This window comes from Capricornis sumatraensis, chromosome 1, assembly GCF_032405125.1.
Source record: "Capricornis sumatraensis isolate serow.1 chromosome 1, serow.2, whole genome shotgun sequence".
Classification (NCBI taxonomy): Eukaryota; Metazoa; Chordata; class Mammalia; order Artiodactyla; family Bovidae; genus Capricornis; species Capricornis sumatraensis.
Window position 1 is genome coordinate 27709029 of NC_091069.1, and position 144179 is coordinate 27853207.

The window sequence follows — 144179 nt, forward strand, 5'->3', positions numbered from 1 at the left end:
CATTTATCCTTTTTATACCTCACTAACATTCTTCTGCAAAATAAGGGCTTGAACTACAAAGTCATTGAAGACTTTCAAAGTGATGGTAAACCCTCTAATTCATAGATGTCCTGCTAGGGAGTCTCCACTGTTCCTCGCTTCTGTTCTCACACATGCCTACACTACCTGACCTGAGTCTGTCTACACTTGAACCGTAATCGGCGTTGCCCAGACCAGTGTCCTGCGGAGGAGAGCAGGGAAGGTGAGCACCAACCCCTACTGAGTTGTAGAGCGATGACCCTAACAAGTTCTGCCCATGAAAAGCTTCATCTTTCCCTTCTGTTACCCAAGATGAGCTCAACCTTCTGAGAGCTGCCTCAAGTCCTGACCAACCTACAAAGTCACCTTTCTGTTGAGTTCTCTGAACAGTTCTCTGTGAATCACAGCACCATCTCAGCTGGGCCCGTTTTGCTCACTCAGCCCGAGGAAGAGGCCTTGCCTGCTGATCTGTGTGAGTTCTAAAGACTTTGGCCCAAACCACCTGGCCCTCACCCATCAAGCTTGTCTAGTGTCTGGCTATGCTAATTTTTAGGCATTTTATGAGACGTTTAACAAGTGTGGTTATCCTTCTTGAGGAAGGAAGCCCTGGAAGAAAGTCCACGTGAGCCAAGAAATCTTAGTCTTCCTGCCTCAGCGACTCCCCACCTCTACATGCACCTTGAACTTGGGCCAGGAAAGTCTACTTAACCATATGGCCTGAGTTCAGTGACGATGGGGCCTGTTAGCCAGAAAGTCAAGATCTGAGAGGGAACTTCAGAACACATTAGTCACCTGAGAGCCTTGCCCACCCTGAGACCCTGCCTTCTTCCTCCTCAGAGGACAGCACCTAAAGGTCCTGGCCACTGTCCTGACCCGCTTTCTGCTTCCTCGTCACAGTGGTGGCCACCGTGTTAGCTCTCTCCAGGACCACCTGTAGGGCATGCCATAAATATCAGCAGATTTCAAATTTCAAACCCCTTTAACCCCAGGACATGTCAGCCCTGCTGCCTTGTCAGTGGTGTTCCGATTCAGGGATTTTGACCCCCTTCATTAAACAGGGAGCATTCTCATGGTTCCACAGCACAGGCCCTCCAAGCCTGTCACCGTAGAGTTTATGACACGAGGCGAATGACCTCAGCTCTGTTGTCCAGTCTCCAGTCGGCAAAGAAGAAACGTTGGCGACAAGGACACTCGTCGCATCTGGAGTCCTTCCATGGGGGAAGACGCTGCTCAGGAACTAAGCTCTCCACAAGGGCTTCCAACAGCTCCAGTTGAACTCTCCCCACTTTCTCACATATCCTAACCTGTCAGGAAGAGTCATGGTCTCCATAGCAACATGTACGAAGCCCACTTCTCCAGCTGACAGTCTTTTCCAGTGATGACCAGGTAACCATCTTCACTCCCACAGGGATCAATATTAACTCCTCTATGGGAGCTGACAGAACGCAGTCTGGCTTTGGAGGCCATCTTGGCATGGCCCTTTCTTCCTCCACATGTGGTCTAATGGCCTCAGATGTAGGCCTACGGTTGTGAGGCCCTTCCTGGCCAGTCCTGCAGCAGTCTCTGAGGAAGGCAGTAAGAATGTTCCCCCCAGGCCCAATTATGGAGCTTGTCTCCTTTCCAGAACATGCTGTAATGGACTAAACCCTCCACTCGGCCCAGTCTTCCCTTCCTAGCCCATGTAACGGTCTCAGGGGGGCAATATATCTCACTATAAAAATGGGTGGTCCATCCTGTTAACCTAGCTGAACATCATGGTTTGGTTAGCTGTAAGGGCCAGGGTGGGCTGAGTGAGGTGTAGTTCTTGGCCTTGGTGATGAAGAGTTCTGGCCACAGAGTCCCTGTTGGGGCTGGACCCCTGTTGGGCCTCAGAGGCTGGTTCAAGATGCTGGCTTCTCCGCATTGAGGACCTCTAGCCCCTAATTCATGATCAGAATTTTAGAAACACCAAGAACATCAAAGAAAAGAAAACACAAAGTTTAAGCACAAGTATTGGCCCACATAGGAGATGCAATTTCGATCCCTGGGTCGGGAAGATCCCCTGGAGGAGCAAATGGCGACCAGCTCCACTAATCTTGCCTGGAAAATCCCATGGACAGAGAAGCCCGGCAGGCTACACTCCCTGGGGTCACAAAGAGTCGGACACAACTGAGCAACCGAGCACGCATAAATACACATGCATTGGCCCACGTAAAGGAGACCCTTAAAGGGCTCCTAAGCAGACAGGATTTGCTATAACCACTGATCAAATCGTGACTTATTTTGAAAAGCATAAGGCCCTATGTAGTGAGTATAAGCTGATGAGCACACACATTCAGAGAAGGGACAATAGCTCTGAGGAGAGTGAGAAAGACTTCAGGAGGGGTGTAGCAACTCAGAGCCTTCTTGAAAGGGGCAGGGGCTCTGAACGTAAACAGCAGAGGCTGTAACATGCTGGTAGGATGGATGGTGGCCTGAGTCAAGACAGTTGCAGCTAGACTATTGAGAGGAGAAGACTATGTCCCCCCGGTCCATCCATGCCTACTTCCATGTGGGTGGAGCTCTAATAGCAAAGACATCTCTCCACCCCTGTACCCATCCCTCCCCAACCTGGGTTAGAGGGACTCCCCTGATAAATGGAATGAAGAACTGAAACTGTGTAGCTGGACCACTTCCTCTCTTTCCCAGGCTTCAGAGTCTGTGCTCCTCTGGGTTCCTCCCGGGCAGCAGTGGCACCATGCCCCCAGCAGAGCAGCAGTGGGCAGACAAACTGTCCTTATTCTAAGTCACTCTCTGTAAGCTTCATCCTCCAAGAGATCCAGTGCTCCAGAAGAGGTCCGGCCTCCCCCTAAACATACCTGGCTGCACTACCAGTCAGTTCAAACCCCAGTGCTCTGTCCTGGGCTCCTCAGGACACCAGCGAGGTTGGGCTGGGGGCAGCTGGCAGGGAGCAATGGCTCTTCCCTCCCCACCACCACCACCCCACGCTCAGTCTTGGATCCCATGAAACTTGTATCCTTAAAATAAAGTCCATTTTGACTCGACTTGAATCTGAATAAGTTTTTGACCCTTGCACCTAAATTTGTCCCAAGAACAAATTTCCCTGCAGAATCGGCAGGGATTGGCTTCCCAGCGGCTGAGGCGCTTGTCTTTCTGTTTGTCATCCTCTCAATCTGGACTGAGGTAGGACCAGACTGCCAGGCTCCTCTGTCCTTGGAATTCTTCAGGCAAGAATACTGGGTAGGGATGCCCTCCTCCAGAGGATCTTCCCAACCCAGGATTGAACCCAGGTCTCCCGCAATGCAGATAGGTTTTTGGTTTTTTTTTTTTACTGTCTGAGCCACCAGGGAAGCCCCCATTAGGGTATCAGCTGCGTATCTGAGGCTGTTGATATTTCTCCCTACAATATTGACTCCAGCTTGTGATTCATCCAGCCTGGCATTTCCACATGATGTATTCTACATACAAGTTAAATAAGTAGAGTGACAATATACAGCCTTGATGTACTCCTTTCCCAATTTTGAACCAGTCCATTGTTCCATGTCCGGTTCTAACTATTGCTTCCTGTCCTGTATACAGGTTTCTCAGGAGGCAGGTAAGGTGGTCTGGTAGTCCCATCTCTATTTTCACTGCCCTAAAAATTCCTCTGTGCTCCCCTGCATGGCAGGTGGATTCTTTACCACCTGAGCCACCAGGGAAACCCATATGCTCTTTGTCTAAACTCATAGGATGTTCTACCAAGAATGAGCCCTAGGATCAACTATGGGCTTTGGCTGATTGAGATGCATCAATGTAGGTTTATCCTTGGTAAAAATGTACCATTCTAGTGAGTGTCAGTACTAGCTGGGGAGGCTATGCATGTGTGAGGGTAGAAGATATATAGGCAATCTCTGTTAATTTCTCTCTGTTTTGTTGTAAACCTAAAACTTCTCTTAAAAAAAAAATAACATCTTTTAGGGATCTCCCTGGTGATCCAGTGGTTAGGACTCGGACTTTCACTGCCATGGGCCCAGGTTCCATCCCTGGTTAGGGAACTAAGATCCCGAAAGCCGAATGGCATGGCCAAAAAAAAAAAAAACTTTTAAATAAATAATAAACAAAGGAGATGATTTTTTCCAGCTAAAGTGTCATATGACTCCAATGAAAATTATATGCCCATTAAGCAATTCAAAAGGAATTATGTCTAGAAATCTGAAAGCTAGCAGCCGGGCTGAGGAGGAAGAGCACTTGAGGCCACGTTCTGGAACATTCTCCTCCCAACAGGACTGCTGGCTGTGGGGGTGATTGGTGGTGACAGGAGACAACGGTGTCTGAAAATCCTTCTCACTGACACCACGCGCCAGAAGAGCTAGCCACTTCCACTTGCCCAGATGAGGGGCTTATTGATCCAGGGAAAAGCACGCTCAGCCAGCATTGTTTTCCTTGCTCAACGGCAGTGACTTTTTCCAGGGCGGAAAACCTACATAAAACTGTTGGAAACAGAATTTTGAATCAAATCAGGCCCTGATGAGCTATTGAGTCATTATGCCAAATTCCATGACACCCACTTGATCTTCAATTTGAGAGGAGAAGCATAAAGCCTCCCCAACCCCAACTCAAGTCCTCAGGAAACTCAGGAGAACAATGAGAAATCTCCCTGCAGAGTCCAAAAGACTGTTCTATACATCTGTGTCTCTTTTGCTGTCTCGCATATAGGGTTATCATTACCATCTTTCTAAATTCCATATATATGTTTTAGTATACTGTATTGGTTTTTTTCTTTCTGGCCTACCTCACTCTGTATAATAGGCTCCAGTTTCATCTACCTCATTAGAACTGATTCAAATGTATTTTTTTTAATGGTGAGAGGGTGAGGGTAGGATGATTTGGGAGAATGGCATTGAAACATGTATATTATCACATGTGAAACAAATCGCTAGTCCAGGTTCAATGCAAGAGACGGGGTGCTCGGGGCTGGTGCACTGGGATGACCCACAGGGATGGGATGGGGAGGGAGGTGGCAGCGGGGTTCAGGATAGGGTACACATGTACACCCATGGCGGATTCATGTCAATGTTTGGCAAAACCACTAAAATATTGTAAAGTAATTAGCCTCCAATTAAAATAAATAAATTTATATTCAAAAAAAAAGAAATCTCCCTACATCTTCCCTTCATCCTCTCCTCTTCTCTTCAGCCGCCACGTGCTTGAATAGAGGCACTGTTACTCTGGACACCAGATATCCCATGCCTAGACCTGGCCTTAGAGCCAGAGAGATGTACACAAACTCTAATCCTGTTCTCAGGGTCCCCAGGTTGAAAGGGAAGGACAAACACACAGGAGATGAGATAGCATCCTTAGATGCTGGACTGAATGATACAGACAAGTGGTTTGCAAATGTGAGTGTGCATAGAGTACCCTGGAGAAGGGTAAGCCCCACCCCGACTCCACTCCCAGGGAGTCAGATTCAGAGGGTCTAGGGTGGGTCCAAATGTTACCTTCTGACAAGTTCCTAGGTGATTCTGGTACTGCAGGTCTAGAAACCACACTCTGAGAACCAGTGATACGGGTCAGTGCTTCCCACACCTTGGTGTGCAGATGAAGCATCTCAAGAACTCATGAAGATACAAATTCTGGGTCAGTAAGTCTAGCTTAGGGCCTGGAGTCTGCACTTCTAACAACCTCCCAGGTGATGCCCACCCTGCTGGCCTGCGGACTACAGCCGATGGTGAAGGTACTCTTTCAAGGCCATGATGGAAACGTGGAGAATAATGAGATGAGTTTGGGCTGATTTGGCAGGGGAGAGCTTGACAGTAGTTGTTGGGACTGGAAGAATAAACAGGATTTAAATGAATGCGGGAAAGAGGGCTTTCCAGGAGAGAACACCGGAGCAGAGGCAGGGAGGTGGGGTAGAGATGCGGCCCCTGGCCATTGCCACGTGCAGGCATCATTGACAGATGGCGGCTTGCAGCTCCAAGCGCAGACGCCTTGCTCCATTCACCCAGCCCACCCTCCGCATCCAAGAGGCTGTGGCTGTTCCAATAAGTCTCCCGGCAGCTGGTCTTCATAATGGAAAGGATTATTGTTCTGTGGGCCCCACAGACGGCTCCCAATCCTGCCGGCTCCGCCAACTTGGATGGCGTCTCACCTGGCTTGTTGTAATGGCTTGTTGTTTGGCAGCCTGAAGGAACTCCCACTTTTCTTTTCCATTCTCCAGCCAGTGGAGCCTCTGTTCTCCAAGAGCTGAGTGTCTCTAAGGCACATGGGTGGTTGTGAACTTCTCTCCAGGCAGCCAGGGCAAACCAGCCTGTTTTGTAGGGAGCTTAGTCCTGGGCCCTTTAGAGTCATGACCATACAGGAGAACAAGAGCCCTCTCTTCCCTCCCCTCCCCTGTTCTAATGAAATGCTCACCCCCTCTTCCCACAGAGCTAGGTTTTGCGGGTGCAAGAACACAAAGGCATAAGTGTCAATGGTTTATAAATGGAACTGGATATATACCGTGTGCTCTTCTAGTTTCCCAGGGCTGCCAAGCATAACAAAGTGCCACAAACTGGGTGGCTTATAAGAAACCTTTTACAGTTCTGGACACTACAAATCTGAAATCTAGATGTCAGTGGGGCTTCACTCCCTCCAGAGCCTCCTGGGGAAGTCCTTCATTGACTCTTTCAGTTCTAGTGGTCCCAGACAACCCTTGGCCTGTGGCAGCATCACTCCAGTCTCTGCCTTGTCTTCACGTGGCTTTCTCCTCCATGTCTGTCTGATCTCCTTCTTATAAGGACACCAAACATACTGGATCTTAAAGGAAATCAACCCAGAATATTTATTGGAAGGACTGATGCTGAATCTCCAATACTTTGGCCACCTGATGCAAAGAGCTGATTCATTGGAAAAGACCCCGATGCTGGGAAAGATTGAGGGCAGAAAAAGAAGGGGGTGACAGAGGATGAGATGGTTGCATGGCATTACCAACTCAATGGACATGAGTCTGAGCAAATGCCGAGAAACAGTGAAGGACAAGAAGTCTGGTGTGCCCCAGTCCATGGGGTCGCAAAGAGTTGGATAAGACTTAGCGATTGAACAACATACTGGATTCAGGGCCTGCCCCTCTCCAATATGACCTCATATTATTAACTAATTACATCACAACAACTCCAAATAGGGTCATATTCTCAAGTGCCATGGGTAAGACTTCAGCATGTCTTCTGGGGAGACACCAGTAGGCCCGTAACAGGTCCCTGTTATAAAGCCCTATTAAAACAGAAAGTCCTTGCAGAATTTAACCTTGTCTTTTAGAGATTGTTCTTTCTCTAAATTAAACTAGAACCATGAGCTGTTTCAAATAAAACGAAAATAGCTATAAATTAGGCCCTTTCTCTAGATTAGTGTTGAAATGAGACGTCAAACACTTGCTCACTCCACACCTAACAACCAGGAATGAACCTGCAAGATCTAAACAGCAAGTCAATTGACAGTTTATGATCACTAATTCACTTATCCGTTCAACATTTTTGAGGTCCTTCTGTGTGCCGGCACTGTTTAGTGCTGATGATACAGCAGTAAACCAAACAGATGAAAATCTCCACCCTGATACAGCTTACCTTCCCGCGGGGGGAGAACACAGGGAAACTAAAAAAAAAAAGCGATGGGGTAGAAAGAGAAAAATAAAGTGAGGTGAGAATCGGGATTTGCCTTTTCTTCAAGATTTTTTTTCTTTTTTGATGTGGACCATTTTTAAAGTCTTTATTGAATTCGTTACAATATTGTTTCCGTTTTATGATTTGGCTTTTTAGCCCCAGTGCATGTGGAATCTTTGCTCCCTGACTGGGGGTGGGACCTGCATAACTACTGGACCGCCAGGGAAGTCCTGGGGTTTGCATTTTAAATGCGGCGGTCAGAGGAGGTGCTAAGGAAGCAAAGATCTGAAGGTCATGAGGGCCTGGCCTTGGGGTGACGGTGCAGAAGAAACAGCAAGTACAAGGTTCCTCAAAGGAACTTTTGTGAGAACTCCGCTTCTTCTGTGAGTGATGTGCCAGTGCGTGCTTTCAAATCCTCACAGGACAAGTGTTTATTTAATTCAATAACCAGAGAACCACCAGGATGAAAGCCTTCCATGAGGAAGGTCCCACCTTTACTTGGGAATAAAGTTACTGGGTTAAAATCAAACCTAGGTAATGTCCTCTAGGTCAGAAAACCATAACTTTGAGGGTTATCATGTCCACCAGACTGAAATCATTTACATCTTCCCTGGGGGAAAAAAAAAAATCTTCAAGTTACGTGTAACCTGACAGGGTCTGGGTCCTAATCAAGAGTAAACAGGAGGACTTCCCTGGTGGTTCAGTGGCTGAGAATCTGTCTGCCAATGCAGGGGACATGGATTCAATCCCTAGTCCAGGAAGAATCCACATGCCATGGAGCAAGTAAGCCCGCGTGCTGCAACTCCTGAGCCTGTGTACACTAGGGACCGAGCTCTATAACAAGGAGACACGCTGCAATGAGAAGCCCACTCATGGCAACAAAGAGTAGCCCCCACTAGAGAAAGCTTGTGCACAGCAACGAAGACCCAGTGCAGCCAAAAGTAAAAGTAAATAAACGCAAATTTTTTAAAAAAGAGTAAATAGGAAATAAAAGACAGACGCAACCCTGGAGAATTTAGATACTCTGTGGGTGGGTTTGTTAGACCGTACTCAGTATGATATTGAAAAGCTATGCAATCCTTCGTTTGCTTTCTTTACAAATGTTGGATACTTTTTCTTAACATAAGATACAAATTTACATATTGGCAGCTATAGCTTTCAATTTTCCAAATGGAGTTTGCTTTTAATATTAATCTACTTTTCACCATCTTGTGTGTCTGTTTTCAATCAGGCAGGAAAATTACCAACAAGCAATTCTAGAATCATAGTAATGCTATATAAAACCTAAGTATATTTTAATACTGTCTTGATACCTACCTTGATGGATACTAAAACATTTTATGAGTAATTTCAATTTTGTATCGGGACCAAAAGAAAAAAGACCAAATCCACATATCTGTTTCGTGTTGAAACCAGCAACAAAAAACTAATTAACAGCAGTTTTGAATTTCCTATGTGTTTGGGACATAACTTTGGGCAAGTTACTGGATTTCTTAGCCTCAATTTCCTCCTGCGAAAAATGAGACGTTCGTCACTTCACCAATGTGTGTGTGTTTGTGCTGACAGACACAAAGCTGGCATTATACTCCAGTGCTCTTTTCACCCTGTTAAATGCATATTCACAGGTCATAATTTCTGCTTTTGCGGCTTCCTTGTAGGCTTCTTCTTTTTCATCATGTCTTTTGCAACATGGATATGTCCTTTCATCTTCTTGTTACTTTAATAACAATTAGGTATTTTTTTTCATCCTACCAATTGCTTTGTTTTTCAAAAAGAAGGTTGTATTTCTTTCTTTTCATAAAGGATGAAATGATGTAGTGGTTTTTTGCTTTTTTTAAAGTCCCCTTAACATTAAATGTGAAATTCAACAAGTCTCAATCTATCTAGGTCTCCTCTGTCTCTCCTCAAATGCCATTTTAAACTGGAATCCCGTTCCCATAATTTAATGTCATATTTTGAGAAATATAGAAAACACAACAATGTGCATTTATCTGGAAGCTTTTAAAATTACACACTTAGCTCACGTGCCAACTGTTTCATTACCTCTTCACTTGGCTCTTGGAAAGTTACACCATATGTTTGTCAGTAATTTGTTTTTTAAAATAACAACTTGTTCACCAAAACACATTAAATAAATATGCCATACGAAGTGAAAGTTCGACATCACAGCTTCAGGCAGAGACATACCTCCTGGTTACTCCACACAAGTTTCTAGTCGGAGGACATCACATGAGCCAAATTGGAATCATGCTACTTATTTGGATGGAATCAGAAGAGACAGCAGTTTTTAAGACTCTTCCATCTGTTTTCTGCGTGTCCTGTTAGGTGTTTTGAAACACTCTCAATGCTTCGCCTTTAATTTGGCCAGAAGTGTTTTTCTGTGTTACAACTTCATGAAATGCAGTTTGCCTGCCAAAATACCATAGGAACCAAAAAGCTTGAAAAATGTAAGAACAATGCAGAAACTCCAAATATATTTAAAAACCACTGAAGTGTACACTTTGTATCTCAATAAAGTGATTTTTTTTTAAATGGGGGGGGATGAGTAAAGGAAACATAGTTTATGTAACTGTTGTAAATGTAATTATGTAATTCTGATGCTGGGAGGGATTAGGGGCAGGAGGAGAAGGGGAAGACTGAGGATGAGATGGCTGGATGGCATCACTGACTCGATGGACATGAGTCTGAGTGAACTCCGGGAGATGGTGATGGACAGGCAGGCCTGGCGTGCTGCGATTCATGGGGTTGCAAAGAGTCGGACACGACTGAAAGACTGAACTGAACTGAATTTCAAATTAAAACTTATATAAACTTGTCTTTACCACTCAATAGATATATTTTTCTATCTGCGAAAAGCATTTAGGTATCTGGGCTAAAATGTAATTCATAATTTTTCCACCTAAAATTAACATAAAATTTTTTTTCATTTCATGGCTTTTCATTTAAAAGAAGTATTTTTAAGGACAAATTAAAGTTGTTAAACAAGATGTGGGTTTAATTACTTGACACATAGAGTTAAATGTTTAAGATGGATTAGATTTGGCAGAGCTGGAAATAAGGAGTGTCAGTGTAAATGTTGGATTGATTTTCACTGCATGACAAGATTGAAATACAGTATGTCCACTGAAACAGGCTAATGTCTGCAAAATGGCAGGAGGCTAAGACTATGTATAGTGTGGTGGGTGGGGCAGGGAGAGGCCAGTGAAAGGAAAAAACAGGAAAAATCTGGAAATGGGCAAACAGAAAATGACTAAAAGCTGACTTGGAAATTTTGTTTGCTCATCCAGCAGGTAGGCTATGGTTTGCTATCATAAAGGAAATTCACATGCTTCATTCGGTTCCAGATTTCAGGAAAGAAACAAATAGCTCCATGTTATTTTTTTTAATATTTATCTATTTAATTGGGTCTTAGTTGCGACATGTAGGACCTTCTTAGTTGCAGCATATGGGGTCTAGGTCCCTGACCAGGGATCAGACCTGGGGCCCCTGCATTGGGAGAACAGAGACTAAAGCTTTGGACCACCAGAGAAGTCCCACAGCTCCATGCTTTGAAGTTAAAAATAATTTTCTAAGCTCAAGAGCAATATATATCCACTTATTCTCTCTTACCTTACTTTGTAAAGAAAAAACTATAACAATCTACAATTTTCTGCCTTGTTTTCAAAGAGAAAAACTGGAAAACAGCATAGTTTGGGTACTTTTCTGGTTAAAAGAAAAAAAAAGAGCTCAACAGATATTGAAATGTGGGAAATATAAATAATAGCAAACATAAAACAGAATCTTTTTTAAAAGGCACATAACAAAGGTATTATTCACTCAATCAGAAATTTAGAATCTGAATGTGTGAAGTCTAAAGTTTTAAAGAAAATAAACAAGGAAATAAATAAATGAGGAAAATTTAAAGAAAATAACTGGAAATCAGTTATTTCCAGTAACCTGAGGAAAATAAGTGCTTGGGTTCCAAATAAGCAAGTGCTGATTCTGAACTTCAGTGACTCTTTTCCTGATAAATGATGAAGAAATGTCAAATAATAAAACCCTACAAACCAAATCAAATTTTTAACAAGTTTTTTTTTCTTCTTCATATTATATTTAATCCCAGTCAAGAGAAAAGAAAAGAGAATATAAGCCAAGAGAAAATAAAGTTACTGAAGCATTTTTCTAGTATTTGATTTTCTGGGTAGACTGGCTTTAAACTTTCCCAAGGTCTATAGTGAAAGAAAGTGAAGTCACCCAGTCGTGTCCGACTCTTTGCGACGCCATGGACTAGTAGCCTACCAGGCTCCTCCCTCCATGGGATTCTCCAGGCAAGAGTACTGGAATGGGTTGCCATTTCCTTCTCCAGGGGATCTTCCCAACCCAGGGATCGAACCCGGGTCTCCCGCATTCCAGGCAGACGCTTTAACCTCTGAGCCACCAACTTTGCTTTTTCAAAAATAAGTTTTAAAATACGTTTATAAAACAAGTTTTCTTAAGAGGAATTTTTCTATATTTTAATGCAATTTTATAAATTCTTTAAAAGACATTTCCAACAAATAGAAAGATAAGTCATATTGGAAAATGTGAATCATCCCAGAAAGGGACTTTTTGTTTCCATTCTAATTTCATTTCCATTTAATAGTCATTCACCTGCAGCCCAGATTCTTTATATATTTGGCCAGATAGTATTTATGAACTACAAATGAGGCAATTACGTCCTCTGCTTTATGAGATCACTTAAACTAAAAAAAAAAAACACACACACAAAAAATAAAACCCTTTGAAGGCTGATGATGGTGATGGCATCTGAGAAAGTCACAGTAGTTATGACTTAGTAGTTCTAACCCTCCTCTGGGGACACTGGGCAAACTTACTCTTTTCTCTTAATTAGGGCCATTTCCACCCCAGAACCATTTTTCCATAGCAATAATACACTAGTTTGGGAGATCCCCAGATGCAGGATCTGAATTTTTGAAAGCCAAAATTCAACAATAAGACACACACACACACACACACACACACAAATGTAGGTGAGACATGGCTGACTCTGCCTTGTTTTCCCTTCCAATTCTTCCCAGGTCAGGAAAACTTCATCACAGCCTAATCGTTCCCTGGCAGCACCCAAATAGAACGGATTTTTAAAAAGCCCTCTATTTACTAAGTGCTTTTCGTCAGTTTTTCACCTCTCTAACCACCCCCATTCCACTCAGAACTTATTATTCAGAGTTGGAACAGTGCTTGGCTTATATTGAGTATTCAGTAAATGTTGATGATGGTGAACATTACTGTCATTATCCAGAGACAGAAAACTATGCTTGATATTTAAACCTTAACTACCTTATCGATGATTACTAGAGGAAAAAAAAAGTCTAGTTGAATTCTTTCAAATGGCTCTCATGAAAGATGTTTATTGTTAAGCCCAAATATTATGTCTCGCTAGCCTAGCTTTATAAAATAAAAGAGCTTTACTCTCAAAGTAAATTTCATGGGGAGAAAATGAGGAGGCAACTATTGCAGATTAAAAAACACAGAGACTTAACAACAGAACGCAGTGTTAACTTGACTGACTCCAGATCCCAGAAACAAAAGTCTACACAAGACATTTTGGAAACAATTGGGGAGTTCAAATATGGGCTGGCCATGGGTGGTATTATAGAATTATTAGTTTTATTAGATATTATAATGGTGTTGTGGCTATAAAGAAGGCTGTCTCTATTCTTAGACAATGCACGCTGAAATATTTAAGGGTAAAGTATGGTGATATCTGCAACTTATTTTCAAACAGTTCAGCACAAAAGTTATATATTTAAATACAGAGAATAAGCAAATGTGACACAATGCTAACAACAAAAAGTGTTTATTGTACCATACTTTCAATTTTCTGTGGAGGTAAAAATTTTTAAATAAAAAGTTGGGAATAAAAAACAGCAAAACAGTTTTCCTGAAGAAAATACCACACATTTCTTTAGATATTGTATTGTAATAAGATACAATTATACATTCTTATTAATTATTTACACTTTATAAAAGCATACCTAGTCAACATAGTTACTCAACCCAAAATCAATTACCTCAAGTACGGCATTTAACTTTCAGTGCTGATGCAGGAATCTCTTTATCTTAAATATAAATCAAAACATTTTAACACCAGCTTTCAATTAGAGACAAGGAGATGCCAGCCATTAGGATCATGAGTTAAAATGTTCAATAATTTCTCCTTTGCTTTTCTTCTTTGTCTAGAATAGTCTGTTTTAAGCTCAAAACAGCATCTTGAAATCCAGGATTTAAGTCTAATACTTTCTTGAAATCTTCCAAAGCATCATCAAAGTATCCTGTACAAGAACCCACGGAGGGGGGTGGGGGGGGATGAAAAAGAGAAAAAAAAGCTGAGTATTTCTATATATTATTCATAGTAAAGTTTGGATACACATACTCCTGCTTTTATATTTACAAGCTTTCAACCACTCCTACTAAAGGAATTTTTTCCTCTTGATAATGATATACGGATGTGTGTACCACGGTAACTTTGCACACCCTTATAGAACAATATACTTAAAATTAGTTATGGGCTACCTGCGGGGATTTAACAGGTAAATACCTTAAATCGACACAAACCTTCAATAAAATATTCCCTATTCAATGTAATTACAGTAAAATTAAGAAACAGGAAATGAATATTCTTTTTAACCCTTTAAATGAGAAACAGTCCTCACATTCCCCATAGTCCCAAAATCTAAAATCCCTTTACTATACATTGTCTCAAGTGGGGCTCCCTGGTAGCTCAGCTGGTAAAGAATCCACCTGCAATGCAGGAGACCCCGGTTCGATTCCTGGGTTGGGAAGATCCCCTGGAGATGGAATAGGCTACCCACTCCAGTATTCTTGGGCTTCCCTGGTGGCTCAGCTGGTAAAGAATCTGCCTGCAATGACGGAGACCTGGGTTTGATCCCTGGGTTGGGAAGATGCCCTGGAGGAGGGCATGGCAACCCATTCCGGTATTCTTGCCTGGAGAATCCCATGGACAGAGGAGCCTGGCAGGCTGCAGTCCATGGGGTCCCAAAGAGTCAGGACACGACTGAGCAACTAAGCACAAGCACAGCACGAGTGCCTTCAAAGGCTGTAACTCAGAAAAGCTGCACAGTGGATCAGGAGCATTACCCTCATTTCACAGCTGGGGACGCACAGGCACTAAGTAATGGGATGGCTCTCACTCCGGAGCCCGGATGCAATTCCCACCCCAGTGCCCCGCTGCGGTCTCTAATACCCATCGAAAGCCTAAAATAAATTCAGGTACACTTCCTTTGTTCCTGGCTCTAAAACTAAATTTCACCTAAGTTTCACCCTGGATGATTACTATATCCGTTTTACAACATTGAGAGATCTGAATTCACAAAATACTGTCAAGGACAAAAGGGGGAAGAAAGAAATTCTTACCCAGCCTATACAATATCAAGCCTCTGTTGTAATATGGAACTTCAAAACTGGGTTGGACTTCTATAGCAGATGTGTAGTCGTCCATGGCTTCGTAAAAATCAACCCTGAAGTATTTGATTTGCCCCCTGTTGTTAAATGCGGTAGCCAAATCCTCAGGGCTGCATTTGCTTTAAACAAAAAGTTCACATTAAAAACAGTGTTACCCCTCATTTCCACTTTCACTCTCTTTCGGGTATCGTCAAACTTCACAGCCTATAACATGCAGCGACGACATTGCAAAACCAAGCGGAAGAAACAGAGTGCAAGGAAATAAAGCCATGGCCTCGGTTTCTGTTTAATCCTGCTGTCTACTTTTGCAGGGTTGTTTAGCACTACAATGTCAGTCTAAAAAGCGCGTTCATTTTACTGTGTGGTCAAAGCTCCTGTTCATTGTCAACTTGTTTTGCTGAATGTAATATTAAAATGATTGTTTAAAGCACATGCCAGTGGGGCAAAGAAGACAACTCAGAATTGAAACGAGCAAGGGGAGAAAGCCAGCCCAAAGTCCAAGTTCGCTATGGACATGTCATAAAATGAATCAATCATGTTTTATCCTCAATTTTTTAATGATCTTCAAACAGTGAGATCTGAAATTATTTTCCACCAGTAATGAAAGTCAGCCCTGAGTGAAAATCCAGGATACTGATCCCCAGGTGTGCTGTCTGAGGATGACCTGCCCTCCCTCCAGCCTCAGCAAACATCCTCCAGAGGCCAGACCAGCTTCCTGCTAGAAAGACATCACCACTCAGGTCCACACTGGGACTCCTGTGCGCAGAACTGGCTCTGCATCTGAGGGTTCCAGAGGCTGCCCAAGGAGCTGTGGGCAAGCAGCCTTTCCTGTGAGGGGTTAGACATCCAGGCAGCTCTGACCAACCACCAGCTCAACAGGACACACCCCCACACAGCCCCACACACTACTTGTAGAAGGGCAAACCCATTTGCACAGAGAACTTCAATGGGCTCTGCAGAAAGATTCTGTTTTCTTTTCTTTTTTGCAAAGGGGACTCTCAAGTCTGAACCAAACAGGGAAGATGCAGGCTAAACTCATGTCAGTCTTCATTAAGTTCCACCGCGCAAAATCTAGTTCTCAGAAAATATTTGTGACTGCAGTTAGTGTTACAAAAAGTTACTTCTCTAAACATCTTAATCCTTGAGATCTCAGGCACTGTAACTACTGCTACCAGGAGGGGTACTCAAAGCCTAGGAGGTCTCCTTCAAGTTGAAGTTTCCTACCAGTGGAGAGGAACCACTGCAATTTAAAAATGCCTGTTTCTGTGAACTAGGACTGAGAGACTGTGTACACAGACACTTCAGGATGCCACAAGCACCACCGTGAAATCCTAGAGAACAAGGGGGACACTCCAGTCACCGATCTCTGTGATGGCACTAGCTGAACTGCTGCCCAGTAAAGAGTTTTGAGTAAAATGCAGCCTCGGGACTCAGTAAGGTTTTAGTCATTAAATTTCTAAGCTTCAAAACTTTGTTATAGATGTCTTATTATCAGAGGATCATCAGGTATTTGATTTAGAATAAGACCTCATTATAACAAATTCTAAAACCCTATTCTCCATATGGAAACTGTTTCATATTTGAAAGACATGGGCTAACAGTTAAAGCCAAACTTTTTAACATTGAGATTTTCGTAATGATAGTGTTTATTTTAATGGAATATAACCAAGTTACCTAATCCAAACGTAGATATTTTTTTTGTACTTGTTAACTTTAGCAAAGAAAAAATATTTGGAAATAAAGTTGATGGCTAAGGTTGCACTTTTGGATATTAAAAGAAAATGTTATAAACCATTCAGAGCGGCAGGCATGCAAAGATTGCGAATACTGTTTCAAAATGATTCAGTGACTCGTTATTTAAAAATAAACAAACTCTAAAAGATATATTTAAAGAAGAAAGTTGAAAATGATAGAATTCTGTTTAACCAGGAGCTCCTAGAAGAATTTCAAAACTATAAGAAAACTTGAAGGTTCATGCAGGCATGCTGAGCAGTCTTCTACTAAACCATTGCAGATTTTCTTTCTTATGCTGGTAAGGGGCATAAATTACATTTGCCACACAACAAATCTGTGCTCTCAGGCTGAGATGCACCAGGGAGAAGCTGTAACAATACTAGACGGCATCAGTATGCTTATTGCTGATAAATCGTTTTTGAAACTTACTAGATAAATTTTAAAAATATAGTAAATATAACAAAAAAGAAGCAGACTCATAGAGAACAAACTAGTGGTTACCAGTGGACAGACAGAAGGGGGAAGGGCAAAACAAGGAGAGGGGACTAAGAGGTACAAAACATTGGGTATAAAATATGCTACAAATGTATACTGTATGACACAGGCATATAGACCATATTTTATAATAGCTATAAATGAAGTATAACCTTTAAAAATTGTAAATCGCTATACTGTACACCTGTAACATATCATACTGGAGAAGTAACTGGCAACCCACTCCAGTATTCTTGCCTGGAGAATCCAACGGACAGAGGACCTGGAGGCCTATGGTCCACGGAGTTGCAAAGAGTCAGACGAGACTAAAGCAACTTAGCACAGTCCAGCTAACATATTGTATAGCAGCAACTACAATGAAAATTTAAAAATAAAAAAATGTTTTTAACCTACTAGATAAGTCTATTCTTCCAGCTTGAAACAACAGAAAACTACATTTTCTGTTTACTAATTTTGGGGGGAAGGTGTGGTATCATCTTACTGCTTGTTCCAAACTATTAACTATTATTCTGGTGTATTATTGAAATGAGAAAGCCACCTAATTTTTCTGATTTAATTCCATGTGAGTTTAACAAACAAGAGAAGAATCTTGAGCCTCATACACAAAAGACAAGCTGGCATCCGGTCAAAAAATATCAAATCCCTGAAAGGAGGAGGGTGACAGGGCAGACAACTCAAACTATCAAGAAAAACACTACTCATTATCCCCTTTCTGTTCAGTTGCACTCATCTCACATGCTAGTAAAGTAATGCTCAAAATTCTCCAAGCCAGGCTTCAGCAATACGTGAACCGTGAACTCCCTGATGTTCAAGCTTTTCGAAAAGGCAGAGGAACCAGAGATCAAATTGCCAACATCTGCTGGATCATGGAAAAAGCAAGAGAGTTCCAGAAAAACATCTATTTCTGCTTTATTGACTATGCCAAAGCCTTTGACTGTGTGGATCACAATAAACTGTGGAAAATTCTGAAAGAGATGGGAATACCAGACCACCTGACCTGCCTCTTGAGAAATCTGTATGCAGGTCAGGAAGCAGCAGTTAGAACTGGACATGGAACAACAGACTGGTTCCCAATAGGAAAAGGAGTACGTCAAGGCTGTATATTGTCACCCTGCTTATTTAACTTCTATGCAGAGTACATCATGAGAAACGCTGGACTGGAAGAAACACAAGCTGGAATCATGATTGCTGGGAGAAATATCAATAACCTCAGATATGCAGATGACACCACTCTTATGGCAGAAAGTGAAGAGGAACTAAAAAGCCTCTTGATGAAAGTGAAAGAGGAGAGTGAAAAAGTTGGCCTAAAGCTCAACATTCAGAAAATGAAGATCATGGCATCCGGTCCCATCACTTCATGGGAAATAGATGGAGAAACAGTGGAAACAGTGTCAGACTTTATTTTTTTGGGCTCCAAAATCACTGCAGATGGTGACTGCAGCCATGAAATTAAAAGACGCTTACTCCTTGGAAGGAAAGTTATGACCAACTAGATAGTATATTCAAAAGCAGAGACATTACTTTGTCGACTAAGGTCCGTCTAGTCAAGGCTATGGTTTTTCCTGTGCTCATGTATGGATGTGAGAGTTGGACTGTGAAGAAGGCTGAGCGCTGAAGAATTGATGCTTGTGAACTGTGGTGTTGGAGAAGACTCTTGAGAGTCCCTTGGACTGCAAGGAGATCCAACCAGTCCATTCTGAAGGAGATCAGCCCTGGGATTTCTTTGGAAGGAATGATGCTAAAGCTGAAACTCCAGTACTTTGGCCACCTCATGTGAAGGGTTGACTCACTGGAAAAGACTCTGATGCATGGAGGGACTGGGGGCAGGAGGAGAAGGGGACGACAGAGGATGAGATGGCTGGATGGCATCACTGACTCGGTGGATGTAAGTCTGAGTCAACTCTGGGTGTTGGTGATGGACAGGGAGGCCTGGCGTGCTGCGATTCATGGGGTTGCAAAGAGTCAGACACGACTGAGTGACTGAACTGAACTGAACTGTTCTTTCTTTTCTCATCCTGGACCACTAACAAGAACTGTTAACAAGAACAACAAAGGCAAATCTTAGAGTACAACAAATGCTTCACATTCAGGCGTAAATACAAGATGCTTTGGGAGAGCAGGTGAGGTTGAGAAAGGCTGAGAGCTGGGACCTAGGACCATTTGCTGCAGTGTTTGCACCTAAACAAATGTCTTCTCCAGCAACAAAATACAAAAACTATAAGGAACCAAAAATAATTGAGTGCATCTGCAGTTGGAGCCAGTTATGGATAAGAAGATACAAACCAAATAAAATCCCAACTGCCACTTCTGAAGTGCTGGAAGCAAAAACAGAGTGCCAGGAGCACAAACGGGGTACTTCACATGTCCCCTACATTCAAAACCTTGGTCCAAAGAGGTGGGCAAACCACCTAAGCCACCCCACCAGCCTTCGAGACCCCTGGACACAACCCCAACTTCACCCCTTGCTCCAAGCAAGCAAGGGAAACTTACTTGTTTTTGCTCTGCCCTGCTGCAGCAGAGACCTCAGTAAAGCTTGCCTGAATTCCTTGCCTGGCCTTCTCATCAATTTCTCTTGTTTAGGGAAGGCCAGGAACCCTGGTCCATATCAAGGTTGCTAATATCACAAAAAGACAGACACTACATGCTCTCTGACAGAAGTACACAACACCTATAACAATATTCTTACCATAATTTTGGATCTGAATTCGATCAAACCTCAAGATTTAACTACCAACTCACAAGCGATGCATAAGACAGAGGACTACATGGGGTGGGGGTGGGGTAAATCCAGAAGATCCAAAATATGGGAAAGTCTCAGGACAGAGGACTGGATATCCTTTGCTGAGGCTATCCTATCTGCAAGGGGAGAAAATGAAGGGGAGCCTTAAAGGCTGAGAGACTTGATGTGCAGCCTGACTTGAACCAACCGCGAAAACACCAACCAGCCAAACAAAACAACTTTTATTGATCAAACAGGAAAATTCCAAATAATGACACTGGAATAATGACGTTAGGAATAATGATACTGTGGTTACGTCTTTTTAAATCCTTTAACGCCTAGAAATGTATTCTGAGACATCCCTGGGCGAATAACCTGATCCCCTGGGTGAAGTGACAATGCTTAAGCCCAAGGATGGTCACCTGCAGGTTCATTATACTATTTCCACATATTTAAATTTCTTTTCACACGTGAAAATCCAGAGCATCTGCTGTGATGTTGCGCGGTTTGAGTCGCGACGCTGTGCGCTCACGTGGCACCCGCGCGGCACCTCGCCCTCACCAGGTCTTGTTAAAGTGACAGGTGGGAAAGCCCTATCCGCTCTAAGACTCCGGTCAGTTAACATGGAGTCGGGACACCGTTCTCGGAGTCCCGGAGCAACGTGCGGATGCCTGCGCTCCAAGCACGCTCCCTCACCGCCTTTCTGTGAAGAACAAACGTTCGGCCGCTGGGCGGCTGAGCGCCAGAGGCCGAGTAGAGCAGGGCCCTTGCCGCCCACCTTCCGGAGGCCCCGCTTTCCCCACTTCTCGCGATAGTTACCTCAGGTGTGCTGCTCCCTCCGAGGCCGCACAGGCGCACTGGCGAATGTAAGCGGAGTACAGCGCCTCGGCCTCCGCGTATTCACCTTTTTTGAAATGAGCCTGGGCTAGTGCTAGGACTGCGGGACTTTCCTGCTCTTGCTGCCCGTCCATGGTGGTCGGGGGCCTAGCTTTCCGTGTGGAACTGGGGTTGATTTCTGAGCGATTAGAGGCGACAACCCACAGCCACTTCCGCACCTTGGAATTTAACTCGGCAAAAACCCTTGGCCCTAGCAGCCGGGGAATTTTGTGTCCTCCGAGGACCCGTCGTCTCGCGAGATCGGTGACGTCCCTGGCGGAAGGCTCAGGTGCTTCACGAAAGGTTGAGCAGACGGAGCCTTGGCCAGTGTAATTCTGCTGTACCTGTTGGCCCCACTTGCCTGATCTCCAAAAAAGCAGTAGCTCGGTAACCCCAAACTGGTTTCTAAGGACGTGGTCAGATGATGCAAGGAGCTTGCCCTTCGTTACAGCGAATTGGGGGGGTGAGGGGCAGGGGGCGGGTACATACACACACACTGCACATGTATATTTCCAGAATATACAGGGAATTTCTAAACTTCAATTTTTCCAGACTGGGTGTACTACTTTGCATTTCCACCAGCAATGCATTGGCCTTTCAGTTACTCCGTATCTTCGCCAACATTTGTCAGTTTCGATCCTAGCTATTATAGTGGGTGTGTAGATACCTCCGTTTTCCTCTAAATTTTACTGACCAAAATTGTGAGTGGAATAACCAAATAAATGAGTAGTAACTAAGTGTTTTAATGTCTTTTTAATTTTAGAAAAAAATCTTAAAAACGAGATTATGAAGAAAATTTACAGAACAGTTTCACCCCCGTTTTTTCTTCTTCTAAATTCAATTAAAATATAAACTAATGCCTTTAAAAAAATTTATAAAGACTATTTTTACTTTCTCATCTATACTCTTTATGTACTTTTCAAGTTTTCTACCATGAACATGTTAGTTTTATATTCAAAAACTATTACTTTTTTTTTTTTAAATGAACTGAGAAAATGGTAAGAATAAACAGTAGGGGGCAACATAATATTGCTATTTTCCTTTTAGAAGCACAGTAGTAATACTTTGGAGCTATAACATCAAATTAGGAACTCTTGATTTTGCATTAAAAGTCTGGTAACAATTTTTCCCCCATTTCTAAATGTGGACTCTAGATGAACTCTTAAGGAGTCATTTGCTGCAACCTCCAGTCATCAGACATTTGCCTAAGTTGTTTTCCTGTTGGTTCAGTTCAGTTCAGTCGCTCAGTCGTGTCCGACAATTTGCAACCTCATGAATCGCAGCACGCCAGGCCTCCCTGTCCATCACCAACTCCCAGAGTTCACTCAGACTTACATCCATCGAGTCAGTAATGCCATCCAGCCATCTCATCCTCGGTCGTCCCCCTCTCCTCCTGCCCCTAATCCCTCCCAGCATCAGAGTCTTTTCCAATGAGTCAACTCTTCACATGAGGTGGCCAAAGTACTGGAGTTTCAGCTTTAGCATCATTCCTTCCAAAGAAATCCCAGGGCTGATCTCCTTCAGAATGGACTGGTTGGATCTCCTTGCAGTCCAAGGGACTCTCAAGAGTCTTCTCCAACACCACAGTTCAAAAGCATCAATTCTTCAGCGCTCAGCCTTCTTCACAGTCCAACTCTCACATCCATACATGACCACTGGAAAAACCATAGCCTTGACTAGACGGACCTTAGTTGGCAAAGTAATGTCTCTGCTCTTCAATATGCTATCTAGGTTGGTTAGTCATAACTTTTCTTCCAAGGAGTAAGCGTCTTTTAATTTCATGGCTGCAGTCACCATCTGCAGTGATTTTGGAGCCCCCCAAAATAAAGTCTGACACTGTTTCCACTGTTTCCCCATCTATTTCCCATGAAGTGATGGGACCGGATGCCATGATCTTCGTTTTCTGAATGTTGAGCTTTAAGCCAACTTTTTCACTCTCCTCTTTCACTTTCATCAAGAGGCTTTTTAGTTCCTCTTCACTTTCTGCCATAAGAGTGGTGTCATCTGCATATCTGAGGTTATTGATATTTTTCCCAGCAATCATGATTCCAGCTTGTGTTTCTTCCAGTCCAGCGTTTCTCATGATGTACTCTGCATAGAAGTTAAATAAGCAGGGTGACAATATACAGCCTTGACGTACTCCTTTTCCTATTGGGAACCAGTCTGTTGTTCCATGTCCAGTTCTAACTGCTGCTTCCTGACCTGCATACAGATTTCTCAAGAGGCAGGTCAGGTGGTCTGGTATTCCCATCTCTTTCAGAATTTTCCACAGTTTATTGTGATCCACACAGTCAAAGGCTTTGGCATAGTCAATAAAGCAGAAATAGATGTTTTTCTGGAACTCTCTTGCTTTTTCCATGATCCAGCAGATGTTGGCAATTTGATCTCCGGTTCCTCTGCCTTTTCTAAAACCAGCTTGAACATCAGGAAGTTCATGGTTCACGTATTGCTGAAGCCTGGCTTGGAGAATTTTGAGCATTACTTTACTATGAGATATGTGCAATTGTGCGGTAGTTTGAGCATTTTTTGGCATTGCCTTTCTTTGGGATTGGAATGAAAACTGACCTTTTCCAGTCCTGTGGCCACTGCTGAGTTTTCCAAATTTGCTGGCATACTGAGTGCAGCACTTTCACAGCATCATCTTTCAGGATTTGAAATAGCTCTACCGGAATTCCATCACCTCCACTAGCTTTGTTCATAGTGATGCTTTCTAAGGCCCACTTGACTTCACATTGCAGGATGTCTGGCTCTAGGTGAGTGATCACACCATCATGATTATCTGGGTCGTGAAGATCCTTTTTGTACAGTTCTTCTGTGTATTCTTGCCAACTCTTCTTAATATCTTCTGCTTCTGTTAGGTCCATACCATTTCTGTCCTTTATTGAGCCCCCATCTTTGCATGAAATGTTCCCTTTGTATCTCTAATTTTCTTGAAGAGATCTCTAGTCTTTCCCATTCTGTTGTTTCCTCTATTTCTTTGCATTGATCGCTGAGGAAGGCTCTCATCTCTCTTTGCTATTCTTTGGAACTCTGCATTCAGATGCCTGTATCTTTCCTTTTCTCCTTTGCTTTTCACTCCTTTTCACAGCTATTTGTAAGGCCTCCTCAGACAGCCATTTTGCTTTTTTGCCTTTCTTTTCCATGGGGATGGTCTTGATCCCTGTCTCCTCTACAATGTCACAAACCTCCATCCATAGTTCATCAGGCACTCTATCTATCAGATCTAGTCCCTTAAATCTATTTCTGACTTCCACTGTATAATCATAAGGGATTTGATTTAGGTCATACCTGAATGGTCTAGTGGTTTTCCCTACTTTCTTCAACTTAAGTCTGAATTTGGCAATAAGGAGTTCATGATCTGAGCCACAGTCAGCTCCCGGTCTTATTTCTGCTGACTGTATAGAGCTTTTCCATCTTTGGCTGCAAAGAATACAATCAATCATTTCAGTGTTGACCATCTGGTGATGTCCATGTGTTGTTGGAAGAGGGTGTTTGCTATGACCAGTGCATTTTCTTGGCAAAACTCTATTAGTCTTTGAAAGGTAATATTGTATACCTTTCATTGTACCTCCTGTCTCTTTCTCCCTTTACCCACTCTGGAGCCCAAGGCCCATCATCCCAACCCCCACCAAAATACTTAAATCAAAGAAGACAAATTATCATCTTATCATAAATTACAGATAAAACAGGATAAATACAATTTTACCTCAGCATTTATATTTTTCACGCCACATAAAATCTAAGATCTCGGCTCTTAGAATACAAAAAGATAATTGCAAATTGTATGTTAGCAGAAACATGTGTGTGTATATACATATATAATTAGCATTTGGGCATGATAGCAGGACAATAATGCTATGTTACTTATTTCTATAGCTTTGTCAGGTCCATTATCTCAATACTTTGGCCTACCTTGTTACTTTGAAACTTACTGTAATGTTCAGGCCAAATTTTGTGATAAGAAGAATTACTTAAAGGGAGTCAGTTCGTGTTTATTACTAAAAGAGAATATTCATTATAATGCCTCATTCTGTCTATACAAATTCCCTCCACATATTTGTTATATATGACAATTTTGCTTCTTTTTACCCCTTTCATCAGAGGAGAGTTATCTGGAAATTTCCTTCATGTTAAATATTTAAAACCAATTGAGTCAATTCATACTGGGAGTCTTTTTCTAGCACCATTTTCAAGCAGGACAAAGATCTATCTGTCCCCAAGACATTATGGCAGATCACTAAAACATTCACAGATATAAATCCCAAACAGTCATAAGCTCTTAAAACAGGTATGTCTGTCAGTATATATATGAATATGAAGCATGTGGGTGTATGTATGTGCATGAAGTGAAGTGAAGTCGCTCAGTCGTATCCGACTCTTTGCGACCCCGTGGACTGTAGCCTACCAGGCTCCTCCGTCCATGGAATTCTCCAGGCAAGAATACTGGAGCGGGTTGCCACTTCCTTCTCCAAAGGATCTTCATATGTGTATAAGTATATATAAACACATACACACATATACATACGTGATAATTATGTGTACAAGGTAGGAGAGGTTGTTTTTAACCGTTTTGGTTTCTGTGTTAAAGAGACCAAGAAGTAGTGACAATAACTCAGAATCTGTCTGAAATAACTAGTTGGAAGGAAAATTTTAGGGCTCAGGTAGCAAGGAATTAGTGGTAAATGAGAAGGTTCCAAAAGAAACTTTCCAAAAGAAATGTTAGGAAAAGTCTGAGGAATCAACAGCTGATTTGGAATTGAAGCAAATGGGAATGTAATCAACAAGTCACAGGAAGGACTGGAGAGCAACAATCTAACTTAAGAGTTCTCAGCAGATTTGAGATGAGAAAGGGAAAAAAGAGATATTCAGGCATTAGGGCCAAGGACCAAAAATCACAACTCTGAACATGCAGTCCTGAAGGAATCCTTAAACCTACATCTCTGAAAATTTCTCTCTCATTGATGAAGTATAGTTTCATTCCTGAAAATAGAAAATCTTGTGGGAAGATGTAGTTACCTTCGATGGGAGATATATCCTCTAGGGCCGATGTCTTTATTAGGATGCTGTTTTCTTTTTTTTTAACCCAGGGAAGATTTGCTTTTTTAAAAAAATTTTATTCTATATTATAGTTGATCAACAATGTTTGTTAGTTTCAGGTGTAAAGCAAAGTGATCCGGTTATACATATTACATTTATTCTTTTTTTTCATTCTTTTCTCCATTTAGGGCTTCCCTTGTGGCTCAGCTGGTAAAGAATCCGCCTGCAATGCAGGAGACCTGGGTTTGATCCCTGGGTTGGGAAGATCCCCTGGAGAAGGGAAAGGCTACCCACTCCAGTATTCTGGCCTAGAGAATTCCATGGACTGTATAGACCATGGGGTCACAAAGAGTTGGACCCAACTGAGTGACTTTCACTTTCACTTTTCCCCATTTAGATATTACAGAATATTAAGCAGAGTTTCCTGTGCTATACATAGGTCCTTGTTGGTTATCTGTTCTAAATATAGCAGTGTGTAGGTATCAATCTCAAACTTCCAATCTATCTCTCACCTCCCCCACCCTTGCCCTGGATAACCGTAAGTTTGTTCTCTAAGTCTGTGAGTCTGTTTTATAAGTAAGTTCATTTGTATCATTTTTCTAGATTCTACATATAAGCAATATCATATGATATTTGTCTTTCTAGGATGTTATTTTCTGATTTGGGGGAATACTGTATTCTGTCATAGAAGAAAATAAATGAGATTGATGAAACACAGTATGTTAAAATTAGATAAGTTAGAAACTTATGAGACATGTTATACAAAGTAAATACAGCATATTTGTGTGACTATACCTAATACTGGGCTTCCCAGGTGGCTCAGATGACAAAGAATCTGCCTGCAATGTGGGAGACATGGGTTCGATCCCTGGATCAGGAAGATCCCCTGGAGGAGGACATGGCAACCCACTCCAGTATTCTTGCCTGGAGAATCCCCATGGACAGAAGAGCTTGGCGGGTTACAGTCCATGGGGTTTCAAAGAGTCGGACATGACTGAGTGACTAGGCACAGCACAGCATACCTACTATTGATGAGGTGCTAAAGATACAAAAGGTAACCAAGGCACTAAGTATTCATGGCTCACTGGATATGCATGAGGCTTAGAACATGCTCAATATGTGTGAGGTCTTGATTCAGTTACCCACTGATGACACTTGTCCTCTACCCAGGAAATACAACTGAATCCATGACTGCTCAGCAGTCCCAGTGGCACCTACAGCTGGGACCAGGGAAACCTGCCTCCTCCTTAGAGCAAGTATGCCTCACTGGCCTCAGACACATTCTACTTGATAGAGTCCCCCAATCTCAACTGTGGTCCTCTTCCTGGCCACACCATTAGGGGGAAGCTGGTGAGAAAGAGATAGAGTGAGGACATAGAACAGTACATAACTCAAGAATCGGGAACTGGAATCTGTGTACCCGACTGGCATCCTTCACTAACAGTGTTCATCTCTCCCATCACTTTCTCCTTGTTCCTCACTGTGTACGTTAGGTTGATTCAGTAAAGCATGTGACTTAAGCATCATTTTTTGGTGTGTAATCCTTTGTGTTCCATGACCTCCAGAATGGCTTGCCTGCTAGTGTATTTGGAGGCTACCATTATATCTAGGTAACTTCCCACAAGGCACATGAACACAGAGACTTAGAAGACTTCTGGTCTTCTCGTTTTAACTAGGCAGAGCAACCCACTATCTACATGAACTCATTTAAGCTCCAAACCTCTTCTCATAGCTCACTATTCTCTATCTGCTACAGGCCTAACTTGTCTCTAAAGGACCAAAAACATAACATATTTGGATTAACTAAGTACTGAAGCTGCAATAACAATGTTGTATATTTCTCTTTATTGCCTCTACTAAATGTCAGTGAAACTTCAGCAAATAATCTTGATGAAACAGTGCTAAAGTCTGGTTTGCAGCCACAGAATAAAAAGATGTAAGTTCATGGGAAATAGAGAACATTTTTAGCTATCTTTAACAGGTAAGAAATTACACATGACTGATTACAGTTTTTCTTTTTAAAATTAGTGACAGTAAATGAAAACAGGTTCTTATTGAGAATCACTTCCCAAACCCAAGACTTGTTTAGATAAAAGGTCCAGCTTGGTGATAATGTTTCAGCTAAAACTATAAGTACAAACTGGATGTCTTCTATAAATTTACATCATTATAAATAGAGACAAGTGTTCTGTACAATATTATGAAGAGTACATGCCAATTGCCATCTCTTAGATGAAACTAAGAAAGTGGGTAAAAAGGAAAAGATATCAAAAATAAGCTATTAGGGTTTCCCTGATGGTCCAGTGGTTAAGACTCTGTCCTACAATGCAGGGGACACCAGTTCGATCCCTGGTCCAGGAAGATCCCACATGCTGCGGAGCAACTAAGCCTGTGTACTGAGCCTGCATTCTGGAGGCCATGAGCCACAGCTACCGAGCCCACATGAAGCAACTACTGAAGCCTGCAAGCCCTAGTGCCTGCGCTCTGCAACCAAAGAAGCTGCAGCAATGAGAAGCCTGCATACCACAGCTAGAGAGCGGCCCCCACTTTCCGCAACTAGAGAAAGCTCGGATGCAGCAACGATGACCCAGTGCAGCTATGAAAATAAAAAATAAATTTTTAAAAGCTATTAAAAACAATTCAAATTGTTAAAAAAAAAAAGTCTTTAAATGCCTCTTTAGTGATCACTTCTGAAAGTAAAACAGAGAACACTTTCAATGCTTATTTAATTAAACACAACTAGAAATAGAGCTCATTTCAGAATTACAATTGTTTAATCTCCTTCTGGGCTTGCCAGGTGGTGCTGGTGATAAGGAGTCCGCCTGCCAGTGCAGGAGACATGGGTTCGATCCCTGAGTCGGGAAGATCCCTTGGAAAAGGGCATGGCAACCCAGAGGAACCTGGCAGGCTACAGTCCATGGGGTCACAAAGAGTCAGGCACAGCTGAGTGAATGAGCACACACTCACACCACCTCCTGATACAGGTTATGTCCATTCCCTAAATTCAGCTCTGCTCCATTCTCACACCTCCCCATCCCTCTCCATCAAAAATGTTTAATGAATTAGTAACCTCGACACTGTGAGAAAATTTTTTTCTTATTTGGAATATTTCCATAGTGTAATAACCAGCCACAAAAATAGAGATAGAAAGATAGGCAGATAATATAGTCAATTTCTATATATTTTATATGAAAATCAGCATCATTATTTCATAGTTGTATTTTTACACAAAATTATATATATACATAACATGTCTATGTATATATACTATTGGGTTTTGTTTTTTTTCTTCCCTTCCTGATCTCTGTCTTGTACCGAGGTCAACTTCAGTCCTTCCCACTTCCAGAGCATAGCCTTATAAGACTACTGCTCTTCCAGACCCATGTCTCACTGTGTCTATACTATTAGTGATACTAGAGTGGACATCTGTGGCGCACCCTGGCCCTCCTCTTGGACCCTGGGACTGTTCTAGGGATGGGCACTGATCCCAGCCTGGCCATTTAGCAATTTTTTCCCGTTTCATTTCAGACTTGAATTAAGAGTGGTAGTCTCTTCCTAATGGTGGAGATAGTAAGATGCTGTATTTCCTGATACATGAAGAAAGCCAGTCTGGTTTTTTCACATCTCACAGCTTAATATTTATTTTACCGTTTATGAAAATCCAAAAGAACGGCCTAACAGAGCTGTCCACCACACGCAGATGACCTTCTCTTTACTCATTCTGTCTCAATCGTGGATTTCTCAACAGCTGACCCAAAGTTCAGAAGACAGTGAGGCGTAACCAGTTTCTGTCATATATATATATAATACATATGTGTATAAAAATACAACTCTGAAATGATGCTGCTTTTTACATAAAATGTATGGAATCAACCTTATTATATAAACTCTCCCGGTATATGCAGTTTGTCAGTTCTTCATCCCACTGCACTATGGCATAAGGGACAGAAGTTGTAGTTGTTTATTTCCTGAGCCAGGACACAATGCTTACACACACTGCACATCCAGAACTGATACTCAGCAATTGGGCTTCCTGTGGCGACACACGTCGGCAGTTTCCCTTCACCTCTGTAAAAACAAGAGGAGAAAGAATTACACTTTAAAATATCTCATCACTTAAAACCTTATTTATTGCACTAAAAAAACCCTGAAGAATGTAAAACATTTCAAGATAAATTTCAAATAAAAACTTTTCTTGCAATGAGAAAATAAATCATTAATATACTAGTAGGACTAAAGAAAACAGACATTGAGTACAATGTTAAGGTGGCTTGTTACTTAGTCGCCCAGTGGTGTCAGAATCTTTGTGACCCCATGATCTGTAGTCCACCCGGTTCCTCTGTTCGTGGGATTTCCCAAGCAAGAATACTGGAACGGGTTGCCATTTCTTTTCTCCAGGGCATCTTCCCAACCCAGGAACTGAACCCCCATTTCCTGCACTGCAGGTGGAGTCTTTACTGCTGAGCCACCAGGAGTTAAGGTATGAGACTTTAAAATTTAGTGATTTCATCATTATACTACACTATTTAGATATAAAAATCTATATAAAAATGACATCTACTAACTACAATTGGCCCTACCCTTCAAGAAGGCCGTCCAATTCGGATTTTCTGTTATCTTTCGGAGTATGTTTGGTGAAGATTTCTAGAGCAAGATCTTCATATTGCTGCTTCTGTTCCGAACTGAGGGTCTCTAAAGATTCGAGTTTAATAAAAGCTTTTGAACAAGTACCAAAAGCTCTACTGGCACACGCACAGAGTGCTAACAGAGAGTAGATCTCAACTGCAGGGATGATGTCTTCATAGTCTCTCAGGTGAAGAGCTAGGAAAGAGAAGGCAATCTGGATTGTGTAAAGCAATCACGCCATCATGAACATGCATGGAGAAGCATGTTAGGCTGGCTCAGTTTAACCTACATGAATGTTAGCAAAGTTAATGGAAACAATGGTAGGTGATCAGAGGACTAGTAGGGGAAGTAGATTACATGACCACCACATTCTGTAACACCAGCCAACAGCTCAGGGCCTATAAAACTTACCACCACCAAATGATGCACATGGCTGCACCACTTAGAAATACACCAAAAATTATCGGTGTTAAAATACACTGCAGGTATAAATATATAAATATAATTATAATTGTATAATTTTTATATGTTTTATATTTATAAAATATATAAAACATTTATATGTTCTATATAAATATGTTAGAAATTTCTGTGGATTCTCAAAACAATATCATGTTTCTTTTTGTTTTAAAAAAAATGTGTAGCATGAAATCATATGTTTTCTCTCTGTGTTTCTTTGAACAGATTATTGCTTTTCAGTCTGTCTTATTGAAAAAATACAACTTTGAGAAAAAAGGAAGTGAAACTGAGTCTCTAAGTTATCAGCTCAGATGATTTATTTTGATTACCATATCTTATCTTCACAGGCTGCAGGGCATGGCCAAAATAGAAAAAAAAGTGTTACTGAAGTTAATATAAGAGTAACTTGAAGGAGTTTGCCCTTTGTATTCAATTTATGACTTTTTAGACATGTTGCCTATATGAGTTAACACACCCACCTGTCTTCAGTGCAGTGTCAACATAGCCCTCGTAGAGCTGTCTTTGTGCCAGTATGAAGAAGTGGTAAGCCTCAGCCCCTCTCCAAGCATTATCAGTGAAACGACTGCTTGTGGACAGACCTTCTTCTTCCAGCAAACCAGCCAAAGCAGAAGTGGCCTACAAATAAAGCAGACCCACATCTGCTGTCAGCACAAATCTAACAACAGGCCTGCCAACAGAGATGATTTCTGAAACTTATACATTAAAATATCTAGGGAAAGGGACTTCCCTGGTGGTCCAGGGGAAAAGAGTCCGTGCTCCCAATACAGGGGGCCCAGGTTTGATCCCTGGTAGAGGAACTAAGACCTCGCATACCACAACTAAGTCCACGAATCCTAACTGCTAAGCCTGTGCAGTGCACCACAATGAAGACCCAGCACAGCCAAAATAAATAATAATAAATAAATAAACTAGCATATTTCATCATTACAGAACTGTCACCACAGACTTTTCTATTATAATTCATACTTTGTTAAACTGACACGATCAAATTTTTTCTTTAGTTTTACTGAGGTATAATCAACAAATCAAATTTTAAGATATTTGCAGTGTAGATTGTGGTGATTTTATATACGGATATATTGTGAAAGGATTCTCTTCCCCAAGGAATGATCAAATTTTTAAACAGAATCGATTAAACTTTATGTTAATACAATGCTCATTTACAATTTAAAAAATACACATATTTCTAGGGAAGCTTTTAAAACTCACTGATTAGAAAGGATTTACCAAGAAAGGAATTAAGCAAAGATTACAGATTAGTAAAAATAATCATTTTCAATATTTCCAAGTTGAGATGTCTAAATGTGAGCACTAATTCCATATCATTTATTCTTTTTCCTCATATCATTTAAGAAAATAAATGCAAACAAACAACTACATTAAATGGTCTATCCATAAAGAGAAGTTTGATCATTTGGGTTTTTTTTCCCTTAAATGCTTCACATGACTTAACATTACTTAATGCTCCACCTTACCTCTGAGCTCTTTCCTTTAACTTTGCCTCGTTGGGCATTTTTCATTTGTTCGTGGTACTGCTCTATAAGTAAAGCTGCCAGTACATAGAGCTTCTTCACACGTAAAGGTTTAGTTCTTTTCTTTGCCTCTTCATCTGCAATCTTTAAATATTTAAAGAGTTGGGGGAAGATATTTCTTAATCTATGTTTGTACAAATGTTCTCATTTCTGAAATATGATTCTCTAAAAAGAGGAGTCAGTAGGGTGGAATATAAGTACCATCCGTTTATGACAAATATTTTTAAACACATTTTCTTTTCCTTAGTACTGATAAGTAATTAGTTATTTCCTTAGTATTTAGCCATTGGAATTAGAATGCAAAACAATTTTAGAAAATAACAGATGCTGATAAATAATTAAGTCAGAGTGAAGAAAGCTTTCATTGAAAGGGTAGTATTTTATATAACAGATTTTTAAAATAATTTTCAAGTACCTAGAGATAAGATGGCTTTACCATGGTACATCTCCAGAAATTTAAATCTGTTTAAATGATTCAGAAGGAAATTTTTCCTTTGTCATTAAATCAAATGGTAAAAGAATAGAACAGAATGTAAAATTTGCTTACGTTAATTCCATGCTAGTCATGTTCCCTCCAAATGCCTACTATGAAAAGTGTAACATCTTTAAAACTTGCACATTTAAAAGGACTTGAAAATTTATTATCAACAGGATTTAATTTCCAGTTATGGAAACTTGTACTTTATAGTAGCTGAAAATTCTCTAATTGTTAACTTCAATATTAAGTAAATATACAGTTGTTTAGGAATCAGTAAGGTGCTAAAATTAATAAACAGCCTTTTTAGTAAAAGGTAATACTACTAAGATAACACATAGTTATACTATGATAGTAACAAAATGAGAGGGATTGTGCTGTAACAATATTTGTTTCGAAAAAATGGAAAATGTATTCTTTAGTATATAAGAAAACATTGGTAACTAAAACAAATCAAATACTCAGCAAGATTGTTACATTACCTTAAACATCAGCTTGGCAGCATCGTAAAAGTAACTGGCTTTCCGATAGAGTTCTATGGCATCAAGAGTTTTATTCTTTTCCAATAAATGAGATGCATACCTTGCTAACAGGGAACCAATTTCTTTCATATTATGACTTTTAGCCAATTCAACAGCTTTGTTCCACTTGGGGAAAATATATACAACATACAATTACCCAAGCATTTACAGTCAGATACGTCTAAAAATACATAGAATAAAGCTTTAAGTTTATAATAATAAATAACACTATATCAAAATTTAAAACTGGGAAACATATTTTTTTTAATCAGAGGAATTATAAATTTTAGAAGTCAAATGTGTCAAAATAATCAAATGATCTTAAGATTGATGTGCTTAAGGAGCACATCTGAAAAAGAAAGCATCAAAGTTTACAGTCATATTAATCTTATAATTCTAATTTTACATGAACTATGAGCAAGAAAAAGATACATTTGTTTATAGTAAAAAAAATATGGAATTTCAGTTAAGAAAATATCCTATCAGATATAACATTTAAGTTATTTTTATAAAACAAATGGAGCTTTATAAAATACTTTAAGAAAATGTTTAAAAGAATACATTGATAGTGAACAATTTCAACAATTCTGCATTTTCATTTTAGTTAAATTCCAGCTCTTAAAAATATCAAATATATGTTTTCTATAAGGAAAAGAAAATAGATTTGCCAAAATAAATATTGATAAAGTAACTCAATTCCTTCCTCTTGCAATGACCATTAATTGGTCCTTCTTTGGAAACAAAACACAACCCTAATAAAATGCAGAAAATCATGAAATGACTTCCAGACAAAAACTTGCCAGACTAAAAGCACAGGGTTTTTTTAGGTTCCCATATTGAGTTAGTTATGAGGGGGTCACCCTTAATGGTAGCACTTCAAGAGGTAAGTGCAAATTCTGACATTTTCTCAGTCCTCAACCAAGTAAACAAATATCTGGCTCCTTTCACAAAATCTGTCTCAAGCTTTCCAACCCTTGTCCTGAAAACAGTCTTTACAGCATCACTCTGGTGACTTTCAGCTCCTTACTTGGTTGAGATGTACACAGGTATCCACTGCTGCCTTCGGCTGATTACATTTCAAAAAGGCAGTCACTGCTTGTTCACACATTCCAACTCTCACAAACATCTGTGCTATTTCCTGCGGACAAAACATTACCATCAGATTTCACAGAACAAGGAAAAGGCATCTGCTCAGAAAGATCCCCTGCAGAAGGAAATGACAACCCACTCCAATATTCTTGCCTGGGAAATCCCATGGACAGAGGAGCCTGGAGGGCTACAGTCCATGGGGTCGCAAAGAGTACAACACAACTTAGTGACTGTACAGCAAACAGCATACTAATATTTCTTTTAACCGGACATAGAGGCAGAGGCTACTAACTAGAAAGGATGCTAAGGCATCACCTTTTATAAAATCTGTGCTTCACTGCACACAGCACAGATCTGATTTTCAACCAGGTTCTGAAGATACTGAACTCTTGTCTTCTTTCACTTCAGTAGCTACTTTACAGAAATGCCAAGCCCCAAAACAAACCCCAAGCTAGTGGGTAAAAAATACCTTTAAAGGATTGATGTGATACTCAGTGTTAATCATTAATTAGAGGCTTAAGGGAAATCTCACACTTACAGGGCTCTCAAATACCTCTGTTAAGCAATGTCCCAGACAAGTTGGCTATTCATTAGTTCAGGAAACTAGGCCAAAAATGGAAGAGGGGAACCACAACAAAAAACGATTATGCCCATTGGGCTATACTTGCCAATTTTCAGACTATCTGGATTTTTTTTTTCTTTCTTAATATCTAAATGGTCAAAGTTTTTCTCTCCCCATTAATTATCCTGGAGAAGGCAATGGCAACCTACTCCAGTACTCTTGCCTGGAAAATCCCATGGACGGAGGAGCCTGGTGGGCTGCAGTCCATGGGGTCGCTAAGAGTCGGACACGACTGAGCGATTTCACTTTCACTTTCCACTTTCATGCACTGGAGAAGGAAACAGCAACCCACTCCAGTGTTCTTGCCTAGAGAATCCCAGGGACGGCAGAGCCTGGTAGGCTGCAGTCTATGGGGTTGCACAGAGTCCGACATGACCAACGTGACTTAGCAGCAGCAGCAGCAGCAGCATTAATTATGCAACAATTAATTTAAAGAGCCCAAAGAAGAAAATTTAGAACAAAGTTACAGAGAATTCTACCTTTAGGTTCATTCTTTTTTTAAAACGTTAAATTCTTTCTTGTTAATATAACCTACTAAAGTCTAGCTATCTTTTAAAACTTTTCTTATAGTAAATTTCAAACATATATAGACACGTACTACTCCCCACACCCACCTCAAATCACTCTGAAGAGAATCTCTAACAACATATTATTTCATCTGTAAATATTTCATGTGTTCAGCTAATTTTTAAAGCAATGTTATGAAACTGACAAGCCCCACACAAGCCTGTAATCATGTTAAAATAGTAGGAATATGACTGATTTTTTCTTCTCCATTTTGAAGCATTCCGTAATACTGAAAATTGTTTTAATAACTAAAGCATCATTTCACGTCTTAGCAACTGTGAAGTTATAATTTTTAATTCTCCATATTACAAAGTACATTTCCTCACTATAACAGAAAAGCTTATAAAGTAACCTAACAACTCCCAAAACTGAAATGCATAATATCCTACTGGAAGCAACTTGTGGTTTTCTGGAAGTGAATTGGCAAGATTCTCCAATCCCACATAATCTTCTAACATATAATAACATTCAGCTAAGCGTTCCTGGTTCCGGCCTTGTACATAATATTGTATAGCATTCAACCTACAGAAAGAAAAGAAAAACTTTTAAATGAATGTGAATCTCCTGATAAATAAGCACTTTCACCAAAAAAGTTGTTTCACTAGAATGGCAGCACTAGTATAGTATTACTCTAATCATCATCTTTAGTTATAAAATATCTTTGAAGCACATAAATTGAAAAACCAAAAAAAGACTGCATAACCTATTTTAGGTACAATATTCTTTGAATATTCTTAAGAAATACTGCTTTACTCTGACACACAGTTGTATTTTCAAACACTGACATAAATAAGGAAGCATACTGATCAAAATGATAGCTTCAGAATAAAAGCCAATGATTTCTGAAAATAAGCTACTATAATAAAACAAGCAAACAAACAGTAGAAAGCTACCTGGTGCTAAAGCATACGTCTTCTGGGTTTTGAAACTCCAAAGTCTTACCATGCTCACCTGACAACTGGAAGGATCCCTTGCTCCTCCATGGTAACTAGGGCTATGTGAACTCTGGGACCTGGAAGGATGGTCCTCATTTCCCTGACATTATTTCATAGGGAAGTACTCTACACAGGCAGCTACAATTTCAAGTGCAGAATGAATGGATGGGGAGGTCCAGATAGATGACCTACCTCTTTTGTCGATCAGCAAAGTAGTCTCCGATGGCATTGTGGGCTTGCTCAAGGAGACTGTCATCCGCATCACCTGATCCAGTCTTCAGGAGCTGGAGTACTCTAAACCAATCTCCCAACTTCAGCCGGAGGCCAATAGCCAGATCTCTACAAAAAAAAAAAAGATATTCATTCAACAAGCATTTAGCAAGTGCCTGCTATGTGCTAGGTTCAATTCTCCAATACTGAGAATACACAGCAATGAAAAGACAGATAAGTTAACTCTCTAAACATTTTAGAAATTTAGCCTGACCAGGGAAGAGGCAATGGGGAGAACCTGCAACAGGAAAAAAGAAACACTTTTCTGCCTCTTATTATCCTAGGCTTTCAATTTACTTGGCAAAATAATCCCTTCAATAATAATCACTTCTTTTCATCAGTTTCTTAGACATGATCAAGCTTATTTCATGTTTACATGTTTGGTTTAATATTTCTTTTCAAAGCTTAAGTTGTATTATTATCAATCTCCTGAAAGCACAAATAATAAAAACTAGATATAATGTTCACAGCTGAAATGAAGTTCATATAGTAGTTTATATAAAGAAAAATGAAATATAAAGAATAAAACTCAATCCCTAAATACCTTGGAATTTCATTTCATGCTCCTTGACAACAGAAATTTAAATAATGACCTAAACCAAAACAGAGAACCTAAATAATGAGTGGTACAATAAATGATAAAGCCCCTAGTCTCTGTAGTTACATGGGTTTTTCCCCTACCAAATGAAAAAATCTCCCATGGCTAGTCATTAACATCACGTAAAGACAGAGAAGAAAGCTGCCCCTGAATTACAAAGCATAAATTAAGGTCATGTTGAATGTCTGACTTGGAATCCAAGCTGAAGTCATTTTTTTTAAAGAAATGGTGTGATATATTTAGTCTATTTTACAATCCTCATTTGTTTAAAAAAAATGCGGATTCTGGGAGCAGTCCAGATGCCTGCACCTTCAGCACTTACCTTCTGTCCATATCCAGATACATCCTTTCCGCCTCCTCAAACCGACCGAAGTAGGCAGCCACCTCTGCCTGCTTCATGGGCTCGCTCTGCAGGTTGCCCAGGCGCTTCACAAACTTAATGCCCTGGTAATCTTTGCAACGCACAAACGCTTGCTCTGCAGTGTGCAAATCCAGTTTCTGAAGAGCTGCTTCAGCTAGCAGGCGCCTATATTAAAAAGAGAAACAGTAAAAGCCTGTGGTGAACTATAGATAAACCAGTCTTGAATCAGAATTCAATTACTACACCTACTGCTTCTAGTGAAACACAGTGGGAAGTGATTATTTTAACAAATTTATAAACTTTTTTTTTTTTTTTTTTTGCTGCACTGGGTTGCACGCAGAACTTCCCTGACCAAGAATCAAACCCATGGCCCTTGCAGTGGGAGTGCGGAGTCTTGGCCACTGGACCACCAGGGAAGTCCTAATATTATGCTTATGTTGAATATTTCCACCTCTAAATTTCTGTATTTTAAAAAGAAGATCAAGAATGAAAGTTATTCCCACCAGGAATCTAACATCAGAGTAGTGGACAACGGCTAAGATTTTACACTTGATATTTTATGAGGTTTCATTTATTTATTTTTAAATACCAAAGTCGGGGGTGTGGATTATCCTCGATGAACTGAGATGCATCCTCTATTCCAACCTTCTCGATCAGTGCTCGACTGTCTCGAAGGGACCTGATCTCAAAGTTAATGATATAATCCTTGTTTGGATATTCTGGATTCTAAAAGTAAAGATGAAAAGAGAGAAATCCAAATAGTTGCCTTTAGAGTATGTATTTCTTTCTTACAGTCTAAAAAAAAAAAAAAAGGCAAACGAACAACTGCATCATATTATGAGCAAAACTGGGTAGAAAAGAAATTCCCATGTGTGGGTCTTTTGAATTTTCTGGAAAATACCCATAATCCAGCACTACAGTTACACACACCAATCTGAAACTAGAGAGCCTGGAGTCAAATCATGCTTGTGCCTGCTGCCAACTGGGTATCACTGGCAAGCCAGCTGGTTTCTCCAGGCCTCAAATTCTTCATCTAAAAAAATGGGATGGTAATCAAATTTACCTTCTAGCATTGTGAGGATTAAATGACATAATACCATATCGAACACTGAGCACAATGCCCAGCTGTGTTATTCACCTTATTCAGTCTCAGAACCAACCTGACACACACTTGTTTCAGACCTCTGAAGAAATACACCTACTGACTGAACCACAGCACCCTTAATCCTCTTCTGCTGCTGCTGCTGCTGCTGCTAAGTCGCTTCAGTCGTGTCCAACTCTGTGCAACCCCACAGACGGCAGCCCACCAGGCTCCGCCGTCCCTGGGATTCTCCAGGCAAGAACACTGGAGTGGATTGCCGTTTCCTTCTCCAATGCGTGAGAGTGAAAAGTGAAAGCAAAGTCACTCAGTCGTGTCAGACTCTTCGCAACCCCATGGACCACAGCCTACCAGGCTCCTCCATCCATGGGATTTTCCAGGCAAGAGTACTGGAGTGGGGTGCCATTGCCTTCTCCCTAATCCTCTTCTATTTGCTGAATTTCTTGGCCATCTCCCCAAATTCTCTACTGGAGGCCAGGAACTGTCTTTACTTGTTTCCAAACAATATTTGCTGAATCCATGAACAGATGAATTTTAGGTAAATAATTTTATCTAGCAAGAACTTTCCTGATCTAAATATCTATCAGGTACAGTTGTAACAACAAATAAACACCTCACAAAAAGGTGTTAATTCCCTTCCTTTTTCTTCTGCACTCCTTCCTCCAAGAAATTTCTCATGTTATTTCTTTTTCCTATCTTATTGACATATAACTGGCAAATAACATTCTATTATTTTTAGGTGTACCACACTCATATTATTTCTTAAAACTGTATGCTTGAAGGAATCCACAGTTCAGATAAATATTTCCTGGGTCAACAAGGCCTCAGAGGGAACTATGATATGACAATATTCTTTTCTTTATGGCTTTGCATGTGGTAAGTCAGGCAGAGAACCAAATTGTCACAGAGAACCTGGTTTCCCTCAGTTTAACAACCCCTAACAGTAAACCAGGCAATAGTACTGCAGAGATTATTTAGCCTAGTACAAGATACACACAAACCGTGCCCGTGAATCAAGAGTTTTAAAGTACATAAACTGAACTGAACTGGACCAGTTTAAATATGTGTTTTAAAAATTCTTCACAAGTGTCAATATACTCATTTTTAAGCACTCCAGAATTCAAGGCAATCAGCAACTATGAGCCTTTCTTGAAAAAAGCTATAATGATGAAATCCAGCCAAATAAAAGATTAATCAAAATTTTTAAGAACTCATGCACAGAGAAAATATAGAAAAAGGCACTGATTAGTAGCTTTCATTTAAATAAATGTAAGACTAAACAACTGGAAAAATAGGGTTAGAAAACAAAATGTAAACATTCTAAATCTTGACAAAGTAAAAATCACAATAGAACTAATGAAGAAAGGAGAGAAAGAGGGAGAAAATGTAAGAACATCATCTTTTAGAGTGCATAATCAATAATATCAAACATTAAGACGTTGTTTAAAAGCAGTAGTTTTTTTAATTTCACTAGTTTCTTTAGTTTTTCATAGTTTTCTTTCTTAACCCAGAAAAATGGCATTTGTGGTGGAAAAAAAAAATTATCTGAAGTTCTACAATTTCTTCAGATTCACTGTCACATTGTTAAAATTAAACTGAACACTAAAAAAGGAGATTGTACAATGATGCCACTTTTATAAAATTATTCCTGTTTATCTAATCTATCATATCAAATCTATCTTTCCACACATTGGTTACAGTTTGCCAGTGCAGGAGACCTAAGAGACACAGGTTCAATCCCTGAATCAGGAAGATCCCCCGGAGGAGGGCATGGCAACCCACTCCAGTATTCTTGCCTGGAGAAGCCCATGAACAGAGAGCCTGGTAGGTTACAGTCCAAAGGGTCACAAAGAGGCGGACACAACTGAAGCAATTTAACATGCCATCATTAAAATATCTAGATTGCAAAAGAATTTCAGACCTTCCTTTTTGATGTTTGATTGCTGAGAGCTCTTAAGCCTCATCCTGACTCCTTCCCTGTCTGCCTCACATCTGGATAAGGTGATAAGAAAGCATTAAGTGTTCCATCCTTTGATGCCACAGGAGTTCCAAACCACACATATCTCTACCTACTTATGGGAACCCTCACTCTAGCCCCACCTTCTAGTTACCCAAAAAACCCTAGCCTATCTCCTTTCCTTGCTTGCAAATCAATTTTGAACCAGCTTAGGAAAGCTGTCCTTTCTCCCCGAAAAACCTCACTATGTAGGTAGGATCTTTTTACACCCTTTTGGTATGTCTGCGGTGTTAATACTCTTGACATGCAAACAAAATTTGGGGTGGGGGCCTTTCCTGCTGCTTTTGTGTGGTCATCATATACAGAAAAGACTGGATCACAATAAAAGGTGCAATTTACATTATCAAACTAAAATATGAAAACATGTTATAAAATGGAACATTTCTGGAAATTTAAAATCTACTATCCCAATTCCAAAAAACATACATAGTACATAGGAAAATAAACACTTTGGATAAAATGAAAGTAAACTTGCAATATATTCTCAGAGTAAAAAATTCTCAAAGATGGTGATCACACCTTTGACCTCAATGAAGGTCAAAGTAGAAGTTCAAAAACCATCTGGAATTTAGAAAGATTACTTTATAAAACCTGAAAATAAAAACGGAAGGAAGGTGGACCTCCAAACAAGAAGTTACTCAAATATTCTAGAACAAGAATAAGACTAAAGAAAATTATTAAATACTTCTTCAGCCTTCTCTGTTATTAACATAAAATAATGACAACTAACTACCCTTTCTGAGCTCTTGGTCCTAGCACTCCACTAACTGCTTTCTACTCATTATCTTACAAAATAACAATCCTATAAGAAAGGTACTATTACTACTCATATTTTATAGAGATAAAAACAGGCTCACAAGCAGGAAAGGAAAATGAAACTTTAAAAGATGAAGGAAGCTGTCTAAAGGTTGTGTGAGTGACAGAGCAGGGCTGGAATTCTGCAACCCACACTCCTAACCATACCCCATACTGCCCAGGACAAAAACGAATTCCAGTCAAGCCAACAACAGAAATGTAACTGTTTTTTTAATAAGAATTACCTTTAATATCTCATCCAAAAGAACAGATTTAATTTCTAAATCCTCAAAGTTACAGATATATCCAGAAGTCTGAATGGGTTCCTTTAAAGACAAAAACAAATGTTATGTTTAAAAGTACAAAATTTCCCTTCTTTGACTTATCATGATTTTAAATTTTATTATCAAAATTCTCAAAACAAAAAAGTAGAGAGAATGTCATTAACACCCACATACCTACCATCTAAATATTAACAGTTTGGAGATATACTTCAGTCAATTTTTTGGCTAAAGTATTTTAAAGTAAAGTAAATCTAGAGACATCATGACTTTCACTCCTATTTCAGTATGTATCTCTAAAACATAAGGATGTTCTCTTACATAGCCATATGAAGATGATCACACCTCACATAAGCAGTATTAATTCACTAATGGGATCCAGCATCAGCTTCTGAATTAATCCAAAGATGGTTTATACGGTTTGATAATTCTCATTCATTCCATGTAACATTAAATTTAGTTCTTAATGAAATTTGTATCTAAGTATATATATATATATATATATATGTGTGTGTGTGTGTGTGTGTATATTTATATATATATATATATCAAAGAAGTCTCATACCATGAAAAGTATGTCCTCTGTAACATTAGCCAGAGAGTATTGTTGATAGATTCATTTCCTATATGAGATTTAATTTGCCAACATGGAAATACATGAACGTGCTATATGTCTCTTTCTTGCCCTAGTGTTATACAGGCTTGTAGAAATAAAGACGAGCAAATGCATATTATAATGTAAAGAAGCTGTCCTAAACCCCTAGTGGAAAAAATAGGTTAAAATATTATATAAAAAAGAAATAAACTCCCAATATACTTAATACCTCCAAGAACACTGCAAAAAGAATAGGATAATGTCTGATAATGAAAATAACTCAAGAATGCAATTTTTTTAAAATATATGTGTAAAGTCATAAAGAAATAGAAAGTAACCTAAAATCCAAATGCAATAATGTATCAGATTTATAACTCTGAAAGTTAGTGCTTCATATATAATAGAAACTTAAAAATTATAATAATAGGAAGACACTAAAAAGATGAAAATAAGTAAATACTGAATCATATTTAGTTTGCGCTTAATATGTTTAAGTTTAATACTGAGGCTCTTGCAGGCATATTATACATGTTCATTAGGTTTTAAAATATATATTTCTTTAAAAAGTAGAAATTGATTAAAATTATATGAGAAAACTTTATAAAATCCCTACACTTCCTCAAAAAATCATATTACATAAAGGAAAATAGTATGCTTTTATGAACAGAAAGAATCAGAACAAAATTTAACTCACAAACAAGTACACGTGATGAAATATTTCTTATAAACTGTAGGAACCTTTTAGAGGCTTTCTTTTGGTACTACATGTAAACCAAGTGTACCTGTATAAGAAGGTTCATCACTAGAAAATTTTTTATTTCTAGCTAGATAATTCAACAAAGCAAGACAGACAAAAGCTAAAGTCATAAAAGATGATCTGTGGATAAAAAATAACACCAAAAACAAAGAGGAAAGGAGAATCAGAAAGGTAAGCAGAGTGATCAGCCAGGATCAAGATGGCACGGGAAGACCCTTTGTCGCTTTAGGACAGAAGACGATGTCCTAAAGGAGCTCTAGTAAGTCCAGTTTTGAAGAGTATGTCCTCACGTGCTAGAGGCACAGCAAGAAGGGTAACTGACCAAACAGGGACCACAGCCAGCCAGTGTTCTCGTGAATGAAAACAGCAGCTTAGCATGGTTTATAAAGAAATTCAGTCAGTGGTTAAGTCGTTAAGAAATTCACCTACCTCTGAATCTAACAGAAAAGTGAAATACTTGCCAAGCCAGACAACAAACTCCAAAAATAAACAAATAAAAGGTTGTTCTTTCGAAACTACTTAAGAAACACTTTCCACTAAGCAAAGATTTGCCCTGGTCCTGGACTCACCATGTGTGCTGCACACACACTATAAACAGCCAGGCATAATCCTCTCACTTCTCCAGGCACATGATTTCAAAATCAGTCTAAATAGGGCCAGCAATGGATAAAGGATCCTCACATTCAAAAAGTATTTCACTTCCATCCTCCAGTTTATCCCATGGTTACCTGCCAAATTTCCACACTTGTTTCTTTGGAAAGGTCAAGCTTTCTTTAAACCTTTGAAAGACAGTGGTGCTTATACAGGTTAAAGGCAACACCCTGAATGCCCTTCCTTTGAGCCACTGGTGGTAGTAGCCGCTCAGTCGTGTCCGACTCTTTGTAAGCCTGCCTGGCTCCTCTGTCCTTGGAATTCTCCAGGCAAGATTACTGGAGTGGGTTGCCATTTCTTTCTCCAGGGGATCTTCTGCACCTAGGGACTGAACCTGGGTCTCCTGCACTGCAGGCTATTCTTTACCATCTGAGCCACCAGGGAAGCCCTTTGAGCCATTACTCAGGGTCTAAAATTACAAAGATCCATAAGACACCTGGCTTCCCTGGTGGCTCAGATGGTAAAGCGTCTGCCTGCAATGCAGGAGACTCAGGTTCGATCCCTGGGTCATGAAGATCCCCTGGAGAAGGAAATGGCACCCCACTCCAGTCCTCTTGCCTGGAAAATCCCATGGATGGAGGAGGCTGGTAGGCTACAGTCCATGGGGCCGCAAAAAGTCAGTCATGACTGAGTGACTTCATAAGACACCTAAGAGCTTTAACTAAGCCTTTGAGAGCAATTTACATCAGGTCATTGGCCAACCCAAAGATCCTGAAGGGAAGGGAAAGTCGCTCAGCCATGCCCCAAAGATCCTGAATAGGGCTCAAATAAGTATATAATTTAGGATATTAAAACTGAAAATAATTTAAGATATTAAAAGGGCAAACAGTTTACCACTAAATAAGTTATTACAGAAAATCTTCAGTAGCTCAGAGGCCCCAGCATGTAATTTTTTCCCAAGAGGGAAACTACAGGTCCAAACAAACATCAGTTACTGCCATAAAGCACGTATCAAGTCATCTCTTATTATTTCCACTGCTGCTGCTACTGCTAAATCACTTCAGTGGTGGCCGACTCTGTGTGACCCCAGAGACGGCAGCCCACCAGGTTCCCCAGTCCCTGGGATTCTCCAGGCAAGAACACTGGAGTGGGTTGCCATTGCCTTCTCCAATGCAGGAAAGTGAAAAGTGAAAGCGAAGTCGCTCAGTCGTGTCTGACTCCTAGCAATCCCACGGACTGCAGCCCACCAGGCTCCTCCGTCCAAGGGATTTGCCAGGCAAGAGTACTGAAGTGGGTTGCCATTGCCTTCTTCAACTAGCGGAGTACAATAAGAGCACTGAAAATTTCAAATAGAAAATCCACAGATAATTCAAAAATTGTTTAAAAGATTTATCTTCTTAATTGTGTTCTGGTTAGGCTACCACTCAAATTCTGAATTCCCAAACACAATAGCTAAGAATTACAGAGCAGACTGACAGGAAAGTTCAGTGCCTAAAAATCAGTTGATGTGAGTCACAAGTAGAAAATAAAAAATATAACTTTAAAAATCAGTGAGAAAGGAGCATTCTGACACACCAGAGAGAGTAGATTATTAGTCATCGTCCACAAGATTATCAGGATGAGAAAGAACATGGATTACCGGCTGATAAAGTTCATGTAAATATAAATGAGACAAAGGTAAGCACAGAATAGGCAAAACAGAATGAAAGGACAAGGGAACTTCAAAACCACTTTTTGGTTAGGTTGCCTTAAGCAACTTTGGTAAATAAGACTACAGATTCTCTTTTTTAAAAAAACTTTGACAAGGGAAGAAATAAAGACTATACAGTTAGTGACCAAGGTTCCATCTTTTAAATAGAACAGATAATGCTTAGAAAGTACCTTTCAGTGAAAGTAGAGAATATTTAAAAGATAAATGTTAATCCCACTTAAGACCAAATATTTTTGAGTTCCACAGAAATGTTCCTATTTATTTTCAGAATTCATGCAGCCAACACTAACAAATTTCTTGAAGAAACAAAGGAGAAATGTTCAGGTTTTGGTTTTTGGCTCATTATTTATGCACCATTAATGCTCATTTCTTGGTTTTACCTCAGGATCCAAGTTTCTGAAAACATACATTCTTGTTTTCTCCATCACTGCAAACAAATCAGGATTATCTTTGGCCCACTTCATGTCCCAGACATCTTTTCGCTCCAGTTTTAACAACTCGCCAATGACTTGCTGTCCTGTGCTGTCTGTCACTCGAGCATCCAAGTCAAAGAAGGTTAAAACTCCTAAGATGTCGATGATAGCAAGGCGGCTAAAAGCAATGAAATTGGAGGAGGGGAAGAAACAGTAATCTCACATTCATGAGTATAATTACCTATCACCATTCTTCAAAATAACTTCATCAGAACCCAGGAAGAAGATAGAAATGGCTTTAACTAATTAACTTTAAACAAACATTTATAAATTTGATAGAAGACATGGGGTACTTTCCATTTTGCTTCCTTGAGAGAAAAAAGTATCCAAGGGACTAAAGTAACTGGTATGCAAATAACCTAAAATATTACAGTAGAATTTCTATATTTTGCCCAATTAGACAAAAACATCTTTGCCCAATTTGAGAAAAACATATATATATATAGATATAGATATGTGTGTGTGTGTATATATATATATATATATATATTCCTAATAAATATAATATTTAAATACAAATATAGTATAGTAAAACCACACTGGACTATACAAGTTGAAAACAAACACACGTCTTTGCATTTGTTACATAAATAAAACAATCCCAGTGGATGACAGTCTACCTATGGAAAGTTTTCAGACTTACCTAGAGTTGCAATTCAAGGATAATTGGTAGGCTTGACAATCAAGGAAATATTTTTGAATCAAACCAACGTTAGGAAGACTGTATCTCTGAAAGGTGCCAGATTCACGACTCTACAGAAAATATTTTTGATTATTAAAGCCTATTTACCATAATAACATTAAATTACAACTACAGGTCTCTCTATATGTTCATACATTTGCTTCACATCCAAAGTGGTAGTGTCACAGTGAATTCTCAGTTCTGATACTCATCATGTTCTGAGTACATATTTACCTCCTAATTTAATTAAAACCTTTTTAAAGTGGCTGAAGATGATCTAATATTTTTCATGTAATATCCAAGAAAAAAAGTCAGAAACCTAGTTCTTTTTAATACACAAAGTCTTATATCAGATGGAAGACATATCTAGGGTTATTTACAATTGTCTAGGTTAATATTCAGGGTACACTGAAAGCTAACATATACAGCACCTACTGAACTAAATTTCATATACATGAAAAATAAATATAAGACTACCATATGAATACAGTTGTCACTGACAGTCTGTGTTGTCATCCTTTAGCCATCTATATGATACCAGTTCATGGCAAAAGGTGATGATCAGAAAGCAGTGATATAGCGAGTACTATTTCAATGTGTTTAAACATAGAACAGAAGGTAAGTTTCCATGCAACTCTGTGCAAGCTTAAGGCTGACAAATCAACAGAGCAACAGACAGCGAAACCCTACTGTGCTTGGGGCCATGGCAATGGGAAAAAACAGGAGGCTACCCTCAGCCCACTATTCCCTCTCCCTTTCTACCAGGAGCAGTTCTCTCCTCTGTGCATGCTTCTGCAGAGGGCCTGTCAGGAAGACTGGAGAGGGCAAGGGACTGGTAACAAGGGCAGATATTTTTTTAATCTACAAAAGACAGGTACAGGCTTTAAAAGATTTCATATATTGAAGTACGCAATCAGATTTTGTTTTTTAAAAAGTAGGTCCTATAACTTTGAGTTTGAAAACGTCATGGTTTTAAAAGCTTTTTATATTTCAACAGTGGAAAGTTTTCAATGCAGAAGGTATCTTCACCACTAAAATTTTTGCTAGTATTAAAACTGTCTGAGTGTTTCCTATAGGGAGACTCTCTCATTTAGGAATTAAGTCCATTTTTATGGTTGATCTGACTTGCATTTTCTTTTTATTTTTTCCTGCAAATGTCAGAAACACAACTAACACAACCAAAAAACGTGCTGTGTAACAAAGAATATAAAAAGAAAAGACTCTCTACAGAGCTGACTGTAAGACAAACTGCTTAAAACATACACCAAATTCATTTGGTGAGAAAATGAATACTATGTTCTTAAGATTTTCCCCCCATAAACTTAGCTAATGTCTAAAGAATGTAACTAGAACTGGAAATACACTCAAGGATCTATTTACATAATTCAAACTTAATGACTCTACCAGCTTTACTATATTCAGCATTTATTTCTAAAATCACTATTTTCAAATTTCAGAGCTCAAGAAGAGACACTATAACATTGATACACTGATTTTATTTGAAAAATTCAGCAAAAATTTGCCACAGACTTCTTTATTTTATTGGCTAGCAAACACACTACCTCTTCATTCTAAGTCTTACGAAAACAGCTGAGCCAAAGCACTTTTTCTCCAGTACAAAACAAAGCAGGCTACATAGAGAGAAAACTTTCCAAGACCTACTGCCACCGTCCAATCTACTCCACGTTGGCCAATCTTTACAGGGCTCATTCAACCCAGTGACAGACTCTCCCCAGCTGGCCACCAGTCTACTACCTTCACAGTTATTTTTTGCAAATGATTAACAATTTGTGAGGCAATCTTTGAAACTTTATTTCTTTTGTTGGACCTAGTAAAACTTGAGGTGCCCACAAGATGAGGTTCAAATCCAAAACATATTGCTTTGCCCTGTTTTCACCACTTAAAAGATTACTGTTCATAGAATAAGGTTTTTTTAACCACTTACCACAATCAGTGTCTTATCAGATGCAGTTATGGCACAAATCGGATCCCTTGTGCCCTAAAATAAATCAGTGTTACTCTTTATCAAACATTAATTGAATGACTGATCTGGTATAAGGTGGTATGCAATTCACCAAGAATACTTCAGCTATATATTTATTAACCACTATTTACTTACTGAGCACCTACTATGTGACAGACACTGAAGCGCTGGAGATATTCGGATGTAATCTTTGCCCTCAGGGATTACTCAGAATTCTAGTGGGGAAAGTGGACCCAGCGCCTAACGACAGTACAGTGTGATCAGAGCGGAGGTAAACACAGGAGTTTCGAGAACACAGACGGAGGAGCCTAAACTTCACCAAAATGGGAGGAGAGGCAAACACTTGAGCTTAGTCATAAAAGATGAACATTCAGCATGCCAAAATAAAAAAGGGGTAAATGGAATGGCACTGTTACAACCTGGATGGATCTTTATAAAAATAGCCATTCTCAAAAGGTGACACACTATATGATTCTCTTCACAGGACATTCTCAGAGTGACAAAACTATAGAGATGGAAACAGGTTAGTGACTGCCAGGGGACAAGGATGGAGGTGGAGAGTGAGTACAAAAATGAAGACGTAGCATGAGGCAAGTTCCTTTACGGTGATAAAGTTACATAAAACTACACGTGGAAACTAGTGAGAACCGAATAAGGAATTGAGTTGTAGTCTAGTTCACAGCATCATTACCAATGTCAGTTTCCTGATTTTGATATTATACTACCATTACATAAGTGGGAAGCTGGGTAAAGCGGTTTTATGTGCTATTTTTGCAACTTCCTATGAGCCTAAGATTGTGTCAAAATAAAAAATTTTTTTAAATCAAAAGAAGAAAACATAGCAGATCTAGAACAAGTTGAATCAGAACAGAAATTTTTAAAAGAATTACTAGAGTAATATGCTATTCACCGGAAACAAATTTTTTCATGTCTCAAAATAAAATTACAGTATCTCCAAATCTATGGACATTAACATTTGCTGGCACTAATAAAATCACCTACTTGAATGGCTTTACTATAATCAAGCACCCCATCCACTGATCCAGACGGAGTATCATCAACATGATAAATTCTGGAAAAAAAAATTCAAATTTCAATGACAGTATAAGTAAGGTTTATACTACTTCATGATCTCTAGAACAATTAAAGGATTGGATGACACCAATGAATACTGTTATTTAATATTAATGTCCTGATTATTTTAAAGAGTTCTTGACACAGCTCAACCTTATAAAGGCAGAAACTACTGATCACGTGTTTACTAGTTATGCAAGTGCCATGTTCCTGGAAGCTGGGACAAAACTATAACTAGACATTGAATCACAGATTTCCAATGAATTTCAATAAGCTGCAAAAGATATTTCCCTTACTCTCCCAAGGAACATCGGTCAGGAACAACTTCTAAAGCACCAAGTGTCTCTGTTGTTTCTCCGTAACAGAAAAGGAATTTCTGTTTTTCCATATGCTTTTTCCTTTTTATCGATATGCTTAATAAAAGTAAAACTTAAGTGTATTTGGGAAGCTCTAGTTAATGGGATTTTCGTTCTGAAGAAAAGAACCTCCCCCTAAGCTTCCTGCGTTATGAAAAGGCACCACCTCAGGTGTACCACCTCTAGGATATCTTGACTGTAGCACTTGCTCACACCGCAGTATCACTGCTAGTTTACTTGCTTTTCCCACTAGGCGGTGATTTTCCTAGAGGCAAAGACTGCATCTCTAGTGCCTGCCACACACTGTCAGGCGCTCTATCATGTCTGCTGAAAAAACAGTAAAACAAATGGAGGAAGAGAGTAGCCCTGGGGCCCTGTGCAAGTTATTTAACTTCTCTGAGCCTCAATTTCTTTGTCTGTAAAAGAAGGCTAACAATTTGCCCTTTGCAGGATTTTTGAGAGGCATAAATTAAATGATGTTTGTAAAGCACACATGTACAGAGCCTGATCCATAAAAAGGAGTTTGAGACCTTGTAGCTGCAATATAATCATGGGAAATTAAGCCATTTTCTACTTTTAAAATATCACTAAATCTTATCATTGTTAAATTGAAGTCACATTTGTATTTTCATCAATATAATAAGGAGATCAAATGTTAAAGAAATACAGGTGACAGAACTGTATGAAACACAGGAAGGTATACCAATTTAGAGATAACCATATTTCTACTTTTTAATACATTTCCATTAAGTACATACAGTTAATAACTCTACTTAGCTGTCACAAAGTAAAAGTCAAAGATTAGAATAGGAGGTCTCTCAAGAGATCACCTGACCCAAATCCCTTTATTAAAACAAGTAGGGTGCTACAAGAAACGCCAGTCTAGAGTCAAGGGGCTCAGAGCCAGATAAACCTGACAGTATGTCCCATCTCTGCTTATCAGAGGATTGGATAAGCAGAGATGGGACCTCTGTGTCTCAGTTTCCTGAGAAACAAGAATAATATGAGTACTGACAAGAAGCACCAGTATCTGGCACGCAAGAAGTAACAAGAAGTACTCAATCAATGCTGGCTCGTATCACCATCGCCAGCTGTATTTTACAGATGACGAAACCAAAGTTCAGAGACAACTGGCCCAAAGTCATTAAAACTAGCAATTATATTCCAGACAGAAATATAAGGAAATGATGCCCTCATTATTTAAACAAAAGCCGGATCACTTTAGCTCACTCATGGGGGACATTCACTCCGGGGAGAGGCTAGACTTTCCTTCCCCAGCCTTGTCCTAAGGTCCACCTTCCCCACAGACTGCAGGTCTCCTGTTATCACTGCCACGTCTGCCACGTGCTCTCCCCAAAGAGGCCAGAAGCGATCTGCATTGAGTCTCTCAGGACTACCGAGAAGTCACCAAGGACTCTCTTTCAACTGTTGGGTTTTTTTTTTCCTGCTTCCACATGAATTCACATATCCAAAATACTTTTACTGGGGTTATATCGCCTACCTTAGCACACAAGTGAGTCATAAAAGGAAGGGAAGACTGCATTAAGATCTCAAATAGTTTGAAGGAAAATGATTTGAAAAAAGCAACCTGAGATTTCTGAAAAGTCTGCTCGCTGCCCACCACCACCAACACAGGCCTGCGCCTTCATTAAGAATCATCAGGTTAAAATTACTCAACCAAATGCTTTGCTTAAAGGCTCAGAATAACAACAAAAGAGCAACAAACATGGAATGTCACTAACAGAGACAACATAACTTACAAAACACAGTAAATGCACTGCAATACTTACTACAAAGAATCCCTCCATCAGGGCTCCTAATTTCTCCATGTGGTAGAGTCGTCTTTACCCCCACTTCTAAGAAACAGTTCCAACCCCCAGGCCCCTGGAATCCAGGGCAAGAGAAAGAAGGTGAGGCACCAGTTCTGCCCACCTACAGACTTTCTCAATATCTGTGTCTAAGGACCTGCCTCTCCTGTGATGATTATGACAATAGAATCATCCCACTTTCCTGGAAAAACCTCTACCACTAACCCATAGGAATGAAGTTTTGGTTAGACATTTAGATTTCAATTGAATAATCACGTTTCAGTGTACCATTACAACTGTAATATGACGAAAGCAGATGAGTGAGAATGTCCTTCCTTATAAAAACACAGGCTTCCGGTCTTTAAAGGCTTTTTTTATTACACCACATGCTACTTCTCTTTAAACACATAGGGCTTCCCTGGTGGTCCAGTGGTTAAGAATCTACCTGCCAATGCAGGGGACACCGGTTTGATCTCTGTTGCAGCAAGATCCCACACACCACGGGGCAACTAAGCCCATGAGCCACAACTACTGGGTCTACACATCCGAGAGCCTGTGCTCCACAACAAAAGAAGCCACTGCAATGAGAAACCCATGCCCTGCCATTAGAGAGCAGCCCGTTTGCTGCAAATAGAGAAAGCCTGAGTATAGCAACAAAGACCCAGTACAGCCAAAAGTAAAACTAATTTAAAAAATTTAAACACACAAATCTGAAAGATATTCAAATTAATGGAAAAATATTATTTCTAGTAATCAAAACAATTTACGGTTCTCAAGCATGACAATTTATAAATAGCTGTGTCCGATTCAAATGTGATATGGTTGAGCCACTAAAAAATCTGCATTAAAAGATATACCTTTCTCTCCCTTCTTTCCGAGAACGGGTGATCTGATTAATTTCCAACGCTGTAAGCTTCTTTGCCACACGATATTGCCAGATATAAAATGCTTCTTTCGAAGCTGCTATCACATGGGTTTTGGTCATTGTAACAAATAACGGCACTATTAAAAAGAACAGAAAGACAATTTGGTTACAATTAGAATCACAAAAAGTTTGTGCCGTGAATGACTTCAGCGATCATGAGTCCAACCCCTTATTTTACAGATGGCATATTCCAAACACAGTCTGAGAAATCAGAAGAGTCAAAAGCCTACAGGACCATACAAAAATATCAACTCAAAAGGGATCAAAGACCTAAATACAGAACTCTTAGAAGAAAACTTATGTGTAAATCTTTGTGACATTGGGTTAGGCAATGATTTCTTAAATATGACACCAAAAATGCAAGCAATAAAAGAAAAAAAAGGAGATAAACTGGACTTCATCAAAATTAAAATATTTGTGCTCCATAGGACACCATCTAAAAAGTGCAAGACAATCCACAAAAGGAAGAAAATATTTGAAAATCAAATATATGATAGGGAATTAGATCTAGAATGTCCAAATAACACTTATAACAATAATATATCACAATAAATTAGATTATTTATTTATTATTATCCAATTAAAAATTGAGCAAAGCATCTGAATAGACATTTCTCCAGTGAAGATATACAAATGGCCACTAAGCAAATGAAAAGAGGCTCAACATCATTAGGCATGAGGCAAATGCAAATCAAAACCACAATAATACTTCACATCTACTAGCATGGGTAGAATCAAGATGTCAGACAATAATGAGTATTTGCAAAAATGTGGAGAAACGGTAGGAATGTAAAACGGTGCATCCACTTTGAGAAACTGCTTGGTAGTTCTTCAGAATGGTAAATACAGAATTACCATATGCCCCAGCAATTCCACTCCTAGGTATACACCCATCATTAATTTAGAAAAAGATATTCTTCAAAGTTCCTTCTCACTAAGAATATATTCTCTTAAACATCTTTTCATCTGTTCCATTTCCTAGTGAATATTTAATTAAATTTCCACTGTGTACCCTTTGATGAAATAGAAAATCAATCATAAACAGATAAAGAAACAGAGAATTAAAGATATAAAATAACTTGCCCCAGGTTAGTCAGGCAAAAATAAACAAAATAAATGATATAAAACGAAATACACACATTCACACAAAACACAGAAAAACAAAAAACTCATTAAAAGATCATTTTAGTACCTAATTTCTAAATTCACAGTTAAAATGGCACAAAACATATTTTTCAATTCACAAACACTGTACAAAGTAATCACTAATAAAGTCAGGATAATGGGAAAGTGTTAATAACAGGCACCATTTATGGAGTTCTTATGCTGTGTACTATGTTTGGTCGCTCAGCTGTGTCCAACTCTTTGTGACCCCATGGACTGCAGCCCGCCAGGCTCCTCTGTACATCAGGGATTCTCCAGGCAAGAATACTGGAGTGGGTTGCCATGCCCTTCTCCAAGGGATCAAACCCATGTCTCCCGCGTTGCGGGCAGATTCTTTACTGTCTGAGCCACCAGGGAGTTCTTGCCACAGTACAAATAAAGGACATTTAAGGCAGTAAGAGACATAGGAACTGAACAAAAAATTAGAAACTAGACTGATGGTATGGTGTTAATTGAATAAACAAGTTGAGATTCAAATACAAAAATGTTTATATGCTAAGTACCTCAGTAAGTTGAATTATGTTTTAAAAAATTTTTTGCATTACAATTGTCACGATTTCTCTATTCAAAATGTGTACCAACTGCTACCAAGCTCTAGAGGGAGCAAGAAGCCTTCCTTTAAAGAACAGCTGGTTGAAAGGCAGTCCTGAGAACGGTGGCAGGGCCCCAATTCAGGCGGAGCCCTGAGTGAGACGAAGGAGCAGGCTATGTCCAGGTTTTGCTCAACTTTCGCTGATCCCATCTGCACTAAATCATAAGATATCTGCTAAATATTCAGCAAATTCTACCATGGATACTCTGACACAAATAACTATTATGCCTTTAGTGTGATATGAAGTAAGTTCACAAACCTTAACTGCTTTCTAATAAAATATAGTGTTTCCTAAGCATATAAAAGCATTTTTAACCAGTGCTTAGCTACAATTAAAAATTATAGTCATGTTTCCACTGACGTATATCGTCACCCTGCTTATTTAACTTCTATGCAGAGTACATCATGAGAAACACTGGGCTGGAAGAAGCACAAGCTGGAATCAAGATTGCTGGGAGAAGTATCAATAACCTCAGATATGCAGATGACACCACCCTTATGACAGAAAGTGAAGAGGAACTAAAAAGCCTCTTGATGAAAGTGAAAGTAGAGAGCGAAAAAGTTGGCTTAAAGCTCAACATTCAGAAAATGAAGATCATGGCATCTGGTCCCATCACTTCATGGGAAATAGATGGGGAAACAGTGGAAACAGTGTCAGACTTTATTTTGGGGCCCCAAAATCTCTGCAGATGGTGACTGCAGCCATGAAATAAAAAGACACTTACTTCTTGGAAGAAAAGTTATGACCAACCTAGATAGCATATTGAAAAGCAGAGACATTACTTTGCCAACAAAGGTCCGTCTACTCAAGGCTATGGTTTTTCCAGTAGTCATGTATGGATGTGAGAGTTGGACTGTGAAGAAAGCTGAGCGCCGAAGAATTGATGCTTTTGAACTGTGATGTTGGAGAAGACTCTTGAGAGTCCCTTGGACTGCAAGGAGATCCAACCAGTCCATTCTAAAGATCAGCCCTGGGTATTCTTTGGAAGGAATGATGCTAAGGCTGAAACTCCAGTACTTTGGCCACCTCATGCAAAGAGTTGACTCATTGGAAAAGACTATGATGCTGGGAGGGATTGGGGGCAGGAGGAGAAGGGCACGACAGAGGATAAGATGGCTAGATGGTATCACCAACTCGATGGATGTGAGTCTGAGTGAACTCCGGGAGTTGGTGATGGACAGGGAGGCCTGGCGTGCTACGATTCATGGGGTTGCAAAGAGTCGGACATGACTGAGCGACTGAACTGAACTGAACTGAAATAATCACAAGTTTATTATTAGCTGAATTTAAAAGTTAGTGGTTCACAGCAAGTCAAACTTGGGATTCAAATCACAGGCACTTGCTTTAAGTTTGTGTACATGGTCCGTAGCTCAGTTATGTCTGACCCCATGGAGGCCTTAGATAAATTACTTATTCCAGCTGAACCTTGGTCTGCTTACTGTAAATTGAAGATAATAATATTACCAACCTTAGAGAGCTACTTGAAGGATTAAGAAAGAAATAAATATAAGCATAGTATAGCATCTGGCACAGAATACATAATTAATAATAGTAATTTTAAATGCCAGTATTTACTGAATTTCTAAAAATTATGCCAGGTATGTTATGTAATTATATTAGTATATAATTAATGTATCACATATATAATTCATACCTACCCTGTCAGGTGGGCACTATTATTATCCCCACTTAGCAGATGAAGAAACTGAAGGATGGAATGGTTAAATAACTCACTGAAGTCACACGACTAGAAAAACAATAGAAGCTGGGACACAAACACAGCCAATCTGGTTCCAGAGTCTGTGTTCTGACCACTATGGCAGACTGCTTCTCCTTAAGGGTTAATAACTGTTAGACGTGGTTGCTATTACTTTTGCTTTTTATAATAAAACTATATAAACTCACTAGTCAATACAACAAAAAACAAAAATATATATGAAATGTGTTCTTTTGAATCATTATGGCAGTAATTTTGGCAAATTCATATGCATAGATAATGCTATCTACATAAATTATGCTAGATCTTTATTTATTATCTATCCCATCCAGGTGGTTTAGTTCTTAAGTTTCCTGGAACTAAGCCTCTAGGAAAAAGTTAGAAGACCATATATTGTAATAGATACAATATTTTAGGAAAAGAAACAAAGCCAGGATAAAAGCAGTCCATGTCCTTCTCAACTACTCAATATCTGGAAAGAAAAAATTTGAAATCTCTATAAAGATTACTTTCTCTATAAAGAAAGTAATTATGCTTCCATTAATTGAACCTTGTAACACTAATAGGTAGTAGTTACTAGCCAAGCAATGATGCAAAATAATTTAAAACAATCTAGGAATTCACATGTAAGTAAAACTTGCTTGTAACAGTATATTTTAATGCCGAGACCTGAAATAAATGTCTGCATCGTAATGTTCCGCCACTTTCCTACCTATTCATTTCTCAGCCTTTTAAAGAGCTGGTAAAGTGAAACTGCACTTTCATCGTTACCTCTCGCTGAAGAGGTATACAGGAGATTTAGTGCATGAGCTACAGGCCAAGATTAGAAAGCCCTTATGTGCTCTCCCCACCATGTCTGCGGCACAGGCACCTGGTACTTTTCAGGCACTTTTCATGCCTTCATTCCTCTGCAAATGCTATTTCCTCTTCTTTAAATATCACTCAAAGAAATACCCATCCTTCAGAACTCAGCTCAAATGAAAGCTTCTATAAGTAGAGGACGTGTCCCTAATATCCACTCAGCCAGCACCTTGCACAATACCAAGCACACAGCAGGGGAGAAAGAGTCACTGTTCAATAGATGAACTATATTTTTAATTCTCTGTTTACACATCCCACAGGAAATGTGAGAATTAACTTCTTATCACTCCTCGTACCCATTACAGTACCTGAGACAGTATATGTTTATTGGTGGTTTGCTAAATAAATAGATTCTCTTTTAAATATTTTTATACATTCAATAAACATTTGTTACTGGGCAAGCACAGTGGTAGGCAGTGGGGATACAGAAATGAAACAATGTAGACAGATCTTTAAGAAGCTCAAAATCTTGTAGGGAAAATAGACAAGAAAATCAACAATCACAGTGCAGAGGAAGTACTTTGGACAGAAGCACACAGAAGGAATTGAGGGCTTAAAATAAGAGGTCCCCCAAATGGTATCTGGCTCTTATATGTTCAGTACAACAGAACCCTACAAACTAAACTTTATATAATATATAATAATATACAACGTTCTTTTTCAAAGTTTCTACAGAGGCTTTCAGAAAGAGTAGATGACAAAAATTATACTTCCTAGGACAATATCAGTTAAATACTTTTTTTCGCTTCAGCCTCCAGTCCTCATGAAAATTTGGCATAAAAACTTTAAAAAGGAATTTTACAGGATATGTATGAAACAAAAATGTTGAGTCTTTGGCTGGGTTTACTGCAGACCAGTGAAAGAACTGCTTGTTAAAATTTCAGCCAGCAAGACCACAAAATAAAAAAGTTTCAAGACTCAAAAATACAAATAATCATGCCCTCAAGCATTTGCCATTTTTTGAAGGTAGAGGATTTACATCTGGCTTTATTAAAACACAGACTGCCTGTGATTAAAATTACTTTGAGGCTAACCCTATCATCCTTATGATTCTATATTAAAACTTTTGATATTAAAAAGAAAAAACATAATCTGAAGATTGACATAATTTATCCTTTATATTTAAGACTCATATTTTTAATAAATAGAAGATATTCATGTGGTAAGAGTCTGCAACAATTTTAAGCTAAAGAATACTAACATTCACAAAGAATACTACCATTAACGTACATATATAAATATAGAGAAACATATAAACAAACCTAACAGTGAACATAAGACAAGAAGTTGAAGTTTCAGTGCTTAAAAATGAGCTACCGAGACCCTCAACATAGAGTATAAAATCTCTGAGACCAGCTAAGTATTTTTCACTGGTGGCTCAGTAAGTAAAGAATCCCCTTGCAATGCAGGAGTCCCCAGTTCAATCCCTGGATCAGAAAGATCTTCTGGAGAAGAAAATGACAACCCACTCCAGTATGCCTGGAAAATTCCATGGACAGAGAAGCCGGTGGGCTACAGTCCATAGGGTCACAAGAGTCAGACACGACTTAACAACAAAACCACCAAGTATGTTTTACATTTGCTTGTATCAAAGTCCTCAGCAAAATACTTAGAAGGCAGAGTTTAATATTTGATTGTTAAGGCTCAATGTATAATCTAAAAAAAAAAAAAAAGACTAATTCTCAGATTGAGAAAATAATTCAATAATTCAATGGGTTTTCAATTTTTGAAACCTACTATTTTTTTCTAACACCATATCCAATAAACTAGTATACTCTTAAAAAACATTATTTTGGAAGTTATAGTGAAATGGCAACGAAATATTTGGTAACAACTTTTGACAAAATACTAAGAATAAGATTTGTAAACTTTTATGGTTACTTGCAGAGCTATTAGAGGGAATGATAGATCTAAAGCAACAAATGTCTTCTGAAAACAAAACGGCAGGAATATTTTTTATGTTGTTCCTATTAATAGACTGATTTCATCAGAAAAATCTGGACAGGGAAAACTCTCTTCCACAAGCAGCTAAAGTGTTCTTTATGGAAGAGAGGTATTTACAAGCAGTTTATTAGTAATAAGAGTGGTTTCATGGCAAAATTCTTTCTATAATCCTCAGTTTATTACATACTCATCATCACATTGGATACCAATCCTCATACAATTATATTTCCCATTAAAAGCAAATAATGGCAGTATAGCAGTCATGAAATTATTGTGAATTCTGGAGTAAACATAATTATTGTACTAATCAGGATCCTTCTGAGAGTGAAATGGGACGTTACTAATGATTTTACGATGACAACAGGCATAGGCTGGTACCGAACCTGAACCAAGCACACTAGGAAGTATGCTCATCCTTGTTTTAGAGAATAACACCCTAGTTAATATACCACTGTTACATTTTAAAATTAGTTTACAAATAAGACTTGAATAAAGATGGAGTAAACATTAACATTTCCTTACCAAGATCAATGTATTTGGGATCCAGAGGTGTGCCAATAGAATTACACAGAACTAGAACAAACTGTGAACAAATAAAACAGAAAGTATCAAAACCCCTGCTTATGCACAATGAAAGAAGTAACGCTTAACAAACCACGCCTATCTCTTTTTCAAGTATCACTAACATAGAAAGAATTGATAAAAATTAAATACAAAGAACAGCAAAGATAATCTACAGCACAAAAGTAAAGAAATATAAACTAAAATTAAACTAAGGCTGATTTCTACATATAGTGGAACACTAGTTTTTAAGAGACCATTTAAGAAACACAAGTACACTGACTACATTTCATTATTTATATTTCTAAAATTGCTGATCAGCTATAACTTCAAAACTCATTTTTATCCTATAACCAGCTAATATAAAGGCTAACTTAATTTGTTACCATTGCACCAAATGTTTCCATCTCGTTCTCCTCCTTTGAAGCAATATATAAATGACATGAGAAATTCAGAAAAATTCAGTTAATTCAGGAAAAAAAAAAACATTATCCAACCCACCGAAAATAACTTAAAATGCTAATGATTAACATATACACAAATAATTATCAATGATTCCTATTAGGAAAAATAATCAAGCATCATGTATACTTTACATAAGGTAATTCTAATGATAATTTCATTTTCTGCTGTTAGTCATCTTCTCCATATCTAGTACTAAGAATACTATTTTACACAGATGTTTTTCTGATTAGAATAATATTTTCAAACAAGCCCATTCTCAATGTTCTATTTATGCACTGATGTTTTCTTTTCTCAGTGTCTCAAAACTTGTTTAATTTCACAAACATAAACTAAATGGTAAAATACCATGATTTACTCTTCCACTGCTTACTTACTGCCACAAGATACAAGTGCTTTACATGCTTATCATTCACATGCTCAGCTCATAGTTTAAAGAACCGAATGAGACTTCTTACAAAATCCCCCCAACTTCCCATTTCTTGCTGCCAAGAGTAATTACTTTCAGCTCCTGTAATTCACTCTTTCGATATTTACCTCCACAAGTGTAAGTGACCTGTTTACAGTGCTGCTTCTTGCTTCATTTTGTTTCAGCTTGCGACATCATGCACCACCACCCGCCGGGAAAACTAAGCATGCGACCCTCTTTCACCCTTCCTGCCCAGCCTCCCACCTCACATTCTCACCCCTCCATCTTTCCACTATAACTTTGTTATATCAGAACTTAGGGCTTACACTGGTATTACAGTTCAATTTCTAAACAACTTTAATTTTTTTTTAAATTCAGTGACTACACTATTTTGACTCCATAAATGCTATTCACAGCTGAGTCAGGTACATGATATATTTTCCTCTCGAGCAAATTTTGCTTTCCCTGTTGTGGATAATTGCCTTTATTTTTTTCTCTTTGCTTAGTTTTCTCTGTATTTAACACTAACTCAAGTCCCCCATTATCTCCCAGCTACGTATGTCTCCCCTCAGGAGCTCAACCACATTAAAGATTGTATTAATTTCATCTTGAATTTCTTCTGGAGCCGCGTGGCCTGCTCTCCTTTGGTGATCCACTCTCTCAGCACGTGCAAAACTGTCAGCTGGTACCACTCCTCACCACGGTCGTCAGGTGACCTTGTTTCTTCCTCTTTCCTGGTTTTTCATTTTGGTGAACCATATCCTGAAGTCCCTTCTGAAGTTAAGGAAGCTCAGAAGGTAAATTTTTGGTGATCTCGTGCATCTAAAAACGTCTTTATTCCACCCTTATATTTAACGAATTGTTTACCTAAGGTATGGAATTCAAGGTGGGAAAACATTTTCCTTCAGAATTTTGAAAGCAATTCTCCAAAGTATTTTAAGTTGACAAGTCAAATGCTAGTATGATTCCTGATCCCATAAAATCTGTTCTGGAACCAAGTGGGAACAGAAGATTGGGGCAGGATTCATTTAACTGCCTTGTTTTCAGCAAGAGTCCCTCTACGCTTCCCTATGCTTAGTGCCTTTCAGTGCAGAGACTTTTTGTATCCTCTCTGGAGAGCAAACCAGTCTCCCTGGGAGTGAAAAGGGCAGCTGTTCAGAGGCTCAGAGAGGGAGGGAATCTAGAAATCTGCTTCTTTATACACCCTTTTTATTTTCCCCCAAAGTACTCTCCTGCATACTCTCTTTCTCCTACCAGGTACCACCATCAAGTCCCATGTTTCTGGGATTCTGTGACACAAACTGGTTGCTTTTTTCCTTTCTCCACTGATGGAGAGAGGATTCCACTTTCCTGGGTCTGCTAAGGTAATTACCACTAATCCCCCTACTCTCTAAACTCCAAAATTATATTGCTGTTTCCTCACCCTTTCTGGTCCCTGAAGGCTTGTGGCTTTTTAAAAAATACCTTTCCCTTTGTTTCAGTGAGTTTCAGGAGAGAACAGAGCCAAGTGTGACTGTTCAAATGGCTGCTTTCAACTAAAAATTCTATGCTTTTTAGTGGGATAAATAATTTATCAAAGACACTGGTAGTCCTTTTTTGAAAGATGTGCATACTTCTGTAAATATTTAAATGGCTAGCAGGCTTTTCTAAAGGGCATTATTTATATTATATGTTATGAGACATTGACTTTTAAAGCAATATAACTCCACATAAAAGTACATTTCTGAATGTCAAAACTACTCAAATTGTTATAAATGGCCATTGTTACATAATTTCTTGAGCCTTTGTACTAGACATCTGGTTTTTCATTTTTACTTATGGAATTTTAAATTGGAAAAGGACTGTGGTATTTTAAGTATATTTCATAGACAAAAAGCTTCAGTACCAGTCAGTATAAACTGCCAATGGATTAACTGATCAGAGAAAAAAATCAGGGGACAGAGAACCAATGGAGCCACAGAACTTTCCAAACAGAGGTCTAGACAGACCTGGCCAATAGACCCAACACTTTCTGTACCTGCCAGCAGAAAGGCTATGCTTGAGAAGATAGATAACTAGAGCCCAATTCAGCCAAGTAGATAAACCCATCTAAGTTTTAAGATATCAAGGAACACCTACCTGAGGGTGATTTTCATCAGCTTTTGTTGCCAAAATGCAGAAGTCTCCACAGGTAGTAATAGAAATAAGACTCTTCACATACTTAACATATTTGTCATTGTTTTTTGTATCCCAAAAGGTAACACAGTACTCTGGACGATCACGTCTGGTATAAGCATAAACTACGGTGTTTGAGCAATAACCCCACTAGGAAGAAGGAGGGAACAGAATGAGGGAAGTGGGAGGGAAAAGGAAGGATGAGAGAAATAGCAATTAAAGTTGGGAAAGCCACATTATTATATTTTCTTCCTCTAGAAATATTGCAGGTATGTGTTTTATCAGTGCTGACAAAAGTAATCCTTTAGAAATAGAGAAGACAGGGACTGAATATTCAGCTTCATATCTCTTCTCCCTAAAATAACAAATCTAAAAAGTAATAAACACAGTTTAAAAAAAAAAAAAAAAAGCACTGCAAAAATAAATTGGGCTTAACTTTCCTCATTTTAATTTGTAAGATTTAAGCTTCATTAGTGAAAGTTTCAGATTTTTCAATAGTCAATAATAGCCGTGTGGGGGACAACAGCAAGACTGATCCCTTCTGAAGTTCAATTCCAAGTCCTGAAGCCAAAATTCAAAGACAGTTGCTTTGCCGTTTTTCTCTCATCCACATTTTTTATATTTGTTTTTTATCAGAGTAGCATATGCACACAGTTTATAGTCAAATAACTCTGCATGGTTTATTTAACACAAAACAAAATGCAGGACCCCCTCTGCCTAATTTCCTCCTTGGGGTAGTCAGTTACAACTCTTTTAGCTGAAAATTGTTTGGGTTTTGATTTCCATATCATATGTGTATTGATTACAGAAATTAGAGCTTTCCCTCTCCCGACAAATTTATACATAAGTTTGGATAAATTGATGTTCAGTGTCAACATTATTAACATTGTCTTTACTGCTGTTTCGGGGGGCACACTGACACTCTTGGTACTCTTTATATACAGTATTCCAGAAAAGCTTACTAGTTTACTAATTCTATGCTATTCACACTGAAAAGCCTCTTTTCAGCTGCTTTCTAAAACAAAGTGGCTATGAATATATACAAAATATAGAGACTATACTTTCAACCGTAATAAAATTATATAATAAAAAACATCTTTTTTTTTTTTTACAACTGCTCTTAATACTCACCTTATAATCAGGTCGAATATTTGCAAAATATATGAAAGAATCAACAGTCAGTGCAATTTTCAGTCCACCTCCTTCCCAAGATAATGCAGACATATGCTTTCCAGGAACCTTCAAAGTACCCAGATGCTGAAAAAAAAATTATATTTAACTAAAGTATCACAATTAAATAAAATACCACCTATCACTTCACAAAGATCAAAAGCAGTACAAAAATTATTTTATGAAAGGTTGTTACATACTTCAAATCATTTTCCATTTTTATAATGAAAAACAAATGTATGATAGGAGAAATTAACAAACTATAGCCAAAGAATTCAGTATCAAATTTCATCAAATCTAAGATGCCAGAGATTTAAATATGTATCTTTATTTTTATGTCCAACTTAGGAAAAAAAAACACAGTGCTGCAAGTTAAAATAGGACAACATTGATTTTAAGATGCATCCCAATTTAGGGTTGGAAAGAATTGTGCTTCTTAGATGCAAATTGGAGTAGTAAACTCAGTCCTTAAGTCCTGCCTCTTATTCAGCCTCCACCCACCCTCAACAGCCAACCAGATGCCCAGCCTTTTGCTTTCACTCCTTTCCTTCATCACAACTGCCTTCTTTCTTGACTGAACTATCTAGTAGCTTCCTAACTACAATTTACCTTTTGTCTCTTCTTTCATTCCCACCCTTCCAATTCAATCCCTGCTACCATGACTATCATTCTGGAACACCAATACAATCATATCCTAGTCTGCTTTTAAAAATGTTTAATACTTATTCAAAATCAGTAGCTACACCCATCACACTCTCTGGAATAGTATACAATGCCTTTCCCCCATCTGCCCAAAACTCTGTGGCTCAATACCCTACGAGTTAACCATAGTTACCATGTTCTCCTCATGAGGGAACTACTCTGTCTCCATTCCCTTGGCCCATATAATCTCTCTTCTGCTGAAATCCTTTCCCCCAAGACTTCCCCATCCAACTATTCCTTGTCCTCCTGGAGTGCTCCTATTCACCCTTTAAGATACATCTTAAATATTACTTCCTGCCTTCTTGCCTCCCTCTGTGGTTCCAGAGAATTTAGACAGTGAGCTACTTGGCAGCACTAACTTGCTCATATTCACTTTTATTTCCCTATCCCTTAATAGATTCTTTGGTAAACAAGTGCAAAAAAATAGAAAAATCTATCAAGCAAATAAATGCATAATGTAATCAAATGAATTTCTTTGTATATTGACAGTATATTTAAAGGTTAAATTAGCAAATGAATACAAAGATCTTTTTAATGTAGCCATAGAAAGAAAACATTTTTAATCTATGTGTATTTCACAAAACAGTATACTCCCCAGAATTTTCATAAATTATACTGGTATCCCTCGTTCTTCAGCAGATATGCTCTAAAATCAAATTTAATATATTAAACTCCATTTCGCCATGGCATCCAATGGGTGGGGTGGGGGTGGGGGTTTAGTTTTAACCTAGGAGGGTGCACTCTGTCTGTCCTGCTGCCTGTATGAAGCCGGAGGAAACAAACAGGCTCTCACAACAGGACTCTCGGTACTGACACCCACACTGTGAGAAGGAGACTGCCATCTCATTCTGCCAACATGGCAGGGGATAGCAGCAGCAAGGACGAACAGCTGACTTTTAGGAGCACTCACAGAGCACTGCGGTAGGCATTTTCCCACTGCTACCTCCTTTAATGTTTACAGTAGAGTCTTGAAGAAATAAGTTAGCTGAGTCTTAGAGGTTAAGTAACTTCTCTGAGTGTAACAGCACCATAGAAACAGAGTTCAAAGCCAAAGCCAGGCCAGACGACAAACCCCACGCTCTGTCATCCCCTCCCATAGCTAAGACCACACTGAAAAGACCAAAAGATCCTAGCCCTCAGAATCAAAAGTGAACTCTTCCCTGAGGTTTTCCTTAAGTTGACATCTCTAGCTAAGTTCCTTCCAAGTTCTTCCCAATAACACAGATCCAAAAATAAATACCTCATATATTCACTTATTCAAAAAATATTAAGTGACCAAATACCCCGAGGACTAGGCTAGATATTTTTAATTACAACTATACCAAAAGCAACTTACAGTTTTCAATTTAACACATAACACGGTGATTTGCAAGATAAAGCATATGGGCCTTTGAATGCATGTTACCTAGAGAAGACTGAACTAACAACAAGCTGATTAATACAGTGATAAATAAGCCAATGGCAACAGATGGAAATAACCAACAAAGAATGTGAATTTAAAAGAAGGCTATAAATAATGAGATTTTTAATTATTTAGGAACCTTGAGAATTGCGCTTTTGTTTTTCCTTAGCTTTTAGCATCTACCAGAAATATTATTAGCTGATAATGAACAGAGACCACCTACACTCTAGAGAACTTTCTACTAGGTAACTTTCAGCATCATCTGACACCACTGTTTACTCTGACGGAAATTATTAAAATACAGAAAAAAAAAAATACTAACATAGTAAAAACAACTGGTACAGACTTTGGTATAGCCAAAAATAGAAATTATTGAAGTTTGCGGTGAATTTATAAAAACCAACAGGATATCCAAAAGAAACTGAATACAGTTTATGGTTAGAAAATAAAATAGTTAAAAACTTACTAGTTACTAAGTTCTCACTTTCTAAATAATTTAAAATGTATAACATATTAATTCTACTATTTGATATTTATTACTGCTTTAAGAAAATTCTCTTTGAAAATTAAATTTATTAATAGTAACATTGAGAAGTATAGTATTTTTTTAATGTATTTATTTTTAATGTAATAATACCTAAGATTCATTCTTAAGATAGATTTTCTTAAAATAAGCAATTATTTCACAACAAATTGAAATAGAAGTTCGGGAGGACAGACTGCTATGTATATTTAGTACCTATCCACATTTAATATATCATGTTAAAACCCCCTAAAATTAATCTGAAACATCTAAATTACACTAAAAACAACTCAAAAACCACCTGTGAAAAAGATGCATATGCGTATTACAGAGAAAATATTCTCAATAACTATTCCCCAGTGATTTCTTACATGAAACATCTGGTTTTCTAAATGTGAAGATTATAACATAAATTCCATGATAAAATGAAGGCTTATGAGGATATTAATCAAAGAAATACACCTGGTAGTTGATCATTTTTATTTAAAATATCCCTTTCAAAAAAAATTGACCCATGTATACCCCTTCCTCCACTCTTTCTTCCCCTACCTTATTCACTGGGTATTTAAACGGAAAGAAAGAAAGAGAAAATCTTTAATGAGACATTTACCTCACCAAATGGAGTATAAAACTGCACAGTGTTTACATCTTTATCCTGAGTGACGGCCTTCTGGGAGCCTGCCACTGCTAAGACGCTGCCAGCATGGTTCCACTGGATACTTACTACATACATGCCAGTATCAATTAAAACAGGATCTAGTCCAAAACAAAAGGAATCATGGTAAAATATTTAGCCAAGAGAACTTTTTATAATCTTAAGAACAACTTTTTTTTAATATTTTTTTAATTCTCCACATTTAAAAAAAAGAACAATTACATACTTTGGTCATTCTCATGTCTCATTATTTGGCATCTCCCATTGTCAAAACAGATGGCGAGACAGGGGCAATCTGGCTCCACGTAACCCTCTGTGCCATGGTACCAGTGAATTCCAGCAATGCTGACTGCTCCAGTGACATTCACTAAACAATTCAGCTTCATTTTCACCTAAATAAAATCAGTGAGCTAGTATTTTATATTTGAAAACAGTAGTATGATTAGTGTGAATAGAGTATTATTATAGAAGGCATACTGAAATGTGAAAATCTGGTTTTGAATGCAAGCTCCTTACTGATTCACCAACCATGGGCAAATCACTTCACCTGAGTTTCAGTTTTCCCAATTTGTAAAATGAGGATTAAAAAAAAAAGTAAAAAAAAGTTCATAGAGTTTTGTGAGACTCAAAGGTATACAAAAGTGCTTTGAAAATAGCAAAGTGTCAAACAGCAAATAGAAATATGTAGATATTGGTTATTATCACTTCCACTGAGTGGATTCATGTGATGTCTTGACCCTGACTAAAAACAAATCACCCCATAAGTAAGGTCAGAGATCTGCCATAGCTAGATCTCACAAAGCCTGAGCTTTCCTTGAGATTCTATCCTAGCCTATTCTATTTTGCTTTCTTTCCAGGACCTGATTTTTGTCCCTTACTGTATAAGCCTGCCATCCTTTCGACAAGCTTTAATACCTTGCTACAAAAAATATCTTTGGTATCTCATGTAAACTTCAGCTTTGGATACCAGAAGACACAAAGGTTAACTTCACATCATCCTACCCATCATTCCTCAGTTTCAACACACTGCCGTTTTGTCCTTTCCGGCTGCCAGAAAATCAGAACTAAAAGCACTAATTTACCTTGAAGCAACACAGAATGTTTTCTTAATAAAACAAATTCAGGAAAAAAAAACCTGAATTAAAGACTATCTTGATTACACAAATTATCATAATAAATAAATGTGTGTATACATATTAAAATGATATACAAAATAAGCATATAAAGTTGTAAAAATAAAAGTATATATACGTGTACCATAAAATTCCCTTGATTATCATAAATGTGTATCTCTCCATTGGCCATTCCAAAAAGTAAGGCTTTACTATCTGCAGACCATGCTACATGGGATAACTGCACACCCTTCAGGTCTTTTCCCCAAATGCGATTCCCTAAAGCAAACATAAAACATAATTATTTCATTAAAATTTCAAGGTCACGATTCTCTAACAACTACTCTAGAAATCTTTGTTTCCCTAAAAGGCTCTCACATTCTTCACAGCATTTATTCAGTCATTAGATCCTTACTGAGCACCTACTATGTGCCAAACACCCTACTAAGCATTTGAAATAGCAGCTGTTTCCAACTCTCTCCCTTCTCTTCTAAATTCTGACTCAGGACCTTACTCCCAATTAGCAGAAGAATTCACCTTTTACTTTGGAAAGAAAATAAAAGCTTTCAAAAAAAAAAAACCCATTCCTACTTTCAAACATTCAGAACGCAAGTGTATCCACACTTACCTTTCTGCTTTGCCTCCTAATACAAAGGCAGAGGTACGTCCCCAACAAGACACCAATCTAAAGTGAATCCCTCTACCTTTCTCTGATCTAGTCCCTCTGACTGCCAATGCAGGAGACACAGGTTCAGTCCCTGAGTCAGGAAGATCCCCTGGAGAAGGAAATGGCAACCTACTCCAGTATTCTTGCCTGGGAAATCCCATGGACAGAGGAGCCTGGTGAGCTACAGTCCATGGGGTCGCAAAAGAGTCAGACACGACTTACTGACTAAACAGTAAGACTTAAAATAAGTGATTCTTAAATGTCATCAAATTGTACAGCAACTATTTTCTCTTTTCATATTTACTTTTCTGTAAGAATGCTAACATATGATAACATTTAAACCTCTAAATATCAAAACTTCAGCTAAATCTTGACCTTATCTCTGGGTGCAAAATGCATTACCATCCACTGAACCAACTATCACAGCCCCATCCTCGTATACGATGCAGATCTTCTGTCCATCAGCGTTCCAGCTCATGCTTCGAACCACTGACTTATTTCTGTTGTTGATCATCTCCTCATACCAAGAGCCTGTATTCACAAAGGAAAACAAACGGCAAGTCAAAACTTTCACATCTGATAAACGGTACTTCAGAGTTGGAAACCTTCCATAAAATAGACGATGGGACAAATAACTGCAAAGTTTTCCACAACCCAAGACATTAAACTACAAAATCTTCAAATCCAACAGAACGAGATGAAAAAAATAACTCATGCCTTTACTAATAATTGCTTCAAAGATTATCAAAGAAAACATAGTAAGTGCCTATCCTTTTTCTCTTTTTTCTATCAGTTAAAAAATAAAACTTCAAAAATAAATAAATAAAACTTCATTTGCTTACAAGGGGCCAAAATGAGTGATTTTTCTCAAAGACTGGTTTTTCCCACTTGAGTGCACCTCAGATAATAAGCAAGGAAAAAACAGAATAACCACAATTACTGCATAAGTATACCCAAACTCTCCAATGATTAATTGTAGGCATGTTAAATGTAAGCATATTATGTAAAAACTAGAAGACTGAAAAAAATTTTAAGTTCACATCACATCAGTGATATCACATCACTTAACCTGCGTGACAAAAACGTTCTTGTATTTATTTACATGGGGTTGAAGTGAGATGTGACTTGTCTCAAGGTATAATCAAATGGGAGGCACATCATAAGGCTATTTTGTTTTCTTTTTTTTCTTTAAAAGGCTTTATTACATTCCCATACATACAATTCTGGCCTAAAGCCAAGCAAGTAATTAAGTAACATGGAAAAACTAGTCAGAACAGGGTATTACCCATCAAGACTGAGGCTCAGAGAGGACCCACTCTAATCTCGTGTACTTTCACATTCTACTCCCCACACATACATACACAGACATAAACTTCAAAATACTATCATGTAAGAAACGAATCTCCAGTCTATGTCCGACGCAGGATACAGCATGCTTGGGGCTGGTGCACGGGGATGACCCAGAAAGATGTTATGGAGAGGGAGGTGGGAGGGGGGTTCATGTTTGGGAACGCATGTACACCCGTGGTGGAGTCATGTCAATGTATGGCAAAACCAATACAGTATTGTAAAGTAAAATAAAGTAAAAATAAATTTTTTTAATTAAAAAAAATAATAAAAAAATAAAAAAATAGATGTTTGTGTACCACCGCATATTTTAATTAAGAATTTTTTAAAGGTATATACCCTAAGCATTTTTAAAACCACACACATGAGCTAAGGTACCCTTTTCATTCAAAGATGATGCCTACAGGCCTCAAGAGAACATGTATTATGAGTTATTTTTCTGGTAACACTGATACACCTAAATTAATCTTTCTCTGACTCTTTCAACTCTGGGCAAAAGGCACCAATGTGGAGCCAGCAGTCAGCTGAAATAAAAATCTATATCCATGAAGGAAAAGGAAGCTAACTGACTCATTAAAAGAAATGCATTATTGCTTTTGACTTCTTCATAAATGTGTTTTTATCTACTAAACTAACTCCAGTCACTGACCACAGAGAAATGAATTCTTATTGGAAACTTGAAAAAAAGAGCTATCTCAAGCAGAAACTATTCTGCCAAGAATCTAAGCTCAGTTTGAAGATAACCAACAGTCACATAATTCACTTTCTTAATGCACGGTCACAGTTCAAAAGAAATAAGGTTAAAGGGAAAAGTAGGAATCCATAAATTTGGAAATATCACCCCCGTGAACTCCTACTGCTGGTTAAAAAGGGTCTATTTCAAAGATGTTATTTCTCCGTTCAGCTACTGTGATCCAAACTCCAATCTGTGGAAGATTAAATAAGGTGTCTTAATATACCTTTATATAACATCCAAACAATGATAAGCCCATTTTGGTCACTGGTAGTCAACTTCTGATATTGTTCATTCCATGTTACAATTTGAACAGAACCTAAAAATTTATAAAAACAGTTTAGAAACTAAAAAAAACAAAAAGAAGCTACGATTAATTTCAAATTTATATTTTTATAATAAATGCCGAGAGCATGTTAAAATCAGTACCATTTCTGGGCAATTAACCGGTCTAAAATTACTCAAAAATGTTCATAGAACACAGTTACTATTATCACTTGTTTCTACAACAATGCCTAATACTAATTTTCATGTTTATTCCTATTTTATGCCAGCTAAGGGACCGATTAGGATCAGCTATAAGAGCTGCCATAGATCTGATGACAGATACAAATGTAAGATTTACCCAATTTGCCTGACTCCCAAGGACTATGATGCCCAAAGGACATCATGCTAAGTACTTCTTTTTTTCTTTTGAGGGGGAGGTATTTGTCAAAACAATGTCTCTGAATCTCTCCCCCTGCACCACACCTTGTTTTCTATTCTATTAGTAACACACTCTTGAGCATATCTTAAACCTCTGGGTTATGTGAACAAATGTGTTTTTTCAGTTTTTCAATCCCTGAATACTTTATTGTATATTTCCTAAGAACAAGGGCATTCTCTTTCAAAACCGTTTTACACATTAGAAATTTTAACACATACACTATTATCTCCAACCCACGGTCCACATTTAAGTTTTATCAAATGTCCAAATAATGTCCATGGTAGATAGCCATTTTTCTCATTTCAAGATCCAGTCTAGCATCATCCAGTACATTCAGGTGTCATGTCTCTTCAGTCTACATTAATCTGGGACCATAAAACAGACTCTTAAAAAGGAGGGCATCCTATCCATAGACAGATAGTATTTTTAATATATAAAATAATAGCTACTTTTTTCATACCTATTGAAGATGCTATTTAATCATGTGAAAGTTGTTAAATGACTCTAGGCCATGGCTAAACAGAAGTGATTACTTTAAATAAGACCATCATTTAAACAATGACATTTCTGCATTAAGGAAGTAATTTCTTGGAGAAGGGCATGGCAACCCACTACAGTACTCTTGCTTGGAGAATCCCATAGACAGAGGAGCCTGGTGGGCTACAGTCCTGGGGTTGCAAAGAGTCACACACAACTGAAGCAACTTAGCACACACACACAAGTCATTTCCAAGGCTTCCCCGATGGCTCAGCGGGTAAAGAAACAACCTGCAATGTGGACTGGATCCCTTGGCTCCAGGAGACTCTGGTTGGATCCCGAGGTCGGGAAGATTCCCCGGTGAAGAAAATGGCACCATTCTAGTATTCCTGCCTAAAAAATTGCATGGACAGAGGAACCTGACAGGCTCCAATCCATGGGGCCACAAAGAGTCAGACATGGCTGAGTGACTAAGCATACACACACAAGTGGTTCTAAATACCTAAAAATACTATTCAAATATGATTTAAAATTTTACATGACTCACCACTATGACCTTCGAGAGCCTGATTCATAGAAAGGTTACTAGGGGCTGCAAGACCCCTCAATTTGGTATCATCTGAAAAAACAAAAACAAAACATACTATGGCAAATATATAAAAGTGACAGATTATAAGATTTTTATATTTCTTGCTTTTTTTCCTATTCCTAAATAATATTAGAATAATTTTTTAAAGAATGCCTTATTCTGACCTATTTTTCCCATGGTAGAAATATGGATAAACATGTACCCCCTTGCAAGATATTATTCTGGTGAAATAAAGCAAAATGTATAAAAGAAAACTTTATTTAGCATATTAAATATAATTAGTAATTATTATTGCTACTTATTCCTTCCCAAAAACAACAAAAAAGAAGTATTTATGATTTTAGATTGAAAACTCTAAAGCAAAAGTGAGATCAAAAAGCAAAGATTTGGGAAACTAATTTTTATTAGATTTTGCAGAATCTTATATTCATTCATTCATTCAACAAACATTTATTGAATGTCTACACTCTGCTACGCACTGAGGAAGGTTCTGAATACAAAATGATGAAAAAAGGTCTTTCCCCCTAGAAAGCTTATAGTCTACTGAGGGGAACAGATATTAAATAGACACTCACACACCCACATAAATATATATGCATATAAAATTGGGCTTCCTTTGTAGCTCAGTTGGTGAAGAATCTACCTACAATGCAGGAGACTGGGGTTCGATTCCTGGGTCAGGAAGATTCTCTGGAGAAGGAAATGGCAACCCACTTCTGTATTCTAGCCATGGACACAGGAGCTGGCAAGCTACAGTCCATGGGTTTGCAAGAATCAGACACAACTTAGCAACTAAACCACTACCATATATAAAATTATAAAGTGGGAAAAGTAAAAGCATAATAAGAGACAGGAAACAGACGGGGAGTTCATTTAGATTGAAGGGAGGGAGAACCAGGAAAGGAGCTCTGATGAAATGGTGTCTAAGCTGAGACCAAGAGAAACTGGAAAAAGCCAAGCCAGTTACGGAAAGGGGGAAAGTATTTCAGGCTAGGATGTAGCAAATGCAATAACCCCTGGGTAGAATTTTAGAGCCTTTAGCAAACTGAAAGAAGGCCTATATGGTTAATAAGTGGAGAATGGCATAAGATGAGGCAGAAGTGATAGGCATAGGAAAAAATTTGTAGTCTTTGCAAGAAGCAATGAAAAGTTTTTATGTTATCCAAAGTGCAATGTAAGCCTTTAAAGGCTGTTTATTATTTGAAGTGACTTTTTCTGTTGGATTACTAATCATACTACAGAGAAGAATATAGTAATATAAAATGTCTTCTCAGTAAATGAATCTTCACTTAGAAAATCTGACACATACGCGCGCGCGCACACGCGTGTGTGTGTGTTAGTTGCTTAGCCATGTCCGACTCTTTGCAACCGCATAGACTGTAGCCCATCAGGCCCTTCCATCTATAGGATTCTCCAGGCAAGAACACTGGAGTGAGTTGCCATTTCCTCCTCCAAAAGGAACTATACAAAGAAAGAAAGTGAAGTCGCTCAGTCGTGTCTGACTCTTGGCAACCCCATGGACTGCAGTCAACCAGGCTCCTCCATCCATGGAATCTTCCAGGCAAGAATACTGCAGTGGGTTGCCATTTCCTTCTCCCAGAAAATCTGACAGTCACATGTAAAATACACCATTTGAAACATTCATTTAAAAATACTAATTTTTGAAAATCTTAACAATTTGTGAGAGTGGGAATTTTTATAAGTTGATGCTGAAGAAAATTCTCCTTTCAGATAACATGTATCTTAAAATTACTATGAAATATATTCTTTATTCTGAAAACAATCTCAGAGGAAAAAAATATCTGAGTTCCTCTAAAACCATTGGTTCTAACTATCCAGTTACTGTCTTGGTAGCATGAACAAGAATACACATATATAACATCACAATCATTTCTCAAACAATTAGAATAGAATAAATGTTGTTGACATACACATTAGATTGAACCTTGTTTTTTTAACAGTGAGTTCTCTTACTCATTGAATCGCTTTAAAAATGTACCTACACACTTAAGCCTTATTCCAGTTAAAAAACATTTCATAAAAACATATTTCTTAACTTATAGCACTGAAAATCCATTCTAATGCCTATAGTCATGGTCACTATAATCAAGTAAAATTAGTGATACGTGATTCTAAGTGTTTGCAGGACCCAGCACATTTGAAAGTTTGAAGAAGCAGTTCCATCCTTCCATTGGCTTCCATGGTCTGAATTCAAAATTCTGCATCACACACATGTTTTCTATTTGTTAAACCATGAAGTGTAGCCTCTTCACAAAACATATTTTGACACACATGAGAATATGTTTTTTAAATTCTCCTTTACACGGTAAACAAATAGCTTCCACATCTGAATATTGTCTTTTGCTAGCAGTAACTCCAGAACTTTATTATGCAGAAAATATCTGCAAAATCTATCTGAAAGCTCAGATATCCAAAAGAAAAAAACTCAGAAGTTTTCAGTGAGGTCAAGTAAAGCCACCAAGATTTCAAGACTTCACTAAGTTACATTACTAAACTCCCCACAGCCAATAAGCAAAGCAAACTGGCATGGGAACAAGCATCTGTTAATACTGACAGAATTCTTCTCAAAGCATCAATAACCCTTGGATTTGAAAGGCATGATGAAAGGAAGCACCAATAAAAGAAGGCATTTGAAACCCATGAAGGGAAATTTCGGAATGAAATCAGCAATTCCAACCATTCAAAGTATCTCCCACAAGCTCAAAAGATCCAAAGGATTTACAAAGGTTAACAGTAATAAAGTCACTGAGAATGAGAGATAACAGAGGAAACAGGAGACCCTGCTCAGAACATGAGGAACCAAGCACACTGAGTCTCTGAGCACTTTCATCTTGGGAAACCTGGCTGACGTTCATAAACATCAGTTTTCACATTTTGCATTCATAAAAAGTGGTCAGCAGCCCAAATGCAACAGAAATTCGCATTATGTGTTGCATGGTGAGTTTGACAAGCAGGATCGAAATGCGAAGAAGACATTTTTGCAACACTTGAAGAGATGGGATTCCGAGAAGGAGCTGCTATTGGCTCTACAGACTCCCGGGCAGGATCACTCAGCTGCCTGGCTTCTCTGCACGACTGGCTACAAGTGACTATGCACACATCCATGGGTACAGCTATGGGCCCCTGACCTGCTGTTTCTGGAGCCTGGGTTCGTAGCATATTCTTTAAGTATGGAGTTGGTCTGGATTATGAACATCCCTAGAACAAAAGCAGGAGGCTTCGAGTGTCAATCTCACTGCATGGGCACATCAGAAAGCTGATACTCCCACTGCCTGCAGTTCCTGGAGGGCTGTGCAGATGGCTACACAGGTGGGTTGGATGGTCTTGGAACACTTCTTCTCTGACTCAAATGCCTGTTTTCCGGCAATATTTCCTCTCATGAAGATGAGCAGACTGCGCTGTCTGCAGCAGTGGCAAGAAAAGCAAGAGATGCCATCTCCAGTCAGGGCCCTTCTCCTCAAATTCCACCACAAGCAGCTCTGGCCCCGGTTGGCGTCCCGTTAAAGATTGTTAAAAAGGAAATGACATGACCTGGTTCTTTTTGTTTTTGTTTTTGTTTTAAGATCACACAAGAAAGAGGCAAGAAACCATGAAGCTGATTCTCACCCAGTTGAGGTGAGAGACGATAGTGGATGGGACTAGAGAGGCGGAAGGGGACAAAAGGAAAGGATGGATTCGATAATCTGGAGACAGAAGCATAGGGCTGTTGATGAAGGTGATGTTAAGAGGGGAAGAAGTGGGCTTCTAGCTTGAGCAAATGGGTGAAATTTAACATATTTACTGAAATGGAGACAAGTGAGAAAAGATATACGGGAGAAGGTTAAGAGTTCAGTGTGAGATGCCTGTGAAAGATTCTTGAGATGTCCAAGTCTGATAAATCAGGACTGGGCTGGAGAGATATATTTAGGAATCGTCATTCCACAGAGGGCATTTAAAGCCATGGGAATGAAAGGATAAGTCTAAAGAGAATGTGAAATGAAAAGAGCCCAGAAGCAAGTTCTCAGGAATCCCAAGTTAGAGGAGAATCTGGTAAAACAGACTGAGAACTTATAAGCAAATAAAGGAGGGGATAGCAATATGTATAAATATAACAATAATTTAAAACGTTGCAATTCTCTCTTTGTCTTGAAAAAATAACAGTTCAAGAACCAGTCAAATGTGCATAAGGACCAAAAAACAAAAAGCCGCCCATTAGATTTGTAACATGAAAGTGGCTGGCAAGGGAGAGAAAAGAGGGAGAAAGCAGACTGATACTCAAAGGAGAGAGAGAGAGACTAAAAAAGGAATAAAGGCCCTGAGAGGGTGAGAGGAGGTGGGCTCCAGCAAAACCTGTGCAAGGTGGCCTGTGAGAGAAACTACCCACCTCCCCATCTTAACCTGAGGTAAAAAGCTGGGGACAAACACTGGCTCTATCGGTTCTAACAGTTCCTTTCCTTCTAAAGCAAGAGAATGAAAACTGGGAACACCACTACAGGGAATGCAAAGCAATGCAAGCCTTCTAGAAGGTAAACTAGCTAAACATATGAAGGACCTTTATAAATCTACATGACCTTTGATCCAGTAAATTCCACTTCTAGAACTGTATACTAGAAAGTAATTAAAGGTTCATGTAAAGAAACATCTTTAGCAAATATATTTAGATACGAAGATATTGTTGGAAACAAGTCATGTGGATACATCTAAATATCCAACACTAGAACTGGATATATATAAATCATTATACCAACAAAATGGAATACTAAACAGCCATTAAAATAACGCTAGAGTAGGTATTTTACTGATGTAGAGGACTGTTATACTATATGGAAGAATGATAATTATTTAGCTATTCTGTAGCCAACCACCAAAATGGCACTTACAAAGCCACATCTTTAGCATATCACAGTGCTTCAAATGTACTCAGCAATCAATATCTGGTGATGATTACTGGAGTAATATTAACTTTATTACTATCATATTTAATAAAAATAGTTGTGCTAACAATAGACTGACATTTTAAGACTATCCAGCCATATTTCTCATCTTTCTCTCTTTCAACATGATTTACACTCATTATTAAATTTTAAAACAAATAATTAACTCCATATTCCAAGCCATTCAAGAATCTATTTTTCATCTTGCTCACAAATTTCAAAGAATATTCTAACCACATTTCATCAGAAGTGTATAAAAGGAAAAGAAGTAATTTTTTCTTGACAAGCCTTCAATATTAAGCATAATAAATCCATTTATTAATGTGACTAAAACTTCCTACATATTTTAGGCAAAATAAAAATATGTATATGTACATGCACATATGTGCATATACTTATAAGTATTTGAGAAATGTACCAGAGACAAAAGTTATTTTCCTTTAAGACAGTTAAGAAAGCTAAAGCATTGAGAGATTACATTACTAAGCAACAGAAGACAAACTCAAATTGGTACATAAGTCTCTACCTTCCAAATCTGCTTTTTATTTCATATAATTAATCTAGCACATCAAAACAACTATTCTCTCTTTGCTTAGGCCATCCATGAGCCTCCATGTAGTGGTTAAAAATGAGGCTTGAAATTGAGACAAACTAAGTTTTGACGGAAGAAATTTTCACATATTGCAGTATGGGAAAGTAAAAATGGTTTATATATCAACTTAAACTTCATGCTAACGAGAACAGTCTGTTTCTTAGGCTATCAAACATATCTTGTATATCTGCTTTAACCATCAAAGAAAAGTGTGCACTGTCCAGAAGTAAAGAATGTCCATTCTAAAGACAGAGATCCACGTTGCCCTTCCTGGGACATCAGTGCTAGTACTCCTTCAGTGATGAGGCTCCCTCCCCAGAAGCCAAAGCCACACTGACTCACTGCGTAGGAAGCAAATAAATTCCTCAAAAGAATGCACCCTCCCTGGTATGTTTGATATTCTTTGTTTGGACAGGAGATAAAACCATGCTAAAAACCATCTTCTTTGGAATAGTTTCTCAGAATCATCTGAGAGGCTGCCTCCCTGGCTACAGTTCTCCATTTGGATGAAGCAAAATTCTTTTATATTCCTTTTATTAAAATCTCAGCTGTGTCGCCTATTTCCCATGTGACCTTGGGCAGGTTGTTCATTGATCAGCACCTCAGTTACCTCATCTGAAATACCTACCTCTCAAGATTACTGTGAGGTCAAATTAGACGGTGAAGGTTAAACACCCCAGACATAGACAGTGCTCAATAATATTTACAACTATCACTTCAAAGCTGTAAAACAGTGTTACTCAAAGTGTGGTCTGAAAACCAGCAACACCAGTATCACTACAAATGCAAATTCTCAGACCCCATTCCAGTTCTACTCTGGGGCTAAGTCCAGAAATCCATTTTAACAACCTCTGCAGATGATTCCTATACCTGATAAAGCTTGAGAAGCAATGCTGGTAAGAAATCCAAAATGTAACTTAGTTCAAACCCTCATTTTACAAAAGACTGGACTAAAATCAAAGATATTCAGAAACTTGCTGAAATATATTCAGAAGTCTTACGGCAGAGCCGAGGTTCCAATTCAATCTCCTTATCCAGATCTCCTATATAGATCAGGGATTGTTTAGCTCTCCAACCTAGAGCAACACTAGATAATAAAGAAATGTGAAACTGTGTGCTATGATTCCACAGAACTAGAAAAAGAGAAATCAAGCTGTAAAACACAAGAGACTTCTTAATTAAACAATTTTTTTAATCCCATGTTCTGTTTTTGAGAACTAAGTGCATAATTATTAACATATCTGAAAAGCAGAAAGAACAACACAGGCCTGTAAATAAGCTGCCAAAATGTGAGATTTTTGTGACCTTACTGAAAAGGTGATTCACGTCATTTTTATTAGACTCCTAATAATACAGCACAATCAACAACATAGCACAAGACAATATAATGGATTATTCTTCATTCATTTTCATTTGCCAGCTATAATTTCAGCAAAAGCTACCTGAGGTTTACATTCGATATTTTCTGAACTTCCTTACAAAAATATTCTAGAACACTCCAAAATGTTGGGTTTTTTTTTCCTTTTGGAAGAATCAGAATTGCATACTGACAAATACTATAATCAAATCTCTCTGAACAAATGATTTTCCCTTATGCTCAAACATCTGGGCTTGCATTCATTTACCTGTCTGTGTCTCCAATTTCAAAACTTTCAGTAATCCATCATCACCACCACATGCTATGAATCCTTGGTCCTTGTTCCAAGATACACATTTCAGCTTCACGTTGTTGGGCATGGCAACCTGAAAAGCAACCACAGCCACTCGCAACTTTTCACGAAGGGGTTGGTAGTGAGTCTACGGGAGATAAAGGCTGCAGAAGAAACGGTCTTGCAGAAATGTGAACCGTTATGAAAATAAGCATAATCCCTTTAACTGCCCGGGGCCCATTTGGGAAAAAGACAAAGAACTGCCCACAGAAGAACAGCAGTGATTTAAAAAAAAAAAAAAAAAAAAAAACCAATGAGGGTGACCTGATGAATTTTTAAAAGGCAGGGGAGGTAAAGGAGGTATAAATGTCTACCTCCAATCCTTATTCCCTTTCCACACACACTTTGCTACCTTTTTATTACTTTTCTCCTGCCCAGCGGCCCGTGATGATCCAACGAGTTTAAGTCAGATTCTGATGAGCAACAGGTGAAGTAGAGAAAGATAGCGACGCACACAGTGATCTGCCCTGCGGGGCCCCCCAAAAGGACCTAACCATGGGCAGTAATAGGAAAGATCTTGCGAGAGAGCGGCTGGCTCCGCCAAGGACTGTGTGGGCTCAGGAACCGGCAAAGGGAAGTCCGAGGCTGGACCGCGCAGGAAGGTGAAAGAAGGGATGGCGAAGCCTGGATCACTACGCATAGCCTCTCGGGCAGAATGCCGGAATCGCCAACAGGCTGAGAAACCGGAGGAGGAGCGAGGGCGAACCCTGGGAAACTCACTTTCTTGCTCAAGTAAAAGAACATCCTGGAAACCCCGAGAGGACGACCCCAGCAGCCAAAGCCCGCCACGGGAAACCTTCTAAGCTGCGAATCGCGAGTACCAGCGGCTCTGGGAAGCTCTCGTCGCCCTGGCAACCGCCGCCTCCCGGTCGCATCCGGGGCGCCGAAAGGACACTTCCGGCGCCGCCCGCGCATCGCCGGGCGTAGAACGCCTGCGCGGACGTCGGGGTTGCTAGTAGAGCTGTTGTCACGGGCCCAATGCGGGATTAAAGCTGGTGGATTAGCTTCTGGGCTTTCCTGCCCAGGGACCCGGCTGGCGCCGCGACTGTTGGTTCCCTGTCTCGTAGCCTCAGGTGTCCTTGATCCGTACGGGCTCCGAGGACCGGCCTCAACCTCGGACGGTCGCGGTGGAACTCGACTGAGGTTTCAGTACCAGCTCAGTAAGGGCGCCCATTCAAATGAGGTCGTAAGGACGGGGTGTTGTGTAAGCCCCAAAGTCCCAACGCTGTGAAAAGGAAAGGTACTTTACAGAATTTGGTAGGCTGGCGCCCATTGGTCAAACGAAGGTGAATCAGTTCACTTGAGTCCCTCAGTCGTGTCCGACTCTTTGTGACCCCATAAATTGCAGCATGCCAGGCCTCCCTGTCCATCACCAACTCCTGGAGTTCACTCAGCTCACATCCATCAAGTCGGTGATGCCATGCAGCCATCTCATCCTCTGTCGTCCCCTTCTCCTGCCCCCAATCGCTCCCAGCATCAGGGTTTTTCCAGTGAGTCAGCTCTTCGCATCAGGTGGCCAAAGTACTGGAATTTCAGCTTTAGTATCATTCCTTCCAAAGAACACCCAGGGCTGATCTCCTCCATAATGGAATGGTTGGATCTCCTTGCAGTCCAAGGGACTCTCAACAGTCTTCTCCAACACCACAGTTCAAAAGCATCAATTCTTCAGCGCTCAGCTTTCTTCACAGTCCAACTCTCACATCCATATATGACCACTGGAAAAACCAAAGCCTTGACTAGACGGACCTTTGTTGGCAAAGTAATGTCTCTGCTTTTGAATATGCTATCTAGGTTGGGCATAACTTTCCTTCCAAGGAGTAAGTGTCTTTTAATTTCATGGCTGCAATCACCATCTGCTGTGATTTTGGAGCCCAAAAAAATAAAGTCTGACACTGTTTCCACTGTTTCCCCATCTATTTCCCATGAAGTGATGGGACCAGATGCCATGATCTTCGTCTTCTGAATGTTGAGCTTTAAGCCAACATTTTCACTCTCCTCTTTCACTTTCATCAAGAGGCTTTTTAGTTCCTCTTCACTTTCTGCCATAAGGGTGGTGTCATCTGCATATCTGAGGTACTTGATATTTCTCCCGGCAATCTTGATTCCAGCTTGTGCTTTTCCCACCCGTGTTTCTCATGATGTACTCTGCATATAGGGTGACAATATACAGCCTTGACGTCCTCTTTTTCCTATTTGGAACCAGTCTGTTGTTCCATGTCCGGTTCTAACTGTTGCTTCCTGACCTGCATATAGGTCTCTCAAAAGGCAGGTCAGGTACAGACACATTTTTCAGACCTTGCAAGCCTTCCTTTGTGCCTTTGGGGTTTGGAGACCCCCTGGAGCAATTTCAGAGTAGGAGAGATTTTGTTAATTCTGTTTGTTTTAGAACTTGTAAACAACTTATTTAAGCGGTTTGCGACCCATGGACAGTAGCCTCCCAGGCTCCTCTGTCCATGGAATTCTCCAGGTAAGAATACTGGAGTGGGTAATTTTTCCCTTCTCCAGGGGATCTTCCCAACCCAGGGATCAAACCCAGGTCTCCCGCGTTGCAGTGAATTCTTTACCATCTGAGCCACCAGGGAAGCCCATTTAAGCTGTTATTGCAACCTAAAGGTACTTATAAAAATAATATGTGTACACTTGAAACTAACACAACACTGTGAATTGCTATACTTCAATGAAAAGAAAAGAAAAAGAATTCGTGTGAGCTTTGGCTATTACAGCATATAATAGCCATTGACTCATAGCCTCCCATTTTTAAGTAACTGAAGTGTTGGTATTTTCTTGCTAAGGGTCAACTGTTCTGTATTCTTTTTCAACCCTATTTCTTTCTTCATTTCTTGTCCTTTCTGAACATTTGAAGAGTTACAGAACCACCACAATTTTAGACATAGGGCAGAAAACTGCCATGGAATTATTTAGTCTCATCTATTTTTTATCTCTGGCTTTACCTTTTACCATATATGCGGAAACCACTGTTGATTTGTATAATCTAGTGTGTACTTTATACTTTGGGGCTTCCATGTAGCCCAGTGCTAAAGAATTTACCAGCCAGTGAAGGAGACGCAAGAGACTAGGTTCAATCCCTCCATTGGGGAGATACCCTGGAGTAGCAAATGGCAAACCTGCTCCAGTATTCTTGCCTGGAACAAAACTCAATGGACAGAGGAACCTGGTGGGCTACAGTCCATGGGGTTGCAAACAGTGGGACACAACTGAGCACACAGACACTGTGCGTACCTTCAGTTCAGTTCAGTCACTCAGTCATGTCCGAGTCTCTGCAACCCCATGGACTGCAGCACGCCAGGCTTCCCTTTTCATCACCAACTCCTGGAGCTTACTCAAACTCATGTCCATCAAGTCAAGATGCCATCCAACCATCTCATCCTCTGTCATCCCCTTCTCCCACGTCCAAACTTTCCCAGCATCAGGGTCTTTTCCAGTGAGTCAGTTATTCACATCAGGTGGTCAAAATATTGGAGCCTCAGCTTCAGCATCAGCTCAGTTCAGTCCAGTCTCTCAGTTCTGTCTGACTCTTTCAGACCCCATGAATTGCAGCATGCCAGGCCTCCCTGTCCTTCACCAACTCCTGGAGTTCACTCAAACTCACGTCCATCGAGTCAGTGATGCCATCCAGCCATCTCATCCTCTGTTGTCCCCTTCTCCTCCTGCCCCCAGTCCCTCCCAGCATCAGAGTCTTTTCCAATGAGTCAACTCTTTGCATCAGGTGGCCAAAGTATTGGAGTTTCAGCTTTAGCATCATTCCTTCCAAAGAACACCCAGAACTGATCTCGTTTAGAATGGACTGGTTGGATCTCCTTGCAGTCCAAGGGACTCTCAAGAGTCTTCTCCAACACCACAGTTCACAAGCATCAATTCTTCAGTGCTCAGCTTTCTTCACAGTCGAATTCTCACATCCATACATGAGCACAGGAAAAACCATAGCCTTGACTAGACAGACCTTTCTTGATAAAGTAATGTCTCTGCTTTTCAATATGCTATCTAGGTTGGTCATAACTTTCCTTCCAAGGAGTAAGCATCTTTTAATTTCATGGCTGCAGTCACCATCTGCAGTGATTTTGGAGCCCAAAAAAATAAAGTCTGACACTGTTTCCACTGTTTCCCCATCTGTTTCCCATGAAGTGATGGGACCGGGTGCCATGATCTTCGTCTTCTGAATGTTGAGCTTTAAGCCAACTTTTTCATTCTTTCACTTTCATCAAGAGGCTTTTTAGTTCCACTTCTCTTTCTGCCATAAGGGTGGTGTCATCTGCATATCTGAGGTACTTGATATTTCTCCCGGCAATCTTGATTCCAGCTTCTACTTCTTCCAGCCCAGCAATTCTCATGATGTACTCTGCATATAAGTTAAATAAACAGGGTGATAATATACAGCCTTGGTGTACACCTTTTCCTATTTGGAACCAGTCTGTTTTTCCATATCCAGTTCTAACTGTTGCTTCCTGACCTGCATATAGGTTTCCAAGAGGCAGGTTAGGTGGTCTGGTATTCCCATCTCTTTCAGAATTTTCCACAGTTTATTGTCATCCACACAGTCAAAGGCTTTGGCATAGCAATAAAACAGAAATAGATGTTTTGCTGGAACTCTCTTGCTTTTTCCATGATCCAGCGGATGTTGGGAATTTGATCTCTGGTTCCTCTGCCTTTTCTAAAGCCAGCTTGAACATCTGGAAGTTCATGGCCCACGTACTGCTGAAGCCTGGCTTGGAGAATTTTGCGCATTACTTTACTATGAGATATGTGCAATTGTGCAGTAGTTTGAGCATTCTTTGGCATTGCCTTTCTTTGGGATTGGAATGAAAACTGACCTTTTCCAGTCCTGTGGCCACTGCTGAGTTTTCCAAATTTGCTGGCATATTGAGTGCAGCACTTGCACAGCATCATCTTTCAGGATTTTAAACAGCTCCACTGGAATTCCATCACCTCCACTAGCTTTGTTCATAGTGATCCTTTCTAAGGCCCATTTGACTTCACATTCCAGGATGTCTGGCTCTAGATGAGTGATCATACCATCGTGATTATCTTGGTCGTGAAGATCTTTTTTGTACAGTTCTTCCGTGTATTCTTGCCACCTCTTCTTAATATCTTCTGCTTCTGTTAGATCCAGACCATTTCTGTCCTTTATTGAGCCCATCTTTGCATGAAATATTCCCTTGGTATCTCTAATTTTCTTGAAGAGATCTCTAGTCTTTCCCATTCTGTTGTTTTCCTCTATTTCTTTGCATTGATCGCTGAGGAAGGCTTTCTTATCGCTCTTTGCTATTCTTTGGAACTCTGCATTCAGATGCCTATATCTTTCCTTTTCTCCTTTGCTTTTCACTCCTCTTCTTTTCACAGCTATTTGTAAGGCCTCCTCAGACAGCCATTTTGCTTTTTTGCATTTCTTTTCCATGGAGATGGTCTTGATCCCTGTCTCTTGTACAATGTCACAAACCTCCATCCATAGTTCATCAGGCACTCTATCTATCAGATCTAGTCCCTTAAATCTATTTCTGACTTCCACTGTATAATCATAAGGGATTTGATTTAGGTCATACCTGAATGGTCTAGTGGTTTTCCCTACTTTCTTCAATTTAAGTCTGAATTTGGCAATAAGGAGTTCATGATCTGAGCCACAGTCAGCTCCTGGTCTTATTTCTGCTGACTGTATAGAGCTTCTCCATCTTTGGCTGCAAAGAATATAATCAGTCATTTCAGTGTTGACCATCTGGTGATGTCCATGTGTAGAGTCTTCTCTTGTGTTGATGGAAGAGGGTGTTTGCTATGACCAGTGCATTTTCTTGGCAAAACTCTATTAGCCTTTGCCCTGCTTCATTCCGTATTCCAAGGCCAAATTTGCCAGATGTTTCTTGACTTCCTACTTTTGCATTCCAGTCCCCTATAATGAAAAGGACATTAGTCCTTCCAATTTATCTAATTTCCCCCACCTGAATTATTTCCCCATTCCCAGCAAATAATATTCAAATCCTTTGACCTGAGTCTGTTGTCTCACTCAGCATACTGGGAAATTGACAATAAATCCTAGTGCCTTTCCTGTCAGATCTAAACGGGAGCTAAAATCAAATCTTCCTTCAGTCTTAAATTGTTTTACTTTGGTGCCCACACTTTAAACGAGCCAATATACTTTTTTCATCCCAACATTCCTGTCTGCTTCCAAGGCCATTTTTATATATCCTATGATGTTCCTTTTGGCCCATTGTGCCTAGCCAAATGCACAAAACAGGTCTCCCTGAGAAATCCTTACTAAACTTAATATATCGGGTAATACATATTTGTTTTCAAATGTATGTGTATCTTTTCAGCACCAGATTACATCCCTATGTTTTCTGGCACCTGATCACAGGCTTCCTATACTGGACTCAGGAAACAAAAATCAGTTTTCTAAGCCAGGGGGATTCTAATCAACTGGTTAAGTTTAAGGCATGTTTAGTTGAAGCTACGGATGGTCACATCCTTAAAAATTTGTCTCTAAATACCTTTCCATAGTTCTTGTACATGAGCTCTCATTTATTCCCCCGTAATACCATTTCTTTGTGATATATTAATATAACTGATTGTTTGCTCAAATAAGTTTGGAAGATAGCACTTGCTCTATGTCAGATCCTTTCAAAAATGTTGACAAATAACATTATATGTTTCATATAATGTTTATTGCCTTTGATGTGTTCATTTTTTATTTCTTCCTTTGACAGTTTAGCTTTTTGTTTTTTTGTTTCTGGATTTCTTTTCAGGTCTTTATTTTAATGTACCCTCATCATTATTTAATATGAATTTATGTAATTCTGTTTTATTCCCTCTCCCACAATATTCTTGATCAAAACCTTTCTATTTAAACTGAACTTAAAATTTTAACTTTGAGAGCATGAGATTAAATTATAGGATGAGTCATGACATTGTTTCAGTGACAAGAAAATGTTTCATTTTCAAAATAATTGTAATTCAGCTTAATCTAAGAAAATACACGAGCAAAGTTGATATGTCAAAAAAATCATGACAATAGTATATAGATATTGATGTTTTTATTACAGTAAAGACAACATAAACCAAAAAAGAATGAATCATCTGTAATTTAAAGAACTACTTTCTTCTAAAAGTTATAAGCTTTAAAGCTGAAAAAAAAATTTATCAAATATGTAAGTGAAAAAACCAGGCTTATGATTAACATTTAAAAAACATTAGATTATTTTGTTATAGCAATATTTATAAATATATAATTTTATTGATTGGATTCTAAAGTAAAACAAGTAAATTTAGAATTTTTTGTTCTTGGTAAATAGTTTAACACTTAACTCACAGCTAAGTCTGTAGCTGTGTGTGTCTCTTTCTAACATCAGAATGAATTAAAAACGGCATGTAACAGCTCACTTAATCTGTGTTAACTATATTTAGATATATGTATTACAATCCCCTGATCACAGCTTCAACAATACCCTGGCAAAAATGAGAAAAAACAAAAAAGTGTTAGCGAGATAGTTCTAAATTATATTCATCTCAGTTTAATTATATGAACTTTTATGTGTAAATACCCTCTACAAGTTACACTCTAAAGTAACAAGACTAGTTTATACTATATCAAGAAAAAAAATAGATCAAAAGTTTGCATTTTAAGTATGGTTATCTGACTAATACAAACATTTTAAAATTAAATGGCTCAATTAGTAAAGAAGTAAAAAAATTATGAAAACTTTTCTTCTGTTTTCTACCAACTATTTCACAGTCATAGCTTAGAGACACTAAAATTTGCACTTAATTAGGGACATTTATTTCCTTAGAAAAATGATACTGGTTCCCAGAAGATGAGTAGCATTCAAGCATTTGTAATGGCAGATTAGTAGCAGGAACATTGGAGTATGCCGAAGTATTTACTACACCAAATGCTCATTATTTTCAGGTAAAACATTTGAGTAGTTTAACGATGTACTTGTCCATATTCATTTGCTTGCAGCTTCTCCAAAATGTCATCAAGTGACTAGTTGTTAAGGCCAAAACCACATATTTTTAGACATTAGAAAATGTAAACACACTTTCAGACACTTCAATACAAGGTAAAAGAAAAATGTAAGTTCTCATTGGAACAAAAAGAGTGAAATTTTCTCACCAAAAATCTAATATGTCTAAAACTCAGATATTCTGTTCTTTAGAGAGCAGGATATAAAGTGGTGGTCTTCAAGCATTTTTGTTCATATGCCCCCTAAAATAATTTTGACAAGTAATACCTTGTGCATATTTAAATTATATGAAAATTTTCATAACCTTTATATAACAAAGTATGCAACTTTGCTGTATTATAAATATTGATGCTTTAAAATAAAATTTAAGCCAATCTTTTAAATGTATCCTTTGTAATATTAATAACATACTGAATTATTACTACTATTGTTCTTCTAAAATAAAATATCTCCTTAAATTTGTATTTCCTTTCTGCTGCTTCCACAGAATTTTATTCCACTTGAATCTTGAAAATCTGTTCTTGAGCACTCTATTACACTTTCTGACATAAACTTTATACAGACAACAAGCACATACATGTTTAAGTCTAGATTACCTTTAAATTAATTTTCTTTGACCAAAGGCTCTAATTTTTTTTAATCGCCTTGGTTGAGTTATCATTACAACTATGATGGGCACACAGTTGATCCAAACAAGTAAATTACAAATTTTGAGATAAAATCGTTAAAAAATAAAAGGTAAATTTTAATTAGAAAAGTATCTCTTAATGGACTGAATTGGGAGAGATGTGTTTATGAAACCTTAATTTAAAAAACTGTTGAGGGATTTCCCTGCTGGTACAGTGGTTGAGAATCCACCCCCAATGCTGGGGACATGGGTTTTGATCCCCAGTCTGGGATTTTGCACATGCTGCAGAGCGACTAAGCCTGCCCACCACAACTATTGAGCCCACACTCTAGACCCTCCCAGCCACAACTGCTGAAGCCTGTGCGCCCTAAAGCCCAGGCTCCCCGACAAGAGATGACACCACAGTGAGATGCCCATGCACCACAAAGAAGAACAGCCCCCTCTCAATGCAACTAGAGACAGCCTGTGTGCAGCAACAAAGACCCAGGATGGCCAAAAATAAATAACTTAGAAAAAAAAAATTGAATTGTCCTTTTATTTGGCTCTCTGGAGATTTTACCTTTCCAAGAAATTCACCTTATTAAAATTCAGGGTAAGCAAGAGATATCCCTTTCTTGTGTAAAGTTAGGAGATTGGTGGCACTGAAGTGAGAGATGGGAAAAGAAACTGCCAACTGACCCCAAGTTGCATTGTAAGCAGATCAGTTTACGGAAGTGAAGTATTTGGAAACAGATTCCTCTAAAATGCTCTGTGTCCCCTCACATCCCTTGAATGTCTCTGCAAGCTCCGAGGTAGCTCTGCTGAAACAGCGCTGAACCCTATGGCCCTTGCCCCCTTACCATGTCCTCTGCCTGCCTTTTGTCTGTGGAAAACTTCAGTCCAAGAATAAGCTTAATCAGAGAAGTGAGAAATTTGGAAACGAAAACAAAGACTAAATAATATGGTCATTAAGCACAGTCAGGGACCTTCAGTTCTTTCTCAAGGGTTATAATATTCTGAGCCATATCCTGTGAACTGTCTCATCGATACTAAAACACTAGGTGGAAGAAGTTAACTACCTGATAACGAGACTGTAGGCAAGACAGAAGGTGCCACAATTCAGAGAACTGGCCGCAAAGAAAAGAGAACAAATGGACCTCAGAAGAGAAGGTTAAGTGTACCTAAAACAACCAAGATGATGCTGGTCAAACCACTGAGGACCAATCTGAAGATGACTGTTAGAGATTACTGTTCTGTTTCTGCATGTAGCCCTCCACGCCCTGTCTATAAAAACTCTCACCCCCTGACCTCTCCCAGTTGCTGGCATCTGAAATAAAGCAAACTTTCCTTTCCACAAACCTGGCTTGTTTACTGACTTTTGAGCAGCAAGCACATACTCTTTCGGTAACTATCACAGTTTGAATACTCCTCGAAGATCCCTGGAAACAGCGTTGTTAACTTCAGCTGGACTAAGAAAAAGTACTCTTCCTGAATTACTCCTTTGGCTAAAGAACTGCTTTTGAAAGTTTCTGAGGTGGTACCATGTTACATTTTGAAACCTGCTCTTTGACAACCTGGCTAAACAAAGTGTACAACTGTGTATCATTTGAGTTATCACACTCCATTCATCAGCTGACTTGTCTTGTACATGTACAGATTCTGAGTAAGAAAGTCCTATTAATGAATCAGGATGATAGCCCTGGTTAACTAGAGCTCAATTAGGAGCTTATACTGCTGTAGAAAAGCACTAGAAAAATAATTACACTGCTTTCACATGCAAATAAAAATGGATGTAACAGTCTCCTAAAATATTTAAAAAGAACCCTTAAAAAAATCAAGGCTACGTATTACTACTGTTCATCTTAAAACTTAATGAATAAGGTCCTTATCCTGTGACATGTCCTCAAATGTCCATTGTAGGACCTAGGTTGGCTTCAAGCAGAAGCAGAAATCCTTCCAAAAAGGATATGTTTCGAGTTCAGTCTCTGCAGATATGAGTTGACCTTATCCTGGAATGCCAGTGTGGCTTCACAGGCACAAGCATCTTCTGTGGAGATGAGTCTTCGTGCTTCTTCAATGGCTGGAGGCAGTGACAGTACACAGAACATTACAGCTAATCAGAAATCATAGGAAATCAGGAAACTGACAATTCAATACTTTTAAGACTTAAGCTACATGCATTTTCTAGGAGATAAAAGGATGTAAGAGCACACAGAAAGAGGAGGAAAGACTGTGGGATATGTCAAAAAAGAAACAGAGATGTTGAGGAAAAGTTTATAATTGTCAAAGCTAGGTGATGGTTATATGAGAGTCCTACTGTTCTCAATGCTTTTGTGATGATCAGAAATTCTCCATGATACAAAGTTAAACTGTTTTAACACAATGTAGGGAGAAGCCAAGAATGCAGAGACAAAAAGACCATCTCCTTGTGATACTGTGTCTTCATTAAGAAATGAAAATGTTCACTACGGAGAACAGGGTGGAGGTTCCTTTAAAAACCAATGGTGGGAAGGACGCCTGGTGGAAAAGTAGAAACTTTCCATCCTGAAGACAGACCAAGAGGCAAGACTCCAAACTGTACTTCAGACTTGGAGACAGGAAAGCTCACTCCTGTCCCAGTGCATGGATGAGGCTTAAAGGGACCATCTTTACCTGAACATGTCTTCTTGTCTTCATTCAAAGTGTAGCCAGTGTCACAGTCGCAGTGATAAGAGGCACTGCCATCATACACACAGATGTGTTGGCAATCATGAGAGCCCAGGGCACACTGGTTAAGAACTGGCCGGGATTGGGGCAGGAGAGAGAATATTCACAAATTACAATCGGACACGACACAGACTTCTGGGAGAAAGAAGCTTTGGTTTGGTCCCAACATGGGCTCATATGAATCCTTCAGTCATCAGAGTCTCCCATGTTTCAGAAGGAGGGAGCCTCTTCCTTATCCCTCCCCCACAGCCCTTTCCTTGCTATTTCTTGCAAATATTTTGGGTTCTGCCTCTTTTTTTTCGCTGTCCACAGTCCTGGAGGGCTGCACTGCATCTTAATTCTATCCCAGAACTTACCTCTGGCCTTTCCATAACACCTCCAAGCTCTCCAGATATATATGGATCATCTTCACCATTACCAAAAATAAATTATTAGAGACCTACTCACACACGGAGTTAAATTCGATGCTGCACAAAAAAGACTGTATTGACCGAGGGCCTATCTTTGATGCTTAAAGTGGTACAGAAAACAATGGCCTGCAAGCTCATGCACACACAGAGAGAGAAAAATAATGATGATGATGGTGGTGCTGAGGATGTGTATGGTTGGATAAGAATGTATTTTTTATCTGTCACAAATACATCACAAGGAGCAAAGGTTTCCTGGGGAACATAGGTCCTTCTCGGCCATTACAGGAGTCAAACTATTTGTTCCCCTCTAAATCTCCTCTTAAGTGTCATTCCATGCTTCCAAACTTTCCATGGCTCACTATTGTTGTTCAGTCACTCAGCTGTGTCTGACTCTTTGCAACCCCATGGACTGCAGTATGCCAGGCTTTCCTGTTCTTCACCATCTCCCAAAGCTTGCTCAAACTCATGTCCATTGAATCAGTGATGCCATCCAACCATCTCATCCTCTGTCGTCCCCTTTTCCTCCAGCCTTGAGTCTTTCCCAGCATCAGGGTCTTTTCCAATGAGTCAGTTCTTTGCATCAGGTAGCCAAAGTACTAGAGCTTCAGCCTCGGCATCAATCCTTCCAATGTATATTCGGGGTTGATTTTCTTAAAGTCTGCTTATTTTATCACTGTTTCCATTGTTTCCCCATCTCTTTGAAATGAAGTGATGGGTCCAGATGCCATGAACTAAGTTTTTTTGAATGTCGAGTTTTAAGCCAGCTTTTTTACTCTCCTCTTTCACCTTCATCTATAGCTCACTACTGCCTATAAAAGAGCTTTTCATGGCACAGAAGGCCCTAGATAATCTAATCACAATGTCTTTCCAACTTTCACACTGATATTCCCTTCACTACTACAATTCAGATGTTTCCAGCAAAATGCCTACTAGCAGAGCATTTTTTTTTCCCCCTCAGCCCAGCTTAGCAGCAACTCCAGAGATAACAGGGGGACATGCCTCCAGCCCCCAGCCCCTGATCTGGGGCCCCACAGTTAATTTACGAGCTTTCCCACTGCCCAGCGAGGGGAAGGCAGGCCAGTAGAGGGGCTCTGCCCCATGTTGTGCACCCCAGTTTTAGCATGGCATCCATTATTGCTGTAAAATATATAAATACTGACTTCCTACCACTGCATCTTTCTTTTTCTATCTCCTTTTGCTGTCATGTGCTTTGCACCATGAGAGAGTGTAGCTCAGTGTTTGAGAACTACGAACCACCAGATCAAGTGCCTGGGTTCAAATCCTGGCTCTGCTACTTACTAGCCAAGTGACCACCAGCAAGTTACTCAGTTGAGCAGTAAATGTGTGACTGTTGCTAAAATGCCTGGAACAGCGGCATGGCACCCAGCAGACACTGAAGAATGTGGATGAACCGTTACCTGGAACTGCTGCCTTAACTGAAGTCTGTCTTAACAGAAAATCTCCTTTGATTTCTTCTTTTTAATAAAGTGGTTCATTTTATTCCATAATATCTGTTAGTTTACTTGTAAATGTACTTTGTTTCCTTTTGCAGGTCTTCAGAGAAGAGCAGCCTTGAATCCTCTCCACCCAGGGGACTTAGTCCCACCCTTGTGACTTAGTCCCACCCTTGTGACTTAGTCCCACCCTTGTGACTTAGTCCCACCCACCTCAACAAATTGACACAAGCCCCTCCCCTTGCCCATGCCCCCTCCACTCCTCCAGTCCCAGTCCTTCAGCCAACCCCCAGCCTCTTCTTAGTATGGACTCTCGCTACCAGTCGCTGCTTTCTTAAGGTACTGATTCGGGAGTAATCAAAATAGTGGCATTGGCATATATACACCACCATAGGTAAAACAGATAGCTAGTGGGGAGCTGCTATATAACACAGGGAGCCCAGATCAGTGCTTTGTGATGACTTAAAGGGGTGGGATGGAGGTGAGTGGGAGGGAGGCTCAAGAGGGAGGTGATACATGTATCCTTATGGCCGATTCACGTTGTTGTACAGCAGAAACTAACACAACATTGTAAAGCAATTATCCTCCAATGTTTAAAAAAAAAAAAAATGACGCTTTTTTGGTTTTGCACCCAACCTGTTGTAACTCAGAGGCAGAAGCTGATGCTTCCTTACATGCCCACACGGCTCAGCACAGTCCTGGGAACAAAATAGGGGTCCAGTACTGTTTTATTGATCTCATTCTTTTTTAAAGGGCGGATTGGTGATGTGCCACTTCCTTTAATCTCTCTTGAAAAGGTCACATATTACACCTCCTCACGGAAGAGGAGAGTATACATAAAATCTAAAAAAAAAAAAAAAATACTGACTATGCCCAAATTAAACACCACCTTGAGAGCTAGGAATTTCTCAGAGGACTGCTTTTACATTATAAATGCCACTCTGTTCTCCCAGTGAGTTTAAATCAAATTAATGAGGATTAGCAGTTCTGGCACGGGCTCCCTTACCAAGTCATAAGCCTCAGATTCACCCAAGATTGATCATCTAGAAACTGTCAGGGAAGGACTTGCTTCAAACTTACTGGAAGATCTGTGTGGGTCTAATTCAGTCATTTACAAAGCCTCCTTCACTAAAAACGATCCAGCTTTAAGTCGAACACTACAGAAAAGTTCCAGGCCTAGTTTTAATTGGAAAAAGATCAGTTCAGCCTATCACACCAAATAGTTACTGTCCCACTGACTTCCTCCAAAGTTTCCTATTTGCTTTTCAGAGATATAAAATTTTCCTGGACCGTACATCCAATTAGCTTTTCTTATATCCCCTACTCCCTGCCCATTATCCAGTAATTTTCTGAAGTGAGCTATGTTTGCAAAAGCTAGTGAGCTCATTGCCCCCCTAGCCGTGTGTGCCTTGGTCTGTAAGCACAGTAGAATGTCTGAAGTCCAATTGCTTACCTTACCTTTAAGAATCTCTCTCATGGTGAATTGAAAGTTAGTTTCACTGCAGTAGAAAAGGTCCCGTATGAAAGAATTCACTGAGTGGACCTTACCTGAACACGTCTTCTTATCTTCATTCAGAGTATAGCCCTCGTAGCACTCACAGTGGTGGGACCCGGCTCTGTCATTCACACAAATGTGCTGGCAGCCATGTGTGCCCAAAGCACACTGATCTTGAGCTGCCAAGTGGAAGTCCAGAAGAAAAGAAATTAAATGTGGAGAGATCTTTTCTTACCCATATGTAGAAATCTTATTTGCAGCCAGCAATGCCAAAAAGGAGAACTTACTAGAAACCACTCAAAGCCATCAAAGAGTAATATTTGCCCTTACTAGAAATTATTTGAGTAAAACTAACTCCTACATACACAATACTTAGTCTTCTATTTTCCCCTACTCCTTTTCATTATCTATGCTGAGTTTATATTGTTGGTTGTTTTTTTTTTTTTTGGTTTGTTTGTTTGTCTGGCCTCACCATGTGGCATATGGGATCTTAGTTTCCTGACCAGGGATTGAACCCACAGCCACTGCATTGGAAGCATGGGGTCTTCACCACTGGACTGCCAGGGAAGCCCCCTATACTGAGCTTTTATAATCTAAGTATCTCATAAGTACTTTCTAAAGCGTTCCTTTTAGATTTGCTGTATTTATGCTGAATCAGAGGGGTTCTAACAGTTGTGGAACTAATTATACTAGATTCAGAAAGACACAGAATCCACGTTTGAGGACTGTAGCTCAGTCCTCTCCTGTAATAAATGAGGAAATTAAGTCTAAAGGAGATCAACTGACTCAGAACAGCATCAGAACTCAAGACCCAAACTGCACATCTGTGCACTTCTCTCTCTACTGACATGATATTTTTAAACTACTGTTTATCTTTGTGAACTTTTTGTTTTGAGAAGTCCTACACTTCATCCCATTTCCCCAAATGTAAACATCCTATATAAGTACATCATTATATAATTAATGACCAAAACCAGGAAACTAATCATTGATACAATGCCCTTAACTAACCAAAGACCTTATTCAAAGTCTGCCAGTGTTTCTACCACAAATGCCCTTTTTGTGGCCCAGGATCCAATCCAGGCTCACATATTGCTTTAAGCGGTCACATCTCCTTAGTTTCCTCCAATCTGGGACATTTCCTCAGTCTTTCTTTGCCTTTCATGACTGTGACACTTTTGAAAATTACTGAAAAATTAGTTCATGGAATGTCTCTCAATTTGGGTTTGTCTGAGGTTTCCTCATGATCCTAAATTTTTAGCAAGAAAACCACAGAAATGCTGTTGTGCCCTGAGAACATGATGAGAAGAAGCATGACATCACTGTGTGTCCTGTGACGATGGGAGAAGCATGACGTCACTGTGTCACTGCTGGTGACATCAACTCTGATGACTTAGTGGAAGTGGTGTCTGCCAAGTCTCTCCGCTGCAGAGTTACTGCTTTTCTTTTTTTAAGTAACAAGTATCTGGTGGGCTGTTATTTGATTTTAACTAAATTGTCTTCAGCATCTGGAGAGGACAATTAGGGCTGGGGACAGAGAAGGAAATGAACAACACACTCACACAGGTAGGTCACGAGACAACATACTGCCATTTTTAACTTATCTCATAAGAAATGGGAAAAGCCCAAGATGGCAACAGACAAGAAGATGTCAAGTTCCCCGTTGAGATGACCCCCTCAGCACTGGCTTAGGAAGGTAGGTGGACAGAGGGGCAACAGGAAAGCCCCTGCCCCCACTTACCTGAACACGTCTTCTTATCTTCATTCAGAGTATAGCCCTCGTAGCACTCACAGTGATAAGAGCCAGTTCTGTCGTTCACACAGATGTGTTCACAGCCATGAGTGTTACGAGCACACTTGTCAATAGCTATCAAAAGACAACCAGGACAAATGCCAGCACATGGAAAACATGGTAAGCAAATAACTATGGGCCATACCACACACATCCATGCACACATACACACATATACATACACACACACACAATGCTAATGAAATGGGTCAGTCTGACATAAGAGGATGCCTACTGGATGGGAGGGTTGGAACTCGCTTCCTGATCTTGGTTCTTTCACTAAGAGACCCCATGACATGGGTAAGTCCTCTCCATTCCTGGGGCAGTGGGGACAGATCTCGATTTCATTTTCTATAAAATGATCAGGTTGAGTTAAATGATCTCTTCAGTTTTCTTCCTCTCAACTATTTTCTAGGATCTAACAAAATGGACCTAATTTGTACTCTTCATTGATAGTGTGTGAGTATTCCATACAGCAGACGAGTGAGAACCTCCCTAAGTTTTCTTCCACTTCTAGATTCCATGAGCACCTAGGGTTACAGAGAGATAAAAGTAGCTTGTATTTAATTAAATAAAATCCAGGAAAAATTCCAAAACCTCAAAAGGCTAAGAGTTTTGTCCTTTTTCCCTACTAACCCTTCTCTCTAAAACAAGCCATAACTACTGTAATAGATTGTTTTAGGTATTATCTCACTTTCCTCCTCATGTACTTTTCAATGAAAGTTGTTGATCACAGTAAATCTGCCACAAGGCAGTTAGGAGAAAAGCATAAGGCCAGTCCAAAGTCTTGGGGAGTGAGTCCCCAAACGTGTGCCTGTCAGCCACTGTCCCTTAAGCAGGCCCCACCTGAACACGTCTTCTTATCAGCATTCAAGGAGTATCCTTGGCTGCATTCGCAGTGGTGCCTGCCTTCCCCGTCACTGATACACACGTGCTGGCACTGATGTGTGCCCAGCGCACACGGGTCCAGAGCTGTGCAAAGGAAATTTACAACAGTCAGTGTCAACACATAAGAAGCATTTCAGATACTTCCTCTCTTGTCAAAAAAAAAAAAAAATCACTCTGCACATTCCTCTCCAATTCCATCTTCAGTTCACTCTAAAAATTGCCTATTTGTTTTCTGCCCTCGGCTTATTTCTGCCCCACTCTTAGTAACATTTAAATTAGTAACTAGCAGTGTTACTAATTTAAAATCATAGATCGTGTGGTTGAGTTTCTCAAAGGAGAAAGGGATTTTTGAATTTGGAGCTGAAACCAAACAGTTACATGAACCAGGCAGTTCAGTGTTTTATCCAATGTATCCACCTGGACAGAGAAAAAGACTTTTGCTCTCCAACAGCAAAAAGAGAACAATACTGTACTTCCTGCAGTTCTACAAGCTAGTTGCCCCACTGCAACCAGAAGCCAGTTTCCAGGGTTTTATAGTGTGAGTCTAAACAGAATTCATCCCCATCCCCTAGTGGGTTCACTAGGCCTGGAACCCACTCACTCTTTGGGCAGCAATACATGTTTGAACGTGCAAATGGTGGAAAGCAATGCAGGTAACTGCCTTTTAAATATATGGTACGAGTTCCTGAGCCCAAATGTATCTGCACGTGACTCTCATATCTGCAAAGAGTCTAAACTCATATGTTGTATGAAAAGTGAAAAAGAAAGTGACAGTGTAGTCACTCAGTCATGTCTGACTCTTTGCAACCCCATGGACTATAGCCCACCAGGCTCCTCTGTCCATGGGATTCTCCAGGCAAGAACACTGGAGTGGGTGGCCATTCTCTTCTCCAGGGTATCTTCCCAACCCAAGGATCAAACCCAGGTTTCCTGCATTGCAGGCAGATTCTTTACCATCTGTGCCACCAGGGAAGCCCCAACTGCTATATACGAGTCGGTAAAAGAAAAAGAAGAACACAACACATTAGCTAAATGGCATCCTCATCTTTTGCTCCTGGAGCCATTTTTATGTCAAATTTTTCCAAAGTGACATGTTTTGACAAAAGAATCATGAATTTGGTCATTTCTGAGAAACCAAGGAAGCCTGTTGGAGGAGGCTGACACCCCTGTGGTAGTTCACCCAGCCCCCACAGTTCTGGCAACAGGACAAGGCTAATATTTTTCCAAGAAGGGCCTTTTCATAGAATAATCTTTCCAGTCGGTTGACTACAACAGCTGCCCCTCAGTCTTTTTTTCCAAAGACAGGACATGATCCCCCCAGAACAAGCAGGTCTCTTGTACCAGGATGAAAAGGTGGCCACTCACCACTTGTTACTTTATGTCCTTCAAACCCTACCCCAGGTGCTAGCTTTGAGGCCAAACCTTGCCACAGAACAGCATCTTCATGGAAAAGTTCTCACCCACAAATACCGGGGGGGTTTCCTGGGAGAAAGAAAGCTATTTTCTTTTGGGAAACCAATGACTGCCGAGCTGATGCCACCAAAGCCAAGGACAGCTTGAGAAGACCCAGTGTCCTAAGGCAGGAAACACAAGAGGCCTCCTGCCAGGTCTGGCTGAGATGAGGTCAGAATTTGCTCCAGACTGAGACTTCATCTCCCATTTCCTGACAAACTGTTGATTACTGAGTTCCACTTTCATTTATGTATAAAGTCTCCTTGAAATTGACAACTGTAATTATTGGTTCACTTGCTTGTCTCAGCTCCAGCCCTAGACTTTTGCTTGATGGTAGGCAGGGATTACCTTTATCTTTGTATCACCAGTGATCGATAAACACATATTGAGAAAACAAATGCAGAATAAATTATATGGCAAAAGTTATCTACACTTTAAAATTCACCTGAACTAGAAATTTGTCCATACCTGCTTGGATAATTCTACAGGGTTTTGAAAGATTATCTCCAAATGATTTTAAAAAATGAATATAGACAGAAAGAGACAAAGGAAGATAGAAATTTTTTAAAGAAAAACAAAAAATAAATGTAAAAGTAAAAATTAAAAAGTTCGAGTCCCACAGATTCAAAACTCTGATCAGTGACTAAAGATAAAGCTGAGCCTTGAATGGATTCATATTCATGGGTTTGACTGATTCATGCTAAAAATTCTAATTAAATCAGCATGTTCAGATTTAAACTCCATCCTAAAGGAAGAAAGGAGAGGGAGGACAGTAGGAGAATAATTAAAAACTTAAAACATTAAAATAAAGAACCAAAAAATAGCCTACATCTTGCTATCTCAAAAGTGAGCTGAAATCCTAGTCTCCATGGTTCTTAATCCCGTCCCTTCGTAAGGAATAATCAGAGAATGAGCCGAATCTGAAAACTGGAGTATTTGCTAAGTATACACTCCGATGGACAGTTATGCTGGACAAGAAGCCAGCCAATCTTTCCAGGGACAGATGCAGTCCCTGTCTTCTGAGAAAAAAACAAGCAGAGTTCTGTTAAATCTAGAGATGGTAAAACTAAAGAAAATATCTGGAAAAAATGTGGTGGGCAGAGGGGAGAAGAGAGGTGTCTGGTTTTTTATTTGTATTTTTTTCTGACTCCATCAGGGAACAGCAGGATCATTTACCCTGGATATTTCCAGACCTTCACATTTCTAATGCAAACAGGAAGATTTTATGACCAAACCAACTTATATATAAGGCAGCTCTATATTCCTAAGCCAACAAAGTATGCTTAAGTTTAGAAGAAGAAGAAAAACCATCACATACCAAAAAAAACGTTGCTTATATTTAAGTTTTCCATAAAATTTCCACCAAATAAAAAAGAATAAATCTCTTTTTCTTCGGACACAAGATGTCTGACTATAACATCTTTTCTAACTAGAAGCAAAGACTTACCACAAAAGGTCTCCTGGAATCTAGAGGAAAGTTTCTCAATGACCCCATAGGTCTCCACATAGAAAACGTGCTCGTCCAGGGGTTCACTGGCCATCATCTTGAGGGACTCCATGTGGGCCCGGTCCACGCCCACGGCGTACAACTCAATACCGGACGCCCGGGCCCGCTCCGCCACCTCGTTCACCTGGTCCTGGGGCCGCCCGTCGGTCACGATGATGGCCACTTTGGGGATGTTGGAAGAGGGCCCTCGAGCTCCTGCCTCTACTGTGAAGGCTTCGTCCATCGCCGTCTGGATGGCCAGGCCTGACATGGTGCCCGTAGACAAGGGCGTGATCTGCGCCACAGCTCGTTTCAGAGACTGCTTATCCGAGTGGGTCTGGAGATGGAACTCGATCTTCACGGTGCTGGCGTAGTTCACCACTGCCACCCGCGTGTCTGCCGGCCCAATGTCCAGAGTGTCGATTATTTTCGAGACAAAGGTTTTCACTTTGGTAAACTCCAACGGCCGTACACTACGAGAACTATCAATGATGAACACCAAGTCCAAGGGCCTGCTCTTGCAAACACCTACAAAGAAGGGCATGGGGAACAATACATGGCTAATCGGTGAGCCGACCACAGTCAGAAGGGGAATGTTGTGACCTTGCCCCCAGATACCCCACTCTCTGCTGTCTTCCTCAAGACCACCCTCCCTTTGCACGTTGAAAGCACTGAGGCCTTTCAGGATTCCCCAGTGAGAATTCACACAGAGGTGTGACATTTCCCCAAAGAGCTCCCCTATTTGAATGTCCTGAACTTTTCACTTGGAAAGTTTCATCCTTCTGCTTAAAGTTTTGTTCAAAGGTTCCTCTTGATGCCCAGGAATGAATGGACTCCAGGCCTCTCTTGGGCACCTTGGCCATCCCTGAACCCTGTCTGAACTGAACTCAGGGGAGCCTCAATGCCCCCTCCACTGCCTGCTCAAGCCTCACAGCCCTTCAGACAATGGCAGAGTGTGAGGCGAGGCACGCTGGTGCTCTCCTGGTGACTTCCTTCTTTTTCTCCACTTTCAAGGTGCTGAAAACTGCTCCAGAGCAGCTCTATATTCTCCCTCCATCTGGTCATTCACTCATGTTTAGTGAACTCTGAGGTCCAAATAGCCCTGAGTTTAAACCTCGAAAAGAGAAAGAAGGGTGACCACTTCATCTGTCCACATTGAGGTCCATCTTCGTCAGCATGTCTTGTTTCAAGAAGCAGAGATTTTGACCTGGTATCTATCCTACTGCCCCCGCCAAATTCTCTTAGTCACCTCTCTTTCATTTTTTCATTCTCCAAATATTTTTTTATGGTAAAGCGTCTGCCTGCAATGCAAGAGACCTGGGTTCGACCCCTGGGTTGGGAAGATGCCCTGGAGAAGGAAATGGCAACCCACTCCAGTACTCTTGCCTGGAAAATTCCATGGATTGAGAAGCCTGGTAGGCTACAGTCCATGAGGTCGCAAAGAGTCGGACACAACTGAGCAACTTCACTTTCACTGTGTATTAAACCAAGGGGCTACAAAAATAATAATAAGCCAGATTACCTGCCCTCAAGGAACATGTATTGTTCCCACACAAAAGGACCTAGCACATTTTAGAGACACAATACAGTTTTGTTTTCAGCACATCCTTCTTATCCTTTCCCCCTCTAATCTCATTCTATATTTCTCCCTCTCCTAGCCACCCAAATCAAATCCAAGAGAACAGCCATTCCTCCTTCTTTCCCAAAATACACACACACACACACCCAAGCCCTGAATCAAAATGAGATCCTTTGGCATGAAATGTCACTCAGGGTTCTTTCCTTTCCTAATAGGAGGCTGGCTGGAAATTGATGAAACTCTAAGAGAGCAATTTACTCAGTGTGTAAGGGGAAACGGTCTAGGTATTTATTTATTCAAAATTAAATTCCTAGCTAAGCAGTTGATGACAGAAAAAGCCCTGTCTGCAATAAGAATTATGCCTCCATATAGTTAAAAAAAAAAAAAAAAAACTGGTAAGTATCCTCTTGATTTTAGCCTGATTCCTAGAGGTATTAATTAAGACAATAAATAAGTCCTACTTTTAATAACACTTTAGATATCACAGAATCTCAACCCAACAACCTTGCGAAGTTAGAGATGCAAGTGAGAGCTGCTTTTGTACCCTCGTACAGGGAGGTGTAGACTAGAAAGTGGTAGAATAGAGACTGGACTCCGGGTTTCCAGACTCCCAGCCCAAAGGGACTTTTCATTTCATGATTGCCTCTCTAAAGCAACATTTTCTGCCACCAAAATTAATATTATCTCAAGTACCTAGTAAATATCTTGCTTGGTGACGTTGAGCCATCAGTCTGAATATGCTACACGTCATGTATTTAGCTAAGTCAAAAGGAGTTAATTCTTTAAAAAAAAAAAAAAAAACTCCAGAATTTCATTTCATCCCTGATTACCATGCATTGAGAGCAAAGAAGAAAATCTTTCCAGGAGATGGATCTGGCTGTATTTGCATAATTTGAATAAAAGGAAAACTACATATGATATGAACCCCATATCTGACAGTGTTGTCTCTAACATCCAAATGGTGTCTTTACTCATGTTGAGGTTACGTTCTTGCAAGTAAATGAGCAGGATTCCTTTCCTTCTTCACTTGATTTTTCGCAGGGAATCATCTATGGGGGTTACAGGGGTGTAGCGGGCAGGATAAGATAATGCCCTCCCCTCACAGATGTCCACGACCTAATTCCCAGAACCTGTAAGTACATTTATTTACAAGGTAAATGAGACTCTGCAAGTGTGATTACGTTGAAGATTTGAGATGGGGCAGTTATCCTGGTGGATCCAATATAATTACAAAGGCTCCTAGAAGTTGAATAGGGAGGCAGAAGAGGAGATCTGGGAGATGACACGTGAGGACTCATCCTGCCTTTGATGGCTTTGAAAATGGAGGGAAAATGTCATGAGCCAAGGAATGAGGGTCACCTCTATATCGTGAAAAAGGCAAAGAAATGGATTCTCCTCTAAGATCTTTCCAAAAGGAAAGCAGCCCTGCTGATACCTTACTTTTAGTTCAGAGAGACTAGTGTCAGACTTCTGTGAATTCTGATACAGAACTCGTAGACAGTAAATGTGTGCTGTTTTAAGCCACTAAATTCATGGTAGTTTATTACAGCAAGAATAGAAAATACAGGGGGCCTGGCAGGATGTTCTGTGAGCATCTGCTTACTTCCTGATTCAGACCCCCTTTACATTCATTGTTTTTGAATCTCACTGCCCTTTTCTAGATAACAGCACTTTGATTCTCAGAAATCAAGAAAATGAGAATCTGAATTTCCAAAAATGTTTCCTTACTCACAATAATTGTCAATTTCTGGGAATTCTGCTAGAAATAAAAGTCCATAGCAAAGCCTAGCAATTTCTGGATGCAAAAAGGAGAGAATTCGAAAAAGAGTGGAATGTGGTGCTTATTAACGAATTATCATTTAATATTGGCTTTTATTTCAAGTAATAAAGGACCAGTGCTGCTCAGGGGAACATTGACCACCCCATGAGAAATCCTTCCTTCTCTCTCTAGTCTCTTCCCCAAGGAATGTGGATCAGGAGAGGTAAAATAACCTCTGGGAGAAAGACTTCTTCCCTATCCTCATTCTTGACCTGAAGCAACCCACTGGTCGGGCTGTATATAACCATTGTGAACCCTGGCAGTCCCTGTCTCTTGCCGTAGCAAATCCAGCCCACTGGAGCTGATGCAGGAAAGAATCCTTTGTGTTTTCCCTCTGCTGCTGCTGCTGCTAAGTCGCTTCAGTCGTGTCCAACTCTGTGCGACCCCATAGACGGCAGCCCACCAGGCTCCCCCGTCCCTGGGATTCTCTAGGCAAGAATACTGGAGTGGGTTGCCATTTCCTTCTCCAGTGCATGAAACTGAAAAGTCAAAGTGAAGTCACTCAGTCGTGTCCGACTCTTAGCAATCCCATGGACTGCAGCCTACCAGGCTCCTCCATCCATGGGATTTTCCAGGCAAGAGTACTGGAGTGGGGTGCCATTGCCTTCTCCTTTTCTTCCTCAACATTACTCAAAAGGTGCATTAGGGGTGGACAACACAAATCAACCTGGGGCATGAAGCATCACTGGCTGGATGAGACTAGACATCCAGATAATGGTTTGGTGCCACCTCTCTTTAAAGCCAGACTTTAACAACTCTGATGCTGGACTTTTTGGTAATAAAGATAAAAAATCTTATGTAAACCACACTAACAGCTTGGTAGCTTGAAGCAGTGGAAAGACCCACACTTGGGATATCTGAGCCCCGAGCTTTATTCCTGGCTCTGACCCTGATTCCCTGGATTCTCACACCTTGACAAGGCTCAGCTACCCTGTAATGTGCTGTCAGGGGCTGTGTTGGATCACCTTCCAACTCTGCTCTCTAGGAGGTTTCCTCTGCCCCAAGAATCAACAACTGACCCACAAGTGAATTGTGATTGTTCACCGAAGACCCAAAGTGTCCTGGATGTTTGAGCATGTAAGAGAGCACAGGTTGGGGTTGGGGCACAATCAGCCAGAGAACTGAAAGCAGAATTTCAGGGGAGGTTTACTAAGCTGAACAAGAGGTGGGGTCTGGGACAGAGAGCTGTGAGGCACCCATAGCTGCCCCATCCTCTCTGCCCAAGTCTCAGGGGGCAGTTGCTGGAGTCTGAGCTTCAGGAGAAGGGAAGCCTAACCCTGGCTATGAGGGACCTTGGGCATCTCCCTTCCCTTCTCTGGACCTCAGTTTCCGCATAGGATTTATCCTGCAGAGGAGGGGATCTTTCTCCTGCACCACGTCTGGTTTGGGCTGGGGTGAAAGGAATACTTGGTGGGTGACCAAGGATTTTCCTTATTTGGCTCCAGATTCGCCTGCCCACCCATCCAGCCCGCCGGGCCCTGGTCCAGGATCTCCCTCGCTCCAGGCGAGTGTCCTTCCCTGGGACCCTTTCCTGTCTCTCTCGGTCTGGGATCCCTCTCCCGTTCCCGCCCAAGCCATGTACCTGCGCCGCGGACCCCGCCGGGCTGCCCGGTCCCGGAGTAGGGCACGCTGGCGGGGGCGCCCAGAGCCGGGCGGCGTCCGGGGCTGCCCCCTGGGCCGCGGGTCCCCAGCCTGCGTAAGCCCGGGCGGGCCATGGGGCTGGGGGCGGCGGGGGGTGGTGGCAGCAGCAGCAGCGGCCAGAGCAGGAGAAGCAGTTCCGGGAGGTGGCGCGGCATGGTGGGCTTCGCGCTGCTGCCCGTGTCCGTCGGCGGCTCGTCGCCCGGTGGCTGGGTCAGTGGCGGGCGGGTGCTCGGCGCCAGGGCGGCCAATTTAAAGGTCCCGCGGCCGTGGGCCCCGCCCCTGAAGCCCTGAGCCCCGCCCCCGCAGCCTGGGGTCCTCCCTCCCCTCGGCCGTAGGCCCCGCCCCTCGGCCTAGGCCCCGCCCGCGAACCTGTACATGGCTGCGGGCCGCCTGGTCCAGGGCAGCGGGCCGCCTGGTCCAGTGCATGCCCGCGGCGGACCTGGAATGTCTGGGGCCCGTCGGCCAGCGGCGCGGTGCCCGACCCCGGCTCGCCGCCGCTCCGGTCTCATCTGGGTGGGCTTGGCCCGCTGCCTCTTGGCCGGGTTCTGCCCCTCTCGAAATTTCTGCCTGGCCGTACACCTGGGGCCTGGTCGACCCCCAACTCGCCCTCCTGACCCCCAGGCTCCCAGTTTAGGAGGCCCAGGCTTTACGGTCCAGCTCCATCCAGGTTTGCCCACCTCAGAGTTTCCCCTCGCTCCTCACAACTACATTTTTTTCCCCAGCCAGGGAACCCAAGTTTTGCTGTGGGCTCTCCTTAAAAAAAAAAACAAACAAAAACTGATTCTAGCAGCGTGAATAGAAATACTTTCATCCTAACTTCAAACATCCTAAAGATTCGAACTTATATTACCAGGAATAGAAAGTCAAACATACCTTCCCCAGAGAGCCCTCTGTGAGCTGGAAGGACAGCCTGTACCACAGGCTTCAAAGGCTCTCCCTCCATCCCACTTCCTCCCCCAGGGGTGACGGTGTTGGCACCACAGGGCTGGAGGCCACCCAGGGGACCCTCCGGGAACTCGTAGCCCATGGGTAGAGACAGAAGCATCAATGGTGTACCTGTCTAAGGAAATATACTGAGGTCAAGGAGAGACTGGCTCTGCCTGAGGAAACCAGGAAGGATTCCAAAAGCAGGTTACTGCTGAGCTGGATGGTAAAACACGGCAATGAACGTGAGTCCCAACAGATCCTGTGTGGTCTTCCTACTTTCATACTACTGCCTTTTAATATCTACACTCCACATAGTAACCTTAAGATCACTTCTTAAACCTTGCAACTTCACTTCCAGTAAACTCCAAACTCCTTTGTGTGGCCACCTCCTCGACCACACTGACCACATCTGAAACTGTACTCTTCTCTCCATGCATCAGCCACACTAGGCTTTCCCCTTGTCCTGGAGGATGCCAAGCTTGTTCCCACCTTGTGGCCTTGGCACAGCAACATCCCTGTATCTTAGTTTTTTCAGACTTATTTTTACCACTATCCACTGTGTCAGTGGTGGTTTAGTCACCATGTTGTGTCTCTCTTGCGACCCCATGGACTGTGGGTTGCCATTTCCTTCTCCAGGGCATCTTCCTGACCCAAGGATCAAACCCCAGTCTCCTGCATTGCAGGAAGATTCTTTACCAACTGAGCCACCAGGGAAGCCCAACTATCCACTGTAACAGCTACATTTTATATCATAATCTGAGAGCAACATAAATATCCAGTAGGGTTATGTACAACAGAAATAGCAGTTTCCTGAAACAGTATTTGCCATTACCACATGTGACACACTCTAATTAATCTGCTTTATTCATGTCCATTCAGTTCTGTTTCATTTTTTAAAAAAAAGATCTGGTCATAAACATCTAAACAGAGTTCATGATTCACTGTTTCCCAGTCAGCAGTTTGAAAAACAGTTTTAATTAGATTCTTTCCTACTCTTTCTTCCTTTCCAATTTATTATGGTATCAATACCTGTGTTTCATATATACAGTACATATATATACTGTATATATATATACATATATATATCTGTGTATTTCACATATATATAAAGTCAGACATAGCTCAGCTCGTAAAGAATCTGCCTGCAATGCAGGAGACTTGGGTTCGATCCCTGGGTTGGGAAGATCCCCTGGAGAAGGGAAAGGCCACCCACTCCAGTATTCTGGCCTGGAGAATTCCATGGACTGTATAGTCTACGGGGTCGCAAAGAGTCAGACACGACTGAGCACTTTCACTCACTTCACTCACTATATATACATGTATACGCTGCTGCTGCTAAGTCACTTCAGTCGTGTCTTACTCTGTGGGACACCATAGACAGCAGCCCACCAGGCTCCCCCGTCCCTGGGATTCTCCAGGCAAGAACACTGGAGGGGGTTGCCATTTCCTTCTCCAATGCATGGGAGGGAAAAGTGAAAGTGAAGTCGCTCAGTCATGTCCGACTCTTAGCGACCCCATGGACTGCAGCCTACCAGACTCCTCCGTCCATGGGGTTTTCCAGGCAAGAGTACTGGAGTGGGTTGCCGTTTCCTTCTCTAGTATATGTATATATAGTGTATTTATTTCTATACCCCACTCAACTGTAGGCTCCAGGAGCACAGAGCTGATGCCTGCATTGTTCACTGCTGAATTGCTTTAAATTCTTCATCACTGTGTGCAGGTTTACAGTCTACAGTGGGACCAGGATTTCAGGAAATATTAAGAAAAGTTCACGAACAGGGCTGATATTTAGCCCTACCTTGGCAGGATAGTAAATAGGCATGATAGATTATTTGTCAGAAGAAACAACCTGGCATTACTTTTTCCAAGAGTCGAAGGATGCTGAGGAAATGGCTTCGCTCCATTTCACTCCACTGCCTGACAAGAGCGGCTCTGTGCTGGGCAAGGGCTCTGCAGACAGGCCCTTCCTCTGGCCTCCTCTAGCGGGGGAGTTGGTGTTCCTCCACCACAGGCTCCTTCTCTGAAGAAATGCAGGGGGAGAAGCAACATGAACTGTAATGGTCTGTTTCAGCACATTTGCAGATAGGCATCTGTAGAGAGTAAACCTATGGTTAGCTTAGGGAGTAAATTATGGGTAGCTTCCTTTAAAAACTCACTTTACTACTGCTCTGTTGTTTTTACAGTTCTAAGAAACTGTTTCTTTATCACTCCACTCTAGCTCAGTTATGCTCTGGTAATGAATGACTCCAAAACCTCAGGGTCTTCTAGCAACAAAAATTGACTTCTTGCTCTGTTATGTGTCTTTCATAGATCTTCATCTTCATTCCGGCACTCAAACTTAAGGGGCAGCCTCAGTCTGGAATAGCTGGTCTTGAGATAAAGGGGAAAGAGGGGAGATGGAAGAGCCAGATGACAGATTTGTGATGATTTATTTCTTTCCCTAGAATAAACAGCTGGGGTGGAAAATCTGAATGACCAGGGCTGCTTTGGTTATGTAGCATCTATGTCGGGAATTTCATCTGATGTGGTTTCAGCTATCACTTCTCTGGTGCTGTGCCTAGTCGTTCAGTCATGTCCAACTCCTTGCAACCCCATGGACTGTAGCCCACCAGGCTCTTCTGTCCATGGGGATTCTTCAGACAAGAATACTGGAATGAGTAGCCATGCCCTCCTCCAGGGGATCTTCCTAACCCAAGGATCGAACCCAGGTCTCCCAAATTGCAGGTGGATTCTTTACCATCTGAGCCACCAGGGAAACTCCAAAATCTGGGTCTCTTGTCCTAATCCTGCTCCTGGGACGTAGAACTCCATCAATTACCCTGCCTGTGGTACTCTCTATTCACAAACTACAAAAGTACCCCAAGCTCAAGCATTTCCAAGAGTGAACTTATCCTCTCCTCTTTAATGAATTTCCTCTCCTTTATTCTCATTTCTGCTAGTGATACTGTGATCCTTCCAGCCACACAGACATGAAGGCTTGGTGTCCACTTCCCTGTCTTGAGCTTTTTGTGTTAAATAAGTTATCAAGTCATCTATCCCACATCTTCACCGGTTCAGTTCAGTTCAATCGCTCAGTCGTGTCCAACTCTTTGTGACCCCATGAATCACAGCACGCCAGGCCTCCCTGTCCATCACCGACTCCCAGAGTTCACCCAGACTCACGTTCATCAACTCAGTGATGCCACCCAGCCATCTCATCCTCTGTTGTCCCCTTCTCCTCCTGCCTTCAATCTTTCCCAGCATCAGAGTCTTTTCCAATGAGTCAACTCTTTGCATCAGGTGGCCAAAGTACTGGAGTTTCAGCTTCAGCATCATTCCCTCCAAAGAAATCCCAGCGCTGATCTCCTTCAGAATGGACTGGTTGGATCCCCTTGCAGTCCAAAGGACTCTCAAGAGTCTTCTCCAACACCACAGTTCAAAAGCATCAATTCTTCGGCGCTCAGCTTTCTTCACAGTCCAACTCTGGCATCCATACATGATGACTGGAAAAACCATAGCCTTGACTAGATGGACCTTTGTTGGCTAAGTAATGTCTCTGCTTTTCAATATGCTATCTAGGTTGGTCATAACTTTTCTTCCAAGGAGTAAGCGTCTTTTAAAAAATTTCATGGCTGCAGTCACCATCTGCAGTGATTTTGGAGAAAAATAAAAAATAAAGTCTGCCACTGTTTCCATTGTTTCCCTATCCATTTCCCATGAAGTGATGGGACCAGATGCCATGATATTAGTTTTCTGAATGTTGAGCTTTAAGCCAACTTTTTCACTGGTTCATCTATGTCCAATTTTCAAGGCTTATCTCAAATCACATCACTATAGGTAGTCTACTCTTATCTTTCCAACCAGATATCATCCTCAAAGGACAGGGAAGGGAAGACAAGAAATCTTTGAAGAAATAATGGCTGAAAAACTTGATGCAAGCTATAAACCCACAGATCCAAGGTCAATGAACCCTAACCACAAGAAACACACACAAGGAATAGTTAGGCATTTTGGACAGGTTATGTACACCCTGCTATATTTAAAACGGATAACCAACAAAGACCTATTGCATAGCACGTGGAATTCTGCTCAATGTTGTGTGCCAGCTTGGATGGGAGTAGAGTTTGGGGGAGGATGGATACATGTATATCCATGTATATGTATTGCTGAGTCCCTTCACTGTTGACCTGAAACTACATTGCTGATTAGCTATACCCCAACACAAAATAATGGAGAAAGCAATGGCACCCCCACTCCAGTACTCTTGCCTGGAAAATCCCATGGACGGAGGAGCCTGGTAGGCTGCAGTCCATGGGGTCGCTGAGGGTCGGACACGACTGAGCAACTTCACTTTCACTTTTCGCTTTCATGCATTGGAGAAGGAAATGTCAACCCACTCCAGTGCTCTTGCCTGGAGAATCCCCGGGACAGGTGAGCCTGGTGGGCTGCCGTCTGTGGGGTCACACAGAGTTGGACACGACTGAAGTGACTTAGCAGCAGCAATACAAAATAAAAAGTTTTAAAACACACAACATAAAAAAATGTACATAATGTAAAAAAAAATGTACAATCAAGGAATATCATAAACAAATTGCTCAAAATCAGTGATAGAGAAAAACTTTTAATTACCCGGAGGGAAAAAAAAAAAAGAGAGAGGCTTTCCATACAGAAGAACAAAGTTAAGGAAGACAGCAATTTTCTCAGTGGAAACTATGTGTCCAGAAAGACAGTGCAGCCACATCTTTAAAGTCCCAAGTGAAAAAAAAAAACCTGACAACCTAGAATTCCATACCCTGGGAAAATAGCTTTTGAAAACAGAAATAAATTAAAGACATTTTCAGACATGCAAAAGCCAAAAGAATTCAGCAGCAGCAGAACCATGCTGGCAAAAAAAAAAAAAAAACAGAAAAAAGTAACACATGTCCTCTGGCTGAAGAATGATAACAAATTGAAATGTGTACCTATGAATGGAATGAAGAGCACTAGAAATGATAACTAAATGGGTATATATGGAAGTTTTAAAATTATTTTTCTCTTTAAAAGATAATTAACTGTTGGGAAAAAAAAAAAAGTCAGAGAAGGTCAGAGAAAGATGGAATCTGGGCAGTCACTTGTTTGCAAAGAGTTATTTACTAACTTCATTTAACTGATGGGAGGGCCAGGAATATAAATCAGCTTTCCTGATGCCTTGTTAGGTTGCTTGGATTTTGAGCTACCTAACTGAATGATGACAGATACAAAACTCCTTTTTAACAAACCAGAAAACAGTTACTCTTTTTCTGGTTTCCAGGTCAAATACTTCCTCTTCAGGCCTTCCTTTACCCATTCCTTGCTCAACACAGCCCCTCATGATAATATTTGCACAGTGCTTTATAACTGCCAACCTTTCCATGTCTGTTACCTCACTTGATCCTAAGAACAACTCCAAGAAGTCCATAGGCCAGGAATTTGCATTTTCTTGATTTTACACATGCAGAAACTGAAGCTCAGATCCCAGCTAAGTTTCCCAAGATGAGAGAGTAATAGCTTGGTGACACGAGGAATTGGATTTCAACCTTCTGACTCCAGATCCTGTGCTCATTCCACCATTCTGCCCCTCACGTGTCCTTATTCCATGTTAGGTGGCAACATTCTCCTGCTCATAAATTATCTTCTCATACTTAAAAGTCATGACTTTACTAAAAAAAACCAAAGCAACCTCAGAAAAGCAAAATTATGACTTTTTCTTTCAGTCAACCCTTGGGCTTATTTATAACATATTCCTTCTCTCAGCAAAAGGAGGCCTGAAAACTTAGCGTTTGCCTACAAGGAACATTGGAACGATTAGACTCAGAAGCAAGTTCCATGATGACCGAACAAATTAGTCACAGATTGGAAAATAGGGCGATTGGTACACCATCTAACAGAAGGAATAAAATGTACAGTTATCAATGGGAAGTTTCTTGGTCTCATTTTTAAGACCCTTTGAATGTAGGCATGGGGGCTTCCTTGGTGGTTCAGTGGTTAACTCTGCCTTGCAATGCAGGGGACAGGGGTTCAATCCCTGGTCAGAGAAGATCCCACGTGCCTTGGAACAGTTAAGCCCATGTGCCACAACTACTGAGCTCCAAGCTCTAGAGCCTGCAAGCCGCAACTGCTAGGCCTGTGGGTTCCAACTACTAAAGCCCTAGAGCCGGTGCTCTGCAAGAGAAGCCACTGCAATGAGACACTTGAGCACCACAATGAAGAGTAGTCCCAGCTTGCCAAAACAAGAGGAAGCCTGTGGACAGCAACAAAGAACCAGCACAGCGCAAAATAATTTTTTAAAAATTAATTAAATGCAAGTGTGGTGTGTCCCACATTTAGATGATACCAAATTTATAGCCATGAAATTTGAAGCCATGAAAGACACTTGCTCCCTGGAAGAAAAGTTATGACCAACCTAGACAGCATATTAAAAATCAGAGACATTACTTTGCCGACAAAGGTCTGTCTAGTCAAGGCTATGGTTTTTCCAGTGGTCATGTATAGATGTGAGAGCCAGACTATAAAGAAAGCTGAGTGCCAAAGAATTGATGCTTTTGCACTGCGGTGTTGGAGAAGACTCTTGGGAGTCCCTTGGACAGCAAGGAGATCCAACCAGTCCATCCTAAAGGAAATCAGTCCTGAATATTCATTGGAAGGACTGATGTTGAAGCTCAAACTCCAATAGTTTGGCCACCTGATGCGAAGCACTGACTCATTTGAAAAGACCCTGATGCTGCGAAAGACTGGAAGGTGAGACAAGGGGATGACAGACGATGAGATGGTTGGATGGCATCACCGACTCAATGGACATGAGTTTGAGTAAACTCCGGGAGTTGGTGAGGGACAGGGAGGCCTGGCATGCTGCAGTCCATGGGGTTGCACAGTCAGACACAACTGAGTGACTGAACTGACTGAAATTTATACTAAAAATAATCTATTACCAGTGAAAATTTTGTGGAGACAAATTGTTTCATTCAGTGAACATCCCACTGCACCCCACCCCCAACACCTCCAGTTTGTGTAGGTCACTGAACTAACTGCTATAGATGGAACAAAAAAAGAAAGGCCTTATTGCCAAGTTGTTCACTAACAGAGACTCAAATACACTTAAACTGAACTGTAAAGGAGGTAAGTACTCCAGGAAAGGAGGCAGGCCAATTCAACAAGTCACTCTCCAAAGCCAGTTCACTGGAAGTTCATTTGTCAGATGATCAGAGAATGGGAGGCCATGGCAACCCACTCCAGTACTCTTACCTGGAAAATCGAACGGACAGAGGAGCCTGGTAGGCTGAAGTCCATGGGGTCGCTGAGAGTCGGACATGACTGAGCGACTTCACTTTCATGCACTGGAGAAGGAAATGGCAACCCCCTCCAGTGTTCTTGCCTGGAGAATCCCAGGGATGGGGGAACCTGGTGGGCTGCCGTCTATGGGGTCGCAGAGAGTCAGACACGACTGAAGCGACTTAGCAGCAGCAGCAGCAGAGAATGGCCAATTCACAGAATTTTCCATGTACTAAATCTTTTATGGGCTTCCCCGGGTTTCTTTCTTTCAGATGGTAAATAATCTGCCTGCATTGTGGGAGACCAGGGTTCAGTCTCTGGGTTGGGAAGACCCCTGGAGAAGGGAATGACTATCCTCTCCACTGGAGTGCCTAGAGAAATCCATGGGCAGAGGAACCTGGTATGCTACAGTCCATGCTCTTTCATTACAGCAAATGTGTTTACAATGCACAGAGAATGTACATTCTGGTGAGCTGTCTTTGGAACAAAGATCTCACAGGACTCAATTCACAGACCTTGTAAACACTTGAAATTTTACAGAGCTTTTGCAGCTATATTCACAGTGATAAACTGAAAAAGTGAAGCAAGATGACCAAAAACCACAATAGTGGCATGGAGGAACACAGATGTAGAAAGCTAGAGAAGGAAACTGAAAACATTTTAAAAAGATAAGACAAACCTTAGTATTTTGAAGGCCAAACAGAAGGCAGACTTTGAAGGTTGGGTAGTTGATAACGTTCAATGATAAAAAACAAAAACTTGAGTTAGGATAACAGAACTCTGTCAATTAGGAGGGCATCAGTATCTCATGAGACATTCTTATGGGAATGAGAAGGGAGTGTCCAACTTAGGGGTCAAAATGATGACATGTATGAACTACTCACAATGAGATCCTTACTTGTAGCTTGCATGCAGGACCTAGTTTCCCAGGACCTTGATTCCCTTGGGTCAAACCTGGACACCCTGCACTGGGAGCTCAAGAGTCTTATCCTCTGGACTACCAAGTAAGTCCCAAAGTTGCTTCGTATTTTAAAAAACTGGGCTAAACATTTATCTTTCAGTGTTATCTCTATCTGAATTTTAGAATCAAACATACTAAGTAACCTACTAAAATTTTTCTCTAGCACTAGCAGAGGGGGAAAAAATTAACTTTTAAAGGCAAATAGTTTTGGCCTATTTACTAGGATATTTAACATTAGCTAACAACAGATATCCCTCTACTGGAAAATGACCCCTTAATAGTTTTTCCCTTCCTGGGGGCAATAATTAGGATTAATATTATGACTGTTCTCTACATAAAATCTAAGGCCTGTCCTTTCCCAAAAAGACAAATGTGCCTTGAATGAAGTAGTGATCACAGGCCGTAACGGTCCACCATTCCCATTCCAAGGAGAAAAACAACGCCAGGTTGGGTCCACCAAGCTTGGCTATGGCTGTTCTCAAAGTGCCAAAAATCTGTGGCAGTCTGAGTTGCTTATAATGGAAAATGTTGGGTTTTAACAAAGAAAGGGTAATAGATTAAAAACAACAATAAATATTTAAGAGATTTATTAAAGCATCGTATCTCAAAGATGGAAACACATACAAATTAGAAACATGCAACCATCATCTTCCACAGTCAAGTTAAAATGTTATATATTTTTTGTATTTTTATAGCTGAAAACTTCAGATCTTAAACTGGACTCATTCACCCTGAATATTTAATTCATTCTTCCTGAATGTATCCAGGGCAGCAAATAACCAAAATGCAAACTATTATATAAAGAAAGTGCAAAGTTAAAAAAGAATATGTGTAGAGAATGCCCCTTTCCCACCCACCCCCAATCAAAGGCAAACAATGGCACTTTGCTCTTGCTTAACCTAGATTGTCTTCAAAAACTACTAAAATGTAACATACTTAACAACAACAACAAAATCTGACTTTTAATAGGTATCCAAAAAGCTTGTTAGTGTTTGAAAATAAATGCTTAAACAAAGGAAAATGTACTTTGTATCGAGCCCTGTGTTGCAGCATTCTGTAAAATGAACAAGACAAAAAGCTGGTATAGGGTTTATTGAAAAAAGGCAGAATTTCTTCAGGCAGGTATGTAAGGAGGTGGTGGTTCTTTCTCAGGCATCTTCACTGCCATTTCATAGGTTGGCAAAACATACTGAAGAGAGACAAGAAAAAATTATATTGGACTTAATTCTCCTTTAAATTTCTATCTTAATAATTCAGTTTTCAGATTTAATACCTTAAATAGGGGTATACCAACCCACAGAGGAGAGCTAAAGAAACTGTTAGCTAAGTACACCTGACTCTTCAGGATACCCGACCCTTGAGTAATGAGAACGTTAGGCGTGCCAACACTGCACAGTCAGCCCTCTGCATCTGTGGTTCCACATCTATGGACTAAATGCAGACTGGGTAGTATTGTAGTATTTACTACTGAGAAACATCTACATGTTAGTGGACTCTCTAGTTAAAAGCCATGGTATCCAAGGGTCAACTATAGTTCTTGGGAGTAGAGATAACTAATAACCTGGAGCTTTACATGCAGGGGATATGATATGTCTGATCCAAGATCACTAGAGAGGGTAACAGAAGAGGAAGGTAAGAAGGGAAGGCAGAGACAATTCTGCTTCTGAACAGACCCTGAGGCCACCAGGATACCCTGACAGGCAGTATGTACTGCCCTCCCCTTGCTCCACTGTGACTGATAAAGCAGCCAGGCCAAGTCACCTCAGGAATGGAGGATCTCAGCGAAGGGCCCGCTGAACCCTGCTACAGGAACCCTCCAGTATGAGGTTGTATTTTATCAGAATCTGTAGTCAAAGCATTAAGCACTTCTATTTTCTGCTCTAAGGTGAAGGGCGTACCTAGGTAAAGAGTGGCATTTTTAAGCTAAGTGACTCCAACGTGACAGGCTGACGCCACATGGGCCATATATACTCTACATGCTGGAAGCCTGGAAGACAGTACAGCAGCAACTAGAGGGTCTGAGAAGGAGGCCTCCCGACAGACTCATGGAACCTACTGCATTCTTCTCCCTACGGGAAAGTCAGCTTCCCCTTTGGATCCTATGAATGTTTTTGGAAAACACCACAAGCTTCAGCTGATGGTACCCTACCCTCAGAAGTTCCAGAAGCCAAGAGCCTGGCATCGCTCATACGGCTGTTCGCTGACTGGTCTCCCCCTCAAAATGCAACACTTGGAGACTGATCATGAGTCAAAACCATTGGCCAGATGGAATGAGATGAGCAGTACAGAGTGTCTCCAGCCCAAATACCCAGGATTCCAACTGGGAAATGCTGAAACTTGCAGATTTAAGCTACTCGTGCCCTAAACCATAGTTACAGCATTGAAGAGAAAGTCAAGGTTCAGGTTCTTTTGGGAATTCTCAATAATGACTAGTGAAGCTTTAATATCATAAAAGATCATTCACCTGTGGAGGTGCCTCAAAGGCTGGGTACACAGCAATCTCTGGCATGTTTCTGTTGTTGATGTATTTATAGCAGTTCCAAACACAATTAATCAGATAAGCCTAAAGGAATACAAACAAAACTTACATATACTCGAAACTCAACTGTATTTAAAATTATAGTTTTAATGTGGCTGCACCATGAAGCCACTGGCAGCGGTTGCCTTTTCCTTCTTTCAGGGCTTCCCAGGTGGCTCTACTGGCATAAAACTCGCCCGCCAGTGCAGAAGATATAAGAGATGCAGGCTCAGTCCCTGGGTTGGGACAATCCCCTGGAGAAGGAAATGGCAACCCACTCCAGTATTCTTGTCTGAAAAACTCCATGGACAGAGGAGCCTGGTGGGCTATAGTCCATAGGGTTGAACAGAGTCAGACAAAACTGAGCAACTAACTTTATTTATTTTTTAATTTATAAATTTAATTTTAATTTAAATTTACCTGCTGTAAAATTAAGAAGTCTTATAATGCTCTCCCCACATTTTCTCCACAGAGAAGGGAACCGGCATCCACTTGGACCAAGTACAGGCCAGGAGCTTTCCCTATGTGCCCTCACTTAAATGTCGCAAGCTTTTACAGAGAAACCCAAGTCTGGGATTCCAATTCACGTGTGAGAACCACTATGCTGCAGAAGGAATTCTATTTCTGAACTTTGAGAATTTTAAGAGATTTTCAATCCCAACCATGAACCATGTCCAAAAACATGATGTTCCTAGACGAGAAGAATCCTGGTTATCTCCAACCACTACCTGAAAAGAACAGGAGACATTCCCTGGGAGCTCTCTCTATCACATTAGAATAAGGAGAGCTGTGAGGAGACATGGCAACAAGGTCTGCAAGGACACTCTCACAGCCCAAATGGCCCCCCTTCCCCACCAAATACTTAAGTCAGCAACTCACCTTAAAAATGATGAACAAGGCAAAGAACACAAGAACAATGAACAGGAGGCAGCTGGAGTCCAATGCCAAGAGGTCATCTTTATAGGGAAAATCAGGCTATAAAAAAAAGGCAGGGACAAATAGGCAGAGCAGAAGGGAGTTTTAGAGCCCTCAAGCAGAGTGCCGTGCACATAGGAAGCAATCAATAAATGTTTTTTTGAATGAACAAACAGTAAGTTTGCAGTATGCAAGATGGACTCTCTAAAGCAGGTTTCAATAATATACCTAAAAGATGCATTTTTGAAATTAATTTTCATTTATCTGGATCCTACACCTCCATCCACCAGACCTTATTTCAGGCCACAGTGTTCCCTACCCCTCCATCCCATAGCATTAACCTTTGCTCACTTCCTGCTGTCATGAGACAGCCCTAGTTTATTATTACAAATAAGATCTTCATGTCTTGATTCCCCAAATACATGGTTTGCTCCTTGAAGAGGAGGATGTTATGTTTATACACCATACATCAACAGTTTGCCTAGAATAGAGTGAAGAATATAGGAAGCACTCACATATTTGCTACAGATGCCTGCAAAGACAGAAGGTACTGTCTTTGACAGTACCAATGAGTGCCAATGAGTACAACTCCAATGATTGCCAAACACAGTTCAATTATTTATTTACTTTTCATACACTCAAAAGTTGAACTACTCCTGAAGTTCTATGATATCCATCTTTAGGGACTTTTAATATTTAATTATCCACATGGTTTAAGAAGATACTCTATTTTCATCTTTTTGGTTTCAATATGGTCAGTAACAGTAGTAATGCTAATTACTTTAAAACACTTTAAAAAAAAAATAAAACATAGTAGATTAAATAGAAATAGTACCCAAAAGCTGACTTTGATTTTCAACAAATGAAAAATTTTTTTAAAGTTTTATTAGCATACACACTTACTAACTGATCCAGATATTCCTTGATTCTTGGCAAATAAGTCAGAGAACTGATAGCAACCAGGCAGCTGAGAACAAAGTCAAAAAGCCGGTAACAGAAGAACGGAATCAGCCAACCCACTTGATACTGAAGGGAAAAATAACCACAACATCACATCACATATACGGAATGATTAAGTGCCATGCAGTAAAGTCAAAACTCCAGAAGAAAAGTATAGAATACTTACAGAAATTGCTCCATATACCAGCATTGAACTGATTATAAACATAAGAACAGAGACGGCAAAAAGAACACAGGCATTATCTATGAAAACAGAAGCAAAAATCTAATTAAGCTACTTATATAACAAAAAGCAGTTTTGACAAAATGTCATTAAGAAATGAAGCTTAAGAAATTCATGCCTTTGCTCTTTCTTATTTGTTAAACTGCTACGACTCAGGGTCACTCATTTCGGACAGCAAGTGAACCTGGTACTCTGCCAGAGACAGATCTCTGCCCAGGGTCTAAGTTTTGAATATGGGCAAACATAATTACAATGCAATGTGGCAAGTGCTACAACAGAAGCTAAAAACAAGTCGTTTTGCCTTTAGCATCAGGGAAAAAATATAAATGAAATAACACAAGTTGAGTCTTGTGAGATAAGCAGGGTTCAACTGGAGCAAAAGGCTGGTATTTGTTTAAACACGGAGTTGTACAGACGCCCCCCCTTGCTTAAGATAAAATAAATCACCTCAAAGTCAAAGTTCTCCCTCAATGTCCCTTTCCCACCTCAACACCCAAACTCCCTGCGCCGAATCCCTTCACCGTGCCTTCTCTGCTACATCCAGGTCTATTTTCTCCTCTGTTCCTCAATCCGCCTTCGGGTTGCTGCCTTTCTCTACATTAATCCATGTCCACTAAACTTTTTCACAAAGTGCTCATGTGATCTCAAACAAAACAAACCAAAAAGTACCCACACTTGACCTGATGCAAGCTTCTTAGCACTGTAAGTGTCTAAAGCTGATTCTCCGGCTCTGGCTAAATATCAAGAACCTGAAAGGCACTAATAATGATGAATAATTAGACTACCTGCTCAGTGTTCACACACTGGAGAAGTGTTATGTATCACTGTGTCACTTGGCAGTACAAACAGTATCAGTAGCTGGCACTGAACTAAGAAGAGCTCTCTCTAAATTTTCCTAGAGGATACAGGACAACTAAATGTTAAAGACTTAAAGAACTTCCCTGCTGCACCACACAATGGCTCTCAACGGGAAGAATCCAGATATAAAAAAACTTGAAAGCAAAATGTGTAATTCAAACAACTAGCTTTCAAAAACCCATTACTGGAAGACTACAAGTTGATTTAGACTTCGTGAAATACTGAAATAACTTAAGTGAAGCTCAAGGTCTTCCACTGGAGCAACAAATAGCGAAACAGAGGAGAGATGGGGTGGTAGGTGCAAAACACATTTAATGCCTGGAACAAGGGATACTCCAGGAGGTGTGAATCAATAAAGCAAGCAAAACATGAGGGGCTCAACGCCCAGAGAAGAACCTCAGATTTGCACCATATTCAGAACCTCCTCTGGGAGTTCCCAAGTATTTACCCATCTCCCAGCTAAGTATAAGTAATGATAAATTCCTGTTTGAAAAACAGCTTGCATATGCTGTGGAAGTTACTTAGTATAAACTGAGTGTTACAGCCTGTTTGGCTGGTTAAAAATAATTAATCACAAACTTCATTTTTAAATAAATTAGTTATCAGGCCAGTGATCAGAAATTAACTTACCTTTGCAACACCAGGTCTGTGGAAGGTCAAATTTTACCTTCCAAGAAATACCAACTACTGGATTACCGAGAACAATGTATTTTTATATTTGCTTACATTCATTGGAAGGACTGATGCTAAAGCTGAAACTCCAATACTTTGGCCACTAGATATGAAGAACTGACTCATCTGAAAGACCCTGATGTTGGGAAAGACTGAAGGCGGGAGAAGGGGACAACAGAGGATGAGATGGTTGGATGGCATCACCAACTTGATGGACATGAGTTTTGAGTAAGCTCCGGGAGTTGGTGATGGACAGGGAAGCCTGGCGTGCTGCAGTCCATGGGGTTGCAAAGAGTCAGACATGACTGAGCGACTGAACTGAACTGAGGGCTTCAGTAGAATATGATCAACAAACATATAATGAATAATGTGATTTTCTCTGCAGCAGTGACAACAGCCAGCCAACACACAATAAACTTGTGACTAAAGAGCCAGCTGCACAGACCTACAAGAATCTCAGTAACCATAAATCTTTTCTACAACTCAATTTTAAGAGCAATATACATGACAAAGGAAAATGCTGACATTAGCAGATTCAGTAAAATTTTACAGCCTGGAGTTAAAGTTTATAAATGCCAAAAAAATATCATTATCAGAAGCTAACGTTTATTGTTCTATTCTGGTTTTTAATTAAAAACAGATTTATTCAGAAAAAAAAAATCAAATGCCAGAAGGAATGTTTCCATATATTCTTGGTATTTCTGTTATCAATTTGACAACAAAATTAAAAGATTATATATGTTTGAAAGTAAAACTAGGATACTCATGTAAAAAACAAAACAAAAACACTTCAAAGAACACAATATGAACAAGTGTTAGTGTCATCATACTATAATGTATTATGGATGGCCACAGAGCTCTACCTGCTGTAAGAAATAGGTTAGGCCTGAGGACAATAATCATTTAAATTAATAACCATTAAAAAAAAAAGCCACTTCATTAATGGACCAGAGAAGATCATAATGTAAAAATGTGCAGTTTATGACAAAAGCTAATCTAAAAATAAAATTAAGATCCTGTAATATTTAAATATAAAACACATGTGAACTGAGAACATTTTTCTGAAGAAACTGTTCACACTAAAAAGTCTGCAGCATCATTTTCTATTCAAATATTAAATTTTTAACATGATTTTTAACATAAAATTAAACTTGCACTTTAGAGAAAGATAAATAATAAAAATACTATTGGGAGTAAATAATTTAAAAAAAGTAATTTCCATGAATGTTCTAGGAATACTCTAAAGTCCAATGTCAACTCTTCATCTAAACAATAAAAATATATTAAGAATTGAGACCCTGAGCAAAAGATACCACCAAATATTCAAATAATTCGTATTCTATATTTTACTGTAGGATTCTGTTCCACGAGCAAAACTCCTCTACTACACTTACCAGCTGACCCTCAAAGACTCAGTCTTCTAATCTCTTCTCTCCTCCTCTTTCCACAGTATTTCAATGCAGACAATGCACATTTCTCAGAAATCTCCTAGCAGTCCACTTGTATAACAACAATCAATCCTCTACCTAACGTGTGTGTGTGTGTGTGTGTGTGTGTGTGTGTGTGTGTGTGATTAGCAGGCGAAAGTTTCAACTAAAAACATACCAGCCATTCTCTCAGACGAATAGTAATTGCCAATGACTTCATACTGAATGTTGACAGCTGGCATTGAGTTTGGGTGTGTTACCTCCACAGTCAGCAGAATTGCCATCAACAGGTTGACCACCTATGAAAGACAACATTTTATCAACTATATTATTAATCAGGAAGCAGTCCCCAACACAATCTTTAGACGTCTTCTATTTAACTATCATCTTCCCTGAGGTAATAAAGACACAAAATGGGACTACCTGTGAGATAAAATACACAATATGACTATAAGAATATGTTAAATATTTCATAAAGTATAAACTTAATCATTTCATAGAAAAGATGCTGGACGGATGCTATATTAATAAAACAGAATAAAAAGGCACAACAATGAAAAATGAGAGACCACAAATTGCTCATTTGAGTCACGTATTTATTCATACTCCTATCTCAGAATTTCTGGATTTGAAGCAGCTGATCTATCAGATAAATATAATTTCCATGTCTAGGTATGTAATGATCCATCAGGTAAGTCTAAGGCCTCTCCACAGTATCTCCTGTACAGTAGTAAGAAATTATTTCCTCTTGAGCTACACTCAAATTTTTAAAAAGACTTTGACTACATCACTTAACTTCCGCCTGCTGGTCTTAACTTTATGCTTTGAGATATTTTGTTATCCCTTCTGAATAAGTGGTCCTCTAACACCTCAGTTCAGTTTAGTCGCTCAATCATGTCCAACTCTTTGCAACCCCATGGACTGCAGCACGCCAGGCCTCCCTGTCCATCACAAAATCCCGAAGCTTGCTCAAAGTCACATCTATCAAGTCAGTGATGCCATCCAACCATCTCATCGTCTGTCCTCCCCTTCCCCTCCTGCCTTCAATCTTTCCCAGCATCAGGTCTTTGCCAGTGAGTCAGTTCTTCAAACCAGGTGGCCAAAGTACTGGGAGTTTCAGCTTCAGCATCAGTCCTTCCGATGAATACCCAGGGCTGATCTCCTCCATAATGGACTGGTTGGATCTCCCTGCAGTCCAAGGGACTCTCAAGAGTCTTCTCCAACACCACAGTTCAAAAACAATTCTTTGGCGCTCAGCTTTCTTTATACTCCAACTCTTACATCCATACATGACTACTGGAAAAACCATAACTTTGACTAGATGGACCTTTGTCAGCAAAGTAATGTCCCTGCTTTTTAATATGCTGTTTACTAGGTTGGTCATAGCTTTTCTTCCAAGGAGCAAGCATCTTTTAGTTTCATGACTGCAGTCACCATCTGCAGTGATTTTGGAGCCCCCCAAAATAAAGCCTCTCACTGTTTCCAATGTTCCCCATCTATTTGCCATGAAGAGATGGGACTGGATGCCATGGTCTTATTTTACTGAATGTTGAGTTTTAAGCCAACTTTGCTCAGTTCAGTTCAGTCGCTCAGTCGTGTCCGACTATTTGCGACCCCATGAATCACAGCACGCCAGGCCTCCCTGTCCATCACCAACTCCTGTAGTTCACTCAAACTCACGTCCATTGAGTCCGTAATGCCATCCAGCCATCTCATCCTCTGTCGTTCCCTTCTCCTCCTGCCCCCAATCCCTCCCAGCATCAGAGTCTTTTCCAATGAGTCAACTCTTCGCATGAGGTGGCCAAAGTACTGGAGCTTCAGCTTTAGCATCATTCCTTCCAAAGAAATCCCAGGGCTGATCTCCTTCAGAATGGACCGGTTGGATCTCCTTGCAGTCCAAGGGACCCTCAAGAGTCTTCTCCAACACCACAGTTCAAACGCATCAATTCTTCGGTGCTCAGCCTTCTTCACAGTCCAACTCTCACATCCATACATGACCACAGGAAAAACCATAGCCTTGACTAGACGGACCTTAGTCAGCAAAGTAATGTCTCTGCTTTTGAATGTACTATCTAGGTTGGTCATAACTTTTCTTCCAAGGAGCAAGTGTCTTTTAATTTCATGGCTGCAGTCACCATCTGCAGTGATTTTGGAGCCCAAAAAAATAAAGTCTGACACCGTTTCTACTGTTTCCCCATCTATTTCCCATGAAGTGATGGAACCAGATGCCATGATCTTCGTTTTCTGAATGTTGAGCTTTAAGCCAACTTTTTCACTCTCCTCTCACTTTCATCAAGAGGCTTTTTAGCTCCTCTTCACTTTCTGCCGTAAGGGTGGTGTCATCTGCATACCTGAGGTTATTGACATTTCTCCCAGGAATCTTGATTCCAGCTTGTTTCTTCCAGTCCAGCGTTTCTCATGATGTACTCTGCATATAAGTTAAATAAGCAGGGTGACAATATACAGCCTTGACACACTCCTTTTCCTATTGGGAACCAGTCTGTTGTTCCATGTCCAGTTCTAACTGTTGCTTCCTGGTCTGCATACAGATTTGTCAAGAGGCAGGTTAGGTGGTCTGGTATTCCCATCTCTTTCAGAATTTTCCACAGTTTATTGTCATCCACACAGTCAAAGGCTTTGGCATAGTCAATAAAGCAGAAAGAGATGTTTTTCTGGAACTCTCTTGCTTTTTCCATGATCCAGCGGATGTTGGCAATTTGATCTCTGGTTCCTCTGCCTTTTCTAAAGCCAGCTTGAACATCAGGAAGTTCACGGTTCATGTATTCCTGAAGCCTGGCTTGGAGAATTCTGCGCATTACTTTACTAGCGTGTGAGATGAGTGCAACTGTGCAGTCGTTTGAGCATTCTTTGGCATTGCCTTTCTTTGGGACTGGAATGAAAACTGACCTTTTCCAGTCTTGTGGCCACTGCTGAGTTTTTCAAATTTGCTGGCATATGGAGTGCAGCACTTTCACAGCATCATCTTTCAGGATTTGAAACAGCTCCACTGGAATTCCATCACCTCCACTAGCTTTGTTCATAGTGATGCTTTCTAAGGCCCACTTGACTTCACACTCCAAGATGTCTGGCTCTAGATGAGTGATCACACCATCGTGATTATCCAGATTTTCAATAAAGTCTTTATCTGGTCCAAAGTAACATCTAGAGACTTTGTCAAACATCTTGCTGAAATTCCATCACCGGTACCTGGTAAATTTTCCTAGTCTACCAGGGTGTAACTCCAATTCTAAAAGGAAATTCTTTATGCCTCTAGTTGTTAGTGTATTCCACAATTATCCCAAGAGGCACCACTTCCTTTAAGTGCTCAAAACAACCCTGCTAATGATTTAAAAACTGGAGTAGGCTTCCCTATCTAAAGTCCACAGCATCTGCCTTCCTTCCCTTTGTGAACGTGGGATACTTTCAAGGGACATCTGAGCTTCTTTATCAATAGTGTTTTAAACAATCTCTATCATGGAGCTCTCTCCTGTCCACCCTGAATGATAAATAATTTTATCACCTAAAGGCATTTCACATTTTCGAAGACAAGCAGCCCAAGTTTTTTAAATAAGATAAACGTTACAATACCTAATTCGGAATCAATTGCGATTTCTAAAGATACAGTATAAATCAAGTAAATTTACATATATTATTTGACTTTACTCTTCACAACAACCTTGTGAAGAAAGTATGACTTATGCTCATTTGCTGACAGTTAAACTAAGGTTCAGCAAAGTGAAATATCATTTGTTAAGCTCACTGAGGTGCCAACAGGATAGAGCTCGGACACACTCTGGTTCTTTTAAAAACATCTTCCTTCTTACTACTACAGGATCACTTATAACCATTCCTAAGCAACTCTTGTTTTGAGATCTTTCCAAAATAAACCATTATCTAAGGCTACAAAATGTTTGTTACTCTCTAAATACATGCCTTTTCCTTGCACTGCTCAAAAGCAAGGTATTTCATCCTTCAACACTTGAAAGATCTTATAAGAGACAATTCATATTTTTAAGGTGACTCCCCAGTTGATGGCAGATATTTTAACTGCCCATTTTTATTGCAGTGGGGTTTTGGGAGAGGGTAGGTAGTTTATGAGCTAATACAATTAGGTGAATTAACTATTGAACAGATATCTCTACTAAGACACTGTATATTCTGTGCACGGAAATCAGTTCAAAATCAATTCAGCAAACCCTTCTTTACTAAGCACAATACTGTCATAGTTTAAAAGCTCTGTACAGGAAAGAAAAATATTTATGTGAAAAATAACATGCAAACTCAATTACTAAATGAAGGAAATGACACATCAAAAAATATTCAGGAGTTGATTTTTCCTTTCTTAAATATTTGCATCACATATAGGATTTATAAAAATCTTTTCTTCTCTTTCATGGGTAAGTCACAGACTCACCCACTATTATCTTCTAGTATTAGTGCCACTTCAAGATTCTTTTCATTGTGAGTCATTCTCTGAATATTAAACAAAATAAATCACACGTCTAATCAAAAGAAGCAAGGAAATGATAAATTTCAGCACTATTTCATTACAAGCTCAAATGATTTTTCAACTCTTCACTGATTAATTGTATTTCATTAGCACCTCAATGTAACATTTTAAAGCACTCATCTGGAAAACTCATCCTGTGATCTTGTCTTCGCCCCTGAGCACCTATCGTATGCTCATAGACTCCATTCTATTTACTTTTGATTACCATTGGTATTTCTAAGTTCCATGCAGCACTTTTCAAACATACATAAGATTAACTTTGTGACCTTGTAATACAAAATCTGAAGAAAGTAACCACATACAAACAACTCCAGCGTATTTATTCCTGATTCATTTTTCCCTTTTACTGCATTCAGGAAAGAAAATTAGCAAAAATGTAATTAAAATAATGATTGACTTCTAAAGCTAGTCACATGGGAGGTACAGAATGCAGCAAATATGCACATATGTCAACAGCCTGGGCAATGGACACATCCATGCAGAAGGGGTACTGCATTTACTGGGATAAACAGTATGGTTTGCGTTATAAGCCTTTTGCACACTTCATATAAGTAAACAAACAATAACAAAGAACAGACGTGTCACATTTCAATTGTTTCAAAGGAACAGGATCAGATCCTTGGAAGCACTCACTCAGCCTCAGGAGAGTAATTCCTCTTTGCTTCTCATTTCATAGCCACACCCATCCTAGAAGATTCCTGAGGACTGGTTTTCGTTTATTTTTTTTAATCCTTATTCTTTAGTTTTCCCATAGCATATTCTGCCACAACCCAACTTCTGCTCAGACTAGAATTAGAACAATGTCTTAGGGCATCTTGATAAGGGTCTCAGGCAAGTCAGCAGACAGCTGTCATCAGATAAAGACCAAAACTGACTGTCTTTAAAAACGCTGTTAAATGTATATGTAGTTAAATGTACACATACAGTTGTTTACCCTTTTGTGCAGTTACAAATGAGATATTCCTACTATTTTTGGAGGAGACAATTCATTTAACAATAGTCTAATGAATACTTCAAACGCTGTAATAAGTTACTATTACACACACATTTTATAGAGAATGGCATAGCATCTTTCTCCCTCAAAGAGGATATCATGTTGTAGGGAGAAAAATTCAAATGTGTAATTAGTATTTTTAATAAGTACACACAAGAGGTATGCAGTAATTCTTCCAAATAAACAGTGAGGAAACCAGCTTCTTCTGGCTGGGAAGCAAGGAAGCTTCGCCAAGAAAACTGAACTATTACAAAACTAACTGGAATTGGCAAAATGGCTGTTAGTAGTTGAAGTTGTATAAGTAACAGTAAGGCTTTTATACTATTTCACTATTTTTGTATATTTGAGATTTCTGTCGATGAAGTTTTTTAAAAGTGTTTAGGGAAACATACTAACTCTGAAATATAAATAAACCATACTGATTTAAAGGAGTCAGGAGTGAGGACTGGGAAGGAATACAGCTTGAGGAGCCTGTCTTCACTTCTTCCCTAGCTAACTCACTTTTAGACTGTTTATGGTGAAGACATTCATAAAAAATTAGCCATATATTATTACACCTTTCCAAGACCTACAGTTTTAACCAGCGCTCTAAATGCCTTCTTGTAGTACACCATCAACCATGAAGGAGGACACTGCTGCTGTAGACTTTAAAGCTCATTTTCAACCATTCAATAAACATTTGAACTTCTGTCTCCTTAGATTGCCAGGATCCCAAAGCCACACTTTTGAACATCACCAACAATACTATAATCAACAAAACCAATGGCCTTTTCCAACCTAAGAAAATGTTTAAAAATCATCTGGCTTCAAATTTTTCACTAAATGATAGAAAAAACAATTTATGAATGTCAGACTTTAATCTGGAACTCATTCTGAAATTCCCTATTATTTAAACTAGGTATTAAGCCAGACATGCTTCTTTAAATCTAAATGCCAAAGGCTTGCACTTCAGGGCTAGTACATATAGTAACTGGCTCTGGCTTCTCAGTGTCTTCTGCACTATTTACTACCACACAATTTACGCTTTGGCACACAGTGTGCAATCACCTAACATGACCTCAGCAGCAGCAGATGCTAGAAAGCAGTGACACTGTATCCAATAGAAAGTTATTGCCACAGCATCTGCAACCAGCAGGAGCTTGAGGACTGCACCCCCAGGTTCTAAACAGCACAGGGCAACCTCAAGGAGAATCATAAATATTCTCCCACCTGGAATACAGGAAGAAGAGTAAAGGTACTTGGATTTCACTCACTCCCATATCATTTCTCTTAGTAAAGAAGCTTCTGGAAAAAAAAAAAAAAAAAGTGCTCTGTTTGGACAAGTCCTCTTTGTGTCTTGGTGGTCTTGGTTTTTAAATGTTGTCTCCCCAGCTAGGAAGAAATTATGTCTTTACGTTGCCAGGATCCCGAAGCCACAGTTTTGAACGTCACCAGCAATACTATAATCAACAAAACCAACGGCCTTTTCCAATCCTTAACCTAATTTGAATCTGTTATTACTGATTAGCTTCTCGTTCCTTGACACTGCACTTTCAGATCTTTCCTCCAAACTTCACTGCAATGCCATCAGTATCTTAAGGGCAGATGCCACAATCAAGACAAGAAAACACTTGAGAGCCTCTGTGTAGCAGCTGATAGGAAGACAAAAGATGAATCACACACATCCCTGTAGTTTCGTATGTGCACCACAGCCATTTGCACTGTAGATGAGCAACATATCTCTTAAAGCAGATGAACTGATGTAAGCAGCATATTATATTCCATGAACTAGAAAAATTCATGCAAAGAAAGAATAGTTTATGGCATCTTTTCATGAAACTAAAGCACGGAAAAACGGAGCTCCATGCAAAATGTTTTCACATCAAGTCCTTCCAGTGGGAAACAGATGTAAAACTCCCTGTTCCCTATTTTGAGAGAATAAATGCCCTTACTAAAATCCTTCTCTCTGCACTTTGAGTTTCATGGTTTATAACTCCCACTTTTGCTTGCTATTTCTTTCTTTTTTATGAACTGAGTCCACAGCATCAAAAAAAATACCTGCCTTGGAAAGAAACACAGCCAATTACATTCAGATGGCTGAAACTGAGATGGTGCTTACTTTCTTTTCAAGGAGTTAGAAATCCTTTGTTCTGTGAATGGAGGGAAGGATCTGAGAAGAAACAGGAAGATTAAGTTTGCATGGAAGAGTCCCAGGTTGCTGGACTCTTTTTCAATTAAGTAAAAGGGAAGGTCAACTTCCAGGGATGAGGGCTGAATAAGAGGCTTGAAGACCCTAAAGATCTGAATTATTCATTTAGGGAAGGCAGAGCTAAGGACAAACAAAAGAAACATAAGACCCAATCCTTTAAAAAAATGAAGAACAAAATTAGAAATATAATGCATGTCCAGTATACAAATCAGTTAAAATACAAAAGGGGTGAGGGTCTTTGTGGGGAAAGGTGATATAATCATAGCAATGTTTCTGAAGATAAAAGTAGAGGAAATATTAAAATAAGCTTAAAAACAAACAAGACTACCCATTCAAGTTTTGTTTTTAATGAAGTAATTCAAGTTCATTAATGAACCAAGATGGTAAAAAAAAAAAAACAACATGTAAATAAGGAATAAGGTGGAGTTCAGGTCCCCTGTGCGTGGGCATGAAACTGTATCTGCCTAACTGAAGATGATTCTCATCTGCTGCTTACCAAACAGTAATAATTTCGATGGAAACTCTGGGTTTGGAAGAAATGAGAACAGAGAAAAGCAAAAAAAACACAAAAAAAATCTATGATAAAGCTCTTCCTTTTTTGCAGTTCACAAAGTTATCAGAAACTGCATTACCACTAATACCACAACCTCTCAAAACAAAAACAAAATTTTTTAAATCACAAAGTCATTAGCAAAGATGACCAAGCCGACAATATGAGTAGTTTTTCAAAACTTCTGTGAAGTCATCATAACCCCAGACTACCTAAACGGAATCACATATTTACAAATCATAAATGAGCTTCAATGAAAACAGATAGTAGTGGAGATGGTGCTAAGGAATCACAAAGGCATTATTAGTGAACCACCCATCAGTAACACTGTCAACCTGGTTACGACACAGAATTACACAAATCCTGGCCCCCGCCGGGAACGTTAGCACGTTACCAAAACACAGCAGGTTGTAGACAAAGGTCTCAAAACCCTGCATGGGTCTGTGGTGAAAAGCGTCTCACCAGCGGGCAGGAGAAAACCTACTGCGTTAGGAAAAAGGTAGATAGTAAGTAAATCCTGGCCAAAGGTATTACCTCCAAGAGAATTTCCAGACTCACAACAGAGACCTGTCTGCCTACATCCCAAACACACTGTAACAAGCTCCAGAAACAAGAGACAACTGTGTTAAACTGGATCTCTTGCCTTCCCTTCAGGTAAAACAATAATGTTTAAAACTAGGCTGCATCTCGGAAGGTGCGCTCCTAATTCTTTCCTTAGAGGGGGTAAAAAAAAATAAATCCCAGGAAGCACTGACGGACGGTGGGGCGGGGGGGAAGTGGGGGTCAGTTCCTTCGGATCACGGAAGCACACATAATGATCCCGCAGCCTGGTCATTTCCAGAACTGACCACACCAAAGTCGAGCTCTCTCCTCCCGCAGCCCCCCTCCACCCCAGGCCGCAACGCCTGTGCCTTCCCCAACCCCACTTTTCTCCTCATTCTCGCCTAAAAAAAAACCCCAACAATTTCCCCGGTCCCTCCCACCCCCACTCCGATTCCCAGACACAAGTCTCCCCGCTTCAAAGTTAAGAGGCCACTAAAAAGGTCTCCGAGGCCTTCCCGCCCTATCCCCTCCCAGTGGATCCTCCCGTTCGCATATGAGTCCCTCCCGCTTCCCGCTCCAGCGTATCCTCCCCCGACCATGGCCCCTTCCCTCCCTCCTCGCCCGCCCTTACCATGTACCAGGTCCCCAGGATGATCGTCCCGGTGCGGACATGGCAACAGCCGCAGCACCGGGTGCTGTAGAACCGGTCGCTGCGGCTCCGCTTGAAAGTCATGGACACCATCGGGAACCTCGAAGGCCTCTTTCTTGGCCGGGCCCCTAACAAACGCCTTCCGCCCAGCGGTTGAAGAAAGAGAGCGCCGTCACTGAGGCCAAACCAAACGACGCGTCTTCAAGACCGCCCCCTGCCCGGGGCCCCAAGCCAAGAGCCTTTGCACCTGCGCACTGAGGACAAAGCGCTGTTCCCGCGAGAGCTCGATTTACCCTTTTCCTCCGCCTTCCTCGCACTCAGGCCAATGGAAGAACGGGAAGCTAGGCGGAAGCGGGTTTTGATTGGAAAAGCCTGGAGATTGACAGGATCTCACACCCAATCAGAGCCGCAACTCGCCTAGGCGCTAATAGATTCCCCTCCTCTTACTAGACGGCGACGGCTGGTTACTGGGCCTAGGGTAGTTCGAGTTGGAGAGGGAGTCTGGTAGTTCACTCTCCCCAAAGTGAAAGCGAGGAGGTGAAAGGCATTTAATGGGAAAAAAAGAAAAAAGTCTAGATGGGAGTAGGTGGCAGAAACCGGGCAGGGAGGACTTGTCTGAGTGAACCTGCCACGTACTGCTCGAACGCATCACGGGACCGCCACTGCTCACGTGACCTTTGCGTCATAGCTCAATTATTGGGCTGGCCAGGAGCGGTGCCAGTGGAGAAGTGGGCGGGGCTAATCCCTGCTCTTGGGCCCTCCTGGCTGCGTAAATTGCACTTTTTAGAGAGATCAAATGTTAGCCTTCCCCTTTGTCTCTCTCCGACACCTCTTTGTTGGGAGCCAAGAAATACCATGCTACTCTGCCAGAGAAGAAAAGAATTGAGGAAAACATAAGGCGGAACTGTTTAGCTGCTGGGTGTTTACAGATAGAGTGACTTTTATAAGGAAAAATTGTGAAACATAATGAAATGGACTGAGGTTCCTGGGTGTCTTCCATAAAAAACAAGCCATGGTCTGGCTCACCTTTCTGGGCATTCTGAATCTAGGGGAGCGCTCCATTTTTGTGCAGTCAAGTATGGCCAGAGAGCGTAATTGTCATTTAAGTAAACAGAGGCTATTGTGGCGGTCAAGTATGGCCCTCAAACCAAGTGTGGCCTTTGCAGCCACAACCAGTGATGCAGGATTCAGGATGGATGAAAATAGGCTATTGGGCCTAGATGCAAGGGAGTAGTTTTAATAAGTCCAGACTCTTGCATCTTCCCATACATGGAAAAACACTTAATTCATTGGCCTAGGCTATCTGGTCTATCTTTAACTAGCAGTAATCTTTTGGTGTTCTGCTATCTGTGATTCTCCCCCACCCCCAAAACTCCTGTGTATCTTGGCTCCTCCGTTTGCATCTTTGGAAAAGGCCCTCAGAGCTATCTGAGAGAATGTCTCCTGGGCTTCAATCCTCAGCTAAGTCCAACAAATAAAAGATAATTCTCAGCTTTTCGGTTGTGTGTTTTTTTCAAGCAACATCTATTCAACTCTAAATGCAGTTAACTGATAGCAAGAGGAAATACTCTTGTCCTTTAAACTTCATATTGAATCCCCCTCCTTGGAAAAAGCCATTTTGCAGATATTTTGTAAATTCATTTCCCAATCCTGATTTGAATGATATAAATGGGTACTTTACATTGTCCATTAAACCGACTCTATAAGATTTCACTGGTCCCCTCATTAATGAGTAAATAAAATTTTTTACACTGTTCATTTTTTATCTGTATGAGACATGACTTTTATCTTTTTATGAAAAGATGTTTTATTCTTCGGAAAATACACACTTCCTTTTAGGAAACAGAAATGCCTTCCCCTCTGCCTTTCTTAGCTGAAAACCACAGTGAATTTAGTGTAAAGTTTATTACATTGGCAAAGTTTCAATGAACACTGCCTGAAATTATATATAGATTTGTTGATTATTTATTTCCCTCACTAAATATAAGTTCTAGAAGAGCAGAGGCTTGTTTACTTCTGCAACGCTGAAAGCATTGTCTGCAGACAATTATCCTACTTTGGATAATACTCTCAAACTCTTGGAGGCCATAGTAAAGCCAAGCTACAGTGAAGAATGGAATGCAGCAGTAGCAATTTAACTCAGAATGAATTATGACATTTCTCCACTTACTAAGGAGTAGACTAATAATAATTCCACATGCTCCAAAAAAAAATTCCATAACCCTAACTGTGTTCTATGCATGGATTTAATCACTTTGTTTTCAATCATTTCATCCTTAAAACCAGTGGTCCTCAACTTTTTTGGCACCAGGGACTGGTTTTGTGAAGGAAATAGTTCCACAGAGCAATATTGCTGGGGTGAGGGGGTGGTTTGGGGATGATTTAAGCGCATATTTATTGTGCACTTTACTTCTATTATTGTTACATTGTGATATATAATGAAATAATTGTACAACTCACCATAATTCAGAATCAGTGGGAGCCCTGTTTCTTTTCCTGCAACTAGATGCTCCCATCTGGGGATTAATGGGAGACAGTGACACCCAAAGTGTGTTGCTCAAGTCCAGTCTACTCCATAATCTTGTTCTGGTTGCTGTTACTGCAGATAACCTGGGCTCAGAACGATGCATGCATGCATACTAAGTCATTTCAGTCATGCCCAACTCTGTGTGACTTTATGGACTGTAGCCCACCAGGTTCCTCTGTCCCTGGAATTCTCCAGGCAAGCATACTGGAGTGCATTGCCATGCCCTTCTCCAGGGTCAGAAAAACAGAACATTGGAAATGAAAGCAAGTTTTCAGTGAGAAGGCAATAGCAACCCACTCCAGTACTCTTGCCTGGAAAATCCCATAGACAGAGGAGCCTGGTAGGCTGCAGTCCATGGGGCCGCGAAGAGTCGGACACGACTGAGCGACTTCAATTTCACTTTCCACTTTCATGCATTGGAGAAGGAAATGGCAACCCACTCCAGTGTTCTTGCCTGGAGAACACTCTGGGGTCGCACAGAGTCAGACACAAATGAAGCGACTTAGCAGCAGCAGGATATTCCACCTTGACTTTAATCCAGAATGTCTGGAGATTTGAAGTTGTCTCAAACATACTTTTAAGGCCATTTTCATTTGCAATTGCACACAGTTGATCCTTTTCTAGCACAAAGTCGATTCACCTGACATTCACAAGTGGGTCACAGACCCATTCCTTCCCAGTTCAGGGGTCTGTTGAGGCTGAAAAGTAAAGCTCCAATTCTTTGGAATGCTGTGATAGGTCATGCACCAGCTGGGAGAAAGAAGGCCCCTGGCTCAGTGTCTTCCAAAAATCTCTGCTTGTGTTTGAAACATGTTAAAAATCCCAACACTCACTCATCAGCCCTATAATTCCAAATTGGCTTTGAATGCAGCCATTTTATCTGCCAGTTTGAACGCAGTTGTCACTCTTCCCTGAAGTGACAAAATGAGTTTCTTGAGCAGGGTGAATATGTCTCACAAGGGAGCAAGTTTTGCAACCCATTTTGTGTCACTGAAATGTGCTGCCAGTGGTGACTGTTTTTCTAAAAGAAATCTCTGAATTAGCCTTTGTCACTCAAAAACTCTGGCCAGTGATCTACATTTAGAAAGCTCTCTCACTTCTCTGTATCAGAGAAGACGTGTGTACTCTGCATCCATCTCCTCACAGAGCTGTATGAACAGACATGAGTTAAGGGTATGTATTGTTTTATTATTTTATTTATTTACTTTTGGCTGTGCTGGGTCATTGTTGCTGCGCAGGCTGTTCTCTAGTTGCGGGAAGCCTGGGCTACTCTAGTTTTGGTGCTCCGGCTTCTCATTGTAGTGGCTTCTCTTGTTGTGGAGCGCAGACTCTAGGGCATGCTAGCTTCTGTAGTTGTGATTCCCAGGCTCTAGAGCACAGGCTCAATAGTTGTGGGCACGGGCTTGGTCATTCCGTGGCCTGTGGTATCCTCCCGGACAAGGGATCGAACCTGTGTCTCCTGCACTGGCAGGCAGATTCTTTACCACTGAGCCACCAGGGAAGCCCAAGTGCATATACTCTAATGTGGTTGATAATGTTAACCACATCCTGCAAAAAGTTGTTAAGTTCAGGTGACATTTTATGGCTAGCTAGTATTTCTCTGTGGATGACACAGTGTACACTCATATTCAGAAGTGACCTCTTTGAAGCACGTAGTGAAACCAGAAAGCCGTCCAGTCACAGCCAGCGCTCCATCTGCTCCAACACAAAATGAACAGTGCAGTTTTCCTGATAGGTAATCATTCAAAGACTTGAATAGTTCTGCAGCTGTAGGGTTGGTGGCAACAAAAGCCCACATATTTTCATGCACATTCTCTTGAAAAATATGTTGTACAAAAACAAGTATTGTTGCCTTCTTATCAACACCTGTAGACTCATTAACCTGGATTCCATACCACAGTGACTCGTTAATCCCAACAATTGTGCCTCAGTGTCCTCTGCTATGTCATCAGTTCATCTAGCTATGTGTGCACTCTCAGTCATCCCGACTCTCTACATGGACTCCATGGACTGTAGCTCTCCAGGCTCCTTTGTTCATGGGATTCTCCAGGCAAGAATACTGGAGTGGACTGCCATTCCCTTCTCCAAGGGGTCTTCCCCACCCAGGGATCAAACCCAGCTCTCCTGCATTGCAGGCAGATTCTTTAGCATCCGAGCCACCAGGGAAGCAACTGCAGTATCTCCCAGAAGTTCACAACAAACGTCCTTAGCAGCAGGCAGGATTAGCTTTTCACCAGTAGTAAAAGGTTTCTTAGTTTTAGCCATATGGTTCGCCACTAAGAATGATGCTCTCCATACAGACACATCTGATGAAGTGGTGTGTGTGTGTGTGTGTGTGTGTGTATATATGTCAGTTGCTCAGTCGTGTTTGACTCTTTGCAACCCCACTGACTGTAGTCTGCCAGGCTCCTCTGTCCATGGGATTCTCCAGGCAAGAATACTGGAGTGGATTGCCATTCCCTTCTCCAGAGGATCTTTCCAACTCACATTTTGAACCCTGGTCTCCTGCATTGCAGGTAGATTCTTTACTGTGGTGGCCTTCAATAATTGCTTCTGTTCTTCATGTTCACCTTTTTTTTTTGTTCTTCCTTTCTCTTTTGAAAATCTCCAAAGGCTTGTCTTCTAATACAGTGTACTTGGTCTTCATGTGGCAAAGCAGTTGTGAAGATTTCATGGCTTTATTGCATAGCCGGTCACCACATATTGTATAAAGTGGGCTTAGAGATTGTGAATCACCTGTTGCAATGAAGCCGTAATTTAAGTAGGACTCTTGATATTTTCTTTTAAACTGCAGTTTTCTTTTTGTTGGCAGTCTTAGACTCTTCTGCTGTCTCACCATTGGGTCTTTCCCCCTTTACAAAGAACCTCTCCAGCAATGTTTGTCTTTTACTCATTTTGGCTAGGATTAGCTTATGGGCTTACCAAAACCGTGACTGAGACAAGTGCACAGTGCTGGAAAGAGGCATGGATGGAAGTGGTAAATAAGATAACAGGTGGGCCACACATGGACTAATATAAGTGTCAGATTCTTACTTAAAGACTGCCAACCACATGCAGCTGTACAATTGAAGTACAGCAACTCATTTTCCACTGTCAAGCCTGCCACCAGATGCAGCTTAATTGTCACTTGCCACTCCCTAATAGGGTTTTGATATGAGTCTGCAACATCTGATTTATTATGGTCTCTGTGCAGTCAAACCTCTTTGCTAATGGTAATCTGTATTTGCAGTCACTTAGTACTACCGTCTCAGATCCACCTCAGATCATCAGGCTTTAGATTCTCATAAGGAGCGTGCAACCTAGATCCCTCGCACGTGCAGTTCACAGTAGGGTTTGCACTCCTGTGAGACTCTAACGCCACGGCTGATCTGACAGGAGGCGGAGCTCGGCAGTATTGTGAGATGAAGCTTTGCTTGCTGACTTGTGCACCACTCACCTCCTGCTGTGAGTCCCTGTTGCTAACAGTCCACAGACTGGTGCTGATCCGTGGCCCAGGGGTTTGAGGACCAAACCCTGCCCTTGGCTATAAAATAGAGAAGATAATAATACTTCTCTAGCGGAATATCGTGAGGATTTCACAACTTTATTCACATTAAGCCTTTCAACAGGGCCTAGGGTCAGCCGTCAGTGAATATCAGCTAGAGTGGTGGTGGTTTAGTCGCCAAGTTAAGTCCAATTCTTGCGACCCCATGGACAGTAATGTAGCCCACCAGACTCTTCTGTCCGTGGGATTTCCCAGGCAAGAATACTGGAGTGGATTGCCATTTCCTTCTCCAGGGGATCTTCCTCACCCAGGAATCGAACCAGTGTCTCCTGCATTGCCAGTGGATTCTTTACTGCTGAGCCACCTAGCTATAATTGACTAGAAATTTATTTGTAAAGTAGTATGAGAGAAAGAGCTAATTATATATTTTCATTTTTAAAAACAAAGCCCAATTTATTTTATTATTATTCTTTTCGTTTTTTGGCTCCATCATGCAACATTCGGGATCTGAGTTTCCCATACCAGGGATGGAACCCCTGCCCCCCTGCTCTGGAAGTGCAGAATCTAAACTGCTGGACCACCAGGGAAGTCACACTAATTATATTTTTAATAGATGCTGTTTAAATTATGTTAATTCCCTAGAAAGGATTTTCTACATCTGCTCTAAGCTTCCCTGAAGATTTTATAAGCCTATTTCTACTTCACCTCTACTCCCACCCCAACTGATATTATTTCATTACGTGCTATTTAATTTGACCTTCCACACCACAATTTCTGGTTAAAATGTGCTCTTCTATATTATACTTTTTTTAATCAACTTTAATCTTAGCACTATTGAAGGGAATAGTTTTTAAAGACTTCTACAAAGAAAAATCTGACTGTAAATAAGAGCGTTCATAGCAGATGAATGAATCTGTAATATGATGTATTCATTACATCCCAGAAATAAAAGGATTAGTGAAGCGTCAGTTCAAATCCCTACTAGTCTCCTCATTAGACTGTCTTATCAGTTGTGAGACATCTGAAAAATATGGATAGAATACTCAAATTTGTCTGTCCCTGCACCCCCTTCATGGGCAAAAATTTTGGGCTGGAAGCACCCCTTAATAAAATAGAACCCAGCTGCTTTCCTTTAATATTCTCTTGAAATATTGCAAAAAGAACTTCATTTGTTCAAAAGACTCCCATAACCATCACTTCAAATGGTTTTTTCTTATAAATTCTGGATGGCATTAAAATCTTTAAAAAGTCCCACATGGCACATTTTGTGGTTTTGTTGAAATGTTTGACTTTTAATCACAGAGGACAGAGTCTTTAAAACAACACGACTACTTTAAAGAAACAGTTAGTGGTCTGCCCAAAGACTGCAGTTCAATAGAACTGTTATTTCCTTGTATGTTAATCTGTGTACTACTTAAGGAATTTATTATATACCTGCAAGAACAAATCTGGAAATTTGAATTCTGCTTCATAGACTAGTTTATAAGTAAAAGTCAGTAGAACATTTAAGCTATGTGATGAATCAATTTAATTTCCCTTCAACCCCAAACAAAACTGAGCTTTGGAATAAGTAATAGTTGCAAAATAGTTGAATAAACTAAGGGTAAATCGAGTGATAAATAATGATATTGATAGATATCATTAGAAAATAATACATAGAAAATTGAACGATATCTTTGCTATCTAAATATATCAGAGAAATACATAAGTAAATATAAAGCATGCCACTCTTCTTGCTATTTCTTTTTAATTTTGGAAAATATAGTTATTTTTCATAAAATTATTTTTTCTATGTTGTTAACATCTTATGGATTTATTACTGTTATTTTTGAATCAATTTATAAATATTTTAAATTTTTCTCAATTTTAATTCCAATATGGTAACTATCAATAGCTATAACCAGATAAACAAAAGCTCGTTCAGTTCAGTTCAGTTCAGTCGCTCAGTCGTGTCCGACTCTTTGCAACCCCATGAATCGCAGCACACCAGGCCTCCCTGTCCATCACCATCTCCCAGAGTTCACTCAAACTCACGTCCATCGAGTTGGTGATGCCATCCAGCCATCTCATCCTCTGTCGTCCCCTTTTCCTCCTGCCCCCAATCCCTCCCAGCATCAGAGTCTTTTCCAGTGAGTCAACTCTTCCCATGAAGTGGCCAAAGTACAGGAGTTTCAGCTTCAGCATCATTCCTTCCAAAGAATACCAGGGCTGATCTCCTGCAGAATGGACTGGTTGGATCTCCTTGCAGTCCAAGGGACTCTCAAGAGTCTTCTCCAACACCACAGTTCAAAAGCATCAATTCTTCGGCGCTCAGCCTTCTTCACAGTCCAACTCTCACATCCATACATGACCACTGGAAAAACCATAGCCTTGAGTAGACGGACCTTTGTTGGCAAAGTAATGTCTCTGCTTTTGAATATACTATTTAGGTTGGTCATAACTTTTCTTCCAAGGAGTAAGCGTCTTTTAATTTCATGGCTACAGTCACCATCTGCAGTGATTTGGGGTCCCCTATAATTTTTAGGAGCATAAAGGGATCTGGAACCAGTAAGTTTGAGAACCACTGACCTAAGCCTTTTAACCAGCACAGTGGACAATGGTTACTGGTATTTGGAAAGATGCCTTTGAGGTACCAAGTGCTGCTATCAGCAAATTTTTTTTTTAATAGAGAAGTAAAGTAGATTTAAGAATTTTCAAAATTATTAATACTCTGAGGTTATAGAGTTCTCACATTAATTTCAGTATAGATTATTGGTGAATCAGTGTTTGCCTGGACAAGAACCTTCTTGTCAGAATCTGTTTTTCACCTGTAAAAGAGAAATAAAATTTGCTTCCTAATGAAACTTTAACTTCTTTACTCTCACAAAAACAAAGGCTCATCAGGTCTCGAAATATTTATACCACAATTTAATTATTCGCTTCCATCCCTCAAGTATTTCTTGTCTTCTAATATTGGTAATTATCTCATTTAGGCAAATAAAAACGTGTGATTTTTATTCTGAATTGCTCCAACATATTAGAAGGAGTCATTGTTAAGTGGTGCCCAAGCGCCAGGAAGATGAGAAGTGCTATGTAATTATCACCGTGGGAAAATAACTTTCCGTGTGTTTGGCTGAACTCACTACTTGGACTTGTGGAGCTAAATCTGAAGCTTCAGGACTTTTGGGATGAACATGGTGACATAGATTTAGCAACTGGCTGTTTTTCCTCCTTTGAGTCACACAAGAGCATCAGGGATGACCAAACCAATGAACTTGATGTTCAGCAAAATTGGGAGCAGATCCACAGCCTGAATGAATCAGGGCTGCTAGGAGTAGCTAAAATCAGACAGAAGCCAGAAAGGAGGAGGTGGTGGACTTGGGTGAGCAGGACTAGAGGCAGCAGTCCTCCTGGAATCTGATTAATTTCAGAGTAGCAGAAGAAGGGATTAAGCAGAGGAGCCATGTACTCTGCTGCTGTAACATAGAGCCACAAACCAAGGGGCTTACACAACAGAAACGGATTGGCTCATGATTCTAGTGGCCAGAAGTCTGAACTGAAGTGTCTGCAGGGCTAGTTTCTTCTGAGGTCTGTGAGGGAGAATTTGTCCCAGGCCTTTTGCCTGTTGCTGGTAACTCCTAGCGATCTTTCAAACATAGAGCAGAGGGCTTCTCAGGGGACACAGTTTCCAGTAGAAACCAGAGCAGGCAGACCTGAGGAGAGGCCCACCAGCCTATCCTAGAGACTGAGTTTCTACCGATGCACCAAAACTGAACAAAAAATTCACACCAAGGTGATAGCTACTTAAGCATCCCAACCTCCTTATTGGCATTCCTTAAAAGGGAGCCAGGGAGGGTGTCACTTAACTCCTTTGGAATTAAGCTATCATGGTAAAATTTTAGCACAATTTTTAGATGAATCTTCCTCTCTGGAAAGGCATCATCAGGGGTTGTAGTTCAATCACTCAGTTGTGTCCAACTGTTTGTGACCCCATGGACTGCAGCACACCAGGCTTCCCTGTCCATCACCATCCCCCATAGCTTGCTCAAACTCATGTTCATCAAGTCAGTGGTGCCATCCAACCATCTTGCCCTCTGTCATCACCTTCTCCTCTCACCTTCAATCTTTCCCAGAAACAGGGTCTTTTCAAACGAGTTAGCTCTTTGCATCAGGTGGCCAAAGTATCAGAGCTTCAGCCTCAGCATCAGTCCTTCCAATGAATAGTCAGGATTGATTTCCTTTTGGATTGACTGGTTTGATCTCCTTGCAGTATAAGGGACTCTCAAGAGTCTTCTCCAACACCGCAGTTCAGAAGCATCAATCATCAAAGGAGGTGCTTGAAAAGCTAGCATTACTTTGGTTCCTCATATCACATAGTTGTTTGGAGAAATGGAAAGTGGTGAGAGGCCTCACTGAGCATGATGGAGAGTTGGCCCTGGTAAGCCAGCTGGTAGGCATTTGCCAAGGGGCCAGCCAGTCATGATGGGACGATGCAGTGAAAAGCCCAAGGAAATCTGCATGAATGTGGAGGTCGCTTGCCTGTCACGCTGGTGCCTTTCTTCTTAAGATACTTCACCAGGCCTATCACCAGACTTCCTACCCTCTGTGAGTGTCAGTGACTGCCAGCAAGAGAGAGGATGAAGAGGGATGTGGGCAGTGATCAACCACCCTCCCAGACTGGCCCAGACCACTGGGATCTTCTCCCCTGGGCTCCCCCATCTTGACCACAGTGGCCATGGCTGCACAATTCCAAAGGGCTCCACTCATGTGCATACCCAGTCTGGTTTTGTCCAGTATCTGTGTATAAGTTTGTCTTACCACCTCAGCTAGACAGCTCCTGCCAGGCCAGGACAGATTTGTAAATCTTTTTATATGCCACCTAGCGTTAAGCCCAGCCTGATAAACATTTGCTGATGGATGGGCAATCCAGCAACGGGGTCATCGACCCTGAATTACAGATAAATGGACTGTTTAGTCTTGTAAGAGCATCTATTTTGAAGCTCTGCAAACCTGATTTTGCACAGCTTTGGGATCTGGTATGAGTATGAGTCGTCCAAAACTGTGACCTTTCATGACACAGGGTGTCTCTGAGCAGGAGTGTGGCTTGACCCACAGCAGCTTTCTGCTCCCGCTAAGGTCAGTTTCCACTTCCCTAAAAGGGTTCAGTTCAAAGCAGGGATTTCACAAGCGCAAGGAGAGCTGACGCACTCTACAAAGCCCTGTGTGAGGTTCGGATTAGTCATGGCCATAACCACCGTTTATGCAGCCTCAGAGCAGGCCCAGGCTCACATTTCTCCCAGAGGCCCACGGTATTTTTCCCTATGATTTTTTTTTTTTGAAGCTTGAGACCTCAAAACCATACTAGAATACTTCTCCTGTAATGTAAGAGTTTGAGCAGCTAAATGATGCCTTATTGGGCCCTCTCAAGCCTGCATGGCTTCCATCTGGCAACTAACATGCAGTAAAAAGGGCTTTCAGACACTTTCACAGCATTGTCTGTGTGCTGGACTGCCCTGCTGGAATCAATTGCAAGTGGATGAAAAAAAATGGGGGAAAAAAAAACGCAAAGATGCCGAATTGAGGATGAGAGGAGTGGTGTTTTGGTCAGTAACTTGTAGCTGCTTCTTCAGTCCCTCACTTGTATTTGTACCTGACCCAGTACTTGATCTTGGGACGCTGCACGTTTTATTCACCTGATGTTACGTTTAATGGTAGATTAAATTCAGATTCTAAATATATCTTACTGAGAATGGAATGTTTGGCCACTTTCACCGCTCGATTTAACTGCTATTCTTGAACATCTATAATGAAGATGAATAGCCAAGCATAGCCAAGCATGTGGGCTTCCTTGGTGGCTCAGGGGTGAAGAATCTACCTGCCAATGAAGGAGACTTGAGTTCTATTCCTGGGTCGGGAAGATCCCCTGGAGACAGAAACGGCATTCCTCTTCAGTATTCTTGCCTGGGGAATCCCATGGACAGAGGAAACTGGTGGGCTACAGTCCATGGGGTCACAAAGAGTCAGACAAAACTGAAGCGACTTTAGCGTGCATGCATTCACCAGTATTCTTGCCTGGGAAATCCCATGAACAGAGGAGCCTGGCGGGCTACAGTCAATGGAGTCTCAGAGTCAGACACGACTTAGTGACTAAACAACAACAACAAGCCAAGCATGTGAGGCTCCAGGGAACACAAGGATCCTGGGTCTGTGAGCTAAAACAATCCGGCAAATTAGGAGAATCTAAGAAATCTATGGAGATTCCTCATAGATTAGTCAGTAAAGAATCTGCCTGCAATGCAGGAGACCCAGGTTAGATTCCTGGGTTGGGAAGATCACCTGGAGAAGGAAAAGGCAATCCACTCCAGTACTCTTGCCTGGAAAATCCCATGG

The 144179-nt window shown here is 40.3% G+C and overlaps 4 protein-coding genes and 1 pseudogene across 5 annotated transcripts; all 5 read right to left on the minus strand.

Moving 5' to 3' along the window:
• Positions 1-13433: 13433 nt before the first annotated feature.
• TTC32 (tetratricopeptide repeat domain 32) lies at positions 13434-21068 on the minus strand. Its single transcript, XM_068984212.1, has 3 exons — positions 20839-21068; positions 15024-15190; positions 13434-13921 (listed from the first exon to the last, which is right to left on the minus strand). Exons 1-3 carry the CDS (start codon positions 20988-20990, stop codon positions 13794-13796), a joined length of 447 nt encoding a protein of 148 aa, XP_068840313.1. The 5' UTR covers positions 20991-21068; the 3' UTR covers positions 13434-13793.
• An 8781-nt stretch (positions 21069-29849) lies between these two features.
• Positions 29850-81083, minus strand: WDR35 (WD repeat domain 35). 2 transcript variants are annotated; one of them, XM_068973496.1, is made up of 28 exons: positions 81060-81083; positions 80256-80373; positions 73063-73134; positions 71559-71651; positions 69655-69783; positions 68731-68864; positions 67700-67865; positions 67429-67574; positions 64153-64278; positions 62986-63171; positions 60383-60415; positions 59958-60018; positions 53089-53233; positions 49996-50065; positions 48955-49008; positions 46971-47080; positions 46235-46445; positions 42165-42245; positions 38598-38734; positions 37970-38173; positions 36972-37118; positions 36234-36366; positions 34594-34704; positions 33528-33692; positions 32514-32654; positions 31497-31653; positions 30513-30753; positions 29850-30000 (listed from the first exon to the last, which is right to left on the minus strand). In XM_068973496.1, the coding sequence occupies exons 1-28, from the start codon at positions 81081-81083 to the stop codon at positions 29850-29852; spliced, it is 3546 nt and encodes a 1181-aa protein (XP_068829597.1). The 2 variants fall into 2 exon arrangements, with proteins under 2 accessions (XP_068829597.1, XP_068829598.1); XM_068973497.1 differs by lacking the exon at positions 60383-60415.
• On the minus strand, positions 75221-77994 carry LOC138080895 (E3 ubiquitin-protein ligase RNFT1 pseudogene; annotated as a pseudogene).
• A 7186-nt stretch (positions 81084-88269) lies between the features above and the next one.
• On the minus strand, positions 88270-105793 carry MATN3 (matrilin 3). Its single transcript, XM_068966568.1, has 8 exons — positions 105580-105793; positions 100561-101127; positions 97620-97745; positions 96723-96848; positions 95035-95160; positions 91569-91694; positions 90886-90996; positions 88270-88325 (listed from the first exon to the last, which is right to left on the minus strand). The coding sequence occupies exons 1-8, from the start codon at positions 105791-105793 to the stop codon at positions 88270-88272; spliced, it is 1452 nt and encodes a 483-aa protein (XP_068822669.1).
• Positions 105794-115658: 9865 nt separating this feature from the next.
• LAPTM4A (lysosomal protein transmembrane 4 alpha) lies at positions 115659-132005 on the minus strand. Its single transcript, XM_068970933.1, has 7 exons — positions 131782-132005; positions 122544-122664; positions 119352-119428; positions 119129-119251; positions 118190-118285; positions 117257-117355; positions 115659-115981 (listed from the first exon to the last, which is right to left on the minus strand). Exons 1-7 carry the CDS (start codon positions 131890-131892, stop codon positions 115907-115909), a joined length of 702 nt encoding a protein of 233 aa, XP_068827034.1. The 5' UTR covers positions 131893-132005; the 3' UTR covers positions 115659-115906.
• Between the last annotated feature and the right edge of the window lie 12174 nt (positions 132006-144179).

What these genes read in the sequence shown, in the direction of transcription:
- TTC32 (XM_068984212.1), bottom strand. Translation starts at nt 20,990, where the DNA reads ATGGACGGGCAGCAAGAGCAGGAAAGTCCCGCAGTCCTAGCACTAGCC. An exon ending in GAGGGAGCAGCACACCTGAG is followed by an intron (nt 15,191 to 20,838) that starts GTAACTATCGCG and finishes TTTTGTTTAAAG; the next exon opens with CAAATGCAGCCCTGAGGATT. An exon ending in CTTGATATTGTATAGGCTGG is followed by an intron (nt 13,922 to 15,023) that starts GTAAGAATTTCT and finishes GTTCTTGTACAG; the next exon opens with GATACTTTGATGATGCTTTG.
- WDR35 (XM_068973496.1), bottom strand. Translation starts at nt 81,083, where the DNA reads ATGTTCTTTTACTTGAGCAAGAAA. An exon ending in GATAGTTGGTTCAGTGGATG is followed by an intron (nt 68,865 to 69,654) that starts GTAATGCATTTT and finishes TGTTTGCTTTAG; the next exon opens with GGAATCGCATTTGGGGAAAA. An exon ending in CGGAAAGAAGGGAGAGAAAG is followed by an intron (nt 50,066 to 53,088) that starts GTATATCTTTTA and finishes TTTTTTTTCCAG; the next exon opens with AATTTATCATGTTGATGATA.
- MATN3 (XM_068966568.1), bottom strand. Translation starts at nt 105,793, where the DNA reads ATGCCGCGCCACCTCCCGGAACTGCTTCTCCTGCTCTGGCCGCTGCTG. An exon ending in CGGCGGGGTCCGCGGCGCAG is followed by an intron (nt 101,128 to 105,579) that starts GTACATGGCTTG and finishes CCTTCTTTGTAG; the next exon opens with GTGTTTGCAAGAGCAGGCCC. An exon ending in GCAGAGACTGAACTCGAAAC is followed by an intron (nt 88,326 to 90,885) that starts ATATCCTTTTTG and finishes ACAACTAGTCAC; the next exon opens with TTGATGACATTTTGGAGAAG.
- LAPTM4A (XM_068970933.1), bottom strand. Translation starts at nt 131,892, where the DNA reads ATGGTGTCCATGACTTTCAAGCGGAGCCGCAGCGACCGGTTCTACAGC. An exon ending in TCCTGGGGACCTGGTACATG is followed by an intron (nt 122,665 to 131,781) that starts GTAAGGGCGGGC and finishes TGTCTTTCATAG; the next exon opens with GTGGTCAACCTGTTGATGGC. An exon ending in CCTTGTTCATCATTTTTAAG is followed by an intron (nt 117,356 to 118,189) that starts GTGAGTTGCTGA and finishes GTATTCCTTTAG; the next exon opens with GCTTATCTGATTAATTGTGT.